Source organism: Schistocerca nitens, chromosome 4, assembly GCF_023898315.1.
Source record: "Schistocerca nitens isolate TAMUIC-IGC-003100 chromosome 4, iqSchNite1.1, whole genome shotgun sequence".
Classification (NCBI taxonomy): Eukaryota; Metazoa; Arthropoda; class Insecta; order Orthoptera; family Acrididae; genus Schistocerca; species Schistocerca nitens.
The window spans coordinates 375,401,442-375,545,620 of record NC_064617.1 but is presented as its reverse complement, the minus strand read 5'-3'; the positions used below and the strand labels follow the sequence as shown (position 1 = coordinate 375,545,620).

At 41.5% G+C, this 144,179-nt stretch overlaps 1 long non-coding RNA gene across 1 annotated transcript; it reads left to right on the top strand.

The window, feature by feature from the left end:
- The first annotated feature begins 81,867 nt into the window (after positions 1–81,867).
- On the top strand, positions 81,868–143,511 carry LOC126251956 (uncharacterized). Its single transcript, XR_007545814.1, has 2 exons — positions 81,868–82,097; positions 143,348–143,511. It is a non-coding gene; the product is annotated as an uncharacterized LOC126251956 (long non-coding RNA).
- The last annotated feature ends 668 nt before the right edge of the window (positions 143,512–144,179 follow it).

Here is a 144,179-nt window from a genome sequence, read left to right as displayed (position 1 = left end):
GCATTGATCAGTAGTGTATAATGACACAGCATATTGCAGGGAATCTATTACTTGATCTCAGATGCCAAGCACAGATGTCAATGAGTTACGATGCGCTTGGTCCATACTACAGCGATCCTCCCTTGTGATGGTCAGAGGTGGTCCAATTTTGGAGACGAGTACTCGTGCTCTCACGCCCCGTGCTGTCCAACACTGGGCCAATGTCACACCCAAATGCCCCATAAATATGGGAGTTGTACGATTCGACCAGCCACCCAAATAACGCTGTCGCACAGGAGTACGGGGTATCACCTGTCCTTCACAGTGATCATTCAACATCTGGCGCTGTTCACAACTATTTCATGCCCTGCTAGACCAGGTAACTGCTCACGAACAACACTACTGCTCTCTAGCACTCGTCTAACCTGACACAGTGAAATGCAAATCTACTCACTGACATACACACCAGTGGTGTCTACATGTACGGATTTACGCTGCCATCCGATCATGTCTACTGGGTGCTTCAAGTTTCCGGTAAGAAGTGTAACTACGACAAAGTCCCTGGTGATTCAGTGCGGCTCTCTCGAGTAAACGGATTTAAATTGCTTCTGTTTACATAGGAACGAAATACAGGTATGAAAGTGGGAAGTAAGTTTTTTCACTGCTGATGTGGAAAGTTTTATAGAAAGTCTTAATAAACCGAATGAAAAATTGTCTTTATAGATCTGTAGCAACGAGTAATTGTGGATCAGCTTCTTAGATTGTTTTGGCTAAAACCAGTGACGTTTCGTACCTTGGGCTGCCAATACTCCGCTGACTCTGCTCTCTAAGGAGAATGTCTTTGAACATCAGCTCTGCTGATGGTTAGTGTTGTGCTTCAATATGATTATGAATCGTCTCGTACATTAATGAATTAGTTGAAAAATGTTACGGAGTCAAACTAAAGCTCTCTGGTCATTTAAAACTGCTCTAAACACTTAATGTTGAATGTGTGGATGGAATCCACAGGGCTAATTTGTGAAACACACACACATACACAGATATTAATTGAAAGAATACACTCACGCAGTAATTTATTTAAACGCAATTGATTCTACTTTATTCATTTTCACTGTCAGAACTATTAAGTGCTCGGTCCTCACGCTAAATTACAGTGACAATAGCTACACCATTCGAAGCTTGTCTACTTTAGCACCGAATATCATTTAACGTTCACTTCCTATTTACGCCACTCATCTGTTACAGACCATCGGCTCTTTTCTTCTCTCATTCTGACAACAAACTATTCCCTTCTCCACTTGTGCTCTCTTCTCTTGTTCCTTTCACTAACAAAAAAGTCCAGACTACTCTTACTCTTCTGATACTTTCACTTCGTCTTTTCTTTTTTCGTAAATCTTCTGCTTAGATAAATGTTAAACTCATCCTTTTTTCTTAGTGATCTTCTGCTCTTGTTACGTCTCTTTAGGGTTTTCATATTTTGTACGCGAGAGAGAGCTCATGCTAAACTGCAATTGTATGTCCAATATGACGCCGAGATCAGTTCCCAACGAACTATTAATGAATCTCTTGGTGATTAGCTACAGCTGCATCAATCTAATCGCTCCACCAAGTCGATCCTCTTCTTGGTTCCATTCCACTCGTCGACACTCAGGAGTGGTGGTGGCAAGTGGGGAGAGGTTCAAATGGTTCAAATGGCTCTGAGCACTATGGGACTTAACATCCACGGTCATCAGTCCCCTAGAACTTAGAACTACTTAAACCTAACTAACCTAAGGACATCACACAACACCCAGCCATCGCGAGGCAGAGAAAATCCCTGACCCCGCCGGGAATCGAACCCGGGAACCCGGGCGTGGGAAGCGAGAACGCTACCGCACGACCACGAGCTGCGGGCAAGTGGGGAGAGGGGGGGGGGGATGGGGGGCTATGGAGGCTTCATCTCCTCCCCCCAAATGGATTATCAAATTACGCTGGATAAAATGACTTCAGAAATCAGCGAATATATTACTTCAACGGATTCACTCATTTATTTTTTATTTTTATGTAGAAATATAGGTTGCAATGTATTTCAGATACATTTTAACAGAAGAATAAGAACGGCAAGTAGCTTACTATCTAAACCAATAAACCTCATTTAACTTAAAATGGGCGTCTTATTATTTATTAATATACCGGTATATTTATTAATATACCGGGTGATCAAAAAGTCAGTGTAAATTTGAAAACTTAATAAACCACGGAATAATGTAGATAGAGAGGTATAAATTGGCACACATGCTTGGAATAACATGGGGTTTTTTTAGAACAAAAAAAAAACAAAGTTCACAAAATGTCCGACAGATGGCGCTGGACAGCAAAACGTCAGTGACTCCGCATGACAATCGTGTATAAAAGGAACTGTAATGAGAGAGAGAATCACGTGTTCTTTTAACCGTCGCAGTGTGTGGCTTTTTGTGTGTGCTACTTTTAAACAGTTTTTTTATCTCCATTTTACAGTCACCCCGTTTTTTGTCTATTGCCTTCCATGATGTTCCCCTTTTTTATATCTATGTTCACCTTATTCTCTCCTTTGCTGTTTTTAAATGTCTTCTATTGTTTTGTTCTATGTCTTTCGGCTGAAGAGCAGCGCCTATGCTGCTGCCAGCCCGCCCCGATGGGGAATTGAAATACAATAAAGGAAAAAAAAAAAGAGAGAGAATCAGATGCGCCAGCAGTCGCAGCATGTCGACGTTACCTGAAAAGGCGCTTTTAGTGAAGCTGTATTAACAGAATGGGGAATGTGCTAGTTCAGCGTTACGATCCTATCGCCATAGGAAGGGGATTCGAGCGGGTAAAGGTCTGTTGACAAATGTAGCTGTGGCGAGAATGATTTCGAAGTTCGAAGCCACGGGTTGTTTAGACGATAGACCCCGTAGTGGCCGACCGAGCACAAGGCGTAATGCTGCTGAGACAGTTCAGGAAGAAATGGAGACTGTAGCGGTTTCGTCTATGCACGGGGATGTCAGCGCTCGTGCAGTCGCACGTCGCACCGGCATTCCATACAGTACTGTTTGGTTGGTACTTAGGCGTACCCTCCGATGCTACCCGTAAAAAATCCATCGGTATCGTGAACTGTTACCTGGCGATTTAGTGAAGCGGAGGGCATTTGCGGTGTGGGCGTTTCAAAAGATGGCGGAAGATGATGATTGGTTGAGTAACGTGTTGTGGACCTACGAAGCTCATTTCACGCTGCGAGGGTCTGTCAACGCCCATAGCTGCAGAATTTGGGCTACCGAAAATCCTAGAACCGTCGTAGAAACTCCATTGCATGACGAGAAAGTCACGGTATGGGTTGGATTTACCACATCTACCGTTATCGGGACTTTTTTCTTCGAGGAATTGCGTGATTCTGGTTTTGTAACTGCTACAGTGACGGGTGAAAGGTACGCCGATATGTTACAGAAATACATCATCCCCAGCCTGGCTGATAAACAACTGCTGGAACGTACGATGTTTATGCAGGATGGCGCTCCACCCCATATTGCTAGACGCGTGAAAGATCTCTTGCGAGCGTCGTTTGGTGATGATCGTGTGCTCAGCCGCCACTTTCGTCATGCTTGGCCTTCCAGGTCCCCAGACCTCAGTCCGTGTGATTATTGGCTTTGGGGTTACCTGAAGTCGCAAGTGTATCGTGATCGACCGACATCTGTAGGGACGCTGAAAGACAACATCCGACGCCAATGCCTCACCATAACTCCGGACATGCTTTACAGTGCTGTTCACATTATTCCTCGACTACAGCGGTTGTTGAGGAATGATGGTGGACATATTGAGCATTTCCAATAAAGAACATCATCTTTGCATTGTGTTACTTTGTTATGCTAATTATTGCTATTCTGATCAGATGAAGCGCCATCTGTCGGACTTTTTTTGAACTTTTCAATTTTTTTTGGTTCTAGTAAAACCCCTTGACATTCCAAGCATGTGTGTCAATTTGTACCTCTCTATTTACATTATTCCGTGATTTATTCAGTTTTCAAATTTTTTACTGACTTCTTGATCACCGGGTACATTGGATGTATATTAATGTACGAGTACCACTCACAATAATCAAGAAAGCTAAATATGCTGGGTATGCCTATCAACCCCTAAACTGCTGACCCCAGACAAAAACTTCGAAATCGCCGGACATCTTGGTCAAATCGTATTATTTTCCCGGGCACACACATTCTGTAGACACGTTTTTACCATGAACTCCAAAACAGTTACCAAAAACTTCTTTAAGCAACATAAAATTTTACCAATTTGTCGGTGGAGGACTCCAACTCTCCTTTCGTTAAGCGAGGTAAAACTCCCGAGAATGTCAGTCCATAAAAACTCCCGAGAATGTCAGTCCATAAAAACTGCACATCTCCATCTCCGTCCCAACGATGAACTCTCCTTTCACTTGACCGCCTGCCCACAAAGAAAAAGCAGTTCTTTCCTTAACTACAACTCGTTTCTCCACTATCAAACGTTCATGTGACTGTTCATCTTTCTACTACTCCAAACTCTCACTGCTAACTCTCTACCTCCCCGACGTTAATTTCAAAGATAATTTTAAGCTGTCATGCCATAGCACCTCCATTTTACTTCAATATTATGCAGAATTTGTATTAATTTCTTTTGAGACACAACTAATATACATGTAACTTTGAACGCTTTAACAGTTATTTTTCATTTCAAGAATTCTATCAAAAATCATACATTACATTAACTCATGATTAAAATCATAAATCGTGAATGAAAAAAAAATTAGTTTACACAGGGAAGAAAATCTACACCACTAACACATCCGAGAGGCACGGAAATGGTGGGAGTCTGTTTGGTAGCGTTGGCGAGGATGTAAATTGAATAAAGCTTTCCGTTTCCGTCAGTGTACATGTTTATTAAAAAGACGGATGGGATTGGATTAATGTTTCTGATTAGTCAAGCGGAATTATCAATATTTTCGGTATACTACTCCATCATACTTGAAACTTCCTGGCGGATTAAAACTGTGTGTCGGGCCGAGAGTCTAACTCGGGACCTTTACTTTTCGCAGGCAAGTGCTCTACTAATAGAGTTACCTAAGCACTACTCAGGACCCGTCTTCACGCCTTTAACTCGACCAGTACCTAGTCTCCTACCTTCCAAACTTCACAGAAGTTCTCCTGCGAACTTTGCAGAACTTGCACTCTTGGAAGAAAGGATATTGCGGAGACATAGCTTAGCCATAGCCTGGGGCATGTTTCCAATTGGTAGATCACTTGACCGCTAGAGGCAAAGGTCTAGAGTTCGTGGCTCAGCCCGCCACACAGTTTTAATGTGCCAGGAAGTTTCATGTCAGCGCACATTCCGCTACAGAGTGAAAATTTCATTCTGGATCCATCATACTAGCCCTTACAGTTTAAACGATAAAACTGTTGATCATTTTGTCAATAATTTGTTTCCAGTTGATTCGTCTGTGCCAAGAAATATACCTCATCCTCCCTTCCTCACAGTAAGTGTTGCTAATCATTTTCAGGTTGCAGTATTTCGAGCCTCTCTTTGTTGTGTGGAGTACATCGTTATACTCGTATATTATTTTAATTTACCATGTTTGTAACAGTGCCGAAGATGCTGGTATCAAGAAAAAATGAATCGCAGCGATGGAATAAACACCAGATGCACATCGAACAAGTTCCACAAAGCTCCAATGTGTGCCTTTGTTGTATACACTGCTTTGTGAATAGTTTCATTCAACAAAACATTGCAGTTTATGCTGAAACAAAATGCATTCATCCTTAAAACTACTGAACTGTAATTCCACAATTTCTGAATAGCATGCTGTACCTTTCCACTACCAGACTCAACATAAATTATGTGGTATTTGTGTAAAGTTCAGGACTGTACCGTCGGTCATGGATCTCATTCAAATGGAAATTTTCAGTTTGACGTGTACTGGAATAAATGGCTATTTAATTAACTCATTGTAAAACAAAACTTTATATGAGTCCAGAGGCAGCCTGAAGCATGAAAACTATGTGGTTCTGATACTACCAGAATTAACTTCTTACCATAGATAGCATGTTTAATGCCTTCATTAGTATTTACTACAATTTAGGAGCCGCCATTTTTATATCTTCTGATAAGTGATTCAAGAGAAACATTACTTTAGCCCCTTCAGTCTTTTCATAGCTACTATCTATGTTGCTGGAAATGAGAAGTGCTAAACCATGAACGCACTGACTGAACGATGCCAAACTCAAACTCCAGCATTTCCACAGCTTTGGGATACGTTAAAATTTCATCCCTATTCGATTTTTCTTTCAGTATTTTTGAAGCAGAAAAAAGCCATCCCCAATAAGGAAAAATTGTGTGAGGGCATTCGTATGTGAGCTCACGTCGGCTGCAATTGCCAATTAATGCTTCTGTGCGATACAATCGTGATGTATGCTATTTCGACCACTCAGCTCCTGCCTATGAACGATTACTATTGCTACGTACCGATAAACGAAGAGATTGTCATGCCATGTGCTTGCTGTGTAGTCTTCTCAGTCGTGGGACCCCCTCATATTCCTATTCGATGTTTCTTTCCCTTTCCCTTACAGAGAGAATTTCAATTTGTTGAGAACGAGTGTTTCCGCTGTGTTGTTCAGGTACACACAACACAGCGGAAACACTCGTTCTCAACAAATTAAAATTCTCTCTGTACCACCACACGACACTGTCCAGTTTTCTAAATCATTTTCCATATCAGGAACCCGACTTTAGAACAATTTTCCTAAAAATATTATAGTGATTAAAATCCTTTCATACTCCAAAAGGCCTCTTGTGGAAGGTCTTCTGTCAGAATACCATATCTTCCAGCGGATCACTCTCATCAACTCCCCCCCTTTCCCGCCACTTTCTCCTCCCCTTGACTTCAGAGTTCTCTATTGAAATTATCTTCTTTCTTAGCAGCCATCGTCACTTCCACTTCAATTAATCCCTCTTTCCGAAACAAGACATCGAAACTGCTAAACTAATCAGTATCATTCTTAACGTCTCAATTATTTTTTAATGTTATTATTATTATTGCAAACTAGCTGTTACCCGGAGCATATCAGTATTTTTGTTGTGATCAGTGATGGTGGGAGTAACGAAGCTAGTAATTTTAAAATGTCTGTGTCTTTAGTGGTGTAAAGACGTATGTACAAAAAATTAGGCAGTGCTGGTATGTAGGTACATAATTGTGATTCTGTTATTTTGCTGCATGTCGAATCTGAAAGCATGCATCGTATTTTATAATTATATTTAAAATATGCCTCGATTCATTACATTTGTAGAGAATCAGAGTTTTTACGGATTCCACTGGCTCACAAATTTCAGAACGTGAGATTTCGCCACCAGAACCACAAACACGAACCTTTTCTTCTTTCCATTTCATGTATTATAACGCCTACGTGTTTGTTCCTACCCTGAGACAACGAATTTATGATTAACATAGTTAATTAATAAACTGTAATCAAATACAGCCTCACGAAAAGCCTCCCACGTTCTACATGTAAACGTACGACTCCCTGCTAGTCGTACAGCCCTCAAATGACGCCACCGTTCTGAATCTTGAAGCGTCTCGGGAGCTGTAACAGACGCGTGACGCTCAGAGTCTAAAATTCCACGGGCTTGTGACTGCTTTACTTTTCTGTACCTATTGAGGCCACCTGACGTTTTGCGTTTAAGTTCTATCAGACCTGAACTTGATCAAGGTTTGTTGCGTTCGAGCAACTTAGCAACTCGAACTCTCTTTGACTATTTGCTGAATCAGATTTAGGCTTTCAATGATCTGAGCAGTAATTTGAAATATTGTTCTCGAGCTTACTGCCGGCTTTTATTGTAGTATCTCCACAAAACTGTCCAACTGTGCTAGGTGGTGTAGCAGCTCACTATCATAAATCGCACTCACGACAACATTGGCTTCACACTTTCAAGGAATAATGTATAAATACTAAGAGTCGCCTACCATCGCGCCAGCGTCTTCTGTATCCCATTCACGTACATCATATTTAAAAATGTTAAAAAAGATATTAAACATTTCTAAACTAGCCTATGATCTTCCTCTAGGTGCATGCTATTTCCATACCATATTTTTTTGGAATCGGTTCAGCGCTTTACGCCTAGCCATTGGACTGTTGATGAGGTTCAGCGCTTTATGCCTGGCCATTGGACTGTTGACGACAGGAAATATGTTGCCTGGTTGAACAAGTCTCGTTTGAAATTGTATCGAGCGGCTGGACGTGTACGACTATGGAGACAACCTCATGAATCCATGGACTCTGGATGTTAACAGGGTACCGTTCAAGCTGATGGAGGCCATGTAACGGTGTGGGTGGTGTGCAGTCGGAGTGATATGAGACGTCTTACACGTATAGATACGACTCTGAAGGTGACTCGTAGGCAAGCATCATGTCAGATAAAATGCACCCATTAATGTACACTGTGTATTCCGACGGACTTCGGCAGTTTCAGCAGGATAACGCGACATCCCGCACGTCCAGATTACTATAGAGGGACTCCAGGAACACTCATCCGAGTTTAAACACTTCCGCTAGCCACCTAACTCCACAGACATGAACATTATTGAGCATGTCTGGTATTCCTAGTAACGTGCTGTTCAAAACAGCTCTCCACTTCCTCGTACTCTTACGGATTTATGGACAGCTCTGTAGGATTCATGGTGTCAATTCCCTACAGCAATACTTCAGATATTAGTCGGGTCCATGACACGTGGTGTTGCGGCATATCTTCATGATAGCTGGGGCCCTACACAGGAGATGTACCAGTTTCTTGGCTCTTCGGTGAATGATCCTCATACATCTAGCAACAGGTCTCTCTCATACTCCATATACACTGATCGCAACCAATTTACCTGTTTCTTTTAGAAATTCAGTTCCCATTCAAGGATTCGTTGACAATAAGCTAATAACATATAAGGGAGGTTCAAGATCATGGGGAAGAGGTAGAGGGGATGGACAGAGTAGGGGGTGGGGAAAGAAATAAACATAGACAGGGAAAAGATTAGGGTAGCCAGACAGACTGAGGAGGAGGAGATGGACAAGCAAGTGAGGAGAAGGTGATGGAGGAGGAGGAGGAGGAAGAGGTTAGCACATATATCTAATTCCCATACACATTAACAACTGGGAAGCATTGCCGGGCTCGCTAGTTGCTAACAATTGCATCTTAAGGTAATTGAGACAGCTAGGTCCATTATATATATATATATATATATATATATATATATATATATATAATGGACTATGGAGTCACAAATAAGTAACATGATGACACAAGGATACAGTCAGGTATGGAAATCACTCTGTGTAGGGAGTCTGAGAGCAAAGTAAAACCAGTATACGCTGTACTCACATATTATGACAAAATATCTGATAGGATACCTCGTTTGTTCCGTAATAAGAGAGTGCCTATTAGTTTTCCATCCAGCAACTCTTTAAGCGTGATAAAAATCACGTTACACAGAAACTCAACCCGTTCACAAAGGCCGGAATTTAAAAATCCGTTTGTGGTATCTGTAACAATTTCTGCATGAGACGGACTGAAAGATGATTTAACTCGAGATTCAGGGAACAAATTCTTCCTAGAGATAGCAATACTTCATCGTTTTAGTCATACCTACATGGTAAGAGCCATCTCATTATCGATACCGACAACGTTCTGCACATATTGCATCAAGTAGATAAAGCGTGTCTTATGAAAATTTTAGCAGAGATCGAGATTTATAACCATTTTAATGAACACCTAAAAATGATTTTAAAGTAAAAGACAAAGTTGAAAAATAGTAATTATTTCAAACTAAGAAACAGAGTTCAAAAACAGAAACAGCTATTTAGAAACGTTTTTCCTCTGTGCTTGTAATGGATGAAGGTTTGCTCCTAGCTATTAAGGTGTATAAAATGTAGCTTTTTCATAAAGCAAGTGAAATGACACAATTTCAGAGATTTTACTCGTCCGATACAGATATGGTTTTATGTATATACACTGAAGCGGCGAGTGAAAATTTGTACCAATTACCGGCACCGGCACCCGGATCCCCCATTTACGTTCGATGCCGAGGTGCTAGTCTAAAGCCTCGCAATTCTGTTCGTGTGTAAGGGGGAGTTTAAAGTAGACCGGGGTGGGTATGAGGATCTGGACCGAGGAGGGAGATGTGCCAGGGTAGTCCGTGCACGTATGCGGAGTCTGTGCCAAGGTGGCTTAGTGGCTATAGCACCTGCGTAGTAAGCAGAAAACCCAGGTTCGACTCTCGATCTTGGTACTGATTTTCATTCCCCGCTTCATTCCATTCACACACACACACACACACACACACACACACACACACAAACATATATATATATATATATATATATATATATATATATATATATATATATATATATATATATGACTCCAGGAACACTCTTCTGAGTTTAAACACTTACGTTGGCCACAAAACTCACCAGACATGAAGATTATTGAGCATATCTGGGTGCCTTGCAAAGTGCCGTTCACAAGAGATGTCCACTCCCTCCTCCTCTTACGCATTTATGGACAGCCCTGAAGGATTCATGGTGTTAATTTCCTCCAGCACTGCTTCAGGCATTAGTCGAGTCCATGCCAGGTCGTATTGCGGCCCTTCTGCTTGCTCGCGGTGGCCCTATAAGATATTAGGTAGGTGTACCAGTTTCTGTAGCTCTTCAGTGTATATTGCTGATTTTGTTTTCTGTTTTTGAAGCTCCTGCAACTATTGTCATTTGTTTCACTTGCATGTACGTTGAAAATATCCAAGAAGGCAAAATTTGCTAATAGGGCAAAACATGAGGTAAAGTGTTTAACAAAACTAAAAGCATCCTACGCAGGACAATGCCTTTCCTCCAGATATTTGTAGCGTCTGTGGTCCCATATATACCAAAGACCATTGATGAACAGGCTACGGTGTTCGAGGAACAATGAACCAAAGTTAAAATGATGCATTTGATAAGAACACTTATTTTAATCATATTTGAAAGACCATCTTGATCTTAACTGCACTGCGGTTAGGATACATCCTACGTGCAGCAAAACGCGCAGAAATGTATTGTGAAGTGTGAAGTTACGTAGCTTAAAGAGGAGATATGAGATCAGTATAAACATAAAACTGAATTGAATCGTGATTTATACTTAACTTATACGGCACTAGGTATATCTGACAGACACACACAATTTAACATAGTTTACAGACGGGCTCAATATTTTGTAGGTAGGTTGGTTCAAATGGTTCAAACGGCTCTGAGCACTATGGGACTCAACTGCTGAGGTCATTAGTCCCCTAGAACTTAGAACTACTTAAACCTAACTAACCTAAGGACATCACAAACATCCACGCTCGAGGCAGGATTCGAACCTGCGACCGTAGCGGTCTTGCGGTTCCAGACTGCAGCGCCTTTAACCGCACGGCCATTTCGGCCGGCTAGGTAGGTTGGAACTTAAATAGTGGCAACACTGTTGTTGGGACACTATGCAATTGAATCTACAATTGTCGATGATAGCACACGTTGTTGATTCCGAGCAAATGGACTCGCCCATCCCAGGTCACCGACGTGCGCACAATCGAGTGAAACACAGTCCCTTGCGAGCGAGCGGTCTAACGTAACGGCGTCGCTATGTTTTCGAAACAGGAACAACACAGTTGGATCAAGATTGAATGTGCCAGAGGCCATTCAGTACGACAGTGTCATCAAGGTCTTCAAGAGGCGTGCGGGGATCGGCATTGCCGTACGGAACAGTGGCACGTTGGGTAAAGGCCTTCAACTAAGGTCAGTAAGCTGTTGCAGACATGCATCGGGTAGGTCGTCCTTGCGTCTCTGAAGAAAAAGTGCATACCGTTCGTTTTTGGAGCATCACCTGGGACCAGCTTTGCGAAAGAAGGGGCGACACTTTCTCGCGCATCACACCCATCATTTTGCACGATAATGGGCGGGCGCATACAGCGCAAGCTGTGGCTGCTCTGTTCGGTCGCTGGGACTGGGAAGTACTGTACCATACATCATACTCCCCAGACATAAGTCGTATTGACTTTGATTTGATTCCGAAGACGAAGAAACCACTTCGTGGCATTCGCTTCAGGACTGTTCCAGAGATTCGACAGGCATTAGACCGCTCCATTCGCACCATCAACAGAGCAGGCTCTGCTAACGCTATACTACGCCTTTCAAATCGATGGCAACGGCATCTACACAATGCTGGTGACTACTTTGAAGGACAGTAACAAGTGCAAACATATAACTCTTTTGTATCGATTGTGAATAAATAGTTGCTACTATTTAAGTTCGAACCCTCGTACTTCTAGTAAGTGAGGACGTCAGATCAAGGCACAAGAGGAAGTTAGATGGTCTCCGTACCACCAACGTGTACACATTAGTGATATTAAGGACGAGAGTAATAATATTTCCAACTATACAGTCTTCAAAGGAGTAGGGAGCCTACCAAATATCGTTTTTTCTCAATCTGAGCTAACATACCTAACGAAGGTCATAGAGAAAAAATTTGCAGGGAGTTTGAGAGCAAACGAAAACCAAGATGCGCTGTACTTCCATATTATGGCAAAATATTTCAAAGAATATCTCCATTTTCCTTAGGACGGGTGTTCACATCAGTTTTCGAAACGGCAGTTCCTTAGGCAAGACAAAAAATGGTACAAATGGCTCTGGGTACTATGGGACTTGAGTTCTGAGGTCATCAGTCCCCTAGAACTTAGAGCTACTTAAACCGAACTAACCTAAGGACATCACACACATCCATGCCCGAGGCAGGATTCGAACCTGCGACCGTAGCGGTCGCGCGGTTCCAGACTGTAGCGCCTAGGCAAGACAATCCGGCTCGTTACATGGAGATGTAACCGGTTCCCCAGTTGGGGATTTACAAAATCGGCTGTGGCACGTACGCCTATTTCTGCATCAGACAGACGGGGATATCATTTAACACGAGATTCAGAGAACACATTCTTCCTAGCGATAGCTACACTTCATCATTCAAGTCTCACTTGCATAGTAAGAGTCAAGTCACTTAAAATACTGACGATGCTCTCCACATATTACACAACTTGGTAAATGATGCCAAATGAATACGTTAGAAGATGTCAAGATTAAGAACCAATTTAATAGACAAGCAAAAAAGATTTTAAACTAACACTCCGAGTTGAAAAATAGACTGTTTCATACAATTTTATACGATTTTGAACCCTTTTTTTCCCTTGTGCTTGCAATGGATCCTAGTAGTTGTGAAAGTGTATAAGATGCACTTTTTAAAATGCACTTTCCTGTCGCAAATACCTTACGATGTAATTATTACCCATTAAAATGGACTTTCCTTACACAACTTAGGTATGATGTTCATATAATTTAGACTAATTTAAACTACTGGCCATTAAAATTGCTACACCACGAAGATGACATGCTACAGACGCGAAATTTAACCGACAGGAAGAGGATGCTGTGATATGCAAATGATTAGCTTTTCAGAGCAATCACCCAAGGTTGGCACCAGTGGCGACACCTACAACATACTGACATGAGGAAAGTTTCCAACCGATTTCTCATACGCAAACAGCAGTTGACCGGCGTTGCCTGGTGAAATGTTGTTGTGATGCCTCGTGTAAGGAGGAGAAATGCGTACCATCAAGTTTCCAACTTTGATAAAGATCGGATTGTAGCCTATCGCGATTGCGGTTTATCGTATCGCGACATTGCTGTTCGCGTTGGTCGAGATCTAATGACTGTTAGCAGAATATGGAATCGCTCGGTTCAGGAGGGTAATACGGAACACCGTGCTGGATCCCAACGGCCTCGTATCACTTACAGTCGAGATGACAGGCATCTTATCCGCATGGCTGTAATGGATCGTGCAGCCACATCTTGATCCCTGAGTCAACAGATGGGGACGTTTGCAAGACAACAACCATCTGCACGAATAGTTCGACGACGTTTGCAGTAGCATGGACTATCAGCTCGCAGACCATTTCTGTGGTTACCCTTGAAGCTGCATCACAGGCTGGAGCGCCTGCGATGGTGTACTCAACGACGAACCTGGGTGCACGAACGGCAAAATATCATTTTTTCGGATGAATCCAGGTTCTGTTTACAGCATCAAGATGGTCGCATCCGTGTTTGGCGACATCGCGATGAATGCACAATGGAAGCGTGTATTCGTCATCGCCATACTGGCGTATCACTCGGCGTCATGGTATAAGCTGCCATTGGTTACACGTCTCGGTCACTTCTTGTTCGCATTGACGGCACTTTGAGCAGTGGACGTTACATTTCAGATGTGTTACGACCGTGGCTCTACCCTTCATTAGATCCCTGCGAAACCCTACATTTCAGCAGGATAATGCACGACCGCATGTTGCAGGTCCTGTATGGGCCTTTCTGGATACAGAAAATGTTCGACTGCTGCTCTGAGCAGCACTTTCTCCAGATCTCTCACCAATTGAAAAGGTCTGGTCAATGGTGGCCGAGCAACTGGCTCGTCACAATACGCCAGTCACTACTCTTTATGAACTGTGGTATCGTGTTGAAGCTGCATGGACAGCTGTACTTGTACACGCCATCCAAGCTCTGTTCGACTCAATGCCCAGGCGTATCAAGGCCGTTAGTACGGCCAGAGGTGGTTGTTCTGGGTACTGATTTCTCAGGATCTATGCTCCCAAATTGCGTGCAAATGTAATCACGTATCAGTTCTAGTATAATATATTTGACCAATGAATACCCGTTTATCATCTGCATCTCTTCTTTGTGTAGCATTTTAATGGGCTGTAGTGTACTTCATAAAGCTCCTTCATACCTCTGTCCATGGTCTATATTTTGTTTGTTATATGTACGGCTGGTTTAAGAGTTCCCATTTTGCAAAATAACATGCGGTGGCTGTACGAAATGGCCTCAATGGTTGTGGGAGTATTCCATGCAATCCTCCCTCGTCCAGCCGGAAGAAGACTTAGACACAGTCATTCGTTCCATGCGTGTATTGTGCCTGGCTGTTTACTTCCCCTCAGACGTAATAAAAGGCTTTCACACACTCTGCTTTCCCGAACATTTTTTGAAGCTTCACGTATCTCCGATATAAACATGTTTCACCTATGAGAGTTTCTGCGCTGAGCTGTTTCTTACATCTCTGGCGGCAAAATCGCGCAGTTAAATTCACTGACAAGTATGCCACTTGATTTATGGACGATTATTATGTCATATGAGTTTTTTATGCGAACCAGCGTATTTTAATTTGACTTATGTTCGTACGGAGACAAAGACCCAGGTAATGGTTGCATTTTGTCATTTTAAATACGGAATTTATCAATGAAAGTAAGTTGTAATATAATTTGACCGTGATACCAAATGAAAATCATATTTTTTGCTTATTTTACGTGAACTGTGCTAACTAGTGATTGTATGCAAGTAATTTCCGTTACTACCACGTTCGTAACGAACCTTTGTGAGGGATACTATTAGATGGATCTTTGTCCACACTAACGTGCCGAAAATAAGGTATGTGACGGAGGTGTGTGATAGGTTTTATGTACTTTTATTACTTTGTTTTACTATTCTCGAAGTACTTGTAACTTATGTCGTTTGTTTCTTTGCCAGTTAGCACGAAAATACCTAAGAGGGTCAAATTTACTTGCAGCGCAAAAGCATGCAATAAAATGCTTATTTCAAAAATAGAAACAGCTTACGCAGGACATTGGCTTCCCTCAAGCAATCTACAGCGGCTATGGATGCATATATTCAAAAGACAGTTAGTGTTAACGTCCCATAGTGCTGACTGTTTTTGAAGTAAAGTTGGAGTTTAATTTACTGTTTATCTTTTCTTAGAAACGGGACAATAAGGATGGTTTACCAAGAAGGCGTAAAGAGATGATGGTAAGTATAATAAAGAAAACATGTCAGCATTCGTCTCGAGTGATCTGGATGAATCACTCAGAGCCTAAAGCACTGCGTTGGGCGAACAAAGGAGAAACTAGACCACGGTGTTTGGAATGATATTTTATCATCGCCTCTCTCGAATACAAATTAGTATCTAATGTTAAATCGATTCACCTGAAAGAAAAAGACATCTCAACTTAATGTTAGTCCATACGGAGTTTAAGTGGCTACAGTAGATGCTGGCTTCGGTGAACGTGTTATTAAACTGCGCACGCCAGCGTAACAGCTTGCCCACCGTAGGAAGGTGTTATGAAACACGCCAGGGAACCGGTAGAATGCTAAAGGCAGAATGTGTTAACTTAAGATATCTCACGGTCAGTCTGCGTGAGACAGCCATGTCGTACAGTCGCTGCCTGCTGGTCTTCTGCCTCGCAATTCAGTTTGCCAGGGTCTGTTTCTGTCAAACCACAACCGAAGACCCACTTGAGTTGCCTCCTTCAGATATAGCCATTAATGTGCCACAACGCTGCAGAGATGGCTGGACTCTAGTCAATGATGTCTGTTCACCGGTGATCAACTTAACTGGTAAGTGAGGTTTTCCGTGAGAGGTGTCTTAGCTATTTGCTGTCCGCTTACCAGCTACCTCACACGTTTTAGTATAACTACTGCGTCCTGGGTCATCAACGATTTGCCTTATATATTCATATTTAAACTTTTGCCTGTCAATATTTCCAGCTACTGTCCCTTGAAATAAAGCTTTTAGCAATTACTCATTTTGACTATCGGACTGGAATTTCCGTGAGTAGGAATACTGTTGTCTTCTGGAGTGTCTGTTTTTATTTTTCTTCTATACTACGAGACATTTTGCTGGCTTCTGGTTCTAGGCCGTTCACCAGTCACGAATACCTCAGCAGACGGAGACGTCGGATGGTCTTGACAGATATCGGAATCCATCTTTTCTTGGTCGCTTCTTGTGTCTACGCTGCAGACGTATTTTTCCCTCCAGGCTGTCTACTTTCGCTTTTCCATTCTTTTCTTGCTTGTTTGATATCACTGTCTTTCGTCGTGTTTGTTTTGTGTTTGGGACGGAAATTGTTCTGTCTATACACAAGCATTGCTATCCTTGTTTTGCTTGTGGAGAGTTCGTTCTTGAGGGTGTGCTTGTTTTATTCTGGCAACTAGCTGCGGTGCCAAATTGGCACATGCTCCTTGTAGCTCAAAAATTGCCTTCATTTTGGCCCGAGTAACGTCCTGCGCTTTTGCAACGACTGCTTTTAGTGTAGTTTTTGAAACTTTCGTTTCAGGATCTGGCTTCGGACTCTCTTTCCGGATGAACTGTTCTAAAGTGGGTAAGTCTTCGCCCATTCTGCTTCTATGACGTGTTTGACGCCTTCTGTTTTTTAGCGGCTGCACATGATGAATAGGTAATGACTTTTCCCTTCCGGTTTGAGGATAACGGAGGGTAACCTGCAGCTGGTACTTTTAGCACCTTTTGTAGTACCAGGCTTCCCATATCTCTCACTCGGTTCTCCATCACGAGCTAAGCTAAATTCACTTTCTGTAGTGTCCTAACAAAATTTTTGTAACGAAAACTCGTCTTGGGCAGTTTGTTCTCTGATGGCCACTTTCATTACATGTAAAAGATAGTCACGCTAGATACACAAAATTTGTTGTAAAATGTCATGATGTAACAAAAATAAAATGAAATATATTCATAATTTTTGTCTAAATCAACATAAATATGCTAATACTTGAAAAATGTTCGTAATATAATGAAGAAATACTGCATTTTTACAGAAATACAGCCAAGTCAAAAAGTGTTAAGACAAAATGATATTCTTTACAAGTGAGAAAAAATAGTAACATAGAAATAGTATGCTACGATAGCCTAATACAGGTCTACACTTTTATAACATTATCTAGTGGTAAACATCACAGTCCGTGTACGTAAAAGCGCAACTTCTAGATACCTACAGACGATCATTGTCTATCGACTTAGCACTGCAATCTGCACAGACATAGGCAACAGTAACAACACATTTTTCCCAAACTGGTTTGTCACACGTAGCACATTGCTAGGCTTTTTACCGTTGTTCGCGAGATTTTCGCACTTTGCAGCAGCGACAGATTACACCTACGTCTGATGGTTCAACTTGAGTAGCTATAGGTTTGAGTATGTTTTCGGTACATTCTTTGGCACGATCCTCCACTAGCACTAGAAGTAATTCTCGATATCTTATTTTGATGTTTGCTACTTCTCGCTAGATTGTCAAAGCATTGATATCTGATAATTGTAGATATTTTAAACAGTGTGAACAGACCACCTGCTTCGACCAACTTGCACTGCATACTCGTAGATCATCTGGTCAACTTCTACTCCGTATTTATTTCCATTGTAGCATGTCTCTGTGTCACGATTCGATTGTGTGTCAGTTCCAATTTGTACATGCAAGGAACTGAATTATTACATTATTTTCTGGTTATCACTGATACGCTGTGAGGTTCATATCATCATTTCTGAAACCTACAACCTTCCATGAGTCCTCGTGATCTTTCCTCGTGCACAGAAGCTCTTCCCTTCTAATTTTCTTTATTGCAAGCTTGTTCGGTCTCGGCCGGCCTTTGTGGCAGAGCGGTTCTAGGCGCTTCAGTCTGGAACCGCGCGACCGCTACGGTCGCAGGTTCGAATCCTGCTTAGGGCATGGACGTGTGTGATGTCCTTACGTTAGTTAGCTTTAAGTAGTTCTAAGTTCCTGGGGACTGATGACCTCAGATGTTAAGTACCATAGTGCTCAGAGCCATTTGAACCATTTTTTGTTCGGTTTCTTTTCATATGTCGTGTTGGTAACAGTGAGGTGTGGAAGCTGTTCACGTAACACTTCTTCCTGTATTTCGGCATGGACCTCGAAGTTTTTTCACGAGATTTTCACAATGAGAACAGGTTTCGGCTTTATGAAGATACGAAAAAGTATTTAGCATGTATTTGGAAACCCAGTGTTTCTGCCCACACTTTTTATGTTCTGAAGCTGTGGGGTAAGGGACCCGACAACTAAACTTGGACAGGAGCAACTGCTGATCTGTAGAAGTGTATGGACCACAAATGTACATGTTGCAACATTTACTATGAATCTCTCCAATATGTCTGACATCTGAACAAACCTGTCGCTGCAAACCACACCTAATGAACGTCATGATTTCCCTGATGCGATTACGTTACGTCATAAACTTGTAAAATTGTATTCACCACTTCTGTTACATGAAGTCGCTGCGGCAACCATAAGAAACAGACCAGCGTGGAATGTGTCAGGTTGTCCTAACGGTAATGACCGTTCCGCACCTCCCAACACCCTATGTGTTCTCTTAGTATATTTTTTACTATGTTTGGAAGTAGTTTCGTCAGTTAGGAAATGCCAAACATTCGAAGGAAAATCACTGATGACGTAGCTTTTAGTGCAAGCCTTCCAATACTTTCAGTATTAGTAGGAACTACTTCCTATTTTGTTCCATCATGAACTTCAGCCACTGTACCGAGAGTCAAAATTAGTGATGGGGAAAAGGTACAATTAAAGATTTCTGTAGCCTTGGAAGCAAAAGAGCCCATGACGGCCGAAGTGAGGATTACATGAAAAACAGATTAGTACAGGAAAGGGGGCATGTCTGGCCAAGAGAACTGTAGGGAAGACAGTTCTGAGAAGGTACGTTTGGACCATAGCATTGTGTGGCAGTGGGACATGGAGTGTGGCGATACCGGAAGAGAAGGTAATCCAACAATTTGAGATGTGTTGCAACGAAAGAATATTGAAAATTAGGTGGACTGATAAGGTAAAGAATGGGGAGGTTCTCAAGAGAATTGATGAAGAACGGAATATCTGGAAAACACTGAAAATAAGGATCGACAGGACGATAGGACATGTGTTAAGTCAACAAAATGGTTCAAATGGCTCTGAGCACCATGGGACTCAACTTCTGAGGTCATCAGTCCCCTAGAACATAGAACTACTTAAACCTAACTAACCTAAGGACATCACACACATCCATGCCCGAGGCAGGATTCGAACCTGCGACCGTAGCGGTCTCGCGGTTCCAGACTGTAGAGCCTAGTACCGCACGGCCACTCCGGCCGGCTGTGTTAAGTCATCAGGGAATAACTTCCATTGTACTACAGGGAGCTGTAGAGGGTAAAAGTTATAGGTAAAGACAGATATTGGAATAAATCCAGCAAATGACTGCGAATCTGGCGTGCAAGTGTTACTCTGAGGTGAAGAGACTAGAGGAGAAGAGGACTTCGTGGCTGACCGCATCAAACAAGTCAGAAGACTGATAATCTGAAAATTTAAAACACGCTCTTCTTCACGCCTTCGAAACATTCGTACATTATACACACGTTTGTAGACAGTAAAATCATTTAGAGTTAAAGAGCACCTTGTGTACGTGGGCAGCCACAGATGTACTAAGTCACAACGGAACACGTTTTACAATAAAAAATGTTTGAAGACCAGCAGATGACAGAACTGTTGAAACCATTTGTAAATGATAAAGAAAAAGTAATGCAATGTTGGATACTGAAAGTTTTTTTCCGAAGTAAAACATAGGTACCTCCTTCTATGTGCCCAATATGAGGAAATTCAGTTATAGCTGTATCAGTTTTTCGTCATCAGAACCAGCATTCTGGGTCATTATTCGAATTGTATTTACTTTATGGAACATCTGGTACCATCGTTTGGTAGTGCTAGTCATACGCTAACAATTGTTACTATTCTATCGATAGCCTAAGATCTTTGCAAGGTATTGATTTTTGATCAGCAAACGTAGCTTTACATCTTTTACCGTTACTACGTAAGATTTCTCTGAAACTACAGAATGGGTCTTTAAAAGTGCTTCCTCGCCCCGTGTAATTTTATTCGTTGTGGTTTTATTCTTGCGGTGGCTATAAAATAAATTGTGGCCAGCTCCAGGGACCGCCTTCACGGCCTTCTAGCCGCGCGCGGCCTTCAAACGGTCATTCACCTGGAGAACTCCAGGTACAAGAGCTTAGAAGGCTACGTGAAGAGTTCGTCCGTGGCCTTGTCGACTCTTTTGTAGATGCCACACAGGTATCGTGGCACTTCCGACCAACCAGTTACTGCCGAGCATAAGAACACCCCACCCCCCGCCTCACTCTCGAAGCCCGCCCCCCCCCCCCCCCTCCACCACTTCCCGACACCCCACGCTGGCAGAGAGGTGCCACTGCGGTTTGCTTTACTCGTCGCAGATATTTGAGCTGTGCTCTTATTTTCCTGCCTAAATCGCGAAAAATTGGGGAAGCAAAAGCCAAACATTTGTGAAAAACAAAAATAAAAAATGTACTCAATCACCATATATTCGGAAAGAAACAGCAGTTATTTGTGAAAAGCCAGATTACAAACGTCTTTGCTACCTGTTTCACTCACAGCAGTGTGAAGGGCTGCGTCTACTGCAAAACTGTCGCAAAAGCCACTGCTAGCACCAACCGCTTTTACGCCATGATATTTCCGACCAGAGCATCCCCACCGCTGCTGCGCCTTCCTTTGACGATCGGAAAAACCGAGGCTAAAATACTTGTAGTACCAAACACCATGTTGACGTCACGGGTAGCAAATGGCTCTGAGCACTATGCGACTTAACTTCTGAGGTCATCAGTCGCCTAGAACTTAGAACTAATTAAACCTAACTAACCTAAGGACATCACACACATCCATGCCCGAGGCAGGATTCGAACCTGCGACCGTAGCGGTCACGCGGTTCCAGACTGAAACGCCTAGAACCGCACGGCCACACCGGCCGGCCTCACGGGTAGCAAAGTTCATACTCAGACCTTCTGTTTACATGCTACCTTCCCTTCAACTGCGGTTACACGGTGGACGAGACGTTCTGCTGATAACTGCGCCTCAGTTGTCTGCTCAAACCTGGCAGCTCCGACGGGCCGCCCTCTCTTGATCTCTACACGCGTGGCATCCGTCGCAAACAACACGTCGCTTTCTGTAAGATCTGCGTACGCGTCTGTCTGCATTTGTCATCTTACAATCCGAACTTCTTCGCAAATTAGTTTACGGTTTATTTAGAATTAATTTAGAGGTTAGTAACCCACCTCCTAGGCGTGATTCACGATAGGGACACTGTAATTCTGACATAGCGCAACCAAGTTAGCCTTCTTAACGAATGGACAATTCGTCTGCTTTTGTGGTTTTGACCGTAAACTACGATTTTGTCGCCGTCAGAAGACTAATCTAGAAAATGTACCCAATATCTAGAAGTAGCTTCGTCAAATTGGTCCAACTGAAATTCAGTGGAATGTCTCCTATTATACTTCAGAAATGGAAATAGTCTTAAACACGGTCTGTCAAAGGTGACGTACTTGCATTATTTTCATTGAACATCTGCACAATAGACCGTCGTAGCAATTGTTATTAGAAGATGACTGCAGTGTTAGCAATTCAGACAAACGGAAGACAACATGCGAGAAGCGCTAACGGCTAAAGCGAGATCTAGGGCTGAGCCATGTTTGCATTTTCCACTCAGTCAACTAAGCATCCACAAGAAAACTGACAGTAAGGTGGTATAAGTCCTGATTTCAGCAGCCTCGTGCCTTGTGCAGCACTGTAATACTCAAAGAAACAGAAAAGAACATAAATCGACAAACAAATGCGCAGAACAGCATAATAGCTTTTGCTGTCTAGCTGTGTGCGCAATTTGGCCCATACCAAGAAGTGATCTTTTCACTACATCGGACTTTTAAAATACACTCCTGGAAATGGAAAAAAGAACACATTGACACCGGTGTGTCAGACCCACCATACTTGCTCCGGACACTGCGAGAGGGCTGTACAAGCAATGATCACACGCACGGCACAGCGGACACACCAGGAACCGCGGTGTTGGCCGTCGAATGGCGCTAGCTGCGCAGCATTTGTGCACCGCCGCCGTCAGTGTCAGCCAGTTTGCCGTGGCATACGGAGCTCCATCGCAGTCTTTAACACAGGTAGCATGCCGCGACAGCGTGGACGTGAACCGTATGTGCAGTTGACGGACTTTGAGCAAGGGCGTATAGTGGGCATGCGGGAGGCCGGGTGGACGTACCGCCGAATTGCTCAACACGTGGGGCGTGAGGTCTCCACAGTACATCGATGTTGTCGCCAGTGGTCGGCGGAAGGTGCACGTGCCCGTCGACCTGGGACCGGACCGCAGCGACGCACGGATGCACGCCAAGACCGTAGGATCCTACGCAGTGCCGTAGGGGACCGCACCGCCACTTCCCAGCAAATTAGGGACACTGTTGCTCCTGGGGTATCGGCGAGGACCATTCGCAACCGTCTCCATGAAGCTGGGCTACGGTCCCGCACACCGTTAGGCCGTCTTCCGCTCACGCCCCAACATCGTGCAGCCCGCCTCCAGTGGTGTCGCGACAGGCGTGAATGGAGGGACGAATGGAGACGTGTCGTCTTCAGCGATGAGAGTCGCTTCTGCCTTGGTGCCAATGATGGTCGTATGCGTGTTTGGCGCCGTGCAGGTGAGCGCCACAATCAGGACTGCATACGACCGAGGCACACAGGGCCAACACCCGGCATCATGGTGTGGGGAGCGATCTCCTACACTGGCCGTACACCACTGGTGATCGTCGAGGGGACACTGAATAGTGCACGGTACATCCAAACCGTCATCGAACCCATCGTTCTACCATTCCTAGACCGGCAAGGGAACGTGCTGTTCCAACAGGACAATGCACGTCCGCATGTATCCCGGCCACCCAACGTGCTCTAGAAGGTGTAAGTCAACTACCCTGGCCAGCAAGATCTCCGGATCTGTCCCCCATTGAGCATGTTTGGGACTGGATGAAGCGTCGTCTCACGCGGTCTGCACGTCCAGCACGAACGCTGGTCCAACTGAGGCGCCAGGTGGAAATGGCATGGCAAGCCGTTCCACAGGACTACATCCAGCATCTCTACGATCGTCTCCATGGGAGAATAGCAGCCTGCATTGCTGCGAAAGGTGGATATACACTGTACTAGTGCCGACATTGTGCATGCTCTGTTGCCTGTATGTGCCTGTGGTTCTGTCAGTGTGATCATGTGATGTATCTGACCCCAGGAATGTGTCAATAAAGTTTCCCCTTCCTGGGACAATGACTTCACGGTGTTCTTATTTCAATTTCCAGGAGTGTAGTTAAAAGGTGTCATCACTTTTTATAGACGAAATTGAAATAGTTGGCGACAGCAAACCTTTAAGTATCCGACGTAAAGTTGTCAGAACGGACATTCTTATAGGACGATTAGTGTTATATTATCTAAGCCATTCTTCCTGCTTACTAGCGAATTTAGTACTCTAGGAGATTCATCTGATTCAAGGAGTCTCACAACAACAACACCGAGGCACATATGTTGTATGGAGAGAAACAACAAATAAAAATTTGTTACTCCAGAAGGTATTCTATCTCTAGCGTCACTAAGAGTCATAGATCTTTTGGAATGCATTATGCATGCTGCACATTCCTGTTGCCTGCTTCCAGACAATGATGTATTCTTGCACTTCATGAAAGAACGCACTGTATTGCTTCGATTTTCCTTTTTCTTTTAGAAATTAAGATATTTCTCCTAGCCATTGTAATGTAAGAGAGTCAGTCATCCACTTGTCTCATAAGTGATGGAATGTAGTCATCAGTTTGAAAGAAAATATAGAAGACTTCGCCACTGTACTTGAGGGCGCTGTATTCCTGGTAGACATATATTCCCACAGGAACGGCGTTAAAAGTGTTACAGCTCCTCATTCGCAGATAAAAATGTAAATTTTCATTTTGAAACCTTGATAATTTCTGATCGCTTTGAAGAAGTTGAGCGCATCACAGCCTGATGCCACGCTTTTCATTTATTAAATCAGCTAACAGTTTGCGCTCACCCTGGCAGGTACCAGCTCTCTGTCTGAAGGAACGACTTACTCGTATTTATCATTTGCGAATGGCGATTCCGAAAACACTTGTTCTTTACAGTCATCATATTTTCCAGAACTTTGTAGAGAAACAGACGTTCCTGGAGTTCGGCCACATGCAATGTTTATCAGCTTTTCAGCCCCTCTGTAAAAAGACTTGCCCTGTTGTATGTGGAACGGGTAAAACCAAGAGGACGAATGTTAAACATGACGTCTCTTGTGACCTTCACAACGCTCCACTTTGTTGCCTTTATGCGTGTGAAACGGTACAGTAATTTCCGCTCTATAAGCAGCAGGTTTCGCTGCTCGCTCGCATGGGGAAAAACAAACAGAGGCGGCTCCACCGCCAATTTTATTGCACGACGCGGCCGGCCGCGGGTGCAACTGAGCCCATGTGGACGGGTGGAAAGAAATGTGTGTCGTGTATTATGCATTTCTTGTACGTGAATGTGAATCTACACATGAACTTTCCTAATTCTCCTCACACCTTTCCGTAAAGCGTGGCCAAATCTTAGTTGGGAAGTAGTTCTGTAGTATAGTAGTGCCAACCTCACTCCTGGGTAGGGGATCAGAGAGACAGCACAGGCGGGTAAAAGTCAAAGACGTTCCAGTGTCACAAGATTTGGGGTGGAGAGGTTGATCACGGCAAAGTGGTTCGACCATCCCCTCCACCGGGGCCCAGGAAGACCTCTGGGTGTCCGCCATATTCTGGGAGTGTTACAGAAGACGGGTAAGTGAGCAAACGTGCTCTCAGTGCGTCCGTCTCAATGTTCACGCATGGAAGACAGATATTTGAATATCTGTACTAATTCTTTTATTTCCAACTTCGGATTGTGTAAGGAAATGAGTGTTCTCGTTTGATTTCGGAAATTTGACCCCCTGTCTTAATGTATCTAGTCCCCAGTCTGCCCGTTATCCTCCTCACATAGTGGATGTCCTATGTAAAATATTGGGAGACTTTGGTGGTATACATTTGGCCAACGCAATTCCGTCTTGCCCGTAGAAATGTAGGTGCAGATTAGTATATAATATACCAAAGCTCTAAGGTGTAAAATTGTAATATCTGTAAACTGGAACAATGGCTGCAATCGCTGTAAAATCGAGTGATAATGTTTAAAATATATAAGTAATGAATTGTCATCAATCTTTAACATACCTTAAGAATCACAAAGAAGTCAAGTTAAAGGAATTCATTTAAGATAAAATATATAGAATGCAGGAAACCACACATCAGCGTGTGAGCCCTTCCAGCCCCTTGCCTAGTATCGTACAGAAAGGGCACGTTCTCTAGGTAGCGCTCTCAAGCTCCCCTCGCCAGTTATCCGTTGCGCTATTTTCATTCAGGGTTTGACGACATCAACTTTCATCTGGCGTCCCTAGGCAAGGAGGTTTGACGGTAATCTTTCAAGTGTATTGACCACCAATGACCTTGAGCAGTAACTAGCAGCTTTAAAACTCGTTCACCTCCACTCACAGAGCAAAAACTCTCAACAGCTTCAAACCGGTAATTCCAGAAATCTTATACCACGTACGAGGTTTTGCCTACTCACTTTTGTAACATGTATACCGTAACTGCTCCGTCTAGTTACCTAATACGATTTTTTCTTAGCGACGATAATTGAATTAGAGTGTTAGAGGAATGCTGTTCACAGACACCCTTATGTACTGCGGAATGGACCACTGAATTTTTCAAGACGCAGACCCTCCAGTATAAAAAAAGCGGGGAGTAACGTGTTGCCAGTAAAGAAGCAGTAACAGCAGAATTTCGTCGGTCATGAGACCTCAAAATGGTTCAAATGGCTCTGAGCACTATGGGACTTAACATCTATGGTCATCAGTCCCCTAGAACTTACAACTACTTAAACCTAACTAACCTAAGGACATCACACAACACCCAGTCATCACGAGGCAGAGAAAATCCCTGACCCCGCTGGGAGTCGAACCCGGGAACCCGGGCGTGGGAAGCGAGAACGCTACCGCACGACCACGAGCTGCGGACTCATGAGACCTCAGTGACTTGGAACGTGGAGAAGTCACTGGATGGCACACGAGTTACAAGTCCATCAGAGACATTCAACTCTTCTAAAGCTGCCTAAGTCGATTGCTGGTAATGTGATTGTGAAGTGGAAGCACGAAGGAACAATTAGAGCTAATCTAAGACCAGGCAGACGACGTGTACTCAAGAAAAGACAGCGTTGAGCATTGGGGAGCATGATTGTAAAAAAGTCGCATGAAATCAGCGGAAAGAATCACGAGTTCCAAAGCGCTAATAGCAGTCAATGTAGCCCACTGATTGTGCGAAGTGAGTTAAAGACAATGGGGTACCATTTTAGTGTAGCTGGTCATAAGCCACACGTTTCTTTAGTCAGTGATAAGAAACTCTTGGCGTGGTTCTAAGAGCTACAGTTCGGGACAGTGGATGACTGGAAACGTCCGCCGCCGTAACTGAGTGGTCAGCGCGACAGAATGTCACTCCCGAGGGCGCGTGTTCGACTCCCAGCTGGGTCGGAGATTTTCTCCGCTCACGGACTGGGTGTTGTGTTGTCCTAATCATCATCATCTCATCGACGTGCAAGTCACCGAAGTGGCATCAAATCGAAAGACTTGCACTCGGCGAACGGTCTACCCGACGGGAGGCCCTAGTCACACCACATTTACATTTTTTTTTTACTGGAAACTAGTTAATTTGAGGGATGACTCACGAGAAAACATGTGGAAATGTGATGGAATGATTTGGGTTTCGCGAATGACAGCATAACGTTACCTTCGATCGTTTGTAGTGCCAACAGTGAAGTACATTTGAGATGGTGTTGCGGTATGGGGGACTTTTTGTGGTTAGCCTATGGTCCCCCTATTGCGCTTAAGGAAACGCTAAATGCGGAAGGATGTAAACGTATTTTACAACACAGTGTATGTACAGAGGAATAGTTCGGAGACAATGGTTATTTGTATCAGTATGATAGTGTATTGTGTCATAAAGCAGCGTCTGTGACGCAATGGTTTATAGACAATAATATTCCTGAAATGAAATGCCCTGTCCAGAGTTCCGACATCCACCCTAAACTCCAGTGTCCACTATCATCTCTGGTTCCACTTCTTGAGGGAGAACGGGCTGCCATTCCCCCATAGGAAGACACCGCACTGAAAGTGTGCGCAGCAGAGTTCGAGCCATCGTGAAGGCGATGGGCAGACATACCCCATTTTAATGTCCACTAATTGGTGTCCGGGTACTTTTGATCTGATAATGTATATGTTATGATAATCACATCAAACGAATTCGCAATTGCAAATAAGGACTACTATCACCTGTAGAATGGAATGACGACAACGAAAATTTGCGCTGGACCGGGACAGACAGTGCAGTATCGTATTTATCTGTCAATACCGGAAAAGCGACTTTCAAGTACAACGTCTGCATGCATGTCCAAAGGAACTTTGCACTGTAATCACAATAATACGGACACTGCAATATCTATTATGAAAACGTTTCTGTTTCTCCTCTGAAATCTGACAAACCATTCGCAATGGCGGACTACCAGTCTAACATGACATAAGAAAAATTTCATGTGTTCATCTCTAAAGGCGTCAGGGAGCTCTATACTTGAATTCATTATTTCTAATTAACTGTGGATGATGCTGGAAGAACTTGATAAGATTAAAAAGAAAACAAAGAAAGCTCTACTGAAACTTTGAAGCAGGGAATGTTATGGATGATTCTAGAAATAAAAAGGGAAGAAATAACGCTCTATGGAGCCTTTGGGGCAAGGTACGTTTTATTTCCTTTGGTTACACACCCACACCCACCTACCATCCTATCCAACACCCCCCCCTCCCCCCACCCCCCTCACACGCAACACACACACACACACACACACACACACACACAGTCTTACATTTATGTACCCTTTATTGAATCTGGAGTATGTCATACCTGCAGGAACATTTCTCCATAACTTCCTCGTCGATGTGAAATGTTATTTCTTCAAGCAGCTTCTCATATAGCATCACGTGACGCAATTGTTATATTTTAAATCCATCCACACGGAAAAATTCGAGAGCGCAAAGTCCGAGATTGCAGCGCTACATATTTAATATTACTTATACACTCCTGGAAATGAAAAAAAGAACACATTGACACCGGTGTGTCAGACCCACCATACTTGCTCCGGACACTGCGAGAGGGCTGTACAAGCAATGATCACACGCACGGCACAGCGGACACACCAGGAACCGCGGTGTTGGCCGTCGAATGGCGCTAGCTGCGCAGCATTTGTGCACCGCCGCCGTCAGTGTCAGCCAGTTTGCCGTGGCATACGGAGCTCCATCGCAGTCTTTAACACTGGTAGCATGCCGCGACAGCGTGGACGTGAACCGTATGTGCATTTGACGGACTTTGAGCAAGGGCGTATAGTGGGCATAGGGGAGGCCGGGTGGACGTACCGCTGAATTGCTCAACACGTGGGGCGTGAGGTCTCCACAGTACATCGATGTTGTCGCCAGTGGTCGGCGGAAGGTGCACGTGCCCGTCGACCTGGGACCGAACCGCAGCGACGCACGGATGCACGCCAAGACCGTAGGATCCTACGCAGTGCCGTAGGGGACCGCACCGCCACTTCCCAGCAAATTAGGGACACTGTTGCTCCTGGGGTATCGGCGAAGACCATTCGCAACCGTCTCCATGAAGCTGGGCTACGGTCCCGCACACCGTTAGGCCGTCTTCCGCTCACGCCCCAACATCGTGCAGCCCGCCTCCAGTGGTGTCGCGACAGGCGTGAATGGAGGGACGAATGGAGACGTGTCGTCTTCAGCGATGAGAGTCGCTTCCGCCTTGGTGCCAATGATGGTCGTATGCGTGTTTGGCGCCGTGCAGGTGAGCGCCACAATCAGGACTGCATACGACCGAGGCACACAGGGCCAACACCCGGCATCATGGTGTGGGGAGCGATCTCCTACACTGGCCGTACACCACTGGTGATCGTCGAGGGGACACTGAATAGTGCACGGTACATCCAAACCGTCACCGAACCCATCGTTCTACCATTCCTAGACCGGCAAGGGAACTTGCTGTTCCAACAGGACAATGCACGTCCGCATGTATCCCGTGCCACCCAACGTGCTCTAGAAGGTGTAAGTCAACTACCCTGGCCAGCAAGATCTCCGGATCTGTCCCCCATTGAGCATGTTTGGGACTGGATGAAGCGTCGTCTCACGCGGTCTGCACGTCCAGCACGAACGCTGGTCCAACTGAGGCGCCAGGTGGAAATGGCATGGCAAGCCGTTCCACAGGACTACATCCAGCATCTCTACGATCGTCTCCATGGGAGAATAGCAGCCTGCATTGCTGCGAAAGGTGGATATACACTGTACTAGTGCCGACATTGTGCATGCTCTGTTGCCTGTATGTGCCTGTGGTTCTGTCAGTGTGATCATGTGATGTATCTGACCCCAGGAATGTGTCAATAAAGTTTCCCCTTCCTGGGACAATGAATTCACGGTGTTCTTATTTCAATTTCCAGGAGTGTATTTTTGTTACTAATTGCAGGACTGTGTTTTTGACCTATTAGAACTCGTAGTTTGTTGATTCTATACAATCATGTAGAAACTACTGTGAGCTGGTAAGCCATCTTGAAAAATATTACACAGATTAGTTGGAAGGGAATGCGAAGGCCCTATGAAAACACCAGTTTCTGAAACTTTGCACGATCTGCCTTGACAACAAATAATGGAGTGTATTGACATACTCTAACAGTCTAGACAGTCACGCCGTCAGTTCCTATCCCATCTCCAGGAAGTACTACTTTTGGGAACCAGTGGGAAGTGTATTCCGCTGTCTTACAAGTGTACCTAATATCATCCTTCTGTCCCTGGTTTCCTGCAAGTTATTGTTGTATTTTTCACATCATACACCTTGATGAAGTTAATGAGTGCACTGAAATACACACATCCGAACTGGCCCCAAAATATCGTGTCATGTAACCGTTCATATATATCTCATGTTATCACAGTCACACCTAATCAAGTTATTGGTATGAAAATAGCGGGTATAGGAAGAGTGATATTTCTCCTCGAATGTGAAAACGAACCTACGTATCAGTACTCCCCATGATATAAATTTCCTCATTTACAGTGTCCTCATTTGCTGTTGACAACGGATACCGTTTTGTAAAAACTTGTTAACGTACTGTCAACACATAGTAGTATATCAAACCTTAGCAGAAATACTTCCAGATGGCATTTCAGTGCTTAAAGCAGTTCATACTCTGCTATAGTGTTAATCCTTTTACTTGTAGTTGCACTTCTGCAGTTTCGTTGACCAGCTCCCCAGTCAGAAACTAACTTCTAAATCCAGTAAAGCAAATTTAAATTTATTATACACTTATTCTACAGATATACTACAGATTTCTGTCATTTCATATAACGCAATTCTCCTAATACAATAAGAATCATAGAAACCAGCATAACTGCAATTGGAATCATTATAAACGTATTGAGGCTTAAAGACATAGTGTAAATTTTGTAACTAATCATCCCACAGATAATGATGCTGGACTGCTGCTCTTTAATTCAAAGTGCATGACGTTGGTAAACCACAAATGAGACATACATACTACACATTATGTAACTGAAAAAGAAATTTTGCGACGAAGATGCGAGCTACTCTGAAAACATGTCTTAAATGATTAATAATGGATCAGAATATCATAAAAACTGGAGGACGATTTTATTTAACGTAAATCTATATTGATGATTACCCAATAAAATTATGTTTTTGACTGTAATATAAAAGTTCCAAGTAAGGTCATCAGCGGTGGATTCCTCCTGTCTCATAAAAAAATTAATAATGAAGATACAGTGGCGGAACAACCTCAGCTGTCATCTATACATCACTAGCATTCAACATAGTCACTACGCATTTGTAAACATATGCGCCATCATTGAACCCAGACATCGAAACCAGTTGGCAAAAATTTTTGTTTTTTTTTCTTTACTCATGATTTAAAAAAAAACAGGTTTCACTGTTGGGATGGCGGTTATCACTGAAACAACCAGTTTTCGGTTACACCGTTTCTCACTCTTAAAACCGATTAATATAACCAGTTTCCGAAATAACCGATTATCGGTTTTTATTGGTAATAATAGTAGACTTCGAATAAAGGTTGCAAACGTCTAATGAAGGTGAAGGAGTATATAATCACGATCGATATGACTTTGAGGCTGTGGCAGAAATTGGTCTCATTGTCTCCATCAAAGATTGCGAAACTGGAGAAGGGCGAGGCGACCGCGAGAGCGAAAGCTTTGATGACTTCTCTGCATCGCCATTTTTAGATGGTATCAATGTTTCACCCTGAAGTAACCAAAAACTTATACGTTCATTTATTATCCCAGTTTCATTGTACTCCAATAAAATTATATCAGTCAAATTTATCTTCTCTTTCAAGGAACATAGTGTATTTTTCTGCTTATAAGATGTCGCAATATCGTGGTGCCTCCTTTCGTTTTTAATTTTTTAAACGAAATGGAGCATTTTGCTTCATTGCTACCACATTTTGTAAAATACTTCAGAACTAGGGATGGTGCCATTCTGCAGTGCAATCGATATCTGCGGAAGGCTACAAGAAACAACAGTATGCACCTGGTGGGGGCAGGTATTATACTGTGTATTGCACGTGTAAGCGCACCATCTAATTCGCGACGCCACACGGCAACAGGTACATTATTGTCTCAGCAATACCGTGCCGTGCCATGTGTTTGCTGGTAGTTTCTAGCTGCAGTCGCAGTTATTAAAATAGAACGTGTCGCTTTTACCAATTTGTATAATAATCCAATACTTCAAAGCAACGAAAGTTGTACGAAGAAACATTACTCCATTAAAAAAAAAAAAAAAAAAAAAAACTTGTATTTAAAAACCAAAATTTTGGCACTACAGTTACTATAAGTTAATATGCAGATTTTTCTACCCAATTATTAGTCAAGCACGAAAAGAACCTGACATAACCGGGACCAACCAAATACCGAAGCATACCGGTTGTTCAGAACAAAAATACCGATGTTGGACTTACCAGATCGGTTTTTCTCATCCCTACTTCGCCGTCGCGCTGCGCGGATTATCCGTGACCTACGTTCCCTGGGTTCAACGATGGCGAAAGTGTGTAAAAATGCGTGGTGAGAATGTTGAACGATCGTTTTGAGTAGAGGAGAGATATTACTGTTTGATCCACCGTCGAACAAATTAAAAAAAAAAGAGAAAAAAAAGCTGATTCTGGAGCAAGATATGAACTTTAGGCTTTCTACCGTTGTGGCGCAACACGATGGTCCCGCCACTGTTGTCTTCATCGTAAATGGAAAGGAATTTCTCCATACACCTGTGTAATATGCAATTTTTAAAACCAGTTTCGAAGTATTACAGCACAATTTTCAATGAAACTTATTATAAGTGAAAAGAACAGTTTAAATTATCATGTTAAAACCAGAAGAATGTTAAGAAATGAATACCAAACCACTGAGGTTTACATTATTAATCAACTAAAATACCGGGTGGTTATAATTAAACTTTCCCTATTTAACACGTTTTAACACGGAAACTAATTGCCGTACGAGTACCAAACTTGGTTGCATTAATGTCAAGGACAAGGGGAAGAGAATCCTGCCTCTGGCATGGATGTGTGTGACGTCCTTAGGTTTAAGTAGTTTTAAGTTCTAGGGGACTGATGACCTCAGCAGCTAAGTCCCATAGTGCTCAGAGCCATTTGAACCATTTTTGAATAGAAATAATACAGAATCAATCCAATGGAAACACTTTAATAGTGCTGCTGCGGTACACTATAGCATTACATACCGGTACCATTAGTGCTACAAAAGGGTTTCAGTATGGCGGCCAACAGTGCCCAGAAGAGTCTGAAAGCGCAGGATTGCATTCTGCGCAGCAGAGCGAAGCATGTCCGTAGGTATGCTGGCTACTTCTCTTGAAAGTCTGTGCTTCACATCAGCACATGTGTGAATCTTCCCCTGTCCTTCTGGTAGCTCCACAACCAGGAATCACAGGGAGCGAGATCAGATGACCATGCCGGCCAAGCATTTGGAAACGATCGGCTGATAATTCGATCGTTTCCAAATCTGTTTCGGAAAAGCAGGCCCAACTTCTCGAGAGATGTGCGATGGGGCCCCATCTTACATGAAAACTGTTGAGTTCCATGTGTCTCTCTCCTGTAGGACGGGTATGACATCGGGGCGAAGCATATAGTAGTAACGCTGCGCAGTCACACTGCACGTCATTGGTCCTTGAGCGCCACCCTGCCAGAAAAAAAAAATGGGGGGAGGGCGATGGTGAACGTAACCGCGAAGTCACACCATGCGGTGACCACCGTACAGAGGAACTTCATGTAGAGGGGTTGGAGGTGAAGATCCCCACACTCGGCAATTCTGCGTGTTCACTTCATCCGTCAGAGAAAAGTGAACTTCGTCTTTCCATAGGATGGTCCAGGCCCAGCACTCGCCGACTTCAGTCCTTGCGAGAAAGTGGAGATCGAAGTCAACACGTCGTTGTGCGTCTGGTGGTACAAGCTGGTGTACGGTATAGATATTGTACCGATACCATTTGAGAATTGTTCGAAGCACTATGAGATGTTCAACTGTCGTTACACAGCACATGCACTGCCTGACGATCGAGAATCGCGCGCAGCATTGTTTCCCATAGCAACAGCGATTCCGTCAACCATCTATCGAGCACAACCGGTCGTTGGCCTCTTCCCGAACCGAAGCTCAGTTCTCCAGTTGATTCGAGCTTCTTCATCATGCTCCGCTTAGCAGGCGGAGAAAGAGGTCCCCTCCATAATCCTTACAGCCGGCGACATTCTTGAAGTGCAGCTGCAGCATTGCTGTTGTTTTGATAATAGAGCTTCACCAATAATGCCCTGCTCCTTTGTCCAAGCTCATGTTGACACGTCAACAGGCGCAATGCGACTGGTCAGGCGTGTGAGACCATGAATCACGATGACCAATCACGCACATGATGGCCATAGTTGGAACTGGACAGTGGCGCTGTGACGCATGGAAATCACGCACCCTATACTGTGCACATTAATGATATTAAGTCTGGCACTCTTACAGTAATTAGTTTCCCTGTTATAACATATTAAATATGGAAAGTTTAATGATGACCACCCGGTATTAGTTTGGTATTGAACAAGTACTGTATACATGCCATGCATGTCCGCTAGCAATCTTAAAAAACAGTACGAGCACCATAGGTAAAGGACTAAAATAAATTGCATTTTCAGCATTCTTACATTCTTCTTTTGTATCGTTTTTAGTCGCACGCAGAATGGGGCTACAATTATACGTATAAAGATATGTACGATGTGCAGCATAATAATGATTCTGCAAAATAAAATTTATTTAATGTAATCAGCCTCGATGAACAAAGATAGACCTAGAACTGCAAACACTTAAAGTGACTTTTTCTGAAAGCAGCAGGGAAATTATGTTTTAAGACTAAATTTGAAGACAGTCTGCAGAGTTTTAGAATAGTCATAGAAAACTGGTATTATGGTCCAAACAAATTTTCTAATTTATGACTTCTGTCAGCAAGAAATGTTCAAATGTTTGTATTTGTGGGTTACCAGCGCTCATATGAAATCTGTTGAAAGGAAGTAGTTAAAACGGTGAAATGCGAAAAACGATATAAAAGAAAACAATCTGATACCCCAATCACTCTCCCCCTGTCTCGGTGATCACGATAGCATCAGTAGTAAAATAATGAAACGTAGTTCATCTGAGCTTTGTTACCTATTATTGTTGACACGGCACTTTATAATAAAGGAGTGAAATAGTACTAATATTTTTTTGGCCCATCTCAGTTGTGCGAATAAAAGCATTAGAAAAACTTGTAGAATTTATAATCATTTAGTACAAAAATTAATATCCATACCATATTGTGTCGAACTGAAACACGACTGTAGGCTGAACCATAACTTTGACAGACAAGTTTGTAAGAGAATGAAGATATTACCAAAGGGAATATGTTGCGATTTAGTTAAACATTTTAACTGTTTGAAAAGCGGTACTTTCATGACAAAGATAAAAAATATGTGGAAGAACTTATATACACACATGTAATTCGCAAGTCACTCACTGTATGGTGCCCTGTGGATGTTTCTTCAATCAAATGTTAGCAACTTTCGTGTATTGATAACGAGACAAATGACTCTCCAAAATTTCTATGAAAGCGCCGTTATCTCCTCATTTTATTTTTAAGATCGTTGCGTGAAATATACGATTGAATCAGGACAATTGTTGCCCAGACTTTCTCGAATATCGGTTCCTTAAATTTACCTATTAGTCATGCTTTACCAGAAATATGAGAAAAATTCCATCCATTGCAACTGCATGCTTTACTTGTATGTACCAAACGCGTTTCGCTAATTCATGCTAGGCTTCTACAGCGGTGTGACTGTGGGACCATGGGACCTGTAGAAGACAAGAGCAGAGAATGGTGTTGGGTTGGGAATGGCGGAAGGAAGGGTCGATGGAGCCACAAAGTGCGTCTGTGTGTGTATTTAAATTTTTTTTATTAATCGTAAACTGTGAATTAGTTTGAATATTATTCTTTTTGTTGCTCTTTTCGTCACTCATCAGCCCTAAATTATATGAGCAATATCACGTGCACTGTACGACAATACTGATTATAAGCAGTGAAATGTTTAAATGTGATTCACGTATTGGAAGAAACCTGTTCTACCTGCATACTGTACAGCCGGAAGAACATGTTTGGTGCACAGAGATAAAACATTCTGCTGCAAAAGATGGAATTTTTTTTACGTTAATGGTAAGGAATAATTGAAGTAGGAACTGAAGAAAAACGAATGCAAATATTAACAATATTAGTTATTATTGTTTAAAGGAATTAATTTTCTCTTTCAAGCTTTTATATATCATTGTTTGATCGCTAGAGTTATTAACATTTTGTTTTATTACTAGTTTCTATCATCTTCATATCTGTCAGTGTTGATAAGAAGGTGTAAAAAATGAGAAAAATTTGGGCCAGCACTAGAAAAATAAATCACGTCACTACTTCTCTTGTGAGAGACAGCAAAGGACTTGGAAGAGCACTTGAACGGAATGGATAGTGTCTTGAAAGGAGGATATAAGATGAACATCAACAGAAGCAAAACGAGAATAATGGAATGTAGTCGAATTAAGTCCGGTGATGCTGAGGGAATTAGATTAAGAAATGAGACACTTAAGGTAGTAAAGGAGTTTAGCTATTTGGGGAGCAAAATAACTGACGATGGTCGAAGTAGAGAGTATATAAAATGTAGACTGGCAATGGCAAGTAAAGCGTTTCTGAAGAAGAGAAATTTGTTAACATCGAATATAGATTTAAATGTCAGGAAGTCATTTCTGAAAGTATTTGTATGGAGTGTGGCCATGTATGGAAGTGAAACATGGACGATAACTAGTTTGGACAAGAAGAGAATAGAAGCTTTCGAAATGTGGTGCTACAGAAGAATGCTGAAGATTAGATGGGTAGATCATATAACTAATGAGGAGGTATTGAATAGGATTGGGGAGAAGAGAAGTTTGTGGCACAACTTGACTAGAAGAAGGGATCGGTTGGTAGGACATGTCCTGAGGCATCAAGGGATCACCAAATTAGTATTGGAGGGCAGCGTGGAGGGTAAAAATTGTAGAGGGAGACCAAGAGATGAATACACTAAGCAGATTTAAAAGGATGTAGGTTGCAGTAGGTACTGGGAGATGAAGAAACTTGCACAGGACAGAGTAGCATGGAGAGATGCATCAAACCAGTCTCAGGACTGACGACCACAACAACAACAACTTCTCTTGTAACGTTTTGTACGATGTTTTTATATAATACACTTCTGGCCATTAAAATTGCTACACCACGAAGATGACGTGCTAAAAACGCGAAATTTAACCGACAGGAAGAAGATGCTGTGATATGCAAATGATTAGCTTTCGGGGGGATTCACACAAGGTTGGCGCCGGTGGCGACACCTACAACGTGCTGACTCGAGGAAAGTTACCAACAGATTTCTCATACACAAACAACAGTTGACCAGCATTGCCTGCTGAAACGTTGTTGTGATGCCTCGTTAAGGAGGAGAAATGGTTACCATTACGTTACTTCGATAATGGTCGGATTGTAGCCTATCGCGATTGCGGTTTGTCGTATCGTGACATTGCTTCTCGCGTTGGTCGAGATCCAATGACTGTTAGTAGAATATGGAACCGGTTGGTTCAGGAGGGCGATACGGAACACCGTGCTACATCCCAACGGCCTGGTATCACTAGCAGTCGAGATGACAGGCATCTTATCCGCATGGCTGTAACGGATCGTGCAGCCACGTCTCGGTCCCTGAGTCAACAGATGGGGACGTTTCCAAGACAACAACCATGTGCACGAACAGTTCTACGACGTTTGCAGCAGCATGATCTATCACCTCGGAGACCATGGCTGCGGTTACCCTTGACGGTGCATCACAGAAAGGAGCGCCTGCGATGGTGTACTCAACGATAAACCTGGGTACACGAATGTCAGAACGTCAATTTTTCGGATGAATCCAGGTTCTGTTTACAGCATCATGATGGTCGCATCGGTGATTGGCGACATCGCGGTGAACTCACATTGGAAGGGCGTATTCGTCATCGCCATACTAGCGTATCACTCGGCGTGATGGTATGGGGTGCCATTGGTTACATGCCTCGGTCACCTCTTGTTCGCACTGACGGAACTTTAAACAGTGGACGTTACATTTGAGATGTGTTGCGACACGTAACTCTACCCTTCATTCGATCCCTGCGAAACCCTCCATTTCAGAAGGATAATGCACGACCGCATGTTGCAGTTCCTGTATGGGCCTTTCTGGATACAGAAAATGTTCGACTGCGGCCCTGGCCAGCAAATTTTCCAGATCTCTTACCAACTGACAACGTCTGGTCAATGGTGGTCGAGCAACTGGCTCGTCACAATGAACTGTGGTATCGTGTTGAAGCTGCATGGGCAGCTGTACCTGTACTCGCCATCCAAGCTTTGTTTGACTCAATGCCCAGGCGTATCAAGGCCGTTATTAGGGCCAGAGGTGGTTGTTCTGGGTACTGATTTCTCAGGGTCTAGGCACTCAAGTTAGGTGAAAATGTAATCACATGTCAGTTCTGGTATAATATATTTGTCCAACGAATACCCGTTTATCGCCTGCATTTATTCGTGGTGTAGCAATTTTAGTGGCCAGTAGTGTACTATTAACAAAGGAACATCTGAAGATGGTCGTCACTAATCGATACTGGTGATAGAATAAAATACAGGAAAATATAGCGATTAAAGGAGGATGAAATACCATAAAAACACCAGTACGCTGTACCTTCATGGCCTCCATGTTACACTCCATTTACTGTATCTCTATTCAGAGGAACCCCATTTCGTTCTCTCAGCATTTCCGTCATACTTTCGTTAGAGCTGTACCGACCTGTTAATATCTCTGCATCACGTGTCTCTCATTCGCTCGATGGCTGCTGCAGTTTCAACATTACGTGATGGTGACTCCAACCGCTATAGCAGCACCTGTATATGAGTTCGTTTCCCTTCACAGATGTACTGCTCTTTTCTAGAGCTATTCCTACAAATATAAACCTTCCATTCACGTTCCGTACTGCTGATTTTCTATGGACGCCACATTTGATACCCCTTCTTAGTATTACTCCTAAATATTTAAACGTGTGTTGCACATGTTTGCCACTGTAGTGTCATTGTTTTTCACGTATTTGTGGGCGTTTCTTGCTTTTACCGACATTTAAAGAGAGCTTTCGCTCACCACACCATATGGAAATTCTCTTCAAACCATCCTCTCCTTTCTTACTGCTATTCAGCAACATTGCTTTGCTGTAGACAACAGTACCATTAGCTAACAATCTGAAAGTGCTGCAGACCTACTCCGCATCCCCCTTTCACAGTCTAATTCCCGCTCGCTTTCTTTCTTTCTCTCTGTCTCTTTCATGATGTATTTTTATTCGTACGTTTGACAAGTACTTACTTTATCTGCGTTGTGAGATATGCTTCTCGGCACCGTAGACTAAGGAGGGAAATGTCGTGTACGCCCTCTGTTCATGTATGATGAAAAGTTTGTGGTTAGTATTACTGTGTTGACTGTTCGGGTTTCGCGGGATCTAAGACGGAAATTTGGGACCAGCTCGGCATTTATTCTGTACTCAACAGTTGTGTAAGTGGATTATCCACGTCATTACACACTGTTTTGTAAGAATGAGTAGCCCAATCCTTAGCGTCGGGAGTACTGCAAAGCGTTAAATGTCTGTGACTTCTATACCTTCTGCTAAAGAGCTTTTATGACGTCTTCTTTTTTTTTAAGGAACTGTATTTCCATGAATACATTTAATTATCATGAAGTACAATGAAACTCGGACCATTTTCAACTTGTAATACATGTGACACAGGTAAATTAAAGCTTAAATAATTTATCGTATCATGAATTATGATCTCGCATTTTATAAGCAATTTCTTATGATATTTAAATGAAATTGTCAAGTGCATTGAAGAAATCTTTTAGAGAGCGCCTATTGTTGATGCAGTGCACCCAACACCTATATGTTGCGAAGACCTGTAGAACCTCAGCCTGTTGACATATCCGTTTGGTTGCCACAGGTCACGTCTTCCATCCGGTGTCTTTATTCCTGAAACAAATAGATTCACGTTGCGAAAACTGTTCGCTCTTCCTGCATTATACTTAAAATGTCATGGACAGACAGTATAACAAATGGTTTTGTCAATTTCAGGAACCTTACGACAGTTGCGGATTTAAGCTGTTGCTGTGCTGCAGGAAAGAGCCGGAAGCTTATTAACGATTACAAAGTGCAGAACTGACTACAGACGTGAATGAATGGAGCTTAGGCTTGTGGCCATTATTTTCCTTATTAAAGCATTACTTACACTACATGATTCAAACTGAGGCTGCTGTAATTGTTGTAAAAAACAACCTCAGTATTCTTCTGCCCGTACACTCGTAAAGCCATATGGTGGCATGTACTGCTGGGAGTTTGTTGAACTATACATCACCCAAATTGTATGTTGTCTGAAACTGGTCATTTCTATTGGATAACGTGGTGTTTTACTTATTGTTTTATGTATATCAGTCCTGATTCTGAAATTTGCTTGTATTTTAGCACTGAAGATGGTTACTTATAGATGAAATATAAACATGCAAGAATAATAAAAGAACAATAGTATTGCTAGTGATTGCTATGTTACTATCCCTCCTTGTAATACAGTAAAGAGTCACTGTGCACAATGTTTCCTTATGGAGACGGAGATGGTAATTCATGATGTTTGAACACCACATATGTTGCAAACTCGTATGGCAAATGGACGTCGCCAACATTTGTCTGCAATTAACCGCATTTATCCTATTTCATTTCTTGAATATTGGCATGATCTGTGAAACTTTCCAGTCGATAGGTGCGGATCTTCGTCGAGCCACCTATGGAAGTGTTTGAAGGGAGGTGAAATTGCGAGGCGACACGGAGTTGGACGACCATGCGTCTTCGCAGGACGTGGAGACCGAGGCTTGTGCACTCTGTGGTAGAACTGATGAATATAGAGCTGGTGTAAGCGCAAAGTTTTCGGAACGCATCGTTCAGACCACGTGCTTGAATCTTATACCCCGCAGGAGACAACCCCAGTGTGTTTCTCTGTCTACAAGACATCTACAGTTACGACTGCAGTGGGCACGGAATCTGGATGAGTGTAAACGTTTCGTGTGGTCGGATGAATCACTTTTCTTGTAACACCAGGTCGAAAATAGTGTCCAGATATACCGCCTTTCAGGCGGGCCGCTGCTTGAAACATGCACCGCACCATTTCTGCTGGCAGCTGGGAGCACTGCTGTGCTCAGGGGAAAATTTTCTTGATTCTCCAAACGGTGGTAATCGAAGGCAACATAGTGTTTTTGTGTTTTTACTTCCTGTTACTGCCTTTTAAATCTTTGATCGTCATTAGGGAAACTGAAATACTAGTTTCACATAATCAATCACACGTCTCGGGGACTTTATCACTATTGTACAACAAGAACAGTGGTTTGCAAAATTGATTAATACGAAGGAAGTAATTGGGACTGTCAAATAAAAATCTTCTCAGGTGAACATTGCTAAAAATGTGCATACATTCTGTGTACTGACTGGCTGCACTTTCCCACGGAACCGAATTTATCACAAAATACGTGGCCATACACTCGCGTAATTAGCCCTATGGAATTTATTATTCTGTGTATCGATATTTTTCATTACGTAAACCACCTCTTAAAGGTGTGATAGTTATTACTTGATATTTGTAGTATTTACCTATGAAAGGTAACTTTTCGCCCTGTGACGTATTTCGAATTTCATTCGTGCCAGCGCCATTGCAGTTAGTAATACATAAATGGGTCAAAAGAGAGAAAATACGTGGAGTAACGCAGTTTGGCTATTGGTATCAAATGTAAACAATAGTATCATATAAGCGTCAAGTGACTCGGTTCAATGTTTGCCACACACTCAGACAATACGCTTTGCTCTTTCCACAGTTATTAGTAACCTGTGTTTGCGATCAGAGATTACATACACCTGCAGCCGTCATAATGATGTTATTTTACTGTACTGCAGCCAGTTTCGATGACTCAGTACTCATATTCTAGTCTTAACTGACGCTAAGGGGCAGAAATGCAGTCGTATATACATCAGTGCCCCATAATTATTAACTTCATTAGAATACCGTAAAAGTGATGTTGTGTCTGCAACCATCAACTACCAACTCAACGATGATATGTTGTCGGTATCGTCATTGTTCTCATAACGATCAAAAACATGGGACACATACCTCAGTAATCATTAACTATCAAAGGCCCGCTTCCACACTCAGCTGGGTGCTTAAGACGTATCTATAGTCCAGTAGTAATGCACATTCTAATTTCTATCGTTTGTTTAATGACATCAATTGTAAATGTGTCTAACGGTCACTTTCTATTAGGGTTCGGTCGTTTTCTGTATCATAACTCTGTATTGTGGTTCCACTGCTTTACGAAAATTTCTGTACTTGTTTTGCTGGTGTTGCAGACAGAGCTGAAAAATTTTTCGAACTCACCACAGATACACGAAATATTACAAATGCCTGTGACTACTTCGTCATAAAACTCATTCACAGCACCGATCTGTCCGATTTTATAACAGGCCGGTTATTAATGTTTGTCATTATAATCGCTGGTATTATTAACCACCAATTATTGTTATTTTACCTATTATTTATTTGTTTATTTCCAGTCGATGGGCACTAAAATTGTCGTCAGAAAAGGATTTTGGTCCGTATTTACCATCTTCCGTTCCAATTGAAATAGTCGAAGCCTTATAACATAATATGACGAAACCAAATTTGTGCCATAAATATGTTGCCAAGATTTCGTGGCTATGAATAATAAATTGATGTGAGTACAGGAAATTGCAAACAGACACTTTCAGAATTATTTGTTTATTTCCTCGAACTAGTTTTCGAACCTTTTCGGTGTGATCATCATATAGAGCACATAAATGTTACATGTGAAGTGTGATGCTGGATAGCTGACAAGAAAGTAGTTAAAAGAATTTTAATGTATAGCTTAAGGGTTAGTTAAGTGGCGAGTTATTTCAAAAGCCGTGTTTTTTTTTTTTTTTTTTTTTTTTTTTTTTTTTTTTTTTTTTTTTTGCTTAGTGCGACAGTATGGGCATCACTGTAATTAGAATCCGCCTAACAGATTTCTTTTTAACTGCCTATTGGTCACGTATTAATCATTTTTCACTATACAGTAAATGTAAATACTGATTGTCATCATATATGCGCCAGCATTCAACGTATGTTGCGCCACTGACGTACACTGTGAACCAAAGAATTATGCGAATGGGACGCAAATTAGTAAATGTAGTGGTAAAGTACGGGCAAACAAATGATTACAATTTCGGAAAAGTTGGGTGATTTATTCGAGAAAAAGAGCTTTTCAAATTGAAAAAGTCAGTAAAGCGTTAGTCCACCTCTGGTGTATGCAAACACGTCTTCGCCGGTCTTCGGAGCTCAGTCCGAAGCGGGACTCATCACTGAAGAGAATTCTACTCCAGTCAATGAGATTCCAGGCCGAGACGTGTCTGGAGACGCCGCGGACAGCGCTGTGATACAAACCTGACTGTCGACAGCCATACAGCCGGACAAACAGGAGTAATGGACTTGGATGTGCTTTCATTTCATCCACGGAACCCTTACAGCACATCGGTACATCGGTTATATTCTACGCCTTGCTGCCCTTTATGGCGACCCATCGTGATCTTGCATTTCAGCAAGGTAACGCCCGCCCGCACACGGCGAAAGATTCTGCTCTTGTCTTTATGTTTGCCAAACAATACCTTGACTGTCAAGGTATTCACAATTAAGAACATTTGAACTGAGAAATTTTGGATAGTTATGGGCAGAGCCCTCCAACCATGTCGCGATTTCGAAGGTCCAACAACTCGATCAGTCAGCGTCAAGCGGAATAACTGTTGCATAAGAGATAGGAGTGGACCACCACATCATTGGAAATTTGTGGTAAGATCTTATGGGACCAAACTGCTGAGGTCATCGGGCCCTAAGCTTACACACTACTTTATCTAACTTAAACTAACTTACGCTAAGGACAACACACACACCCATGCCCCAGGGAGGACTCAAACCTCCAACGTAGGCAGCCGCACGAATCGTGACAAGACGCCCAAGACCTCGCGGCTACCAGGCTCAGCCCGCATTATTGACATGCTCAGTTTGTGAAGTTCTCTGACCAACCACGTTAGCCGAGAGCGCTAATGCGCTGCTTCCTGGACTCGGGTAGGCGCCGACTTCAGATGGAATCAGCCTGGCACATTAACGAGGAGGGCTGGTGTGCCAGACAGCCTGGATGTGGTTTTTAGGCGGTTTTCCTCATCCACATTGGTGAATACCGGGCTGGTCCCCACATCACGCCAGAGTTACACGCCTTGCAGACATTTCCAAAACGAACACACTATTTCATAGTTTACACTAGACACAGACAGCTGTGGTACACTCAATCCGTCCTGGGGGTATGGGATAGCGGCAGGAAGGGCATCCGGCCACCCCTTAAAATTAACCATGCCAAATCCATCCTAACTATGCCGACCCTGCGCAACACGCAGGATAAAGGCACCAGCAAAAGAAAAAGAAAGAAAGTTAGTGAAGCTGTTTCTGCTGAATAATTATTTATTAATAACTGATTTTCCTGAAATTCTAATCATTTGTTTGGCTTTGGATGTGCGTCACATGTATATCCTATTCGGATAATTCCTTCGTGGTGCATTGTTCTTTTTTTTTTTTAATATGTGTATCTTCAGTCGCGGATGTAACATATTTCGCTCTGAAAGACTAATTTTTGTGACAGACAGTACCAGGATAACGCTACGGAAATAAAGGCGTAAATATTACGTGCTCCATTTGAAGACGTGACTCAAAAGTTTGGAAAAAGCAGTTTGTTCAAATAAACTACTACTTCAAAAAGCAACTGCTCGCAGTAAAACGTATTCGTATTCAATACCCTGCAACGGGTTCTAGAACATTTATAACAGATGAGCTTAACAAATGAATCCATTTAAACGTAGACTAACCAATGCTACATGACATGTGGAAACATTTATTACGATTCGCTACACCCGTAGTCACTGTTTCGTATGAAACAGACAGTTTATATCTTCCATTATTGGTAACAAAGTTTAAATAATAGTATTAATTATTATTATTTATTTCATCTCACTAGAATACAATATGTCTAGACGGTAACCCTACCTGATGAGGTGTCGGTGTTGTCATTGCGGCGCAGCCCCCTGGTGACGCAAACTGTCCGTTAGGGCATATTTCAGGTGTCAGAATGGATCCGTACCTGCGAACGCACGTATCAGATATTTCTAAATATCCAGGTGGGCAAGTCGGAGCCGCGTGCGTGGCGGGGATAGTGCAGAGCGCCATCACGAGTACAAGGAACAAGGCACGACGCATATCTGACGCACGAACTCTACCGGTGTGTCGGCCGCACTCTGTGTGCTGGCTCACTGCCCGCGCTCTCGCCTTTTATATTTCACTTTGCCGGCCTTGAGCGTAATAAGCAGTTTCTGAATCCTCTGATTCTGCATGAACAGCACAGCTTCTTAGTAACAAACATGTTTTCATAGCTTGTAACTGCTGTAAATCCCTCCGAAGAGTAGAACCTTGACCTTAAGACATCATTAACACGCGTCCATTCCGAAAGTGATCCCTACCTCGATAAAGTACTCTCGTCCTGCACTAGGTGATGAAAAGAGATGGTGAGGGATGGGGAGGGAACCCACTTCTCAGTTTCGCGGTGAATGATGATATACTTCCGAAATTTCACGAAAAATGGCTCTGGCTACACTTAGTGCTAGTCACAACCTGTTGCTTGTTCTGACTTCCATCAAAGTGATGATGAAATAATAACTCTGCCTGTTGGGCAAGTCAGGCCGTGATATCGATTTGCGAAGGTTTTTTTCAGGGAAGGGGGGGGGGCGGGGGCGGGGGGAAGGGTGGTAGGAGGTTGATGCCGACCCCTGCCTTTCCCTTGGGCAACTTCACTCTGAAATGAACTTTATGAATCGCTCGTTTCTCTTCAACCACAATGCTGAATTTTGTGGTTTACGTGCGGGCGTATAGTCCTAACTAACGACCTGCGCACACTGACTACTTCTATACTCTCTTTCCTGTGCAAGTACATTTACATAAAAACACAAGGTTATTCGAAAAGAAGGAACAGATTTAAAATATTTATTGCTTCCAAACTACAAAAGGTGGAGACACAATTCTGACGTTCCTGGAAAGAGAAAGGCTCAAATTTTTATGCATTCAGTGTGAGCCCCATGTGTTACACGAGAAATATAGGATCGAAACTGTGGCTCATTTCCTGCCACACATGAAGCAGCTGCTCTCTTGTTATGGAATTTACAGCTTCGACAATGCGATGTCGCAGGCTTTCCGGAACGTCAGTCATACGGGGGATAAAAACGCTGTCTTTTACGCAACTCCACAGATAAGAGTCACAAGGTGTGAGGTCTGGAGACAGGGAGGCCACAAGCGAAGAATTTCATCTTCTGCTCCCTCTCTGCCAATCAACCGTTCTGGAATGTTGTCATTCAGGTAACGTTGGAAGTGCTTAGGGAATGTGGATGCCGATATCATGCTTGACAAATAATTAGGGAACACTACTCTCGCTGTATGCGAATAAATTGGCCTAATAGAAAACGCTGTACCAGCTCATAAAGGCATTTACTATCTTGTCTTCACCACCACAGATGTTCAAAATAATTTATTAAAAGTATCTAAATTCAAAATGCAAATGAATGCTTATTTTTCTACTTGTACTTTCTGAAATAACTACGACTTTACTTCAAGTTAAAACCACAGCCTTTGCAGCCAGCGGCTACGGCTGAAGATGAGCAGTGGATTGGGCATTGTATGCGTGGTGGAGGTTCACGTGGGTAACGTCGTAATGTGGCATGCATTACTGAGCGTAATTAACACGAACTATCCAGCAGAAACAGATGACTTCACAATCCAGTAATATATCCTCCAGTATGGTGGCTGTGATGGCTGGTGTCCCACTGGTTACCAGATTACGTGGGAAGTCGTGGCAGTTAATTGCCGGGTACAGAAGCTGTATAGTGACTCCGCTGTGGAGATACAAACCCATGTCTCGTTGAGAAGCTAAGAGGCATGCGAGGTGATGCAATCCATGGACGACGAGGCTACGTATGCAGTCACGGCTCCTCAACCACAGACCATGAGATTTGCTGGTGATTCGTCTGCAGATTAGGCACAGCCTCTTATCGTGCGTATTCCTTGTCTGTCCAACCAACATATGATTAAATGCCTGAGACTTCCTAATGACTGAACAGTCATTAGGAAAGCGTATCCAATACCATAAATTTTCATCATCATCTGCTTTTTCTTCTCCTTCTTCACATTACGAGTTAGGCCCTGTCCTGTTCCTATCAGAGTCTGGCCATCTCTTTAGTTGTCTTCTGGGGTGTAAGTTGCCCCGTATTTTGTTCATTATTTTGTTAACTATATAAGTTCCCAACTCAGTTGTAATGGTTTCATATTTTATGGAGACCCTCAGACTAAAACCTTCTGTGCGTATCAAAAGTTTCATTTCAGTGGCCTTCATATGCAATTCCTCTTGCCTTCTTCTTTTTCACGACTCCGAACCGTATGCGAAATATATGTATTCAGTGCCGTACGAAATTTTATTTTTGTCTCTTTCTGTCACCTAGTGTTCTTCGTATTCTACCCTACATCATCTGATATTTCTTTAATTTATTACACATACAGAGTGTTAGGAAATTCCCGAAAAACTTATAGTAATTGTAGAGGGGGTTGAGTACGTAATACTCTGAAAAGTAACCAATATCCAGAAACGTACCGCTTCCGTGCTACAGCCGTCGGAAAACGTGTTTGCTTGGTAGATTCTCTACAGGGTAGTCATGGAGGCGTTGCTTACGTCGGAATGGCTGAGGTCACCTGACGTCTGTCCCATCACTTTCACCTGGTTCGAGCCTCATTCACATGTCACTGACAAGGGAACCTCCCCATCGCACACCCCTCAGAGTTAATTATAAGTTGGCACAGTGGATAGGCCTTGAAAAACTGAACACATATGAATTGAGAAAACAGGAAGAAGTTGTGTGGAACTATGAAAAAATAAGCAAAATATACAAACTGAGTAGTTCATGGGAAGATAGGCAACATCAAGGACACTGGGACCGCAGGAGCGCCGTGGTCTCGTGGTAACGTGAGCAGCTGCGGAACGAAAGGTCCTTGGTTCAATTCTTCCATCGAGTGAAAACTTTAATTTTTTATTTTCAGTTTATGTGACAAACTCTTATGTTTTCATCACTTTTTTGGGAGTGATTATCACATCCACAGGAAAACCTAAATCGGGCAAGGTAGAAGAATCTTTTTACCCATTCGCCAAGTGTACAAGTTAGGTGGGTCAACAACATATTCCTGTCATGCGACGCACATGCCGTCACCAGTGTCGTATAGAATATATGGTTCAAATGGCTCTGAGCACTATGGGACTCAACTGCTGAGGTCATTAGTCCCCTAGAACTTAGAACTAGTTAAACCTAACTAACCTAAGGACATCACAAACATCCATGCCCGAGGCAGGATTCGAACCTGCGACCGTAGCGGTCTTGCGGTTCCAGACTGCAGCGCCTTTAACCGCACGGCCACTTCGGCCGGCATAGAATATATCAGACGTGTTTTCCTGTGGAGGAATCGGTTGACCTATGACCTTGCGACCAAATGTTTTCGGTTCCGATTGGAGAGGCGCATCCTTTCGTCTACTAATCGCACGGTTTTGCGATGCAGTCGCAAAACACAGACACTAAACTTATTACAGTGAACAGAGACGTCAATGAACGAACGGACAGATAATAACTATGCAAAAATAAAGAAACTAAAATTTTCACTCGTGGGAAGACTTGAACCAAGGACCTCTCCTTGCACAGTTGCTCACGTTACCACGGGACCACGGCGCTCCTGAGCTCACGTTCTCCTTGACGTTGCCTATGTGGCCCATGGACTACTCAGTTTGCATATTTTGCTTACAACTTCTTCCTGTTTTCTCAATTGATCTGTGTTCAGTTTATCAAGGCCTATCCACTGTGCCAAGTTATAACTAAATCTGAGGCGGGTGCGATTGGGAGGTTCCCTTGTGAGTGTTGGAGCAACATATCTGAGCACAATATGGCAGAACACCCCGACATGATCCTTCTGTACCCCGAAGCTCACGGTAATGGAAGAGCTGCTAGTCACCTTATCAAGATCGTTATGCTCAACGTTCGACTCCATCGCATATCCTTTTCGCCACAATTACTCATTGGCTACGAGAAAGGATACCTTCGCCATCAGCAGGTGTAACTGTGGCGCTCCGAGGAGACTCCGCCCACGGGAACTCGAAGAGACCCTTCTGCACCATGTTGAAGAGAATCCGTCAACAAGTACGCGAGCAATTGGGCCGGCAGTGGATTTTGCTTCCCGGACCGTCTGGTATGTTGTGAATAACGAACAACTACATCCATACCGCCTCCAACACTCCATACCACCTCTGACGTAGACACGTGAATGAGACTCGAACGAGGTTAGAGAGCTACAATAAAAGTCAAATTACATCAGCAAAACCGGTGTAACCAACCCTCCCCGCTCCTCCTCACCACGACTACACTGTTACAAACCTACCTGCCAAACATGTTTTCAAACAGCTGTAGCAGGGAAATTCTACGATTCCGGACAAGGGTTCCTATACAAAATATCATGTACTCACTTGCCTCTTCAAGTTGTACAAGTTTCTAACGGGAATTTCCAAACAGCCTATATGATTCTCACGCTGGTAACTAACATCACAATTTAGAAGGTTAAAATGAGGGAACTGTTCTTAAACTTAGCATTATTTTTGACCGTACAAACTATTTTCCGTTAAATTTTTTACCATAGTCTTTCTGTGAGATATTAAGATTGTAAGTTTTGTATATCTAGTTTAGACACAGTTCTGTCCTTTTATTTTCCTCACTGTCTTGTGAGGATCATTCATATTTCGGTCACATACACTCCTGGAAATGGAAAAAAGAACACATTGACACCGGTGTGTCAGACCCACCATACTTGCTCCGGACACTGCGAGAGGGCTGTACAAGCAATGATCACACGCACGGCACAGCGGACACACCAGGAACCGCGGTGTTGGCCGTCGAATGGCGCTAGCTGCGCAGCATTTGTGCACCGCCGCCGTCAGTGTCAGCCAGTTTGCCGTGGCATACGGAGCTCCATCGCAGTCTTTAACACTGGTAGCATGCCGCGACAGCGTGGACGTGAACCGTATGTGCAGTTGACGGACTTTGAGCGAGGGCGTATAGTGGGAATGCGGGAGGCCGGGTGGACGTACCGCCGAATTGCTCAACACGTGGGGCGTGAGGTCTCCACAGTACATCGATGTTGTCGCCAGTGGTCGGCGGAAGGTGCACGTGCCCGTCGACCTGGAACCGGACCGCAGCGACGCACGGATGCACGCCAAGACCGTAGGATCCTACGCAGTGCCGTAGGGGACCGCACCGCCACTTCCCAGCAAATTAGGGACACTGTTGCTCCTGGGGTATCGGCGAGGACCATTCGCAACCGTCTCCATGAAGCTGGGCTACGGTCCCGCACACCGTTAGGCCGTCTTCCGCTCACGCCCCAACATCGTGCAGCCCGCCTCCAGTGGTGTCGCGACAGGCGTGAATGGAGGGACGAATGGAGACGTGTCGTCTTCAGCGATGAGAGTCGCTTCTGCCTTGGTGACAATGATGGTCGTATGCGTGTTTGGCGCCGTGCAGGTGAGCGCCACAATCAGGACTGCATACGACCGAGGCACACAGGGCCAACACCCGGCATCATGGTGTGGGGAGCGATCTCCTACACTGGCCGTACACCACTGGTGATCGTCGAGGGGACACTGAATAGTGCACGGTACATCCAAACCGTCATCGAACCCATCGTTCATACCATTCCTAGACCGGCAAGGGAACTTGCTGTTCCAACAGGACAATGCACGTCCGCATGTATCCCGTGCCACCCAGCGTGCTCTAGAAGGTGTAAGTCAACTACCCTGGCCAGCAAGATCTCCGGATCTGTCCCCCATTGAGCATGTTTGGGACTGGATGAAGCGTCGTCTCACGCGGTCTGCACGTCCAGCACGAACGCTGGTCCAACTGAGGCGCCAGGTGGAAATGGCATGGCAAGCCGTTCCACAGGACTACATCCAGCATCTCTACGACCGTCTCCATGGGAGAATAGCAGCCTGCATTGCTGCGAAAGGTGGATATACACTGTACTAGTGCCGACATTGTGCATGCTCTGTTGCCTGTGTCTATGTGCCTGTGGTTCTGTCAGTGTGATCATGTGATGTATCTGACCCCAGGAATGTGTCAATAAAGTTTCCCCTTCCTGGGACAATGAATTCACGGTGTTCTTATTTCAATTTCCAGGAGTGTAACTCTGACGTCATGGAAACTGCTTTCGACGGTAAGGCTAAATAAAAAGTTCTCGATGTGAGGCAATTTTTTACTGGAGCTTGGATGGGAGTTGTGCAGACATGGGCTTATGGTAAATACCTGTTTTATGAGAAACTATATTGCAACATAAACGCGCCTAAGAAAAACAAAATATTAGCTCTTCTGTAATACAAATAATGAATTCACAGACTTCCTATCACCAGAAATAAATCAACATTTCACCCAGACAGAAATGTAATAGTTATTTACTCAAACTGGCAACGATAATATACAACCGAACTTACTGTAAAACGTATTTATATACTACTTCGATAAAGTAATCTTGCTTGGCAAAGATAAACTGTATAAGTGGGCTCAAACAAAAAATGACATCTTTTTTAAATCCACGCGTAACTTTACAAGCAGGCACACTATATGACTGACGCCACAGCCGACCCACCGTTTACTACCATGAACGTTCGACATCTGCCAGACTAGCCCCAAAAGATAACCCATCTGCACAGAACTAACTACTAAGTTGATCATAATGAAAGGTAGTACAATACACAATAACTTATAACTACTATACAACCATCCACGTTCTCGCCGTGTTATAATTTCACAATCAGAGTATTACGAAATTTAAAATTTTTATTTCGCACTGCAAAAGGTCGTCAACCAGGAGTCACTAAAACAATGAAATTATTAAAAAGTTTCATAACTAGTTTCGACGCACTGAGTCGTGATTTTCAAAAGTAATCACAGACTTGGAGAACTTCATTAATACGAGTAATTAGTACCACACTTCTTTCAAACATTACGAAAACTAATAAACTGAAGCAAAGGCAGCAGAAACGAGTCACAAGACGTCATGACAATGTTCTAATTTTTTGGCTTGCTGCAATTTATAAGATTACGACGTGTGAGCCTTTATGTGAAAAATGATCGTTGCATGCAAGGATATAAAATATCTTTCAGCCGGATGCAGTTTTCATGAACACTGCATTAAGGTGTAAAGTCAAAGTTGATATGTCAAATATTTATGTCAAATAGATTTGATGATGTATTAGGGAACTTTGTCAAATGTCGCCTGTCGTCAGATAAACAGGATCAAATCTAGGGCCTCGCCGTAGATTTGATCATAAAAGTCGTTTGTCTTCTGTTCACTACAATGTGAAATGTAACCGCTTGGAGCGCTGGCGTCACAACAGCTATTTGACGTCTCTGTTGTGTGTTTGTAAATATGGCTTCCAAGTTGGTTTGTTTAAATTTCATTTTTAATAAACTTGCCTTGTGAAGAGAGGGGGGCGGGGGGGTGAGCAAGGGGCACAGTGAATGCTATTAATTGTATGTTGATGGGCAGGTGGAATATGCTGCAGGCGACTTCACGTCCACAGTCACAGCTACAGCCATTCACTTCTACACCTGGAAACATCCAGGCAGCTTTTCGACAAGCCGGAATAGAGAATAGAAAATAAAAAATTCTTTCTTAGATTTCCATTATACTTTGTTTATTCTTGTACTCTAGATGTCACAAGCTAAAAAGCGCTTCATCTGTTTCGTACGTTTTATTAATTTTTTAGTTTTTGGAACACTAACTCCATTAATTAAATTATACAAAAACAATAATAGTTGTTATCACCCATATAGTGTACTAAACATTTATTTACATTCACATATTCCCCCTTCAGTGATTTATAAATCGCTTCACACCTTTCTTGAACTGTTTCGATTTATGTGTAATGTGATATTCTAGTGTTCCATTGTAAACTAGAGTAGCTCTCTCCTGTCTCAAGAAATCCCATTGTCACAGTTTGCTTGTCTTCTGCACTTATAACATTTCTCAAAAGAGTATTCTCTTTTGTAATGTGAGAAGCCACTTTACTGGTCAAATACTGAAATAAACTCTCGTCCATTCGTAAGTATTTTACGTCGTCCACAAGCAGCTCTCGTAACACATTTGCCGAATGCTTTTACTACCTCGACGTAATACCTATGGCTTCATCCATGTATGTCTCCTTTTTTCCTTTTCTCCAAAATACACACAGTCCAGTAGTGGTACTAGCAACTGCAGCTCATAATAAGAGGTTGTCTGCCATCTTGATATTTGATGAAAAATATGACGTCAGTGTAATATCCCTTTTTAGCGTCACGTCAAATATTTTTGTTAAACAAATTTGACGAATAGTTCATCATATCTTTGATCAAATCTTTGTCAAAAAAATATGACAGTGTAATACTGGCCTTACTCCTCACTGGTTGTGAACTGCCCTTCTCCCCGAACACCGCTACCGCCCAACTAGACGGTGTCCACGGCGCTCTCGTCTCCATCATGTTTTGGTCAGATGCCGCCAACGGACTTGGGCTCACTCAGTCCACGATGCTTCCAGACGTATGCATCGGTGCGCGAGCACAGTAAGTGCCCTCTAGCGGATCGCGCAACCACAAACAACCAGAAAACATGGCACCGGCGGCGGGAATTTCAAATGTGCCACAACACACGGCACATGACTTTGAGACGATTGGAGCTAAATTACTGTGACAAACGAGTTGGTCTACCACACCTTCAGAGGCGAAATGGAAGTAATGAAGGTAGAATGATCAAGAAAGGCAAGCTCGAGTTTAAGCAGATCACAATCATTGTTGACCTCCTAAGTTGTGGAATCAACGAAGGGAGCGAAAGATGATTTTTAAGTGAAATAAAACTGAAAGAAAAGGTACTAGTACTATGTTTTGCAGGTTACATAGCGTAATGGTCGAGAGGGAGAAGTCCTCAGAGAAATTACTAAATTATATGGGTACCACACGTAGAATAGAATAAGGCTTATTTAGAAACAGAGCCATGATGAACGTTCTCGGGAGCAGAGTGCCTGCAATTTAAATACCGAAACTAAAAACGATTCAGAAGTACAAGAACGAAAGCATTTTCTCCTCGAGGAACCTAGAGTATTAACCTTCTAGCTACAAGGTGCACTATCAATTCACACGTCTTGTGGCTATGTCGTATACGACACTTGACTAAAATCAGTTTCATTTAGCTTACATACATAATACACACTAGCGCTGTTTTCTGTGCAAACAAAGACAAGCAAGACGTGTCGGATCCGACATCACCGTGTAGCAGGAAGGTTAAGGATAATCGACATCAAAATTTAATTGATGCAGGAAGAGGAAATTAGTTTCCACTTGTAATATGAATGACAATGAATGTCATGAATATGTGGAATATTGCCATCTATACGTGTGCAACATGGACTACATTCAATTCTTATAAGAACAAAGCTTTAACATGTCACACAGTCGAATAATAACAAGCACAAGGATACGCATCCTATGAAAGAGAGGCAACAAAGATAGTGGGCGAGGAAAGAAGTGTGGGAACAGCTACCACAAGAAGTGCCTTATTAGTCACTAGTCAGGAAGTACAAGGCACTGGAAGTATAAGGGACGGCTACTTGGCCAGATATATATTAAGAAACAGTGTGCTGTAATCGAGTTTTGAATTTTAAGAGTTGGTCCGCACGTGGTGAACCTTGTCCTTCGGCATGACACTGTCAGATCAAGCATGGACTTTGCGATATCTGCAACAATCGAACATTCATTGTCATCTATCATTCTCGATACAGTCCCGACTTGGCTCCCTGAGACTTTAATCTGTTTCTAAAACTTACAGAATTCCTTCGGAGACATCATTTTGATATGATGAAGCAGTGCAAGCAGAGGGCAGCATGTGGCTCCATCAACAATGTTAAACGTCATATAGTGGCGATGTCAACAAACTCGTCTCTTTCTCGGAGGAAATTGTTCATCGCAAGAGTGACTACGTGGAGAAATATGTAAATATGCAGGCACGAAGGATACCTATGTAGATTGTTAATAACGTTTGTTTATTTAAAAAAGCTTTAACAGTTTTCAAATCAATTCGGAGGCACATTTTCGTATGTAAACAGATTCTAGAAGATGTTTGATGTAGTAATTAATACTGTGCTTTATACACCTTACAACTTGCATATAATTTGTGGTGTTCATTTTTTTAGTTGCACGATGATTATTTCAAGTGCTGACATTGATAGGTAATTTAGCGATGTATGATGTCAAGGGCCACACTGTCACAGTTAAAGTCAAAAAAATTCTTCTATAGCTCTACAGTCTAGTCTCGATGTTCTCGTGCTCCTCCAGTCTTACGAGACGACGTACTCGTAGCAGTAACCTACTGCGAAAATTTTAGTTAAGGGTTATGGTGTACCACAAAACACGTGTTTTCTCCATTGGATAGTGTTGTCCTGGCGGCGGAGTTAGCTGCCAGTTCTGCCCTACCTACGAAAAACTACTAGGTCCATGTTCTCGGCACAGCCATATGAAACAGGTACCTAGATATTACCAGTAGTTCTGCAGCCAATCCTTCACTTACCAGTGGCAACAGCTGACGAACGTGGCACGATCCTCAATGTTGCAATGGTACTTCGTCTGGTCCTCACAATAAATCAGTTTCTTAGACCATATTCTACACAAAAGTTGCTGGAAAGACTTACCTGTATCCAGAGAGGCTGTTGTATACCTCAGCTGGGGCTTCATTGCTTCATGAAAGCGTAGTCTACAGGAACTGTGCTTGCTAGAAATGTAACTGTCATAATGTTTAAGACTTATACAACTCTCTTCTGGTTTCAGCACTGAATAAGGGACACGATCGGGAGTCTGCAAGATGAAGATTCCAACCGGAGAAAAAATACTGAATGCAATGGTTTACATTTTTCAGCTCATTATCATCGCGCATTTTGTAACAAAAACTAACACATGTAGTGTTCTTCAGCTTTCATTACTTAGAGGATAGCATGTTGCCGTTTTATTTGTATTCAATATATTTGTAAGAGAAATGAATGCGTTGATTACAAGACTGTTTTCTAAAATATTATCTCCATAATCATGAGTTTTATTTTAAAACTATGGTTACAATGATTATTTTGTTCCTTGATGTATTCCACAATTTATTGATGTGGTGTACTATGACACTGAGTATGATAATAACTGTCAGAACAATAAAAATCAAGTAAACAATGAATGACGAAGTCATTACTAAATGAACCTCCTACCTAAATGCTTCGTATCCACTGTATTTCTCCAGGCTGTAGTGTAGTCATGTCCTATCACGGCCGGCCGCTGGTGGCCGAGCGGTTCTGACGCTACAGTCTGGAACCGCGCGACCGCTACGGTCGCAGGTTCGAATCCTGCCTCGGGCATGGATGTGTGTGTTGTCCTTAGGTTAGTTAGGTTTAAGTAGTTCTAAGTTCTAGGGGACTTATGACCTCAGCAGTTGAGTCCCATAGTGCTCAGAGCCATTTTTTGTCCTATCACGTATTAAGCACGATATTCCATAAAATTGCAGTTTGTCCACTTAATTTTTAGCAACTGGGTATTTTTATTCACTTTAAGGGTCATCAGAAATTCTTCCAAATTGATTTTTCCTTAAAATGCTAGATATTTACGTAGGAGTGATTATTTCTAGTTTTTAGCTTATATTTTGTTAATGCATAAGAAACAAAATATGTTTAACATCAGATTACAGCAAGAATTTGAGAGTGCCACGGGTACGAGGACAGTTTGCTGATACGAATGGTATTTTGATATTGTCTTTAGTGTACGCAAATTCAAATGGTTTTGAAATTAACTGAAATTAGCAAATTAATGTATTCAATGTAGACAAAAATGTAGACAAGGTGGTGAAAAATCCACCAGTTGAACGTCACTCCGTCTCACAAATCATAGAATCTGATGAAGCAAATGGCATGAAAGGACTCTGCTAAAGAAGAGATTAGTAATTTTAATGACATAATCAACTGCAAATTGCAGCTTAGTTGAATAGAGACTAAAAATTAAAAAAATCGCCTGTGTTAATATTTTTCCGCTAAAGAAGATAAACCGCAAGAAGTATCGAAGGCTGTCAGACTCAGTCCCCTGTTAATTTTATGTTTTGTCTATCACTTATCACTTTTTATAAATCTGGCAGTGGTTGTTAATGTGGTTCGCAGTCGACGTAAATCTTAGTTCCCACTATAACTGGCTGGGTAAGTCACTCGAAAGGTGTCTGGCAAAGTACTCTGATGTTCAAAACAATCTTCGAATTGATGGCAGTTTTAATTTTTCTTAGGGAACTTAGATTCCTGAACCCTTCATTTCGAAGCCAATGTGACTAGCCAGTTCCATGACCAGTAATTAAGATTCACTCTCTGTTGCAGAAAAATGTAAAAGGGAGAAAAATCCGCTTACGAGTAAAATTATTTTGTTCTAAGCGTGATTCCTTTCCATCCGGTTCCGGATGGAGGGTTGTTGAGTGCTTAACCACGTATTTACTGCCTTTGCAACTGCTAACAGCCAATGAAATCATCAATAAATCGCTCCTCCAAGAATGGATATAAAGCTCGTCTAATAGTGTGCACTACAGACGACTCTTTGTTATTATTTGCTGTACCGTAACAGATAACCTGCAAGACTACTTCACAAGCCCCTGTACTTAATCGTATCAACACAAGGCACATAACGTGCTGTTTATCTTCGGACTCCTACACAGATAAGCTAACGAGGGGTTTGATGGAAGCACAGGCAATCATCTAACAGGTAAGACTCACTCCTGATGCTGCTACAAAACAGGGCCACTTATTTCCTTCTTCAAGCAGCATACACGACAGACTTGGTTGTTACACCACGAGCGTTCAACTACAGAATGGTCAAATTCTCAGTTTAACTCACTTCGGGCAGGTGGTGATGTGAAAATAATCTACTGGTTTTCCATGCAGCACATGGTGCAACGGTTTTTAGTGTCATAAGCTATCCCAGACTATACGTCTATACTAATCGAAGACCAGGAATCGAGAGTGAGAAAGTTGGCTTTCAAACATAACTCCATAATCTAAAGACGAGAACCATGGTCCAGAAATGTGTACATATCTTAAAATTCGAATTCGTAGTCACGTACTTCGTTACTATTAACTTAAATCCTCCAGATGTGACATAAATCTTTGCACTTGCTATGAATTCAATTGTAAAAGAAATGGAATTAGTGAATCGACTCATATTTACCAGGAGAACCGTAGACCTATGTAGGAAAGTAACAGTCACATTAACACACAAGTTTATGAGGTTACTTTTGCTGTAGTAGTGAAGAATTCCGCCAGGTGGAATGAAAACTCAACGTGCCATAACACAAAACATACTTACTAACAGTAAATGAAATGCACATTCATCGGGACCACTATTTGTGCACCCCTTTGGTCAGAAAAATACATTTATAAGATGCATGTTATACCTGAATTTGCTATAAGCGAGACTCAGTCATCAGTACTTGCTGAATTTGCAGCGTAATGATGGACAAGAAGCGGATACAAGCTTGGGTGGTTATTTGCTGTAGTAGCAGTTATTAGAGCATTCCAAACATCTCCTATGAAAGCTGCGCTAGAGTGGTTACTGGTATTCTATAAGACTTTATGTAACAGCTCAATGAAACTGGGAAACTTAGTCGACACAACTGATGGAATGGATTGCCTATCAGCAGAAACAAGTAAATTGTTCGACACCGTCAAAAACTCACAGTCACCACAACCAAAACAAGGTGTTTGGAGGCGGTTAAAATGATTAGCATACCGCTAAGACGCTGCAGATCCGATCACCGGTATCCTGCAAGGATGTGAGGCTCCCCATAAAATCATGAAAATTAAAAAGAAATCTGGTAAAATCTCATAATAATTTATAGAGGTGGCTCAATTAAGCTCGAAAGTATAGTTACTACACCTCATACGGACATATTAATGAATGGAACAATCATACTACGAAATGAGATAAATGATCACTATAATAGTGTTGTTTATTGCCGAAATACAACAAAAACATGATTTGCAGGCTATAACAAGATTGTAAAAAAAGTGTTGAAATGTGTGTGAAATCCTATGGGACTTAACTGCTGAGGTCATCAGTCCCTAAGCTTACACACTACTCGAACCTCCGCCGGGACCAGCCGCAAGATTGTAAACACTTAATGAGTGGACAAGAGATTGGGGATACGAACTATACCTTTAGTACGAGTGGGTGGACACACAGAAACATTATCAGATAATATGTTGTGATTACGGACAATGTTTGCGAAAATGTTACTGATTTAAAAAAAAAAAAGGTTCCACAAAAGCATGAAAGAACACAAATATTGTTGCCTAGGCGCTTGGTGGTCGCAACTAGCTGGCCGTGAAAACTATATTTGTGAAATGAAAGCCTGAAGTCAGTATGTCAGTTAAATAACTTCGCGTTCTCCTCGTCTCAGTGGGTGCATCAAGTAACAAAAGAGGTTCCCACAGGCATTGCCTAACGCTGATCTCTTAAAAAGTTTCAGACATGTGGAACATTTACGCTCATCCCAGACGATTGTTACTAAAGTATCCTAAGGATTTACGACGGAAAAAAATACACCATACATTGGTCGGAGGTGGGCGACCCATCAGTCTCCTATGCGCGACGTGAGTGGGACTGTCGGATTGTCCCCAATGACCAAGCAACCTGTGGTGCCATATCCACGAGCGATGGCGAAATTACATTTATATTCAATAGTTACTTAGAAACAAGCATAAGAAGTGGACTAAACCAATATTATTTCCTGTGGATATACATTAAGTGTCTTTGATGCAGTGGTTTCCATTAACTGCTACATATTTATTCGTTTGAGCATTGCCAGTTATCCATCCGAAGCCCAAGGGTGGGACTTGAATCTGTGTCCACTTCTTCGCCCTTTTTCCACTGTTTCGAAGAAACAGTGCAACTCTTCGAGTTCCTTTCTGTAGGCTATTGGTTTGTTGTTTAAAATTCAAACAGCGGCTCGTGTCGAACTCAGGACCTCTACACCGGCTCCTCCGAGCATAAAATGTGGAATGCTTCACAGTTTTTCGTGTCACTTTGAGTGTAACTAGCTGTGAATCGTTTTTCATTTATGTGGTAGTAAAGAAGTATCTCCAGATTGTGCCCTTTCTCACTGAATGATACTAATTATGATTTCTGACCTCAGTCTTGACCTGTGTAACGAGGATAAATTCTTCTCAATTCGCCATACTGATCGATTAAGAACCTGATGAGGTAGGCACTCGTCTTTATAAGAACTGGAGGAGATAAATTGACGGAAGGTCTACGAATGTAAAAATACTGGGACACAAAATACTATTCTTTCGGAATGATTGGCTTGGCTTCGTATTTCTGAGACCGTAGAAGTGAGAAACATTCCAAGTACGATAGGTTAATTCGCATTGTCAATCGCAATTTTTAATTAAAAGAAAATTATGAACAATTACTACAATACGTAGTTATCTCGGTGAGACGGCTGCAAAGACGTGTATGCAAACTTCGCCCCATCCAGTTATTGCGGTTTATACAACAACACTCACCCAGTTTTCTACTTGGTAATATGTTAATAACATAAGAAAGAGAGCAATGTTAATCATAAATAAAACGGAAGTCATTACTGGTATAAAATGGATCACTATTCGCACCAGTACAATTACAACGATACATACATCTTAACACACCAACACCAAAATGAGGAAAGGTAACGAAGGAACTGACAGAAGAACAAATACAGACAAATGATAAATTTCCTCCAGATTTAGAAACATTATGGAGTTAATTGTCCAGTGCAAACATATATTATAAAAGTAAGTTTACTAGCACAAGAAAAACAAGAAACGGTATTGGTATGTAGTTGTAGGCTACAATGTACGAGGGCTATTCCGAAAGTAAGGTCAGATCGGTCACGAAATGGAAACGACTATGAAAATCCGATAAAGCTTTGCACAGATGTGTTGGGTAGTGTCTCTAGTATAACCTCTTCTCATTTCTGAGCTCGCAGTGAGTGCGTAAAGATGTCTAGAAAATAGTGTCTGCCGCCAAGTACGGGGGCCTGGTGAGAAATTTCCCCTGAAGCTATGCAGCTAACATTACATAACTGTCGTGCTGTTTCGTCTTCAAGACAATTCTCAGCCGCATTCTGCAGGGGCAATGAAGATGCTCCTGCATCGTTTTCAAATGGAAATGTGAGATTACCCACAATACAGCCCGTAATTGTCTCCCTCTGAGTTTCAGCTCAGGTCACATGAACCGCTGGTTATGAAGACAACATTTCGGCACAAGACAACGAGCCGTAGGCCAGCGTAGAGAATTGGCGGAGAGCACTGGCGGCTGCCTTCTATAGCGAGGGTATGGGAAAGTTGGTACAACGCTACGATACACGTCTAAGTCGGGTCGGCGACTATGGAGATAAGTAGCTGCAAGGTGTATCTAACTGTTGCAAATAAAACATTTTTGATTTTTACCGTGGTTTCCATTTCGCGACCTATCGGACCTTACTTTCGGAATAGCCCTCGTACAACCGATAAGTTTATCTTTCAGTGACACAAAGAACGTTCACATTCGTGAGAACAACCTTCACAACAATACAGCTGCAGCCCAGAATTCATTACAGCCAAGACCAAGCAAAACACTGACATTAACAAGGAAGCAACTACTGTTAGTAAATCGTCAAACAATTAGTGTGTACAGAGTGACGGAAAACGCTCCGTTACTCTAGAACATGAATCTAGCCTCTGCTCTGCATATACTGCTGTGGGAAAAACTATCAGTATGAATCAGACAGATCACTGCACTCATGAGAATTTTGTAAAGGCAACAATCGTTTTCTTAAGATAATATCAATCAGTATCGAAGGTGGCTTGCAGCATCTAGCAAGTTGCTGCGATCGTCGTGGAAACAGTTTCTCGCGCTATGTGAGAAAACTGTGAAGCTTTGTCGCAGGCCTCATTATGCGACTGTGTGAAAAAAAATGACTTTACGAGCCGAATGCCTGGAGGCGCACTGTTTGTTATAAACATGCAATCGGTAATGTCCGGAGAATGGGCTGAGACGACCGCGTCTTGTAATTTTATGACTTCAGAGTGACAAGATCTAAAAAAAAAAAAAAAGGCCACCTGTCAACTGCTGAGAAAGACCGTGGCAAAATTTTACCTGCTGGGGCATAAAAAGCAGATAACGCCTTCGTTCCTCTGAGGTTTCCCATACTGCTTAGGAGCCTACCTACGCGAAGCATGACGTTTTCTGTACCCAGCTGCCTCATTTAAGAGAAGGAGCAGTTCAAAGTTTCAGCGGTATCCAACGGCTATCACCATTTTGGATAAATTACTGGGTTACCTTTTGATGATTACATCGTAGATCAGTTTTTAGGATATTAGTTTGCAGTATGCAACGACTGTGTCTGGACAATGTCTTTACGCTCCGATATTTTTGAAGGGCTACTGTACATGTAAGGTTACATATATATCCAAAGAAAAGTGATGTCAAGAGATATAATACAACAGAATACTTATTGTAAAGAGGAGGATAATTCATTTAATTTATTGGGGCTGCTATTTACGTAATGAGACGTCGCACTAACCCTCGTAGATGCGTCATGGGACGTAATGAGGCTTGCTCGAGTTGTAATGTTGCAATTTTTAAACACTTAAATTGGCATACTTTTTATGTGTGCTCCAAAGGTGACAAAGGTTGGCGGAAAGACATTTCTCGACCATGCGGTTGTTTTTACCGATTTTGACGGGCATGAATAACACGTCAAATTGACGTGTAGATGGAGATTTTCTTTAAACAAACCACTTTGTGGGAAGCATCTCGCCTTTTTTAAACATTTGAACTTAGAAAAACATGTTAAGGAATTGACAGGGATTTCAGATAGCTGTCTTTTTTTGTTTAGAAGTATTTTTCACAACCTGATCGCGATGGTCCACCCAAAATTCATTTTAAGTGAAGTTTTTCTAATTTTATGGGTTTCAGTGGTAGCCACGAGTCTGTACAACCCTTCGCGGAAACCAAAACGTACTGTAAGGTGCATACTTTGACAAGGGTTACAGCAGCCATTTTTAATTTGATATGAGATAAATTTTATTCTATACACGAGTGTATATTCAATAGAATGGTAGAACCACCATTTTAATGAAAACAGTCCCTGTAGTAAAAGGAAAGTTCTGAGCTTATTAGTGCCTGTGAACCAGAGCTTTCCCTTAACGAGCATTTGTTTTGGAGAATTATCAAATTAGAGAACGTTATCCTCACGCCAAAAAAATCATCCATAAAACCTATATCAAAGTCAACCAGTATTTCAGGGACTATAGAAATATCATTATCTGCGATCTAGAGGAGGAAGTATTAAAGTCTGACCAAATTTTTGTGGGTAAACTTATTTATTATGAACTTTACGCAGACGTTACACTGCTGCTTGTTGACAGTTCTGTGTAGGATATGGGAGTATTAGTAAAAATGTTGAATGATGCTCACAAAGGAACTGATTTCGCCATGGAGCACTAAACTGACCGAAATTTACAATTACTTGATTTCAACTTTAAATGGTAGGGTAGTAAGTAACGATGTGCTGTTTATAGGAAACAGACAACAGATGCCGGAATTTCCGATGTTTCATACCATCCGCAGCTTTATGTAGGGGCTGCTTATCGTCAGCTTAATGCACAGGGCACCCAATGTGCCCATGAGCTGGTAGGGTAAATCTTTGAGAAGATAGCGGTCAACACAATGCCGTACTATAGAATAATCTCGCAAAATGTTGCACATATTTTTAAAGTTTGCAGTGTCAAATAGAATTAAAATAAATAAATAAATAAAGTAATGAGGTATAGCGTGAAGCATGATGTCGGTAAGATGAGCAATCACCAAAGCAGATGCACGATTATAAATTTGCACATCACTTTAACTAAACAGCCAGAGACTGACGAACGTAGACAACAGGCTTTGGAAATGAAGAGTAGTGGATGACCAATACAACAGTATTAATACTGAGCAAACAGCTGCACTTACATGGAGATACATCGGACATGTCAGTTGACAAGATTCGGACCTCTAGCGACTCATCAACTGGGCACTCTCAGTCATGGCCTGATGTGGTGTGCGAGGTAAGATGGCACAACTACGGACAGAGGTCGACGGTTTTACTGAAAGTCGAGGAGCCGTAGTGCAGTGCTTTTTTATTTTATTTAATTTCACAAACGCCTGAATTGTGTGGTAGACTTGTTAGTGTTTTAATCTCATCAGCGAAGTTTTGCAATCTGATGATGAGAGCACTGTTGCTCGAAACTGATTGTTCAGCTGCATGAAAGACAGAAAATGAATGAAAGTTACCAATCTTCACCAGTAAAACGTAACAACTGCTACTAAATTGGATAATTTAGAAAAGGTTGAGTTGTAATGACACAACACTTACTGTAACAAATTCTAACCGAGCTACTAAAGAGACTGCCTAGACTTCCCTCTCCCTTTGTTCTACTGCTGCGTGGTATGGGAGCCTTACTACACACAGGCCATTGAAACTGCTACACCAAGAAGAAATGCAGATGATAAACGGGTATTCATTGGACAAATATATTATTCTAGAACTGACATGTGATTACATTTTCACGTAATTTTTGTGCATAGATAATGAGAATTCAGTGCCAAGAACGACCACCTCTGGCCGTAATAACGGCCTTGATGCATTTGGGTATTGAGTCAAACTGAGCTTGGATGGCGCGTACAGGTACAGCTGCCCATGAAGCTTCAACACGATACCACACTTCATCAAGAGTAGTGACTGGCGTATTGTAACGATCTACTTGCTCGGCCACTATTGACCAGACGTTTTCAATTGATGAGAGATCTGGAGAATGTGCTGGCCAGGACAGCAGTCGAACATTTGCTGTATCCAGAAAGGCCGTACAGGACGTGCAATATGCGGTCGTGCATGAACCTGCTGAAATGTTGGGTTTCGCAGGGATCGAATGACGCGTAGAGCCACGGGTCGTAACACATCTGAAATATAGCGTCCACTGTTCAAAGTGCCGTCAATGCGAACAAGAGGTGACCGAGACGTGTAACCAACGGCACCCCATACCATCACACCGGGTGATACGCCAGTATGGCGATGACGAATACACGCTTCCAATGTGCGTTCACGGCGATGTCGCCAAACACGGATGCGACCATCATGATGCTGTAAACAGAACCTGGATTCATCCGAAAAACTGACGTTTTGCCATTTGTGCACCCAGGTTCGCCGTTGAGTACACCATCGCAGGCGCTCCTGTCTGTGATGCAGCGTCAAGGGTAACCACAGCCATGGTCTCCGTGCTGATAGTCCATGCTGCTGCAAACGTCGTCGAACTGTTCGTGCAGATGGTTGTTGTCTTGCAAACGTCCCCATCTGTTAACTCAGGGGTCGAGACGTGGCTGCACGATCCGTTACAGCCATGCGGATAAGATGCCTGTTATCTCGACTGGTAGTGATACGAGGCCGTTGGGATCCAGCACGGCGTTCCGTATTACCCTCCCGAACCCACCGATTCCATATTCTGTTAACAGTAATCGGATCTCGACCAACGCGAGCAGCAAAGTCGCGTTACGATAAACCGCAATCGCGATTGGCTACAATCTGACCTTTGTCAAAGTCGGAAACGTGACGGTACGCATTTCTCCTCCTTATACGAGACATCACAACAGCGTTTCAGCAGGCAACGCCGGTCAACTGCTCTTTGTGTATGAGAAATCTGTTGGAAAATTTCCTCCTGTGAGCACGTTGTAGGTGTCGCCACCAGCGCCAATAGTGTGTGAATGCTCTGAAAAGCTAATCATTTGCATTTCACAGCATCTTCTTCCTGTCGGTTAAATTTCGCGTCTGTAGCACGTCATCTTCGTCGTGTAGCAATTTTAATGGACAGCAGTGTAGATTCAACTTCTAGGGATGTCAACTCCTGGATCTTAGAACTATATTTTAATGATTATAGTTATAAAGAACTTGAAGTTCAATGATTATGTAGAATTTCTTGTGGAGGAAAGACGGAACAAATGGCACATCATATTGACAGACAATGACTGTTAGAATATGCAACAGATCTAATAAACAGACCGGTTGCACAACGACCCCGTTTCGGACTATTGCTGCACAGTTTGGGATCCCTACCAGAAAGGACTGAAGGACAATATCAATAATGATCAAATGAGGGCAACTCGATTTGTTTGTTAATGTACAGAATATGATACGTTTCGCGTGGCAACAAATAAAACATCAGTAGGTGACACCCAGCCCTGGAATTCACACTCACAGTAGCTGACACCCACAGTAGCTGACATACAACAGTGGGTGACATCCCCGAGTAGATGACAGCCCCTCCAACGTAGCAGCTGACACCCCCGAACTCCTAATATCTGACTTCCTCCCTAGTTGCTGAATCCCCAGTGGCTGACATCACTGTTGCAGCTCACATCATATCTCTGTTGATACACGGCAGTAAATTTCCAAACAACCACGTTACAACACTTTACATACGACAATAAAGGAAGTCGAATTTTCGCGTCACGTTTTAACAGTGTAACAACAGAACTAGAACTGCAAGAAGAAGTTAATGCTCTAGCCTGGGGTAACTATAATATTTGACTGACTCTGATATCAGACGAGTGTCTGACTCGGGAATAATACTGTTTAATTTGCTAATTTCCATCGACAAGTGCTCTTTTGGCAGTAAGCTAGATCAGCGGTAATACCCATGTCTACTATGCAACCAATTTTTATGTACGCAGACGAACTTGACGTGTGGTACAGAGATAGAATTAAGCTCATCTACCAACATATAATTTATAGCGGCATTGTAAATAATCAAGTTGTACACATTTTGAAAAGTTAAAAAGGCAATTTACACGCTCAAATATTAATATGAAATTTCATTGTTCTTGCAAAGTGTGTCTCATTTTCTAGATCCCTAATTGCACGAAACTGCATATATTTTGAAAACTAATTCTATCTAAAATTATACTTTGAGATATCGACTCCATCTAGCTGCATCATCGTCTCTGCCATAATCTGCAGTCGTATTGTGTGTAAAAGAAGCAGACGTTCTCCTAGTGTGTTGCGAAAATGTACAACCTATTACCCGTTTGCTTATTTACAATGGAAAATGATACCGAGTAGTTGACATCCTTCACTCTCCAGTAGCCAACACGCGACCAGTAACTGACAGCCCATGGGAAGAGCTGGTTAACTGTACAGAGCTCCCATACAGCTCTGACACAATTTCTGGAAAATATACAGTTCAAAGACAGAAGTTACCAGTCTATGGCTGCAAGATTTTGCTTTATATGCAGAACATGGGAAACGTTTTATGCTGTAAGATAAAGTTAATAACGTAGCATCGAGTGTCTCTAAGGTATAAATGACTTTGAAAGCATAGGAAACCTCATTTCTTGCCTGTACAAATGTGTATTACTACTGTTCAGTATGCTATTCAATCAAAGTGTTATATAGTTTCCATGTTGGACAGCAGAAGATGAAAACGTTTTGTACTGCAAGATAAGGCTAATACTGGGGTCACTATAATATCTGACTGACTTTGAAAGCATAGCAACTCTCGTTTCATAGCTATTCGACTGTGTCTTACTTCTCTATCATAGCCTTCCAGGTGAGTGGGACCACTATTGTATAGAGAAGCTGGGGCGGCTAGTTGTGGAGGTGATCGTGCTGGCCAGGGGTGGCTATGAACTCGGATGCAAGATGTGACGTCTTTTATTTAGTCTTGGACTACAATATTGAGGTCCTACTACACACCCAGATAAGGCCTCTGTTGCCGTCTGTCTGCTGGACGACTTTGGGAGGTTGCAGCGGTTGGATGGTCATTTGACTCCTGCTTGCCGTTTTGCTGTTTAACCATTCGGCAGCACGTGCTTTTGTCAGCGACGTGAACGTCAGCTGGATTCTCTTTCCATCCACAGCTATGGGATTAGAACCTCAAACTGGTGCGGAAAGATGTTAGCGGTGCTGCTCTGGTTACGAACCACTGTCTTCCGAGAAGGGAATCCAGTTGCTACCGTGGAACTTGGAGACGGGTCATCTGTCTTGTCTTTTTAAGGGCACATGTGCAGACTTAGAACTATTCTAGTGGAAATGTCTGCCTAAACCGGCGTCGACTGCTGACTGGTCCATAACGTGATGGAAACTTACGTGGACCCAACGTCACTGAGAGTGCTGCCATGCAGCACACACCTGTGCTCTAATCAAAAGTATTTATACTGGTTAACAGCACGCTTGCTGTGCAGATACATTTCTTCCAGGTATGGGCTGTCAGCACCTCCAACAGTGTGAATGTGCTCCACAGGCCGGTTGGTAGCAGCGTGCCTATTCTGCAATGTCACCAGGACTGCACGGCTTGATCCGGCCGCTTTGTAGTGCTTGCTTGTCTCACACACGGTTGCAATGGAGCTGCCTCTCACCCACTAACGCCCAAAAATAATGACGATCTTACAGTATTTTATTCTAGTGAAGTACGTGCAGCATTCACTATGTGTTATGAAAAGATAAAAAACGTTTTGAACTGCAAGATGAAGCTAATATCTGAGCATAGGGGCTCTACAGAGTGAGTCACTAACTATTGCCACCAAGAATAACTCCGAAAGTATGATAACAGCTGAAACGAAACTTCCTGGCAGATTAAAACTGTGTGCCCGACCGAGACTCGGACTCGGGACCTTTGCCTTTCGCGGGCAAGTGCTCTACCATCTGAACTACCGAAGCACGACTCACGCCCGGTCCTCACAGCTTTACTTCTGCCAGTATCTCGTCGCCTACCTTCCAAACTTTACAGGAGCTCTCCTGCGAACCTTGCAGAACTAGCACTCCTGAAAGGAAGGATACTGCGGAGACATGGCTTAGCCACAGCCTCGGACATGGATGTGTGTGATGTACTTAGGTTAGTTAGGTTTAAGTAGTTCTACGTTCTAGGGGACTGATGACCTCAGATGTTAAGTCCCATAGTGCTCAGAGCCATTTGAACCATTTGGATTTTTGAAAAAACTACAAAGAACGAAACTCGTCTAGCTTGGAGGGGGAAACCAGATGGCGCTATGGTTGGCCTACTAGTTGGCGCTGCCATAGGTCCAACGGATATCAACTGCGTTTTTTAAAAATTGGAACCCCTATTTTTTATTACATATTCGTGTATTACGTAAAGAAATATGAATGTTTTAGTTGGACCACTTTCTTCGCTTTTTGATAGATGGCGCTGTAATAGTCACAAACTTATAAGTACGTGGTATCACGTAACATTCCGTCAGTGCGGACGGTATTTGCTTCGTGATACATTGCCCGTGTTAAAATGCGGAAAAGGTCGATATCGTGTTGATGTATGGCTATTGTGATCAAAATGCCCAACGGGCGTGTGCTATGTATGCTGCTCGGTATCCTGGACGACATCATCCAAGTGTCCGGTCAGTTCGCCGGATAGTTACGTTATTTAAGGAAACAGGAAGTGTTCAGCCACATGTGACACGTCAACCACGACCTGCAACAAATGATGACGCCCAAGTAAGTGTTTTAGCTGCTGTCGCGGCTAAGCCGCACAACAGTAGCAGAAAAATTGCGCGAGAATCGGAAATCTTAAAAACGTCGGTGTTGAGAATGCTACATCAACACCGATGGCACCCGTACCATATTTCTATGCTTCAGGAATTGCATGGAAACGACTTTGAACGTCGTGTACAGTTTTGCCACTGGGCACAAGAGAAATTACGGGACGATGACAGATTTTTAGCACGCGATCCATTTAGCGGTGAAGCGTCAACAGCGATAATGTAAACCGGCATAATATGCACTAGAGGGCAACGGAAAATTCACGATGGCTGCGACAAGTGGAACATCAACGACCTTGGAGGGTTAAAATATGATGCGGCATTGTGGGAGGAATGCTAATTGGCCCTTATTTTATCGATGGCACTCTAAATGGTGCAATGTATGCTGATTTCCTGCGTAATGTTCTACTGATGTTACTACAACATATTTCACTGCATGACAGAATGGCGATGTACTTCCAACATGATGGATGTCCGGCACCTAGCTCGCGTGCAGTTGAAGCGGTATTGAATAGCATATTTCATGACAGGTGGATTGGTCGTCGAAGCACCATACCATGGCCCGCACGTTCAACTTGTCTGACTTCCACGGATTTATTCTGTGGAGAAAGTTAAAGGATATTTGGTATTGTGATCCACCGACAACGCCTGACAACATGCGTCAGCACACTGTCAATGCATGTGCGAACATTACTCGCTGTTGAAGGGAATGTCGTTACACGTATTGCCAAATGCATTGAGGTTGACGGACATCATTTTGAGCATTTATTGCATTAATGTGGTATTTACAGGTAATCACGCTGTAACAGCATGCGTTCTCAGAAATAATAAGTTCACAAAGGTACATGTATCACATTGGAACAACCGAAATAAAATGTTCCCACGAACCTACGTTCTGTATTTTAATTTAAAAAACCTACCTGTTACCAACTGTTGGTCTAAAATTGTGAGCCATATGTTTGTGACTGTTACAGCGCCATCTATAAGAAAGCGAAAAAAGTGGTCCACCTAAAACATTCATATTTCTTTACGTATTACACGAATATGTAATAAGAAATGGGGGTTGCTATTTAAAAAAATTCAGTTGATATCCGTTTGACCTATGGCAGCGCCATCTAGCGGGCCAACCATAGCGCCATCTGGTTTCCCCCTTCAAGCTAGACAAGTTTCGTTCCTTGTAGTTTCTTCGTTTGACGCTTATTTCGTGAGATATTTGGCCCGGTCACGATCTATGGACCACCCTGTATAAGTGAGTAAGTGATTAGGAACACCACTCAATCCATGATAAGAAGATTGCAACACTGCATTGATACCAATGTTCATAACTTTGAACACCTTGTGTAAATGGACGTTGCTGCCAGCTTTTTGACCTTCGTTGACCTTACTGTTAGACATCATTGGATTCGTCTCGATAGCTGCTATCAGAAAATAAGTACCAAACTATAACATCCCATTTAAAAAGCAAAGTTGATCTTTCTCTGACGCGACCACACCTAGCAACAAAAATCCTACGTCATACTACGGCCCACTTTGTCCCATGCAACATTTGTCCCACAAAAGTTTCAGCTACTATCATACATTCGGAGTTATTGAAGGTGGCAACAGTTAGTCAATCACCCTGTATGACGTTTACTGACTTGGGTATCACACGAGTTTTAGATGTGAGAATAACACTGTTTACTGTGATAATTCTCTTAGAGAAGTACACTTTAAGCTGTACGTTAAATAACCAGCAGGGCTGATGTGCGTATCGCAGTGTAGTTTGCGTGTAACATTATACCAAGCCGATTGTGAAGTTCATTGGATGTCATCAATATGAGGCTTGTCGGAGCAAAGAAAATGAGCAGTCAGTGAGTTCAGTGTTATGGATGTTTGCCTGTCTGCTTTGTGACACCTTAAATGCGTCATAAAACAATTGAAAAGGAGCGTATAATTTATGTGGGACTTCTTTGTGCCTTACACCATCTATGAATATGGTACAGAAATAGAACTTTGCACACACGCAAGATCTCTTTCATACAACTATTGCATGAATGCATTTGAAATTGGCGCAATAAATTCAGTACCTTCGAATACTTTTGGACACGCTCGGCTATGGCTGGCTGTTTCATTTTGAGAGTTTGTAATGTTCTAGGCTCCGATTGGCGGAAAGGAGGATGGAGGGGAAAGTGTGACAAAGTACAGCTGTATTACGAATTCCCGCCAAATTTAATTTTTAAATTTACCACCATCTCTTATTTATAGTTTCAGCTTTCTGTTATCCACCATCTTTAATTTTTAAATTTCCTGCCATACACGGTCTTCTTGATACCATACATTAATGAATAATGGATGTCGTCATTTCCCCTGACGTATAGTCAATTCACATTAACATTTGATTCTAGGTGAAGTGGTGTAGCCGGCCGAAGTGGCCGTGCGGTTAAAGGCGCTGCAGTCTGGAACCGCAAGACCGCTACGGTCGCAGGTTCGAATCCTGCCTCGGGCATGGATGTTTGTGATGTCCTTAGTTTAGTTAGGTTTAACTAGTTCTAAGTTCTAGGGGACTAATGACCTCAGCAGTTGAGTCCCATAGTGCTCAGAGCCATTTGTACCATTTGAAGTGGTGTACTGCGTCAAAAGGTTTTGCCGTACAAAAGTGGTTTACTTGACGCCTCCAACTTTTACAAAGTCAAGTGAAAGAACATAAGTAACCAAATGGAATCACATAAAATATTGTTTGAGTGGTTGTCTGAACATTCGTATAAATTTGTTGTAGAAAACCTGTACGAGGATGACTGTGCGTTAACATCTGTGCAGCAGACCATAGAGGGTGCTGGTGCTACAGCTCATTCCAAAGGTCGCCCATAAGCATCGCGATCGGGCTGGGACTAGCACGATGTGCTTCAGCACGCTGGCTCGGAATTTTGTCGGATTCCAGGAAAATAGGTTCCGGGTATTTGTAATCAGTTCGTGAGTGCTTTCCAAGAAAACAAGTTCCAGATATTTGTAACTAGTTCGTGAGTTAGAAGGGGGTCAGCGTTGGCCGTAATATTGATGGTTTATTGATAGCAAAATCGATTTTCAATCACATAGTGATCATCTTCAGTGCTGTGGTGTACAAATTAAACTCATAGGCACTGGTATCAAGTTATTATCAGTAGCCAAAGCTGAGAAACGATCACAATAACTCATTATTGTGATCGTTTCTTAGCTTTGGTTGTCACCTAGCGCATTCTGAGTAGAAAAAAATTAAGTATGAAGTTCATTTATTGTGTTATAAAAGTGAAAAAGAGCAGCGTGTTGTATGTCTATGGTAGTATTCTGTAGGCGCTGTAACTCTTTGGCCCGGTAAGGACGTGCCTCAAATAGCTGTTAGGGAAATTAGTTTATAGTAACTGGTAAGATGTTGGCAACATGGAAAAGTCAGGGAACGTTTATTTTAAAAAATTAATAAAGGAAGCAAAAGACTCGATAAAGCAATGGTAGGAGGAAGCCAAAGACTTGATCTACATCTACATCTACGTGGTTCCTCTGCAATTCACACTTAAGTGCCTGGAAGAGGGTTCATCGAACCATTTTCATACTATTTCTCTATCATTCCAGTCTTGAATGGCGCGTGGGAAAAAGGAACACTTAAATCTTTCCGTTCGAGCTCTGATTTCTCTTATTTTATTATGATGATCATTTCTCCCTACGTAGGTGGGTGACAACAAAATATTTACACATTCGGAAGAGAAAGTTGGTGATCGAAATTTCGTAAATAGATCTCGCCGCAAAGAAAACCGCCTTTGCTTCAGTGACTGCCACCCCAACTCGCGTATCGTGTCAGTGACACTCTCACCCCTATTGGGCGATAACACGAAACGAGCTGCCCTTCTTTGTAATTTTTCAATGTCCTCCGTCAATCCTGCCAGGTAAGGATCCCATACCGCGCAGCAATATTCCAGCAGAGAACGGACAAGCCTAATGTAGGCTGTCTCTTTAGTGGGTTTGTCGCATCTTCTGTTTTGCCAACAAAGCGCAGTCTTTGTTTCGCCTTCCCCACAATATTATCTATGTGGTCTTTCCAACTTAAGTTGCTCGTAACTGTAATTCCTAGGTATTTAGTCGAATTGACAGCCCATATATTTGTACGATTTATCGTGTAGGCCTACCCAAAATTTATTGGATTTCTTTTAGTACCCATGTGGATGACCTCGCACTTTTCTTTGTTTAGTGCTAATTGCCACTTTTCGTACCACACAGGAATTCTCTCTGTATCATTTTGTAATTGGAATTGATCGTCTGATGGTTTTACTAGACGCTAAATTACAGCGTCATCTGCAAACAATCTAAGGGGGCTGCTCAGATTATCACCTAGATCATTTATGTAAATCAGGAACAGCAGAGTGCCTATGACACTACCTCGCGGAACGCCAGCTATCACTTCTGTTCTACTCGGTGATTTACGGTTTATCACTACGAACTGTGACGTCCCTGAGAGAAAATCACGAATCCAGTCACACAACTGAGACGATACTCCATATGCACGCAGTTTGATTAATATTCGCTTGTGAGAAACGGTATCAAAAGCCTTCCCGAGATCTAGGAATATGGGATCGATCTGAGATCCCTTGTCGACAACACTCATTACTTCAAGAATGATATTTTCTGAATCCGTGTTGGTTATGTATCAATAAGTCATTTTACTCAAGGTGATTCATAATGTTCGAGTACAGAATATGCTCAAAAATCCTAGTCCAAATTGAGGTCAGTGATGTGGGTCTGTTATTCAGTGGGTTACTACTATTTCCTTTCTTGAATATTGGTGTGACCTGTGCTACTTTCCAGTCTTTAGGAACAGCAGGAAGAAGCGTAAAAAGGTAGACTGGCAGCCAATGGCTTGCTAATGGAAAATCATGAAAGAGAAACGTTTAGTGAACTGATGAAGGAAGTTATTGATGTTGATAATCATAAATTGTTAAAGAATGAGTTGTCTGAAAACAAAAATACCACGACCTACCGCTCCTCCTGATGAACTGGAGAAGATGAAAGACAAAGAGCATAAGTGATGAGGTTATTTTTAAGGACGTATCCGAACAATTACCACGAATTCACAAACGAATAAAGGAAAAGTTAAATGGATATTATAACTTTGAGTCATTCAGTCCATTCACGTTGGGTGGTAGGCAAATTTAAATATTTAAGGTATCCACTGACTGAAGTAAGTGCTACAGTGAAATCAGCGCATTCTACATGTGAGTCAAGGAAGAGGCAGCCCTATGAACCAGCCTCAGCTCCTAATTGTCGAGAAACTAGAAGTTCATTCAGTAGTAGTAATAACAATGAAATAATTCAATTGTCAGTGAGATCACATGTCAATTATGACCACGTATGTAAGTCGGTTGTTAACTGTTGCGATTTGGTTGCGGAAATAAAATTAGGGATCAATAATTGATGTAGTAATTTCGAGAAGTTAAACCTACATGTTCGGCACGTCCAACTATTTTTCTTAAGTCTTCCCAGGGAGCTCTGCCATTCTCATGGGACAGGCAGAACGACAACAGATTTATTGTGAGTGATTTAGTGGAAGATGCTTCCCAGTGGGCTACTACATTTAGTAGAGATTTTAACTTCGAGGCTACCAGACAAAGTGAGGGAATGTTTGCTAGGTGAAAAGTGGAGTCAGGTCAAGTACATATAAGAGCTCTTAGATCAACTGGATTATTTGCAAGAGTACAAGGAGATATCTGAGGCAAGAGTAGAAAGAGCAAACCTAATGGAAAGAATAAGCAAAACATGATGTTCTTTGGTCATATGATGATAACAGTCAGATTAATTGACAGAATAATTATAGTGATAATCATAATGATGGTTATTGTAATGATTATCCAAAGTTAGAGTCATGGAGTAGAATCCCTGATGGGAGAAATTGGTGCAGATGTGAGGAAGAGGAGAGAAATGTACCACCTAAAGGTCAGGGTAATGTTGGCAGCAATGGAAGAAGGACTTTTGGGAGAAATATAATAATAATAATAATAATAATAATAATAATGGGAATAGCCAGGACCATAACGAAGTAGTTATTCAAGTGATAACAGAACCAAGTCAACCCAGTCCCATGCCAAGTTCTTCCCATCACAATGTTCATGAATACAACAGTGCTTTATTGATGTTTAGAGATCAAGAAAATTTGAGTTATGAGTAGTAGTTAGAGAAAGAACAGCTATCGAAGGATATGTCAACACTAGAAGTCTCATGGACAGTAGTTAACCAAGAATTGGATCTTTTCATTCAATGGCTGTGTGGTTGGTTCATTGTCGAAGGTGATATGGAAAAGGAACAACACCAAGTGGAAGTGTCCTTTATTTCCTTACAAATTTATAAGTGATAGGCGTATAATGGACGAAAAGTAAAAAAAAAAAATTGTCGAAGATGTAGAGTTACCGACATTTTCAATTTCAGATGTTAGGTCACAGCATTCCACATTAATAGTTGTGGATATTAACTTGCATTTTTTATTAGGTATGGGTTGGTTGGCGGCAAATGGGGTGCTGTTAGGTGTCCCAAACGAAAGGATGCACATAATGGCTGAGAATCGTCTACAGAGGATTAAGCTAAATAAAAGTAGGAAGATTCCGGATTCTGACGATAGTTTAAGCGCTCGAAAACCCAACTAAATAGGAAGAAAGAAGGTAAAAAAAAAGCTGAAGACGGGTTCCCTGAGGGACAGAGCAACACCCCCAGCTCCTCTGGGAAGAGATGGTTACAGAAAAATGCTTGGAATCCAGTGGGTTAACTATAAGGGTTATTTGGAAAGTAAGGTGCGATCGGTCACGAAATGGAAAATACAGTGAAAATCTGATGAAGCTTTACACAGATCCGTTGGGCACATTGTCTAGTACGCCCGTCGGTCGCATCGTGTCGCTCTTTTCAGTTCTGAGCTCACAGTGAGAACGCAAAGATGGCCAGAAAGTAGCTTCTACCGAGAAGTATGTGGGCCTGGCGAAAGATTTCGCCTGAAACTATGCAATACACATAACTGTAATGCAGTTCATTTTACATGCCAGTTCTTGGCCGCACTCTGCAGGGGCAATGAAGATGCTCCTGCAGCGTTTTCGATGGGAACTGTTTGATCACCCACAATACAGCCCATAATTGGCTGCCTCTGAGGTTCATCTCTGCTGAAATGAACCGCTGGCAATAAGACAATATCTTGATAACAACGAGCTTCAGTCCAGAGAAGAAAATTGTCGAAAAGTACTGACGGCTGTCTTCTATAACGAGGGAATTGAAAAGTTGGTACAAAGCTACGACAAATGTCTAAGTCTGAGCGGCGACTGTGTAGAGAAGTAGCTGGAAGGTGTAGCTAACCGTTGCAAATAAAACAGATTTGATTTTCACAGTGATTTCCATTACGCGACCTATCATTCCTTACTTTCCGAATAGCTCTCGTATATTGTGGAGATAGCAATTGAAAGCGGTATAATTGCGAAGGAGAATGGCTTTCGATGAGAGGCTGGCAATATGGACTATATGGAAAATTAAAGAACATGTGCCTCTTTGGAAGTCGCCATAACCTGTTGCACTGAGTATTCATGAGGAAGTAAAGAAGTAAATTAATAATAGAATGTTAAGTTGGGATATTATTGAAAGATATATTAGCCCATATAACAATTCCATTGAGGTGATTGGAAGACTTAATGTGACGCTAGGCTGGTACGAGATGCAGGAACACTTAATAAGATTGTTGTTGTTGTGGTCTTCAGTCCTGAGACTGGTTTGATGCAGCTCTCGATGCTACTCTATCCAGTGCAAGCTTCTTCATCTCATCAACGACGAACCTGGGTGCACGAATGGAAAAAGTCATTTTTTCGGATGAATCTAGTTTCTGTTTACAGCATCATGACGGTCGCATCCGTCTTTGGCGACATCGCGGCGAATGCACATTGGATGCGCGTATTTGTCTTCGCCGTATTGGCGTATCACCCGGCGTGATGGTATGGAGTGCCATTGGTTACACTTCACGGTCACCTATTGTTCGCATTGACGGCGCTTTCAACAGTGGACGTTACATTTTAGATGTGTTACGACCCGTGGCTCCACTCTTCATTCGATCCCTGCGAAACCCTACATTTCAGCAATATAATGCACGATCGCATGTTGCAGGTCCTGTTCCGGTCTTACTGGATACAGAAAATGTTCGACTGCTGCCCTGGCCAGCACATTCTCCAGATCTGTCACCAATTAAAAACGTCTGGTCAATTGTGGCCGAGCAACTGGCTCGTCATAATACGCCAGTCACTACTCTTGATGAACTGTGGTATCGTATTGAAGCTGTATGGGCAGCTGTATCTGTACACACCATCCAAGCTCTGTTTGACTCAATGCCCAGGCGTTATTACGGCCAGAGTTGGTCTTCTGGGTTCTGATTTCTCAGGATCTATGCAACGAAATTGCGTGAAAATGTAATCACATGTCAGCTCTAGTATAATATATTTGTCCAATGAATTCCCCTTTGTCATCTGCATTTCTTCTTGGTGTAGCAATTTTAATGGCCAGTAGTGTATATGGACTTACTGATGTCACTGGGCACATAGGGATGAATCTGTGCCCCAAACTACTTTACAAGCATTTTGTGGTGTTAAGTTATGTAACTATTACTTTGTGGGTTAGCTTGTAAATGTTTTAGTTTGCTAATTCAGAACATTATATAATCAGTAATGGTTACGCTTTGTAGTTCTTGGATGTGGGAAAGACGATTGTAAGTGATTACTGAGTTCCTGCGACCCTTGCAGAACTAGCACTCCTGAAAGAAACGATACTGCGGAGAGATGGCTTAGCCACAGCCTGAGGGATGTTTCCAGAATAAGATTTTCACTCTGCAGTGGAGTGTGCGCTGGTATGAAACTTTCTGGCAGATTAAAACTGTGTGCCGGACCGAGGCTCGATCAAGGAGAGCTTCTGTAAAGGTTGGAAAGTAGGAGACAACTTACTGGTAGAAGTAAAGCTTTAAGGACGGGATATGAGTCGTGCTTGGGTAGCTCAGTTGGTAGAGCACTTACCCGCGAAATTCAAAGGTTCCGAGTTCGAGCCTCGGTCAGGCACACAGTTTTAATCTGCCAGGCAGTTTGATTACTGAGTTATCAGGCCAGTCGTCGTAACAAATATGTTTGTCTTAGAAAGAAATACGAGCAGGAAGTGGGTGCGGATTTGCAATTAAGTATTAACAGAAACCACCCAAGAGCGTAAAAACGAGGTTAAAGGAGTAGAGCTGACTATCTCTGGGAGTTTATCGAATGAACCTATATGGTTCCAGAGACCTTTTCAAGTCTCGAACATCTATGCTGCACAGATGCAGACTGAAACTACGCATGAAAATTTGTATCAACGCCTTGAAGCGACTTCGTATCTTGGCTTTGGCATAAATTTTCGTTTGTCGCTTCAGGGTTGCACATACAGTCTTGAATTTAGTAAGATCTGAGAAAAGAGTGAAAAGTACATACGATGACAGCTCTTGTGTTGCCTGTGGGAGTTGAAAGATGGTCAGGAGGTGGAAAATCCCGTTTAAAAGATGGCAGAGGCTTAGGTTACCGTCAGCAGCCAGAGAAAGAAGCTGAGTGCATGAAATTATTTGGATGTTGTAAGCATCCATGCTCCACTCTAATGCCTTATTCATAACAGAAGGAATATGGTTTATGGTAAAAGTAAGGGTAAGGAGGACATTGTATCCAATGAACTGAAAGATTTATTGAAGGAAAAAGTAAGTCCTGGTTTTGCAAATATGCGAAGGCGAGAATGGGGCTCTGTACTGTGTCAAGAGGTTTTGCCATACGGAAGTGGTTTATTTGTCGCGTTCACCTTTTGCAATGTCACATGAACGAATATAAATAACTACAGTGATTCGTGTAAAATATTGTTTAATTGGTTATCTCAGAATTCGTATGTTACTTTGTTGTAGAAAACCAGTACGAGGATGGCTGCGCGTAGATAACTGTACACCATAGCAGAGAGAGTGCGGCGGCTGCAACTGATTCCAAAGATAGTCCACCAGCATTCTGAGCTGGCCGCCAAATGAAGCTGCGACAGCCATCTCTTACAATGATTTTATTACTGTGAAATTGCAAAGTCACCGAGAGATAGTCAGTCCGCCCTTGGCCACGATACAAGTAAGATCATCTTATTTGGAGAACCTTATTAAGGAACTAAATCTCGATGAAGTAAGTCAAACCACGGGTAAAGTCTGCGTTTAACACGCTGTACATGAGCACGCTGGCTCGGAATTTTCGCAGATTACAAGGAAATAGATTTCGGGTCTTTGTAATCAGGTAACTTATTTCGTCAGTGCTTTAGCATTCACCAGAGAGATCTGTTTAAGCGACAGTGTTAATAATTAAATTATCAGTGAGAGACAGGTTTCCTCACGGTAAAGAACTGAGGGAAAAAAAAAAAGGAATTGTGAGTTTAACTATTACCGAGAATTATCGATAATTAACTGCATGACAATCTCGAAGAGCACAGGTACGCTAATCTTATATGACTAAGTGTATTATCATGAAGGTTCCACTAGTAGTATCTGAAGTGCGATGATTTGTTTTGGGCAAGATACAGAGGCAGTAATAACAGATATTGCTGCGAATTTTGCTTCTTTGAAATTTGCTAGTATGTTTCTTCCGCGTTCGGTTATTTAGAACTACTGGGCATTGAGGTATACGTGTGATTCGAGAGTGTCCTGTCTAGTACAGATTATATAGCCTGAATTAATAATAAAAGCAAAATTCACAGAAAAGGGAAGACATTTTATAATCCTTAGCTAGTCTTAGAGCTGTTGAATTGTCTCTGTATGTACCGGTGCAGTGGCTTAGGTCGAGTGCTTATCGCAGTCATTGTTTGGTAATTCAGTGGTATCGCAAATTCCAACGGGTATATAAGTGTAAAGTGCACCAGGTCCTTCATGGATAGCCAACTGAGCACTGTTGATTGGAAAGAGCCTAATTAACATGTAAATGTGTCCCCGGTTTTATAGTCTGTGAGATACCTGACTTGCTCCCTGAAATTGTTTTCTTCTAAAATGATCAGCTAGTCACACATCCCCGTGTCCCTAAGTTAGTCCATTTCTTTTACTAACCACATTTTAAATCTTCTTAGAACCTGTAGCCCGACTTACAGAATTTTGGAGTGACAGCGTGAATTGCGCATGCACATCTCAAATGACCGCGCAGATTCATTTACACGCATGATAAAATGTTTCCCGTTATGAATTTCATACATTTCGTCATTGATTGTGAAATAGTAATTATTCGTCTCCATTAGACAGTATACCGCATTGCAGATTAAGAGCTAGCGAAAGACATTGGAACATGCAGTACAGTGAACATGGCAAAAAATGTTAGATGTACAGAAGGAAAGGAGCTTGCGTAAAACTCGTGACATCATTATTTGGGAGCCGGTTCTCCAGAAACTGCTTAGTAGCGATTGCGTAACTGTTGACTGACCTTAGAGTAAAGTGTGGAGGACGCGAAAGTCAGCAGAATTACATAGACGCGTCACTTTAGCTGCAGACACTGCGGAAGAATGATGTGGATATATGTATTGTGTATCACTTTAACAGTACAGGCGGTTTTCGCTGGTCCACAATCAACAGAAACTACAACCCTGATGCCTTTTGGACATGGTATCGACGTACCAGTGAAATGCCGTTCCGGTTACGTCAATGTCAACGGGAATTGCGTGAAGACTGTCAAGCTACCAACGGTATGATTGAAGCGATTTCACGCATTTACCTGTGTCATGTTTAAATCTAACCCGTCGTGTAGATTTTTTTATGTAGCTAATGTGCTAATAATTCTCGTAGGTAAGGAACTTTTTCTATGCCCTGTCCTTCTCTTCCATTTTTTTTTTTTTGTGCGTTACACAGTATCTTTTAAACTGACATCATATGACATACGCAAGTACTGCACTGTTCTTTATTATGTGCTCAAGTCATGTGCTTTGAGAAAAAGCGTCGCCAATGTAATCACTGCTGCACTTCTTTACCCTTATGTTTAGCTACTAATACATGCTATCGCATTAAATATAGTCAATTGTAGATGAGATCCCGGAGTCGATTACGTGGTTAAGACTTAATATGTGGTGCAGCTAAGGTATTTTTCTTAAAACAACCACGTTCTCGCTCTGAAATTATTACTCCTTTTCAGTGTATCATCTATAGTAGAGAAGTATTTCGATTAAAAAACTAATTTCAAAAAATGGTTCAAATGGCTCTGAGCACTATGGGACTCAACTGCTGAGGTCATTAGTCCCCTAGAACTTAGAACTAGTTAAACCTAACTAACCTAAAGACATCACAAACATCCATGCCCGAGGCAGGATTCGAACCTGCGACCGTAGCGAAAAAACTAATTTAGTGAGTAACTGTATACCTGTCTGCAACTCTGCCTAAAATGTAACACGTCTGTATAGGTATCTGAATGCTTCATGCCTGTATACCTGTACCTTTTGAGCAAGAGCAGATCCCAAAGTTAGCTGCATGATCTACTGGCTTTAGAGTCGAGGGTGTAACTCCCAGACTTTCATTCTGGTATTGTGTTCACTAATGTGATTACAATAGGAGTTGGCAAAAATTTAATTTCGACAAGAGAAAGAATATACTACGAAGCTGTTGCAAATATCTCCAGCTCTATCAATAGTGATGCACACCTACATTTGGCTCTAAATAACGGTCACAAAAACGTTGTAATTGTTTGGTACTGAGTGTAACTGCTCCGTCAGCTAAATTTTAAGGAAATGTATTGAGGACAAGTATTGAATCTCAGCTGAAAATAATGGAAGGACAGAATTGTCTTAGGGCTAGAATACCATGCGTAGACATGTGCATGGGGGCTTTATTAAATGTAATGAAAATAATTTTAATTTTTGGTTTAGCTGTAAGTCCGATTACGAAGTCTCGTAACGGTTGGCCCTGACTATTATTATTACGCAATCTGACTGCTTAGAACAATAACAAGGAATGAAATGGAAATGTTCATTAACACAATTAATTAATTAATTAAGTCCCCAGCAACTATAAAACCTACGAAACCAAAGCACAAGTGTAACTGTTCTGCGTGTGGAAGTATGACTCAACGTAAGCATCTGGCACGGTTCTTCTTCAATAACACAAGAAATTTTAAATATCATTTATACTGAATTAATTAAAGAAAATAAAAATACCATAATTACTCAAGAAAACCAGAATTACGCTCTAATACAAGAACACAAGCCAGATGCTTTGTTGACTGAACCTGTAATGACGCATTATTTAAAACATGGAAATAATGAAAAATAAATCAAGTTTCGTTACCTTCATATATTGACCAAAATCACTCTAATCATTACAATATATCTCCACACCGACTCGCTATTACCACATCTCAACAAGAACTTTTCAGTATCACATCTCAGCAAGCACTCCCTACTAGCACATCTGAACACGAACTGACTACTACGAGTCCTCGACAAGCACTGCCCACTACGACAATAATCACTTCCCGTGGAGGCGGCGGAACAATGCTCTCTAGCGATCTCTGGCGCTGTGGCTCAGTGTAGCCACCTTTCATATGCCCTTCCTCCATGGCTAGAATTTGATGGTATTTTTGCCAGCATTGGTGGTGAAAATACCACCAAATTCGTCAAAAAAATACAGACAAAAATAAAAGATAATATTAATACGTAAATATCATATAACTAGATAAAATTTTGGCTTTGCACTGACCTTTCAATAACCTAATATATAAAATACAGTAAGCAATACAAATTCTTTCATACATGTGACTTTACATAACAGTTTACACAAGTATTACGTGGTTAAACAGTTCAATCAATAGCGTCAGCAATGACGAATATGTGCACGTAAGAGTCTCATAACTTTTCACAAACAGTAATACACAAAAAATCAGTTTATACAAATATTCACATAAACGCTTTCCATAGCTCAAGAATAATCAGTTGACAGTTCCAGCAGTAGCACCCAGCAATGGTCAACAGGTGCTGACACCAACAAGTGACATCATCTCAGTAGAAGCAGTCCATCAGTGGCACCCAGTAATGTTGAGCAGGTGCAGACACCAACAAGTAACACCATTTCAGTAGAATCAGTCCATTAGTGGCACCAGCAATGTTGATCAGGTGCACACAGCAACAGGTGACTTCATTTCAGTAGAAGCAATCCATCAGTGGCACCCAGCAATGTTGAGCAGGTGCAGACATCAACAGGTGACATCTTTTCAGTAGAAGCAGTCCATCAGTGGCACCCAGCAATGTTGAGTAGGTGCAGACACCAACAAGTAACACCATTTCAGTAGAAGCAGTCCATTAGTGGCACCTAGTAATGTTGACCAGGTGCAGACAGCAAGAAGCAACATCATTTCAGTAGAAGCAGTCCATCAGTGGCACCCAGCAATGTTGAGCAGGTGCAGACAGCAAGAAGCAACATCATTTCAGTAGAAGCAGTCCATCAGTGGTACCCAGCAATGTTGAGCAGGTACACACAGCAACAAGTCACATTTCTCAGCAGAAGCAGTTCCATAAAATTCAGTATCACTGATCACACTGTTCATCAGTGTTTATAAGCAGAAATTAAACATGTCCTAGTGGCACCAATCATGTAGAAAAGGTACAAGTAACAGTCCATAATTTTTACAATCACTGATCACACAGTTCATCAGCAGAAATTAAACATGACTAAATGTCACACATCATGTTGAAAAGTGCAGCACCATCACTAATCACACAGTTCAGGCATGAACAATAGTTTGAATACACATACAATGCTTTTACATTAAACATACAAATCATAACAAACACACAAATGATATCAGATAATTGTCCTATTAACTATTACAATACACAAATACCAGTAAACCTATAACATTTATGGGTGTCAGTGCAAGCCACTACCAACAAAAAAAATAATATTTAGGAGATAGGTGGGTAGGATTAGAAAAGGAAAACACACAAAACACATCCACTCATCTTTCATCCACATTAAGTACTACTGTGTAATTGAATAGTGTTAACTGTGTAAATGTAACTCTGTCCAAGATTTGATGTTCATCATGTGTACCAAGTACTAGTGGCAGCAATGTATAACAGTCAATAATAGTTAAGTCAACGTCATAGTCATCATGTTAAGACCAATGTTTGCCAAGCCAGATCAAAATGTACGGTTGCTGAACAACTGTCAGTGTACCAAGATATGCAAATGCTTCCTCTCTCAAAAAAAAAAGTATATACTGCTTAGTGATTTAACAAGTGTGTGTATAGACAATCTTCCTTCCACTTTAGTGTTCTAGTCTGCCATCTTCATCCTCCTTGTTCCATATAAACCAACAAAACAATATGCTCCTCATTTACTTTACCTCTTATCCACCAAAACTCCAATAATCATCAACTTCACCTAATCTCAATACCTCAATAATACGTCGATACATATAAACCTCAGCACCAATATCATTTCACTTCCATAACAACTCTTTCCTCTAGTCAGTCTCCTCGAACAAGTACAGACAAAATCCTAGTGCAACTTCAATTCATCATCCCATACAATCCGAAGACACAGTGTCCACACACAACCTCTGTGTAATCCATCTGACCCAAATTTTCTACTCATTATAAATTATAAGATACATTTTGGTTCCTTGTCCATCATTAAATAAAAGAAATGCATACAAGACCTCTAACAGACTTTAGTTCGAATAACTCTCAGTAATTAAGTACGATTACGGAGTGTGAATGATCATAATATTTCACAGTGTGTACACCACTTCAAGAATCAAAGCAGAAGCAAACATGTGGAGTATTTTTTGTGTCAAGTGTCACTTCTTATTTCAATTGCTCACGAAAAATGCAGTGTAATACTGTCAATGGTCTAAACCTAGTTTTGGTATGTCATGTCGTCAGCTTCCTTCCTAGTAACATAAATTTATACAGCTTCCCTAAAACCTCAGCTCATGTGACTTCTATGAAGTTTCTTGTACTAATGTCGTTCGTCGAATTATAGCAGTTCATTTTCCTATCTTAAAAATATAAGGCACTGAGCGTAAGCAAAACAAGCAATAGCGAGTAAATATACCAGTAGAGAACAGAATGTCAACAAGTGGATGCAGCACAATCCCTACAACGAGGCTCTGCCAAGCGAACAATCTATAATTAATACCACAGTGTAACCTAAACTCTATGTTCGTACACGGTATATCAGCATTTCTATACACCAAATTGAAGAGTAGTTATGACAAAAGAACAGAAATGTGTAAATATGCAATCCATACGCACAGCAGCAAACATGCCTTACACAATAAACAGGTCATTAGCATCACATCGACATAAGCAAATAAATGTTCATATGTAATCTTAATAAGTACCCATGAAGGCGCAAGCAGATAAATCACAAAGTATAACTTACAAACATAACAGCACAATTAATTAGGTGACAATTATAATTTGAATAAATAAGCACAGCAGGCACATAATTAAAAAATATGACATCAGTGAAAAAGCATAGCAGCCAAGCGATGCATAATATACACAAGTAATAACACTGTTCATTAATCAATAATTGTCAAAATCAGCAAATGTACACAAGCACGTCGCTTCACAAGTAAATTCATAGAACATGAAATTTAGCACAAAGTATGAATCACGTAATCACAAGCAGCAAATTACGTCTAAAGTACGTACCTAAGTGGAATTATGTTACCTGAAAAATAAACTCAATCAATAGTTACCCTTTTTAGTTTATTACTTTTTTTTTTTTTTTTTGAAATTACATTCTTCCTGAAATTTTCTCCAAAGCAAGTCGTCTTAACGTCGGACACGCACAGAATTTACCTGAAGGTCTTAAATATTTTACACAACCGTATCCTGAAAAATACTGAACGTTAATTACATAATTTATGAAGTCATCATAGCTTTATACAGAATTTATTCGGAGAAATTAGACTGTGTATTTGTTTACGTCTGTCAGTGCATTCGCACTGAGCGCTCGATCAGCTGTAGGCGCGTGACGTAGGAAGCGATTGTTTGCGGTCAACGACTGCCTTGTGCGGCGCGCCGACTTGACTGTTGCTTTGAGTATGTGCCGCCGCCAAAACACAGCGCGGTATCCTTGTACTCTCTTCGTGTTTACATGTAGCTGTTGGTTTCTCAAAAGTATGTCATTCCACAAAAATTTTTACGTTCGATATATGATGTATTCCCTTAGAGCGCCGAGATTTAAGAGTTTCTACTTCAACAGTGTTATCATGAATAATTTTGCGAACTCTAAATGGACCGTTATAAAGCAGAAAAAATTTGCGACACAAGCCTTTTCCTTTATGAGACAAACGATGAGACTTAATTAACACCTTTTGACCAACTGACAAGATTTTTAAACGACCAGGACGTTTAGCTGATTTCTCTCTTCTTGCAGCCGCAGACGCAATATTTCGTAGAGCCAGGTTGACAACTTCAGAATGCCGCAGTTTCCGTGAAGGCGGAAAAGGAACGATTTCAGAAATGCGATTTGTTGGTACTTTATTTTTTAATATCAATAGAGGCGGTAAAGAAGTTGAGTCATTAGGAAGTTCATTCAGAATGTTTTGAAAAATATGAAGATACTGATCCCAAGTTCTGTGATTCTGATGACAATAAAGACGGCACAATTTATTGATTTCCTTCATCCATCTCTCTGAAGCATTAGATTGAGGGTGAAAAAGTGAAATGAAAATTGGTTTAATTTTACGACGCCGTAGAGTACTAAGCCAAATTTTAGAGCGAAACTGTGATCCATTATCTGATATAACCTTATCAACATGACCAACTTCTTTAAGAAAATGTTTGATGAAAGCATTAGATACTGAACGAGCTGTTGCTTTTCGTAAAGGTGTAAAACACACATATTTTGATGTCAATTCCACTGCTACGAAAATGTACGCAAAACCATTAGTAGAACGAACCACTGGACCGAACAAATCGACTGCAGCCATCTCCTTTAATTTCGCTGGAATGATAGGAAACAACGGTGCTCTGTGAGAAACAGTTGGCGGCTTAGCCCTTTGACATAATTTGCATTTGGCAAGAACAGATCGAATACGTTTTTCCATATTACTGAAGTAACAATTTTCTCGCAATTTATGAAAACATTTTCTGGGACCAAAGTGCGCATAACTAAAATGTGTGTACCAAATCAATTTATTGACCCACTCATCAGGAATACAAATTAACCAAACAGAGTTGTCGACCGATTTTCGTTTGAAAAGAATGTCATTGCGAACTAAATAATGCTGTCTAATCGCTACGCTTTCCTTTCTCCTCCACTTCTCCTTAATGTCCTTCCAGATTGGATCCTTATTTTGCTCCTTAGCGATGTCCTGGAGCGAAGACGAAATAAAGTTCTCAAACGCAACACCTTGAATGTACATCAAACAATAATGGTTTTCTTTGCAGTCCTCTTCAGCACATTGTTTCAAACCCATAGGTGCACGTGATAAAGCATCAGCAACAATATTTGAAGATCCCTGTATGTAAACAATACGAAAATCAAATTCCTGTAGGTAAAACGCCCGTCGTGACAATCTGCCATGAGTTAATTTTGTCGACATAAGAAATTCCAGAGCTCGATGATCGGTGTAAACCTTAGTATGTCTGCCAAACAAAAATGTGCGAAATTTTGTGAAAGCCCAAACAACAGCCAAAGCTTCAAGTTCCGTAATCGAATAATTCTTTTCGGATTTAGAGAGAACACGACTTCCAAATGCAATAGTCTTCTGTACTACAACGCCGTTTTCTTCTATCTCTTGAAATAAATGTGCACCTAGGCCTTTGTATGATGAGTCCGTCGCCAAACAAAAATCTTTAGATAAATCCGGATGTGAAAGAAGTGGGGCAGCAACTAAAGCATCACGAAGTTGTTCAAATTCTGACTGAGCTTCCTCATCCCAACACCAATTAGAATTTTTTCCAGATAATTCACATGAACGAGGTGTGGCCAAATTGTCCAATCTAACAAAACGTCTAAGAAAATTACAAACACCAAGGAAACTACGAACATCACGTTTTGTGGAAGGAACAGCATAATTACGAATAGCGTCTAGTTTCTCTGGATCAGGAAGAATACCTTCTGTAGAAATAATGTGACCGAGAAATTTCACCTGAGAACGACCAAATTCTGATTTTTCCAAGTTCACTGTCATGCCAACTCGTGCAAAAATACGTAATAATGAATCCAAAATTTTGTTGTGCTCACTCCAAGAACGTTTAGCAATAAGAATGTCGTCAACATAAGAAGTAATATTGTCACGAAGATAAACAGGTAAAATTTCATTTAAACTGTGAATAAATGCTGCAGAAGATACAGTAAGTCCAAACGGTAATTTCCGAAACTGGTAACAGTTACCAAAGGCTAAAAAGGCAGTATATTTTCTACAATCAGGGTGGAGTTCTATTTGCCAAAAACTTGCGTGCATATCAATCGTGGATAAAACTTTAATTCCATGGAAATGTTGAAGAAGTTCATCTAAATTTTGTGGACGGTCAGTTTCAGGAATAATAATATTATTTATCTGTCTGGAATCCAGAACCAAACGAATTGATCCATCCTTTTTAAGAACAACGTGTAATGGGCTGGTATAAGGGCTGACTGCTGGCTCAATAATGCCCTGATCTAACATGTATTGAAGTTCATTCTTAACCTTGTCTCTGTAAGCCAAAGGAATAGCGTACGTTTTTCCTCGAAATGGTGTGTGTTCTTTAACTTTAAATAAATATTGTAAGCCTTGTATAGTTCCTGTGTGATGACTAAACACTGTAGCATGTGAAGTCAAAATATGGTGCAGCTCTTCTCTTGCAACGTCATCTGGCACTTCAGCTTTTTTAACCTTTTCATTAATTAATTCTTCGCTACTAATTATATCCTCCATCGCGTCTCTGTATCTATTGTCATTGTCATGAATAAACACACTGTCGTCATAATGCTCAACGAAAGCATCAGAAGTAAGAAACCTTAAACATTTTGTATCTGATTCAGATCTTGCTAAACACTCGAAAAATTTCAAACATTTCGGCATTCCGGCAACAGTCAAATTCACAGTTCCTTCTTTAAAGTTCAAAATTGCCTTATGTGTGTTAAGAAACTCCATACCTAATATAATCTGTGTACTGAGTAATGGGGACAATAATAAAATTAGCAGACAATTCGTATCCTTGACAAATGAAATTTAGGTTGGTCTCTTGTTTAACTTCCACACCTTTTCCAGAAATCGCTCCTCGAATTGTAGTTTTACAAATAGGTAACACAGGACAGGCAATAGTTCTTTCACATATACGAAAAACTGATTCACTAATGACGTTCAATGGGCTCCCAGAATCTAAAACTGCAGTGAACTTATTCTTACCCACACATACTTCAATAACAGGATGTAAAAATGCGTCTACATTATTTTCCTTTTCATCTAGCAAAATGTCTCTCATGTCTTCCAGGCGTACGTAGTGTAAAGTCGTAGTGTCATTACTTTCTGAACCGTCTATATTGCTGCCAGAAGCCGAAGCTGCTAGTCATTGTCGATTGTCTGCGTCACGTCTTTGATTATTCCCGACATTTCGCGGATCAATTTCTACTATTTCCACTTGTCTCTCTGAATTTCTGTCACGCGGAGGATGCCAATTAGGTCCTTCCTGTCTGTTAGATGCAAATTCTTGGTTGTGTCTGTTATTAAAATTTCTGGTTTCCTGTCTGTCTGCATAACTACTTCTTGTATAATTTCGACTGTCACTTCTGAAATTATTGTTAGACCTACTACCCTGGTTATTTCTGTAGTAAGAGTTTCTATTATTGTATGAATAATTTCTGTCTTGATGATACCGATTACTGTTTCCGTATGATTGATCATTCCGGTAAGAATTACCGTTATAATTGTCTGTGTAATCTCTGTTAGAACGTCTGTTATTGTCATAAGGCTGGTATCTATTGTCCTGTCTGTTACGTCTGTCATTCTCAAAGTTACCCAAATAACGTCCGTTCCGATCACTATCCCTTTTCTCTGAAAATGTATTGTAATTACTGCTACTGAAAAAATTACAAGAAGTCCCGTCGTCGTTGTCATACTCAAGTTCTTGTAGCAAAGTCTTAAAAGTCTCAATGTCGTCTTTACATCTTCCGGCTAAAGCAATTTGTCTTATGGATTGTGGCAGCTTAGTTAAACAAATGCGAATTAATTCAGTCGGGCTGTAAGGGTTGGAAAGGAACTGATTCTTTCGAATCATGTCTTCAAAATATTCTGCTGGCGTGCGGAATTCAGACTGTTTGAAATTACGCTGCATAATAAGACTGTGTTTGACTCTGTCTTGCGTGTTTTCGGACCAATATGCCGATAGAAATGCATGATAAAAATCATTCAGATTATTACAATCTCTAATGAGTGCACGCATCCGCGTCGCCGGTTCGTTTTCTAAATATCCACACATAAATTCCAGTTTGTGACTTAGTGGCCAATTTGGTGGGAGTGCATACATAAATTGATCTAACCATGCACATGGATGTATGTCATTTTTAGAATTGCGGAAGATCTTAAATTTCCGAACAGTCAAAAAGTGTTTATAGTCAAAGTTTTCGCCTCGTGGCGACAAAGACCTACCGCGTCTGTCCCAGTTTGAATGTCGATTATTGTCAAGTTCGCGCGCCTGGCGCTCTCTTGTTGCATCCCGTAAATGAAACAAATTACTTTCTTCAAACCCTTCTGCTACCTGTGATTCTAAATTTCTTTTGCTGTCTTTTCCTACAATTTCACCTTCGATTTGTTTGACTTGCTTTCGTAATGCCTCTACTTCCCTTTTAACGCGTTCATTAAACTTTCCCTGATTTTCAATGTGCTTATTTATGTTCTGGTACTCTTCGGTTTCTGCAAATGGTAATGGAGCTGTATCATCTGAATCTCTATCCCCATTTAAACTAAGACTTGTCAATTTATCTGAAATCTCCTCAACTCTTTCCGATAAATCACCTATTTTTTCTTTCTGTTTATTTACGTCTTCCGTAAGTGTCGCGACTCGGGTTTCAGTATTGTCACATTTAGTAGTTAACTGTTCACACTGTTGCGTTAAGTTATTTATTCTGTCATTTGGAACGGATTCCTCGATTCTCTCAAATATTTCTTCCTTATCGTGTGCACGTTGTAAATTTAACTCTGAAAATTTTTGTACTATCACGCGATCTCTTTCTTCCTGTTCTCTATCCTGTTCCCTTTGTCTAATCTCTACTACAATTAATCTATTATTGTGAGCATTCAAAATCGGTTGTACTTCCTCTCTAATCTCTTTCTTTAATTCATCCTTCATGTTTTTGAAACATGTCCCTATTCGTGAGTCTAACCGTGTTTCCATTGTTTCCATCTCTGCTTTAATTGTTCCTATTTGTGATCCCGACTGTGATCCCAGTGAGTCTAACCGTGTTTCCATTGTTTCCCTATCTGTTTTCAATTCAGATCGTAACTGTGATCCCAGTGAGTCTAACCGTGTTTCCATTGTTTCCCTATCTGTTTTTAATTCAGATCGTAGCTGTGATCCCATTGTTTCCCTATCTGTTTTCAATTCAGATCGTAACTGTGATCCCAAATTTAATATTGCACCCAACAACTGCTCCATAATAGCCAGTTCGAAATTCTTTTCGCCCCTAAAATTTCCCGCAAAACCAACTTCTTTCGTCATGGCTGTAAAGCTATCTGTGTTCGATACTATTTCAGAATCTTCTATCGTTAATCTCGTATTCTGTGAATTTTCTGATTGAGAAAAATTTTGAAATGGTTCCGAACTATTTTCCCGACTTATTAAATTGTTTTCCACTTCATTATTCATGATACTGTTTTCCTCTGTTGGCGAGTTCGCCATGTTAACAATTTCGTCATTCTCACTATCCATCATTTTTTTCTTTTTCATCGATCGCGTAATCATTTACAAAACATACAAAACTCGTCACTATATGAAAATTACACACAATGACACTTTATCTCCAACAATACCATTCACACGAAATGTTTCCCTCAAACACGATTAATCGAACAATTGAAATAATTGCACTAAATTGTCAAACGCGTATACAAGACAACAAAATTAAATTCTGAAAAAAATACCATTGTAAGAATGACAATTACCAAATCTACACATGCAAAATAGACTACAATTGCTAACTACAAATTACTACAACAATCCTACTGTCTACTATTTCTACAATCAGAAGAATTCCAAGGGACGATCCGAAGCAGAGGTCGCCACGTGCATGGGGGCTTAATTAAATGTAATGAAAATAATTTTAATTTTTGGTTTAGCTGTAAGTCCGATTACGAAGTCTCGTAACGGTTGGCCCTGACTATTATTATTACGCAATCTGACTGCTTAGAACAATAACAAGGAATGAAATGGAAATGTTCATTAACACAATTAATTAATTAATTAAGTCCCCAGCAACTATAAAACCTACGAAACCAAAGCACAAGTGTAACTGTTCTGCGTGTGGAAGTATGACTCAACGTACGCATCTGGCACGGTTCTTCTTCAATAACACAAGAAATTTTAAATATCATTTATACTGAATTAATTAAAGAAAATAAAAATACCATAATTACTCAAGAAAACCAGAATTACGCTCTAATACAAGAACACAAGCCAGATGCTTTGTTGACTGAACCTGTAATGACGCATTATTTAAAACATGGAAATAATGAAAAATAAATCAAGTTTCGTTACCTTCATATATTGACCAAAATCACTCTAATCATTACAATATATCTCCACACCGACTCGCTATTACCACATCTCAACAAGAACTTTTCAGTATCACATCTCAGCAAGCACTCCCTACTAGCACATCTGAACACGAACTGACTACTACGAGTCCTCGACAAGCACTGCCCACTACGACAATAATCACTTCCCGTGGAGGCGGCGGAACAATGCTCTCTAGCGATCTCTGGCGCTGTGGCTCAGTGTAGCCACCTTTCACATGTTCTTTATTCTCAAGCAACTAAAGCACTGGATATACTAAAGTTACATTTGCAATTCATTCCCCTACAATAAGAACAAGATTGTATGGCATCATCTAAATTGTAGAGAGTAATGAAGAGACGTGGTACATATATCCATAATGCACTAATTCTGTGATGAGCACTGAGTACATATAAATACGAGTAAAATTAAGGCACATACAGAGTATTCAATTCTTGTGTTGGATTAATGTCATGATAAGCTTACATAAATAAAATATTAACAAAATTAAGCCACATACAGGTAGTCACATTCCTGCATATAGGAGCTTCAGACAAGTTTGTTGTCCTTTATCAGCATTGCTCAAAATACACATTTGTCAAACTTTGAAAACTTTTCTGGAATATACAGTCAAACGGTTGTCCAACGTGGACCCGTCGTTCTAGCCTAAGAGTGTGAAAATGCTGGATATATGGTCAAGTAACTTATAGAGGTTGGTCTCAGCAGATACACACCGAACACAAAACTTTTGGTAGTTGGGTCCGTTGTAGAAGTCGCGGTAATAGATATAGGAAACGTGAAAAGTGATAGGAAATTAAGACATATTGATATGAAAATTAAGCCTAATAATAATGCTGATATCTAGGATCTCTTGCGTGCTACGCCCACGCCTGGCTGTCACGTTATACAACCTGTTTCTGGAAGGGTGAAACTCCAGCACAAGTGTCGGTAACTCAAAAAATGGCTCTGAGCACTATGGGACTCAACTGCTGAGGTCATTAGTCCCCTAGAACTTAGAACTAGTTAAACCTAACTAACCTAAGGACATCACAAACATCCATGCCCGAGGCAGGATTCGAACCTGCGACCGTAGCGGTCCTGCGGTTCCAGACTGTAGCGCCTTTAACCGCACGGCCACTTCGGCTGTCGGTAACTGTTTGAGGTCTTGGTCAGAGACAACACTTGCACAAGAACCAGTTATGTACTCAGCATAAAGACAGACAACCCCCACTTCAGGAGCCAATCCAGGGTTATCAGCTAATGCAAATGATGTCAGCATTCCCCTTACCCCACTACATATTAGGCACCAGGGATCACCATCCCTGCACTTAAGGCCACGGTAGCGTTCACCTTCCACAAGGTGGGGATAGCGATGAGTGGAGGTTGAGGCGTTCCCTCTGAGGCACCTTAGCAGTCCATTGAGCACGGCGAAGAAGGGTGTCGTACTTCTAGCCGCCAATGAGGGTGTCGTACTTTTAGCTGCCAGTGATTCTGGCAGACACCCCTAAAGATAATGACGTCGAGATGGAATTGTTGGCCGGGTTTCTGATACCTCTCTCTTTTAGATGTACCACTAGGCACTTTCACCTTGTGTGCCTATTGAAGGGGCGGGTGAGGGATTTGGTACCCGCACCTGTCAATAATGGCGTAACAACCAAGAATGAAGAAACAACGATGCTGGCAGCCATCGGACTGGTCATGGTGGGCACCGACAGGTTGGTTCCACACCTCATGTACTGGAGAGAGCCTTTGTTTTCTGAAGCAACAAGGTAAGGCGGCTGCCACTTCTGTCAATTATATGAACGATATTACCGTGTCAGTGTTGTGCAGAAGTGTGATGCAAAGTTCCTTCAGACAAACATGTATGTCCAAAGGAACAGGCTTGTGGAGACAACAGCCATTATGAAATACATGGAAGATATTCTCAGTTACGAATATGAGCAACCATCAGCTGGGAAATGGAATGACGAGGATGAAAATTTTGCCAGACTGTGATTCAAACCCAAATTTTACGCTTATCGCCTTACCATTAGGCTATCTGAACATCGTTCATGGCCAGACCCAAACTTCCTTATGTCGTCAACCATGAATCTACAACCTGCATTCATGCATCCATTATGTCTATTCCTGTGGAAGGCATCCATTTTAATTCAAAGTCATTGGCTGGCGTCGGTGGATAAATACGATGTTGCAGATCCTGTGTTGTTATGAAGTACAGTGCAATATTCCTTCAGGGTTGTATGCAGTGTGGTAATTACAGCCTTTATGAAATACATGAACTGTATATACAGTTGCGAGCATGGACATGCGTACATGTCTGAAGGAACATTGCTTCCTACTTCTGAACAACTCAAGCAGAGCATTATCATAATTATCCACCGATATGGGCAAGCAATTTTCAGTTAAAATGTCTCCCCCATACATGAATATATGAGTAAATAATGGCTATAAGATTGCACGTTGTAGACGCATGTTTTACAACATATGGAAGACTGGGTCTGACGTGAAGGGTGCTCAGATTACCTAATAGTAAGGAAACTGCTTGTGATAAGGAGGAAAACGGGATATGAATCCCAGTACAGTACAAATTTTCGTTGTGGTCATTTCATTATCCAGCTGATGGTTTTCCACATCGGCAGCGGAGAATACATTTCAAGTATTTCGTAACGACGCCGCAGTGCCTGTTACTTCGGATCTGCATACATGTCTCAAGGAACACTTCATCGTACTTCTGAACAAGGTAGGCATTGCAATATCATATTTATCCACCGACACCAGGCAACAGACATTAAAATGTCTCCACTGTACACTCCGGAACAGCGCTGCTGCTACGGTCGCAGGTTCGAATCCTGCCTCTGGCATGGATGTGTGTGTTGTCCTTAGGTTAGTTAGGTTCAAATAGTTCTAAGTTCTAGGGGACTGATGACCTCAGATGTTAAGTCCCATAGTGCTCAGAACCATCTCCTCTGTACAGAAATATACATAATGGATGTACGAGTGCAGGTTGTAAACAGATTGTTGATGACATAGGGAAGTCTGGGTCTGTGCGTGAGTCATGCATGGATAGCCCAACGGTCAGGTGACCGCTCACGATAAGTGGGAAATGCGGGTTGGTGTCCTAGTCCGGCACAAAATTTTGAATGTCGTCATTCCGAAATACAGCTGATGGTTTTGCATATTCCAAGTAAACGTTTGCGTGTTTAGAGGTATTCTGTTTTTCAGATTTCTCTCTATACAGTACTTGTCCCATTGACCTTTTGGCTTGTGTTTGATTTCGATTAGGTTAGCTCTTCGGACCTTAGAGCTCTCGCTGATGACAAACTGGAATGGCCCAGATAAAATACTCATAACCAATAGCACATTTAAAGCAGCTCATCCTTTTTTTTCCTCAAAGTTGCCCATTGAATGTGAGGGTCTTACAAAGGTTGAAGTCGGATACATTGGCAAAGACTACAGTGGTAAACTGACTGTGAAAACGTCCGTCATAAAAGCGCACTGATCTTCTTGAATGCGCCCAACACTCAGGTTGAAACACGAAAACTATTTACTGACGTGACTTCTTCGCATGTCTTTACCCCAAACTCGTACAAATATTTCCAGCTGTCTCCATTGGCTGCATTCATCTATTAAATCCATAGAGAAAAAAATTCCAAAAATTTTACACCCGTTTTTTCCATTCCACACTCCATGCTCATCTTTAAACATATGCGACATTCAATAACTCCCTGCAAGAGTAATTCTAGGGCAAATACAGATTGACAGTAAATTTTGCTATAGGAACGTGTATGGCAACACGTTACAATAACCTCCATGAACTCCTGCACACACAAACCTCTTTGAAAGGTAACTTTTGCATTCATTAGTACATAAAATATTTTAATATTCTCCTCCTCATAATCCGCATAAGTTATGGTCATCATGCTGTAGCCTACACAACTATAGGAGACAATAAGTGGTTTTAAAAAAACAGAGAGGGAATGCGCTCGATGTATGAACTTCACGTTAACACGTTTACCACTGGATCACCAATGCATGAAGTACTGTTTCAGCTCAACTTTAAAGCAAGTCTTCCTGTAGAAATCTCCACATACTACAGTGTTGCCTGATTTTGAAGGTGGCCGTTACGTGATTTTATTTCAGCAATTAGATAATCAAATCAAAAAATAGTAGCTCAGGTAGCTGGTCGCAGAGTACTTGTGGAGTGTATATGGAGGTTTTTTAGGCTAGGTGGTATTTTGACGTCTCTGATGAACGCTCACCAGTCGATGCGCAGAGCGAAATAGTACCAGACACAAAGTAAAGACACTTCGACTGTCAAAACTGTAACAGTAAATAATAGAAATATTTGTAACAAAATTCCTGAATTTACCACCCTCCAGCGAAGATATGTCGGAACAGAGAGCTGGCTGAAAAACGAAGTAGAAAAATCTGAAGTATTTAGTGAGGTATGGAACGTTTATTGAAAGGACAGACTGGACGCCATAGGATGGGTGTGTTCATCGCTGTCAGCATAAAGATTGTGCCAGTCGAGGTCGAAATTCAGTCTCACCGTGAAGTTACCAGGAGGCGACTAGCACGCCTACGAGAATTAAAATAAACTATTGGAAACTTCCTGGCAGATTAAAACTGTTTTAATCTGCCAGGAAGTTTCATATCAGCGCACACTCCGCTGCAGAGTGAAAATATCATTCTGGATTTTAGACCTTCTTAACTCTCGGAGTACGGAAGCAGACAAACCAAGCGTATCTACAAGCGTGTAAATGCAAAACGGAATTAATTAACAAGATATGAAGAGTGACTCTGTCGCTTATAAATACCATCCGGATGTAGTGTTTAGAAACAATACCTAAACGACAACAACAAACAGTTACATCACAGTGAATATCACACAAACAAAGCATATCCCAAGGTTTGTTCAGTGATTTTGTAGGATATTCAAACTATATGTTTGTCCCTAAGCTCTTCCAAACTAACTAATCTGAACATTATTAATAAAAAACAACACAAAACAATAAAAATCGATGATCAAAGAAAAATTATCTCTTCCGAAAGATTAAATGTAATTCTGCACTACACAAATTTATTCTGAGTCATTACCCATTTAAATCAAGATGAAACCGTGGCGCAATCGTCCAACGGACGTGTAAAGCATAAGTCACTCTAAACTAATACTAGCAATCATCTGCCAAGTTCTGCTCTGGTTTTCGATGTGCTATCTGTAAGATAAATGCGAAATGACTGACATAACCTCAGTACCGAACTGTAGAAAAAGCTGCTCCTAAACAATTGATTTGATTGTGGAGATGAACACAATTTGCTTTTACAGCACTACAATGGCAGAGTGAATCGCAATATCGCCATGAAGATAACGTGGCGGCGAAACGAAGTGACGATTCTCGAAGAAATGTGCGCCGTCGGCAAAGCTGCAGCCCTTCAGAGTATTCTAAATGCTAAAATAGAAGAGCATGGGCAGCAGACTGCGGTCCACAAATAAATCTGAATACTGTTTTGTAGCTTCTCTCGACGCGACAGATGAGAGACGTGAACTCCTAGTCAGAACGTTGAAATTCAGGAAAGTATCAGGTTGAGAGTGTAACAAGAGAAGTGCTCTATATATCGACATATGTTGCCTAATAAACGAGATCTCTCAGCGCAGTTCGAAATCGACGTACTTTACAAGTACAATGAACTAATTACTAAACTACAAGGTCGCTTAAGATCAAAAGAAGGGCTGAAGTGCAAGACATCGGTTCTTCATGGGCGTCTAGATAGAAGACCATCTCTGAACTAGGGCTGTTAACAGCATATCGATACATCGATATATCATATTTCTACCAGGAAATGTTTACACATATGGGCCTTGGAAGCACCTTGGTTAACAAGGCTTGGGTTGGGTTGTTTGGGGGAAGAGACCAACAGCGAGGTCATCGATCTTATCGGATTAGGGAAGGACGGGGAAAGAGGTCGACCGTGCCCTTTTAAAGGATCCATCACGGAATTTGCCGCGAGCGATTTAGGGAAATCACGGATAACCTGAATCAGAGTATCCGGACGCGGGATTGAGCCGTCTTCCTTCCGAATGCGAGTCCACTGTGCTCACCACTGCGCCACCTTGCCCGGTCATATATGGGCGATACCTCTTCCACCCATATATCGATATAGAAATGACAACATCAAGTGCCGATAATTTTATTTTATATTTTTTTCGCAATTTGCGGTAAATAGCCGCGTGGGGTAGCCGGGCAGTCTAGGGCGCCTTATTACGGTCCGCACGACTCCCCAGCCGAAGGTTCGAGTCCTCCCTCGGGCATGGGTGTGTGTGTTGACCTTAGCGTAAGTTATTTTAAGTTAGATTAAGTAGTGTGTAAGCTTAGGGACTGATGACCTCTCAGCAGTTTGGTCCCATAAGATCTTATCACAAATTTCCATTTTTTTTTCGGTAAATATTTGAAATTGTTCCTTTGAAATTGTGGCAGAGAGTAATTTTGATTTCACTGTGTGAAGTGCTCTTACTATTTTTTGAGCTTTCATCTCGTCTAGTCTTTCTCATTTAGGTGTGAAGCATGTGTAGATGACAGAAAGAAGTCCTGTTACACTGGTAGGTTGCGGTGTGAATTGAATAACAAGATTTCCAATGTAAAGAAACACTACACTAGTTACGTTAAGAAACAATTTCTATAGAAAGTAGTGTGCTATTTCTTCAAATCAGAGTTTTTCAAAAACAGCTACTGAAAATGATGAATAGAAATCTAAATGACAAGATTGACCTTTGCGGTTGGCGGAGGCATGTGAGAGGAAATGCTGACGTAATCGGTACTCGGCGCTACCAAAAGAAACTGCAATGTTTACCTACGCCACGCAATTTGGACGCTACAACTGCTAGTTGGCTGACGCTTTTCCAGAAATGAAAAAAAAAAAAAAAAAAACAGGGAAGTCCACATGAAGTGCTCCGTCCAAATTCGATATGTGACGAAACCGAACGATGGACCCATCGGACACCTTTTATGGTGCGACTCGCATTCAGTAACCACTGCTAGCAAAGTGGTCATCGCCAAGCGTGAACATTCATCGTTTTACTTTCTATTCTTATTCATAGGGGGATAAGCAGGCTGCTTGTTTGTTAATGTACGAAATATCTAATAATAAATGAATACATAAATGTACAGCTCAAAGACCGGCAGTACATGTGCAGCCGACGCTTTTATAGGCCAGTACGGCGATATTTTTTCCGTCGATATATCGATATTTTTCCCGGTACATCGAGGGCCTAAGGCTGTTTTTAAATATCGATATATCGGATTCCTCATATTCTTAAAAATATTAAGTGTCCTACCCTGAACACTGCTGGTTCTGCGGAAAACCTCTGACGTCCTCTGCCCTAAGTGCGGGCAGCGAAACATAATCAGTGAATTCCCGATACAATCACCCTCTCTGCTCATTTTTCTGACTGCCGAGCAACAACCGACTTTAATTTGGCTTTTGGCGATGAAAGTTCTAGAATTTATCCCTAATGTGCCATCCGAACAAAATTTCACCAACCGAGTGCCACTCAGTGGAAAATTCTGGGGAAGCAGCCCGGCGTATGTGATCGCCAAGCTAATGGCTGCAGACGCAACTGTGTCGCTGAGGACATTCCAGACTTCCTCTGTATTATTCAACAAGATTTCCAGACGCGACTGAGCTCAGGTGCACATGGCGTTAGCGCTCTCGTGATCCAGCGTGTCAGGTCACCGACCGCTCTAACATGAAAGGTCACCGAGACGCCCTGCGTGTGCCTGTGAGACCTTTCACAGTAAGCTGTACTGGGAAACCACCTTTGAAAGCTGTGTCGGCACATTCCCCACACTACTCGCCACTTCCGGGCTGGTGAAGGCTGCCCGCACGCATACCGTGACACCTACGTCCCATTTCTGTCTCTTATTCCACTGAGCTCACGGTCTTTGCTAATGAAACCAATCACCCATCATGCAATGAATATTGAGAATTAAAGGAAAGCAGTACCTTATGATGTTAGTCACATTCCAATGGTCTCAAAACGATAGAGAACCTGTCAAATAATTCCTAGTTTAAGATTAATCACGTAGCAAGGGGTGGAAATTGAATCATTGTGAAGTACCACCTTACAATGTTGCAGCTAGAAACAAGCCTGCCCTAATATACAGATTCACTCTAGAGACGGGGATCAATGATCAAGATGTCATCATAAAGATGATAGTTACTAAAGTTAATATATCCATCAAAAAGCGCAGAAGAGTGTTTATTATAGAAAGATCACATATGCAGTTAGTAGATCCAACTTAGGCAATGAATGGCCATCATTTAGTTGCAGTATGATGGATGTAGAGGAACTTTTGGCAAAGTTTAAGCGCACTGTAAATCAAGCTCTGGAGAATATGTGCCGAGAAAGTGGATTAAGAACGGAAAAGAGGCACAACGGTTTAATAATAAAATTCGGAAAATGCTGACGCAGTAGAGATCGTTGCACTGTCGGTTCAAAATAGAACGCAAAAATTTCGACAGGCATAAAGCGGTAGAAATTCGTGCGTCTTTAAGAAGATGGATGCGCAACGGAAACAACTAGTTCCACCATCAAACCGTAGCTAAAGACAGCCGAGAACCCGAGAAAATTCTCTTCCTACGTAAAATCTCTGAGAGGGTAGCAGACTTATACGCACTCGATCAATCTGGCCTGGCAGTAGAAGATAGCAAAAGGAAAGGTGAAGTATAAAATATCGCATTTAAGAAATTATTCACGCAGGAGGATCGTACAAAGATACCATTGTTTGACCGTCGCACTGTCTCCCGTGTGGAGGATATAGCAGTAGGCTTCCTCGGTGTGGACAAATAACTGAATGAGTTGCAAACAAATAAGCCACAGGGTTCGGTTGGAATCCCAATTCGGTTTTACAGGGAGTGCGCAGTGGCACTATCCCCTTACGTGGCTTATATTTCTCGCAAATTTCTCGCAAAAACAGATCCGCATCGTTAAAGGCCAAAATCGTAAACACCGGTTTGCTGCAGAATTCATGAACGTATTCTGAGTTTGAATATATTAATAGCTCTGAGCCAGAAAAGATATTATTGACAAATTAGCTTGAATTTAGAAAGCCACGCTCATGGGAAATCAGCTTGCGCTTTTCTCACATGATATACTGCGAACTAAGGATGAGCGGCAACATGCAGATTCCCTATTAGTGGAGGCCAAGGTTATCTTGAAGAGTGTCAAAGGCAAGTGTAATGAGACGGCTCTAATTCTCTACATGCATAAACTAGCTTAGTACCCTCTGCTTCGCTCTTGCAGACCATATGGCCTGAAGAGATGTTTCTTCCTTTGTTTTTATTTAATCGAAATTGCACTCCTTTAGGGGTTGTATTTGCAGAAACAATTAAACACGCATTTTTTTTTTAAATTTCTAACCGAGAATTCAAATACAAGTTGTCACAGATGTAGCCTTAAAAACCCTTTAGTGGTTATTTAGTAATTATTTACTTTCAAAAAGCTTTCACATAATATTTTACACACTTATTGGTTCAATTTCCAAAAAGGCTGAAAGACGTATTTTTTATTCTCTGACTGAGAAACCAAATAGCAATTGTTGTAGTTCTAGCTTCAGAAATCCCTTAATAGTGACAAACATTCAAAAAGCGTGTCATGCTCTATTTCACCCCCTTAGAGGAGACTTTTCGGAGAATCCCTTCTTAAACTATGCCTACAGTATACGGTCCACGCCTTCTTCAAACATCACGTTTCTATCCTTAGCAGTTTGGGCTGGGTGACGATCAGTCATTGAGTCACTCAGACCCTATTTCACCCCCTTACGGCTTGAGTTCCCAAAAAGAGTGAAACACGTATTTTTTCGTTTCCAACCGAGAAGTCAAACACCAATTTTCAAAATTTTTGTTTTAAAAATGCTTTCGTACTGAAATACTTTCATAAAACGTTTCACCCTCTGTTTCACACTCTTAAGGATTGAATTCCACACATAGTGACGTGCGTGTGTTTCATTTCTAACTGAGAAGCCAAAATTAAATTTTCATAGATTTAGCTTTAAAAATAATTAGATAACAAAATAAAATAAAAATAAAGTAGATAGATGGTAAAATATTTTCCTAAACAATCTCATGCCGTATTTCACCCGATTTGAAGTTTATTTTTCAAAAGCAATGAACAAGTATTTTTTTAAATTTGTAACCGAGAAGTCAAACACCATTGTTCATAGCTTGAAAACTACTTTAGTAGTTCTTCAATAATGATATATTTTCAGAACAAGATTTCACCGATTATTTCACCCCCATACGATTACCTTTCAAAAAACGATAACACAGCTATTTATTTATTTCTGACGAAGAAACCAAAAACCAATTTTCGAATGTCTACCTTCAAAATTGTCTTAACAGTGACATTTTTCAAAACTACATTTCCTCCCCTTTTTCACACACTTAGGATTGCTATTTAGAAAAATCCCTTTTTAAACGACGCCTACAGTATAAGTTTCTTAGTTTCTCCAAATTTCAAGTTTCCAACCTTAGCGTTTTGGGGTGGGCGATGATGAGTAAGTTAGTCAGTGAGTCAGCACATAGCCTTTTATATATAAAGATGATTTGGTGAACAGGGTTGGCAGCAGTCTGCAGCTTTTTTCTGATAAAGCTGTGGTGTACGGGGAGATAACGTCGTTCAGTGACGGTAGGATGATACAGGATGGCTTAGACAAAATTTCTGGTTGGTGCGATGAATGGCAGCTAGCTCTAGATGTAGAAGTATATAACTTAATGCAGAAGAATTGGGAAAGACAATCATTCAGTATTCGATTACAGCAATTGGACTGTGCTGCTTGTCAATATCACGTCGATTAAATGTCTAGTCGTATCGTTGCCAAACGATATGAAATGGGACAGCTGCGTACCGACTGCAGTAGGGTAGGAGAATGGTCGACTTCGGTTTGTGGGTAGAAATTTTTGAGAGTGTAGATCTATAAAGAAAGCATTGTGTAGAACACTAGTGCGACCCGTTCTTGGGTGCTGCTGGAGTATGTGGGATCCTCACTAGATCGGATTAAGACACTGTAGAATTCAAAGGCGTGCTGCTATATTTGTTACCTGTATGTTCGATGAACTCAAATGCGAATGCATCGAGGGACGGCGTCCTTCCCTCAGTGAGGCACCGTTGAGAAAATTTGGAGGACTCGCATTTGAGGCTGAGCGCGGAACGACATCTCTGCCATTAACGCACAATTCGCTTGGGAATAAGAGGAGTCATACATCGTACGGAGGCATACAGGTCGCTATTTTTCCTTCTCTTCATTTGCGAGTGGAACAGGAAAAGAAAAGGTTAGTAGTGGAACAAGATACCCTCCACCACGCACCACAAGGTGGTCTGCGGAATGTGTAAACAAATGTAAGTGTACGTAGATGAATGGCGACGTGGTCGAACAATGAAACAAATATGTTGAGTAGGCTGTCAACCACGTACAGGAAGTCAAAATTCTCATCTCGAAAATCATGAGCCACCTGCATGATGAGGTTTTTTTGTTTAATGACCACCATTTTTAACAGACACAGGCAGATACCGCTCTCCCCTGGTAACGCTAATTGAACAACATAGATTAGCACCATGGTTCATACACCACAAACTCGATGTCGCTTCACTAAAAAAATGGTTCAAATGGCTCTGAGAACTATGGGACTTAACTTCTGAGGTCATCAGTCCCATAGAACTTAGAACTACTTAAACCTAACCAACCTAAGGACATCACACACATCCATGCCCGAGGCAGGATTCGAACCTGTGACCGTAGCGGTCACGCGGTTCCAGACTGCAGCGCCTCGGCCACTGGAGGAAATTTGGTTCAGGTTGGGTTATTACAGAGACAGAAGTCGCAGCAATTGGACTCAAGTCAGCAGCAATATTCTTCGTATTATAAATTTTTATTTAATTTAATGAACCATTGGTCATGTGAGATCAATGGGCGTTAATAACATTGCATTTTTATTGGAATCTTGATAATATTGGTTCAGAACTGGGGTTTGAAATCAGATTGTCCCTTTCACTGAATGGACCCCTTTGGGGCGGTGTAATTCCTTCATTTCGATGTTTCCCCAATATTTAAAACCCCTTAATATCTGAAGGAAAGGCATGAATTTGGGTTGAATCCTTGTACCAAATAAAAATTTACATATCATTTCAACCTGAAGCTTACTTACACCGATCTACTGATGAAAAATAATTATAATTTAAAACATCTCTTCATACATTGTCATCAATAACGGTAAAATCCCACTCTGATCCCCAGTCAGACACTGAAATCTTCATCACTTCATTTCAGGTACAAACGTTCTACTCGTAAATACTGCTGAAAAAGAATTCGATAGTTAAGATCTCTACGTGTGTAGCCATATAGACGGTATTTGCAATGTTCGACTCCCTGTCTGCACAAAACTATCCGTCGCCGGCCGCTGTGGTCGAGCGATTATAGGCGCTTCAGTCCGGAACCATGCGGCTGCTACTGTCGCAGGTTGGAATCCTGCCTCGGGCATGGAGGTGTGTGATGTCCGTAGGATAGTTAGGTTTAATTAGTTCTAAGTCCAGGGGTTTGATGACCTCAGATCTGAAGTCCCGTAGTGCTTACAGTCATTTGAACCATTTGAAGTATCCGTCAAGTTATTTCTTATTCAAACCCGCGCACATGTCGCTACTGGTGAAATTAACTCATTTTTGGCGTATATTCGTGGCTAAATGAGTTTCAAACGTGATATGGCAAATTTTTTCACCTCGTTATTGCAGTAAAATTCATCTCGCTATTGGGGATAAAATCGATATCTAAGATTTGATTGTGTTTTGTTAACCAATGGATTAGTTACTGGGTTCGAATTCCCATTTGACATTAAACTTTATACCATGTTATATAATTTCAAGTTTAACTTGTTCACAGTTTACAGTGTGTGTGTGTGTGTGTGTGTGTGTGTGTGTGTGTGTGAGAGAGAGAGAGAGAGAGAGAGAGAGAGAGTGTTATATTTCCGGAATTGCTCTGCAAACGGAGGTTTAAAATTCCCTCGCACAACGTTTAGTTGCTGTACTCTTGCTCTGAAAATGATAGGATGTGCACCTGTCGAAATATCGGCGGTTGTCGGCTGCGTCAGTCGGTTGCATTCCTCTAAACTATTTAAAAATGGTATACCTCGCGCATAACACAGGTCTCACAAGTCTACAATTCCTTATTTTGAATGGCACCACACGTAACACCTTTCGTGGTTTCTTACAGGGACAATAATTGCAGGATAATACTCCTGGGTAAAAGTCCAGTAAGTAAAGTTTAGTGGTGAAATTTCAAATTGAGATTCGCCTTTTGAAATGTCACTTGTTGTAATAAATTTGAGGTCACAAACATTAAAGACAGCGTCATCTCTAATAACATGTTTCGTGATATTCGCGGTATCGTGGTATTACGAGTAATTTCCATGAGGACTGAATGCCATACAGAGCTGTGTGCACTACTGATCTCTTACGATTACCGCTTTGTGTAGTCAAACGATTACCTGGAAGAGAGATTAGAGGACCTGCAAGGAACTTAGGTTAAGAGAGCTGCACATAAATCATGCAGAACGCAATCGGATCGTTCGAATACCTTTGAGCATATGTAAAGAACCCTCCGATTTCACGCGTGACCACTTCTTTGAAATTTTGAAGTACACGAATCGTGTTTACTCGATTTTTTAACGTTTTCCTAATAGGGAAAGAACTTGTTTTAACTACGAAAATAGCAATTATTAGCTCATGTACTAGCACTGCTTTCTTTCAAAGGTATTAAATTTGCTACAGAGTACGATTTTTATTTACTGCATCCTACGTAAAAACAGCCGGCTGTATCGACTGTTTACACAGCAAATTGGCACACGACCCCGCAGCTGTCTTGCATAGCCAAAAATAGTCTTCTATCACGACATTCCATCTCCTCCCCGAGGAACTGACACAATTTGTCGGTCAACAGAGGTTGGCATTTAAAATGCTCTTTAAATTTGTTACTGTTCTGGTAACTCTACAGACGTTTAATTGACTCGTTGTATACATGTGACCTGTCTGAGTATATTGTTATTATTAGGCAGTTAATTTTTTCATGGATCTCTCTCCAAAGCGCGATTGGGATATCAGGGCTCGACTTGCAATAATTTGGCACACAACAAAGGATATTTCACTGAATGATCATTTAACTGCTTCCCTAGCAGTTTCATACTCACTACAGTAGTGAGTGGGTTATAGACTGGTACAGTATTACCCTGTGACATTCCCTCTGTGAAAGGTAGTATCCTACATAGATTTTGGGTGGCCAACAGTGGAGAAGCAATTTATATTTAATACTTCAGAATCACTTTTAGTTTTACTAAACTGCAGTTAATTTGTTGTAATTATCTTGGATGATCTACATCGTATCAGTAAGGATTCATGGTATGAGATTACTGCATAGGTCAATGGCAGTGAGTTAATGAAAATATAAAGCACTGAAAAAATTTGACATTAATCTCAGAACCAACACCGGCAACTTAATTGGCCATGCGACTAGTACATTTCATAGAAATGTAAGTATATTTTAAGCTGTCGTCCCCAGTAAAATTAACATTAGTTGAAATTACCACAGTCTTCCATTGTCACCATATTTGAAAATTAATATGATTTTCTGACAGTTTATCTGTACGCAAAATTGTTGCAAGACAGTGTAAAGAAAAATGGCCGTGCCAGAGCACAAAAAGGCTAATATGCTTCACTTTAAAAGACTCGGACAGAAAAGCGGGAAAACAGCTGTCTCAGTCTTCATTCTGCCTTCCTCACCAAATGTTTTGGCATATTCGCGCTCTTTTCACATACAACATTCTGAGTCTGTTCCACTGGTCTCTTGTTGTAGTGAAGCCTTCATATTCAGTATCTCTCGCTCACTGTCACTGTCTGTATATGTCTTTCTCCCCTGTCTTTTTTTCCCACTGGCAGTTTCTCCTGTCTGACTCTCACACTGTGACTGTCTTCATCCCTTTCTCTCGCTCTTCCTTACGACTGTCTCCTCCACTGCACTATCACTGTCTCTCTGTCACGCCGCCATTGTCTTTGTCCCATTCTTTTTCTCCCATTCCTACCGGCTTTTTCTTTCTCGGGTTTGTAGTTTCCCGTCACTCTCTTCAACCATCATTGTCTCCATACACGTGTCAGGGGATGGTTTGCTTGAAATATGGACACTTAAAGGAGGAAAACTTAACACTTGGGTATACGGGACGGGGGACAGTGGTTAAATTATAGGTTACCGATTTGGTGGATTCCACACTCCCCTGGGCCGATGTATGATCTCTGCTCATCTGCATTTTTCATTTCCACTGCCTTCTCGCTCTTTTGTACATACTTCCACTTCCTCCATCCATCACTCAATTTCTTTTATTGGCAGTCACTCTCAGCATCATTATGTCCATTCTTTTTGGCTCCCACTACTCTCTTTATCCATCTTTCTTTCTCCTTCATTGCCGCTATGTCTCTCGCATCATCGCTGTCTTCTCTCTCTTTCTCTCTCACTGATAATGTCTCCTCTGTTTCTCGCAGTCACAGTCTCTCTGCTATTCTCTTTGAGCAAACGAAGTGCAATTATGTTCGCCTACTAATGTTTTAGGTGAGGAATGCGTATAAGGATTGAGGCAGCTGGTTCTACATCAATTTGTCAGTGTCTTTTAAATAGCAGTATCCCATTATTTTGGTCTGGCCGGAGGATCTTCCAGCTAGTTCCCTGTTTTCCCTGCCGCAGCAGGTTAGTAAAGTACACTTTCTTGATATGCTTGAACATCTTTGCATACTTTGACCGTGTAAACAACGTGTAGTTACACGTAATATGAGATTAACGCAAAACCGTATCCTACTAACTTGAGTTAATTTTAAACTAAAGTACTTTACATAAAAGTGCACGACATTTTTAAGCTAGACGTACAGTATACCAAAAACGCGCTGTTTGATTTGCAAGAGCAAAGAATTTCGTGTGACTAAATAATATTTTGTATGGTTCTTACACCAATAGGTGGCATCATCGGACGATTTACAGGTCAAGTGAATCTGTATTGGTGTGAAGTGCCTGTCATACAAGAGGAAGCGAGTCACGAAGCTTATTGGCGAAAAATGGCAAGTAAAACATATTTTGATGACCTCAGAATCTTTTCAATGATACCGGAATCCTCGTCATCTGGTCAATACGTCAGTTAAAATTACTTTTACGAATCTGACCGGAAATTACCTGCATATTTTAGTGCATAAGTACGATAACTTAGAAACTCCTAATCTTGGTAAGGGATAATGACGTTAAGAGAAGTCTCAGGGTTCCCTGAGAACACTATCTTAAGAACATAACGTCAAAATTTCGACTATTTATCACGAATAGAAATTTCAGAAGTGGTCTTACCCATAACTGACATTTTTGCTAGCCAAATATCACGGTTTTTCGTGGTTTTATAGGGAACTACTCATTAATAAATGGAGCTTTTATAATCCACCTAACGCGCACCCTATAACATACCTAATGCCAAAGAACCAACCGATTTCCTCTATTTTCCTATGCTGGAGGAAGTGTGTAATGTTTAAATTTTGACCCTGTACTGTAGGGCAGATACAGCATGCCCATTCTCCTACTAGGTATACAAACGGTAGTAGGACCAAGGGCTGTACAAATAGTTTGACACCTTATCTGTGTTATTAACAGAACCCGTCATGTGACCCCATCAAGAATTGAACTTTCGTACGCGGCTTTTTTGTAACATTTTGGTGCGGTATAGGCCACTATCTTGTCTGCTGCACTTTCAAATACGCGTGTCGCCAGTTAACGTCACACAGTGTGCACAGGAAGGCATAATAATTCGTGCTGTTCATTGTTCTGCGCCGACCGATAACGTTTGTAATATAAGGAGTATGAAGTTATTGCGCCGGCCATTGTTCTTGATGCAGATCCACGGAATATTATGCTCGGAATTCCCTTAGAGATTGAAGTTAGAGAATATTGCTTCCTAAAACCCACAATTTGTGGAGACGCCTTTGCAAGACTAATCCCACTGCCACACAAACGTTCTCTTGAATCAGCACTGACAAATATATGTACATCGTCAGACATGACACAGCTATGTCTGCAGACATGGCTACCCTGCCTGCCAACACCATTTTCTCTTTCTTTCTACTCCAGTCACTAACAACGTCAATCACGCAAAACGGATTGAAAACCCATAGTGCATAAGCACCCTTCTTACCAGGTTTCTCAAAAATTTGATAAATTTCCAAATGACGTCTGAATATTACAGTCGTTATAACTACTATAAACATTCATTATTATGCTGTTAGCTTCTTCAACTAATAATTGTTCATTCACACACTTTTATTACGCAGTCAAAGTCATTTAACGTTGCTCATAAACTCAATATCGATTTTTATGGTTACAGACTAGGCTAAAACTTTTGGCATAGTATACAGTAACTGTGGTTGGGAAGAGTTTGAAAATGGTTGTCGAAGTCATGTAATGGTTGGGAATAAGTAAAGTTTCGATGGACTGTTGATCGTTCGACTTCCGTAAGTTTTCTGATTATTGATAGGTTGATAAAGTGATAAGGTTTGCGCTGTTCTCCTTAACCAATATCGTACGAGGTCAGAGGTTACGTACATTGGTACCATACCTCTTTTACTGGCTGATCTTCGTGTAATTGGCAATGAATAAGTATGTTCTTCATTATGGATAAGTACACTAATGTTCTATGGAGACAAGTGCATTACCATCTTATAATGTTTTATGCAGAATTATTCAACATCCTCAAAGAACTGCGGCAAATGAGAGTTCTTTCTGCTGAGAAATCAATCTGTGTCGAGCATATAAGTCCCTTTCAACATAATTAGCAATTCTACCAAACAGCTAAACTAATCCGCAATATCCAGGCGAACTACTTTCCCTACGAAGTTTGGGGAGCAAATTACCGTTCCGCTGGGTCCTAAGACACAAGGAAATTGAAGGCAAGAATTATCGGAAGCTGCATCCAGGACATTCCCATGGTTCAGTGTGTCGTCCCACTACATGCTATCAACTTCTTATAGAGCAACTAGCGAAAAAAGTGCCCCATCGAAGCACAAAGAAGTGGAACATGTGGCTCTACATATGTCTGTGATAGAAAAATGGGGAAGCAATCCTATTTCCACTTTCCAGACAAAAACTGTTGGTATGCGAACATATTCGGGCTTTTTTGACACGAAACGTTCTAAATCGTTTTACCCAATCTCTGATTATACTTAAGGCTCATACTCAGAATCTTGCTCGCACATTCGCTATCTACAGGGTGTTTCAAAATGAATATGCGAGTTTTAAGGCTTTGTAGCATTTATTACGTTCACCTTACAGATACAAATAATACATCAAATCAAAGAGCAACTCAAACAGTTTTGCTTGTTTTCCTGTACGCAAGGGGAAGAGAATGGAACGGCCAAGAGTAACTGAAGAACGTGCTGAACGAGTTAGAGCCTTTCATCCAGAAATCAGTTCGGATGGCTAGTCGTGATTTAGCATTTCCAGTGATGTCTCTGTGGAGACCTTTAAGGAGACGCTTACAACTACATCCTTATCGTCTGCAGTTGTTACAAGCTGTAAAAAGCCTACTGCTTACGGTTTATGTGTGAACTTTGCAAACGAAACGTTGCTGCATGACGATGAAGATATTCTTGATCGTGTCGTCTTCAGTGATAACTTGACATTTCACCTAAGTGAACACTTGTAGGAAAACCTATTTCAGCTGCTCTTTCATTTGATGCATTATTTATAACCGTAAGATGAATGTAATAAATGCTACAAAGCCTTAGAACCTGTTCATTCATTTTGAAACGCCCTGTATATATGTTTCTCTCTCACCATACCTCGACGGCACAAAAATTCTGGGGCATCCAACTTACGGTTTCCCCTTCTGTTGATGTGTTTAAAATTTCGTTCAAAAAATGCGCCCTCCGCTATATCTACGTGTTAAAGTTCCCCAATTTATAGGGTTATGACACCCCTCTAGCTTACGTATGGCCTCCACTCATCTGCATTTTTCGTTTCAATTGTTTCTTCTCTTTTGTTCCCTAGTCATCTGTCTCCATCTAGTGCTCTTTATCTTTTACTGCTACTGTCTCTTATTGATCATCAGTATCTCTTCTCTGTTTGTCTTCCATTGGTACTGCAATCATTCCTCTCCCCTTCTCTTTCACTGACACTTTCTCTCTTTTACCATATCTATCTGCTCTCTCTTTCTCTCCGGCTGGCACTGTTTGCTCTCTCTTCCACAATCGCTGTCTCTCTGTTACTCTTTTTAAGCAAAAAAAGGCGCCAATATGTTCGCTAGCTAATTTTTTCGTGAGGAACACATAATCGGAGTAGAGACTGCCCGTCCTCAGCATTTTGCCAGTCTTTTAAAGGGGAATACATTCACACTTTTGTGTACCGATAGGAGCATCTTTCAGATGGTTCCCTTCTTTTCCCCGCTACAGAAGGGTGAACTGCTTATGTCAAACGATTTTTGTACGTCAGCAAAATTTTGACAGTTTATTTACATCGGTCGACACATTTATACTCATTGACACCTACGAACGACAAATAAGAGTGCACGATAAGGTCAGCACAAAATCGTTTGCTCTTTATTTTTTCTGGATATTTTTCTCATCGACTGGAATTAATATAAAACGTGAGGCTTATGATTGGATCTTAAAAGAGGAAAATTGTTGTGAGGAATATTACATTGAATTTTCAGTCTTCCCAGTTTAACTGATTTTTCAACTAATTTTAAGTTCATTTCAGGCATGTTAAGGTCATTTTTAGCCTTTTCTCTTTTGTCACTGCAGTACCACTTTGGGAATATTTGTATAGCTGTGAAATTCCTCTTGTACAGAGAGGTCGCGTCGAAAGTTTTATTGGTGGAAGAGTCAGACATGATACCACTTTCGCCCACATACGTCTCGGTTAATGATCATGAGGGGCAAATTCGAGAAATTTGAGCTAAAACATAGGCTTACCGAGAACCGTTCTTCCCACGCGCTATTCGCGAGTGGGACAGCATTGAAGGGCTCAGTTAGTAATACAAAAGACACCCCCCGCCACACACCGGTAGTTGCCTTTTGGAGTATGATGTTGATGTAGATGTAGACTTAAACATAGTTTGATGACCTCAATTCCCTTGTGATGACCGTACATCTCTAGGTACAGGGTGTTTCAAAAATAACCGGTATATTTGAAACGGCAATAAAAACTAAACGAGCAGCGATAGAAATACACCGTTTGTTGCAATATGCTTGGGACAACAGTACATTTTCAGGCGGACAAACTTTCGAAATTACAGTAGTTACAATTTTCAACAGCAGATGGCGCTGCAAGTGATGTGAAAGATATAGAAGACAACGCAGTCTGTGGGTGCGCCATTCTGTACGTCGTCTTTCTGCTGTAAGCGTGTGCTGTTCACGACGTGCAAGTGTGCTGTAGACAACATGGTTTATTCCTTAGAACAGAGGATTTTTCTGGTGTTGGAATTCCACCGCCTAGAACACAGTGTTGTTGCAACAAGACGAAGTTTTCAACGGAGGTTTAATGTAACCAAAGGACCGAAAAGCGATACAATAAAGGATCTGTTTGAAAAATTTCAACGGACTGGGAACGTGACGGATGAACGTGCTGGAAAGGTAGGACGACCGCGTACGGCAACCACAGAGGGCAACGCGCAGCTAGTGCAGCAGGTGATCCAACAGCGGCCTCGGGTTTCCGTTCGCCGTGTTGCAGCTGCGGTCCAAATGACGCCAACGTCCACGTATCATCTCATGCGCCAGAGTTTACACCTCTATCCATACAAAATTCAAACGCGGCAACCCCTCAGCGCCGCTACCATTGCTGCACGATAGACATTCGCTAACGATATAGTGCACAGGATTGATGCCGGCGATATGCATGTGGGCAGCATTTGGTTTACTGACGAAGCTTATTTTTACCTGGATGGCTTCGTCAATAAACAGAACTGGCGCATATGGGGAACCGAAAAGCCCCATGTTGCAGTCCCATCGTCCCTGCATCCTCAAAAAGTACTGGTCTGGGCCGCCATTTCTTCCAAAGGAATCATTGGCCCATTTTTCAGATCCGAAACGATTACTGCATCACGCTATCTGGACATTCTTCGTGAATTTGTGGCGGTACAAACTGCCTTAGACGACACTGCGAATACCTCGTGGTTTATGCAAGATGGTGCCCGACCACATCGCACGGCCGACGTCTTTAATTTCCTGAATGAATATTTCGATGATCGTGTGATTGCTTTGGGCTATCCGAAACATACAGGAGGCGGCGTGGATTGGCCTCCCTATTCCCCAGACATGAACCCCTGTGACTTCTTTCTGTGGGGACACTTGAAAGACCAGGTGTACCGCCAGAATCCAGAAACAATTGAACAGCTGAAGCAGTACATCTCATCTGCATGTGAAGCCATTCCGCCAGGCACGTTGTCAAAGGTTTCGGGTAATTTCATTCAGAGACTACGCCATATTATTGCTACGCATGGTGGATATGTGGAAAATATCGTACTATAGAGTTTCCCAGACCGCAGCGCCAGACGTTGTTGAAAATTGTAACTACTGTAATTTCGAAAGTTTGTCTGCCTGAAAATGTACTGTTGTCCCAAGCATATTGCAACAAACGGTGTATTTCTATCGCTGCTCGTTTAGTTTTTATTGCCGTTTCAAATATACCGGTCATTTTTGAAACACCCTGTATGTGTTCACTGTGTCAGTTAAAACTGTATCTACGCCTCATACTGTATATAACGTGCATATTTTAAGTGGACAATTACTGTAATTTCAACATCTTGATGTTGGTAACAGATATGAAAAACAGTTTCAAGTTTCCCAGAGAGCATTATCTTAAGAATATAAGGTAAACATTTGGACTATTATCCATGACTATACCTGTAAGTTATAGGACTGGCCATTCTCACAACTGGAACTTTTGGTACCCAGTCACCACGATTTGTGGGCTTTTCTCAGTAGCTGCCCACGAACGAATTTTGTTCCTATCAGAAGCCTAACGTCAACCCTATACATAACCTAACGAGAAAGAACCAACCAATTTATTCAATTTTCCTGTGTTGCAGGAGGTGTGTCATGTTTAAATTTTTACCCTTGGTAATTGCTGTGTATTTGTGAGGGTGACTATCTGGTTTTGAAATTTAGTTGTAGCCTCCCACAATCTTTCAATCACATTCCACTAATTCATGTACCCAATTCAATTCATTAACGCTACCTGAAGGCCCTCAAAACTATCAATCTCACAAACAATATGTTATAAAATCTAGTGTAATGTCAGTGATAGGTGCTAAATACAAACATAGAGTTATTAAACATTAATTTTAATACGCAATGTCGATATTCATACAAATATAAAAATCAAATCAATAATGAGCAAACAACTTTCAAATAAAAAGTGACTACGTGTTCACTGGCTTACCGAATTATACCGCTGCCGAATAACAAGGTCCTTGCAACGATGTCCTTCCGAACCCTGTTAACTTTAGTTCAACTGCAAGAAATATAACAACAAAATACAGTGAATGAACATCTGACGAACACACAGGCCAACGATGGAAAAACATTTCGTTGAAAATACCTTATTGTTATGTTTTTCAGGGTGGGAAATCCAAATATGATACTTAAAAACTGTATCACCCATAATTTCTTCACATTTTACAGGTAAATTTATTAAATTAAACGATTTTTAAAGAATTTGACAGCTTTTATATAGTTGAAATAATTTAGAAGGGTTTGTAATGAATATAGATGACATTGGTAGCATTGATGAAAAACATTTGCTGGCAAAAAAAGGTGCAGATAGAACTGGCCTGTGAGGGAGTCTTTAAAACGTGGTGAGAAGAACATTCTACACAAAAACTTTGTAGATCCAAAAAACGTAGTCCTACCACCTCTACATACACTCCTGGAAATTGAAATAAGAACACCGTGAATTCATTGTCCCAGGAAGGGGAAACTTTATTGACACATTCCTGGGGTCAGATACATCACATGATCACACTGACAGAACCACAGGCACATAGACACAGGCAACAGAGCATGCACAATGTCGGCACTAGTACAGTGTATATCCACCTTTCGCAGCAATGCAGGCTGCTATTCTCCCATGGAGACGATCGTAGAGATGCTGGATGTAGTCCTGTGGAACGGCTTGCCATGCCATTTCCACCTGGCGCCTCAGTTGGACCAGCGTTCGTGCTGGACGTGCAGACCGCGTGAGACGACGCTTCATCCAGTCCCAAACATGCTCAATGGGGGACAGATCCGGAGATCTTGCTGGCCAGGGTAGTTGACTTACACCTTGTAGAGCACGTTGGGTGGCACGGGATACATGCGGACGTGCATTGTCCTGTTGTAACAGCAAGTTCCCTTGCCGGTCTAGGTATGGTAGAACGATGGGTTCGATGACGGTTTGGATGTACCGTGCACTATTCAGTGTCCCCTCGACGATCACCAGTGGTGTACGGCCAGTGTAGGAGATCGCTCCCCACACCATGATGCCGGGTGTTGGCCCTGTGTGCCTCGGTCGTATGCAGTCCTGATTGTGGCGCTCACCTGCACGGCGACAAACACGCATACGACCATCATTGGCACCAAGGCAGAAGCGACTCTCATCGCTGAAGACGACACGTCTCCATTCGTCCCTCCATTCACGCCTGTCGCGACACCACTGGAGGCGGGCTGCACGATGTTGGGGCGTGAGCGGAAGACGGCCTAACGGTGTGCGGGACCGTAGCCCAGCTTCATGGAGACGGTTGCGAATGGTCCTCGCCGATACCCCAGGAGCAACAGTGTCCCTAATTTGCTGGGAAGTGGCGGTGCGGTCCCCTACGGCACTGCGTAGGATCCTACGGTCTTGGCGTGCATCCGTGCGTCGCTGCGGTCCGGTCCCAGGTCGACGGGCACGTGCACCTTCCGCGACCACTGGCGACAACATCGATGTACTGTGGAGACCTCACGCCCCACGTGTTGTGCAATTCGGCGGTACGTCCACCCGGCCTCCCGCATGCCCACTATACGCCCTCGCTCAAAGTCCGTCAACTGCACATACGGTTCACGTCCACGCTGTCGCGGCATGCTACCAGTGTTAAAGACAGCGATGGAGCTCCGTATGCCACGGCAAACTGGCTGACACTGACGGCGGCGGTGCACAAATGCTGCGCAGCTAGCGCCATTCGACGGCCAACACCGCGGTTCCTGGTGTGTCCGCTGTGCCGTGCGTGTGATCATTGCTTGTACAGCCCTCTCGCAGTGTCCGGAGCAAGTATGGTGGGTCTGACACACCGGTGTCAATGTGTTCTTTTTTCCATTTCCAGGAGTGTGTAAAGTTAGGCCCAACGAAACAGTTTGTAAAGGGTTTGCCTAAAAATCGACCATGTTTTATGTGTCTCTGACAAAAATTTCCACACCTTTCAGAAGATAATCTGAAAGAAAGCGTCTTTGTCGGACCTGACATTAGAAAATTGTTGTTTGATGTTAACTTTGAATTCAGAATGATCTTAAATGAGAAAGAAGCAGGGGTACCATTTAGGTAAGTCGTTACAAAGTTCATAGAACATGAAAAAGACCCAGAGTATGTTTCTATTATAGCTACAATGTTGCAGAAGTTTAAAACTTTAGAATGTTTAATGAGCCTGAAAGTTCACTTTTTTAACAGTCACCTTGATTACCTCCCGGACAGTAGGAGATGTTAGTGAGGAGCAAGGAGTGCGTTTTCACCAGGACATTAAAGTGATGGAAAAACGCTACCAAGGGCAACCAACGCTACCAAGGCTGGAACACCAACGTATTGGGGGACTACTGTTGGTCACTTCTGCGAGGGTTCAGCAAGCGACTGATCGTAGAAAAAGCTACACTGGAAGATTCAAAGAAAAAGATGAAGACAATACAAACCAATTCCAGCTGACAAGTGAAACCTCTATTAACACATGTCATTGTTTTAAGTAGTTTAAATACAAACCATGCTTATGTTGTAACAAAGCGTTTCATTAATACCCCGTTTACCGTATAGCATAGGATTTTTATACTATATAATATATTGCTCGAGAACTATGGGTGATACAAAAAAACTAAGGCTAGATTTGGACTCAGCTCATAAAAATCTATCAGCCATCAAAGTAAAAAAGATTTTTTAAAAAATTTTCCTTGGCCTTTGTTATCGAAAAACCACATGCTTCAACAGAGGTACTGTGGATTTGAGGTGCAAACTCTTCTTTGACAAAAAACCTAATGGATGACTCCACGCGCCGGTGCTGCGAATGACAGTCACCACCTGCTGAAATGGCACTACTAACATTCTGCTGGCTCTGCGGCAGAATACGATGCCACCGTTGCAACTCGAACACTCGACTTTTGTGAAGGAGCCGACTCTGAACCTCCTCTCAAACTAACCTTCAAAACGCGGAGTTTTTCAGACAAGACACAACGGCAAGCACCATCCAAAAAGTTTAACTGAACCCCATAGGGTCAAGCTCAACCTCACTGCTCGAAGCCCGGCGCCGAATCCTTACTTCACCGCCCACATTCGCGACAGATTCCTGCCAATACACATTAGTCCTCCAATTGTAAAAAGTGCGGAGATAGCCGCTCAAATTCTTTTTGAGCTCCCTGTCATCGAAGACCCCGCCAGGACGACGAGTTCTCCGATGAACATACGGAATCGACCCCCACTTCTAAAAAACAGGATTTTTCAGTACCGAAGGCTTGGCGTCACTGATTCCTCTGACAAACCGGTCTTCTTGCTTTTTTCCCCTAGCCTCCTTGAAGAAGTGATGAGAATTAATACCAACAGAGTAATGAGGCCAGGTTCACTGTTTTAGCCCACCTTGTTCTCTGCGGAAGCGGCCGACGGATATCTGCTCAAATGTTCAAATGTGTGTGAATTACTAAGGAACCAAACTGCTTAGGTCATCGGTCTCTAGACTTACACACTACTTAAACTAACCTATGCTAAGAACTACACACTCACACCTATGCCCGACGGAGGACACGAACCTCCGATGGGAGGGGCCACGAAGTCCGTGACAGGACGCCTCAAACCACGGGGCCATTCCGCTCCGTGCAGATACGGATGGATATCGGCAAAGACGCTACAAAAAATTATCTGAACGCAGCTCTCCGCAGCAGGGCATAGTTTCAGCACCCTACGCGACTCCTCATCACTTCGGTGCCAGACTTCCGTCACCTAGAGACATTCGCTGGTCGGACAGAGCTCTCAGAACTGCCACATTCCACTGGCTGACCACTCCCCCTCACAATCCCACCATGCTCTGATTTTTCCAACACACTCCAGAGACTTACGAAAATAAGCTAGACAGCCTTGAGAATTGTACTATTTATCGGGTAATCGAATTCCAACGGTTTTCATTTGGAACTCATGTGGATCACCTCACACTTTTCGTTATTTAGCGTCAACTGCCGCCTGCCACACCATATAGCATTCTTTTCTAAATCGCTTTGCAACTGATACTGGTCTTCGGGTGACCTTACTAGACGGTAAATTACAGCATAATCTGCGAACAACCTAAGAGAACTGCTCAGATTGTCACCCAGGTCATTTATATAGATCAGGAACAGCAGAGGTCCCAGGACGTTTCCCTGGGGAACACCTGATGTCACTTCAGTTTTACTCGATGATTTGCCGTCTATTACTACGAACTGCGACCTTCCTGACAGGAAATCATAAATCCAGTCGCACAACTGAGACGATACCCCATAGGCCCGCAGCTTGATTAGAAGTTGCTTGTGAGGAACGGTGTCAAAAGCTTTCCGGAAATCTAGAAATACGGAATCAACTTGAGGTCCCCTGTCGATAGCGGCCATTACTTCGTGCGAATAAAGAGCTAGCTGCGTTGCACAAGAACGATGTTTTCTGAAACCATGCTGATTACGTATGAATAGATCGTTCCCTTCGTGGTGATTCATAATGTTTGAGCCGGCCGATGTGGCCGAGCGGTTCTAGGCGCTACAGTCTGGAACCACGCGACCGCTACGGTCGCAGGTTCGAATCCTGCCTCGGGCATGGATGTGTGTGATGTCCTTAGTTAGGTTTAAGTAGTTCTAAGTTCTAGGGGACTGATGACCTCAGTAGTTAAGTCCCATAGTGCTCAGAGCCATAATGTTTGAATACAGTATATGCTCCAAAACCATACTGCAAACCGACGTCAATGATATAGGTCTGTAGTTCAATGCATTACTCCTACTACCCTTCTTAAACACTGGTGCGACCTGCGCAATGTTCCAATCTGTAGGTACAGATCTATCGGTGAGCGAGCAGTTGTATATGATTGCTAAGTAGGGAGCTCTTGTATCAGCGTAATCTGAAAGGAACCTAATCGGTATACAATCTGGATCTGAAGACTTGCCCGTATCAAGCGATCTACTTCTAAGAAACTCATGCTAGCAGCTGTTCGTGTTTCAAATTCTGGAATATTCCATTCGTCTTCCCTGGTGAAGGAATTTCGGAAAACTGCGTTCAATAACTCCGCTTTAGCGGCACAGTCGTTTGTAACAGTACCATAGGCACTGCGCAGCGAGGTATTGATTGCGTCTTGCCGCTTGTGTACTTTACATACGACCAGAATTTCTTTGGATTTTCTACCGAATTTCGAGACAATGTTTCGTTGTGGAACCTATTAAAGGCATCTCGCAGTTAAGTTCGTGCCAAATTTCACGCATCTGTAAATTTCAGGCAATCTTCGGGATTTCGCGTTCTTCTGAACTTCGCATGCTTAAGTACAGTATGCCCCTTCTTCCGATAGGTATGCAAATGGTCGCTAGACCAAGGGCAATCCCAAACACACGACTCTTTCTCGCTGTACTCTGTAGAACGCGACAAACAGCCCCCTAAAAAAAAAACACATTTTCACGCACGGCATTTTGGAACGGTCCGCCCCCGGTGGCTGAGAGGTCAGCGCGACAGAATCTCAATCCTAAGGGCCCGGGTTCGATTCCCGGCTGGGTCTGAGATTTTCTACGCTCACGGACTGATTAGGACAAACATCATCATTTCACCCCATCGACACGCAAGTCGCCGCAGTGGCGTCGAATCGAAAGACTTGCACCCGGCGAACGGTCTACCCGACATTTACATTATTTTTTTGGAACGTATTGGCACCGTCCATTGTCATGTGCGCAACGATACTTAATTGAGAGGATGACTCACTTAACATGAAGAACTGTGAGGTCCATCCACACAGACGAGATGACGTGCTATGAACAGGGTACAGTCTTATGAAGTATGACATAACACGGCTGAAGATAATTTACACGTTTTCCCGTGTTTTAGATTATGTGAAACATTACACTTGCTCTCTAGAAGCGCTTTTCTTTCAATTGAGCAGTAGAAAACACTCACCTCTGTGCCGTGATGCTAGCCCCCTTCTTATACTAACCATGTTTTAGAAAGGTTATTCTTGTAGAAATAGTAAACGACCAATCAGTTACAAATTGATAAACTCCCTTATTGTGGTTTCAATAAACTTTCCAGTTTACAACTCATTGGCTGTTTACTATTTCTAAAAGAAAAGTGTATCTAAGGGGCCTTATAATGTGCCTAACATTGGAGCTCCCAAATGCCAGTAATCCGACACACTGTGAATGCCTGGGTCTTGGAGGCTGAGAGGCTTCCACTGAATCAGAACAAGCGACTGCATGGTACTGAGTCGTGTGTTTGGGTTTGCCCTTGGTCTAGCGACCATTTGCATACCTATCGGAAGAAGGGGCATGCGAAGTTCAGAAGAACGCGAAATCCGGAAGACTGCCTGAAATTTACAGACGCGTGAAATTTGGCACGAACTTAAGTGCGAGATGCCTTTAATAGGTTCCACAACGAAACATTCTAAAAGAAAATTTCAATCTACAGTTTCCGCTCCAACCATGTACAAGGTTTTTAGAAAGGTGTAAGAATTCCTAGCCAATGCATCACCAACTTCTTCTTATGAAATTAAGAAAATTATAATTCTGTCATAAATAAAAGCTCATCTGGCTTTGATGTGTTTCCAACAGAGCATTAAGAATTTTCCCATAATACGCCCAGCCTTATCTAAAATATTTAATGCATCACTAACTCTATGTATTTTTCCAGAGACTGGAATACGTCGTTGTTAAACCCCACTTTAATAAGGTTTATAAGACTGATGCCAGTAACTACAGACTTGTTTCACTGCAGTGATCATTTTCTAAAATTTTCGAGAAGGTGATGTGTTCCGGAATACCATCTCAGCGACAAAAATATAATGAGAAAATCACAGTTGGAGTATCAGAAGAGTTCGTCTACTCAGAATTTCATTAAAATGTTCACTCACCGAACTTTACAAACATTAAATAATAAAGTAGGGCCTGCAGGTATTCTCTTCATGGCATCTGGAGGGCCCATTTCAACTCTGGAATGACTCCAACCAGCGAGCAAATGGAATGCATAATGGGTTTCTACCTTCCTTGGCAGCAGTGTATCTAAGGGGCCTTATAATGTGCCTAACATTGGAGCTCCCAAATGCCAGTAATCCGACACACTGTGAATGCCTGGGTCTTGGATGCTGAGAGGCTTCCACTGAATCAGAACAAGCGACTGCATGGTACTGAGGGACAGTGTCAGCCACAGACACCCCTGGAACCCTTTTGTCAGACTAAATGGGGAGGCTTTACGCTCGGCTCCCAGGAAGTTTTTCGCAGCACTTTCTAAGGTGACTCAACACTCGACGACGTGTGAGGGGTCAACATCAAAGCGAGCAGTAACTGGGTTGGCCGCCAATGTGGACTTATCGGTGGACTCGTGGATCGTGCTGGATGTCCATTGGTTCTTCACAGCTGGCCCACAGCCCATAGCCAACATAGTCTTGAGCTGAGAGCGAGGTGTCACCAGTCCGGCTCACATCAACACACAGCAGTCACAGTCTCTATCCATACTAATGTCTGTGGAAAGTACCATACACAGACAACCGATATCGATACGCACAACGAAACTCTACTGTAGACACTGATGAAAACGCAAGAAGTATGTGTAATAGATTAGATTAACACGCAGAGATTCAAAAACTAAAGTGCCAAAACAACTGGTGAGCCTAAATAATTCGCTCCTGATTAAGAAATTTTAATGTGTCGCAAAATCGATTTACTTTGCGACACAAATGACAACAAAGAACTGTGTCTATTAAATATTAAACTAACACAGATGAAACTATATAACTCTCTCATGGATAGGAACTCGTAAAATGTCACAAATCGATTACTTCGCTGTTGGTGCTCTGTCTTGGCCGGTGGCTGCTGCCTGCCTGACTGATAATGACAATGAGTGATCTCCAACTTACAAAATAAACGAACAAACGACTGTCGACACACGCTACGAAACTTTACTGTAGACACTGACGAATCCGCAAGCAGCGTATCTATTAAAGGAGATTAACGTGCAGAGATTCAAAAACTAAACTACCAAAACAACAGGTGACACTAAATAATTAGCTCCTGATTAGGAACTTGCAATATGTAACAAAATCGGGTTACTTTCCGACACAAACGAAAACGCGAGAACTTTGTCTTTTAAATATAGAATTAATACTCATAAATTTAAAACTGTTCTACCAGAGTACACAAATGAAATTATTTAAATGGATTCTAGTTAGGAACTTCTAAAATGTCACAAAATCGGTTACTTCTCTGTTGTTGCTGTTTGTCAGCCGGCGGCTGCTGTCTGGGTATGTGGTAATAAAAATTTAGTTGCAGCATTGTGCTCTCTCTTTTGTGCTAAAGACATTCTTGGTGTACGGTAATGAGTGTCGTTTTTCCTTCTGGTTTTGTAATTATGTACATCATTGTTCCTTTTGAACTGCGGTGAATTACTTGCAGCAGACTTCACGAGGGAGAAATATGCTATGAAACAGTAGTCAGAATGACCAACTTCTTAAAGAGATTTCTATAAGAAGGTCATGTGTGAGCATGACATACTGTTCTTACAGCACGATTTTGAGAAATGGAAACTTTCTTTCTTAAAGATGAGCTACCCTACAACATTATCCGATATGAAATTATTCAGTGAAAATATGCAAAATACGCCACCTTACTGATTAGCCTCTCCCAAACATTTCCAGTAATTATAACTGTAAGTGTGGCTAGTCTCAGTTGTTTCATTAGTTCCAAAATCTGATTTTCCCACCTCTTATTCTGACCAATATGGATTGCTAAGAACTCTGAAATTTCCATCCTATTTATTATTTCCTTACCACGTGTTACTCTTGTTACTGGCGTAGTACCCCTACATCTGCAGAACTGAATATGTTGTGCCTTTTTAAATTTGAGGGTGATGTAATCGCAGAAAGCCAATCAGTGATACTTTTAAGAACATTGTTTATCATTTCTTCTGTTTGCGTATGTATGCTTGGACTCATTACAATACTAGTGTCATCTGCAAAGTAAATTAATTCTGCTTCTTGTATATTACATGGAAGATCGTTTACGTACATGGGGAACAATAGAATTAGTAAGTGAACAGCAATAGATTTAATAAATACATAGCAATAGTAAGTACAACTTCCTGAGACAACTTCCTGAGCTCTTTTGGTTAAATATGAAATTATCCATTGGCTGACTGCACCAACAGTCACATATGACTCCAATTTATATAGGAGAATACTGTAATTCACACAGTCCGATGCCTTAGATATGCCAACTGCAGGTGGTGGCCCAGGTTGGTACCGGTGATGTGTATCACATTGGATCGGAAGAGAAACTCTCTACTTTTGAGCGGCTATCATAAGTGGTAGAGGCTGCTAGTCTTGCTTGCGAGATGAAAGGAGAGCTCACTATTTGTAGCATTGTCGACAGGACCGATTGCAGACCTCTAGTACAGAGCCATGAAAAGGAGACTCAGATGGTTCTGCGACCGTGTAGGCTGCAAATTCCTCGATTTGCGCCATAGTGCGCTGGGGTTTCGGGTTCTGATAAATAGGTCAGGAGTCTATTACATGCAAGATACTGCCACGTGGGTAGCGGGGGCTGTGTGGCGTACACTGGGCAGGTCTCGAGCAAACACAAAAAGGGCTTCAGACTGAAAGAGTGCAGGTCGAGCTCAGGAAGAATGCAGATCTAGGAAGCGTTGGTACAACAGTTGTAAATTGTCGTAGCTGTCTTTGGAGAGTTCCTGAGATCCAAGTGGTAACAGAAAGCACTGATGCTCAAGTCGTTACGGGCACTGAAAGACTCAAGTTCAGCTAAAATTTGTTGAATTGCTGTCCGTAGCCTGCTTTGTAGCATGAAGCCTATCTAACTAGTCCTGTATCTTTTACACTCTTCTACTCTCTGAAGGATTCAACGCACTGAATTCCCGCTGATGTGGCACCTGGAAGTTGTTAACTCCTTACAGTTCACTGTAGACACACCTAATTAGCCTTAGACTCACTACCTCTATAAGAGATCATTTGTAATATAACTACAGCTATAATAGATACACTTAAAATGTGTTAAGGAAACTAGCATTAATCTAGCATGTACCAGAGATCCAATATGACACAGGCACTACACACTCGCCGGCCAGGGTGGCCGAGCGGTTCTAGGCGCTACAGTCTGGAGCCGCGCGACCGCTACGGTCGCAGGTTCGAATCCTGCCTCGGGCATGGATGTGTGTGATGTCCTTAGGTCAGTTAGGTTTAAGTAGTTCTAAGTTCTAGGGGACTGATGACCTCAGAAGTTAAGTCCCATAGTGCTCAGAGCCATTTGAACTACACACTCGTGAGTCCCTTTTCGTGGTTTACTCGCAGCTACCTGCAGCACTCAAGAAACATGAAGCTGCCTCGGTGAGGAGACAACTCTCGTTCAGCCTAACCATCGCCTAAAAATAAGAGTGTGGGAATCCATGGGGCATCCTGCAACACTAATCCTACTAACAGTACGAACCTATGTAGTCTCTCTTCTCGACGTGTTATCCTTCTCGACTCTATTATTTGCTTTAACAACGTATCACTCACCCTCTTTGATGTAGCTGCCGGCAGCGTAATGCTGTGCGGCAAGCCTGGGAGAGTCATGTTCGCCCCAATATACATGGATGGTATGAGGCTTTTATCAGCTGTGTGCATTTTACCAACTGGGCTTTTAACTAGATATGTATACGTGCGGAATGAATTTTATGCTTTGACTTCATGTAATATAACATGTGAAACTTTCAAACAAGTTCCATAAGATCACGGGAAGGCAGTGTAAGACTGTTGAAACCGGTCTCTAGGAAGAATAAAAGTGTATACACTGTGATCGCGGCGTACGAAGTATGTTCTTCATTTAAAGTTATTCTATTCGCTGCTATGGCTATGTGGAGTCTCAGTTCACCAAAAGTTGGAGGGAGCTCATGCACTTAGACTCAGTCATTCATAAAATAAAGAAATATCAAGCGTCATTGGAGGCCAACGATGCAATCAGATTTCTCCTGTGGGCAATCCATCGATGACGACCTCATTGTTAATAAGTGGTCCAACATACACTGTCGAAAATAAAACGTCTGTTGTTGGTGTGTTATTACCAGGCTAGACGCCACGCACATTGGAAAGCGAACGAGCCAGTGTCGAGACTGGTGCACTTTTGAGACGCCCTCATGGCAACCACAAGAACCGACAGTTACAATTGATACTTAACGTTAAAACGTACCTCGCATGTGGGGGGCAAGTATGGCATCGCTGCCTTCCTGCAGTCTCCCTCGAGAAAACAGGCTACCTATTTCACTTATTAACCAATCCCGTGGTATGGGACAATTTCACAACAAAATGCAGAAAATTTGGCTTTGTCTGTTTGTCTGGGTGCGTAATCAGCAACAGAAAAAACACCAGTCTCCGTCGTTTCTATCTGTTTTCTTTGGAGTAACAGCATCCATGAAGAACTTGTTTCATAGCTCTGTAACAATTCCTTGTTACTTTGTAAAGAGACCATCAGATTAAACCGAAATTCGTTATACCGTAGAAAAGGCCAGAGGCCAGTTGAGAGTAACAGTTACAGCTACATATAAATTATTTATTTTTTAACTTCTACTCTGTATAGATATCTGATCACATAATGGATAACTTTTCTTTGTAAGATAACTCCTCCGTTCGTAGCACAGTGAGGATTAACATTGGAAAGTGCGAGTACTTTTTCTGTATTACCTCAAAGGGAAAATTGGAATGGGTACCTCGTGTTTTTTTTACGGTCTTCTCTTGTTCAATCAGTCAAGATAAATGTGGGATACTTTTCTCACATACACAAACTGCATGTTCAAGAGCGATATAAGAATTTAAACAACAACCTTCATAATTACTATTCGTTTGCTTAGGGAAGTAAATTAAATATGAAATCATAGGAAGATAATTGCATGTGTATCTAGGAATATTTCAAACATATCCTAAGGAGCAGCCACGCCAAAAATTTGGGATCTCACCGAATCTCTGTCCAGCCTATGAGATTTTGTTGCGTCATTCTCTTCAGGAGAACGTATTAGCCGTTAAGATGATAATTTTTTGTGTTACGTAACCACAAGGTGGCAGGGTAAGCGTGTGACAGTGGAATGTAGCCACAGCTATGAGCTCGTGTCGTGGAGATGTTTATCAAACAAGTTTCTTATAAAAACGGAGGGCCGGTTGTGGCTCACGCTTCGCGGAAAAGCTGTTGTCCTTGAGCTCATGGGCTGTCAAGACAACAAGCTGCTGCGTCATTGCAGTTCAGCGGACCGCGGTATGAGGATGTGGCTGGCTGTGCTCTATGCTACAGCTCTTTTTATGGATCCATCTTCTGGTGGGGAGAGCATGGAATATTCCATAAGCCAGCGTGATTATCCTGAACATAGTGTCGACACACCCATTAGATGTCCCTACGGGTATACCGACGTCAACGGAAAATGCGTGAAAAAAATCGAGTTAATGAAGGTAAGGTCATAGTATCTTCGATACTTACTTTTTCCGAATTTCTTCTTTTTTAAACTGTTAAGCAGCTGTACTGTGGTCTTCTGGCCGAAGACTGATTTGATGCGGCTCTCCACTGTAGTCCATCCTGCACACATATCTTCATCGCAGCATTAATATGGCAACCAAGCTGCTTATTGTATTCAGATGATGGTCTCCCTCATCACTGTTTAAGTACTTCATTTTTCAGCATTGCAAAACTGAAGTGTCCTTCAGGCTTCAGCATAGATACCGGGTGGTTATACTCGTAGTTAAAGTGCAGCTAGTCACGGAGGCCCAATGTGTGCTGTAATTCATGCATGGCAGTCAAACTTTGTAGGTACGCTAATGTGATAATGCGGATCCAATTTATGCATTAGAATTTCTAAAAAGTTTCGCTGCCATACGATAATTACAGCCCACACTGGAACTTTAGAGTAGCTGCACATTAATTACAACCACCTCATACAACCAACCGATCCACTCTCTCAGTCATACTGTGTCATAAATTTTTTTCACTCCAGTTTGATTCAGTACCTCCATATTAGATACTTGATCTACCCATCAAATCTTAAGTGTTCTTTTGTAGTTCCACATTTCAAAAGCTTGTGCTCAGGTTTTATCCTAAATATTTGTCTTTTATGTTTTACTCCCACATACAATCCAGAAAAATACCTTCAGCGAAAGACTTCATACCACATTTATATCCGATGTTGACAAATTTTCGTTTCTCAGATGTGATTTTCTAGTTATTTTCAGTTTGCTCTTTATACGTCCTCTACTTTTTCGATTATAGGATATTCTGCTGCCATTTTCTAATGCAGTTCCCTCAGAACCGCCTGTTTTAATTCGACTGTATTCGATTGCCGCTAATTTATTTTTTTGATGTTCATCTTATACCATATTATCAAGGAAATGTCCATATTATGTACCAAGTCTTCAATGTCCTTTTCTTCCATTAACTGGATTACAGTGTCGTCAATCAAATTCAGAGTTGTAAACACTGCTCCTTGATCTTTAATTCCCGTTTCAAAAATCTTCATAGGTGTCTTTACAGACTGCTCAAATTAAGGATTTAATGACATCGACGATGGGCTATACTTCGTTCTCACTTCTTTCTCTGTTTCTTGCTTGATTCCATCTACTGCTGGCTCACTAACGTTGGATGTAGGTTACAATCCTGTTCGCTCCATTCTCAATTAGTGCTTCCATTTGATGCATTCGATTCTTTTAACAGCTGTTTAGTTTCTGTATATGCCTTAGATAACATTTTACTGCCTTTATTTTATCACTGTGACCATCAGAATTTCGAAGAGCGTAATTTGGTCAACATTATCAAAAACTTTCTCTGTATCTAGAAATTCTATTAACGGAGGTTTCCCTGTCGTCAACCTATCTTCTACAATAAGTGGAGTCAGTACTGCCTTCTTTGGAATAGGAATTATTACATTCCTTTCGAAGTCTGAGGGCAATTCACCAGTCTCACGTATCACACACACAATGTGGATTAATTTTGCCGTGGTTGTTCTCCCAGAAGCTGAATAATTCTGAGGAAATGTCGTGTATTCTTTGGGCCTTGTTTCGACTTAATTGTCTCATTGCTCTGTGAGAATCTTCCCTCAGTATCATACCACAGATATCGTATTTATCTACCTGCTGCTTCCTTTCTAAATTATAATTTCCAAGTTTAAGATATCGATAAATAAATTGTTAGAGAGATGTAGAGATCGGAAAAGATAAACAGAAAAATAAAGAGAGAAGGAAAGGATGAGAAAATGAGAGAGAGCCCACAGTTTTGACATACGGTCTTTTGTTGCACACACGAAAAAAAAACAAGTGAGTAAATATGAAAGCAATGCACATGTTGAAAAACAAATTAGAGGAAATCTCGTGGCATAATTGTGTAATGCGCAATATTAAGAAAATGACACCCTGAAGTGTATAGTTAAACCTAACACTGTTTAATTTTACCAAATAAGCGAAAAGAACTACACAGAATCTCTCACAAAAATGCTTCGAAAGTAACTAAAGCGAAACCTGACTGGTCACCATTCAGACTGCGAATCACTTAATCGTAGAGTCGGGATTTATACCATTAGACGGCATCAATTTTAAATTCCACGGCACAGGAAGACAGAAGACACATAAATGGTGATACATATTACAGGACTCGAATTTCTGCCGGAAATTTATCGGAAGAGAATATTTTTGCACTGAGCAGCTACGTCAGTGACAATCTCTCGCAAATCTTTCAAGGGAAGACAGCAAGAGATCAAAGTACTCCCTGAGTAAAATGTAATGTAGAACTTTCATCCCCTCAAACATTTCCCTTCCAGTCCGCATTCCCATACCCTACCCATTCTCTCCTTCCCCATAACTCCTAATTTACGTCCCATTCAGCCCACTCTACTCCCTCCACCTACCTAAGCCACATCCCTTTCTCAAAAATAGGCTAGTCAGAGAGTTTTTAGGCCCAATCACATATTTAGGTCTGCCTATGACAAAAAAGTATTTTACGGTCCGACCTAATTTGTCAACTTTTCATTAAACAACACCACTTTCTTGGAAGAAGCCCAAACAAAGAACGTCTATGCCAAGGAATTGTGCTGTTTCAATAACAGCTCAGTACTTTGCTGTCCAGTGACATTTCTCAACTGCATCTCAAACCAAGCACCCTTTGGAACTGGGCCGACCAGGGAGATTCCAAGCACACACCCTTAGCTCTTTCAATAATGGCCCAGTACTTTACTGTCCAATCACATTTCTCAGCTCCATCATAAGCTGCCTTCTTTTCTTGGATCTAGGCAAATTAGACAGCTTCTAAGTCAATTGTCTTACATATATTTAGACCTACAGATCACAGCTCACTGTTTTCCTGCACATTTGTATTATTTAACTCCTTCCTAACCCACAATCCTTTTTGGAAATAGAACAATCAGAGATTTTCCTGTGGCAAGAACTGCCGAGGGGGCATGACATCATTCTCGTCCGGTGGTGATGATATTTGCTTAATTGTCCTCCTTGCTGGTTGTACCTGTCAGGTACTTTGTTTGTCTGTCTTCCATGCAGATTTAAACCGGATTGATAGTAACGGCCGCGCGGGATTAGCCGAGCGGTCTAAGGTGCTGCAGTCATGGACTGTGTGGCTGGTCCCGGCGGAGGTTCGTATCCTCACTCGGGCGTGGGTGTGTGTGTTTGTCCTTAGGATAATTTAGGTTAAGTAGTGTGTAAGCTTAGGGACTGATGACCTTAGCAGTTAAGTCCTGTAGGATTTCACACACATTTGAACTTTTTTTTTTCCTTGTAGTCATGGATCCAAAGCAAACACTGAGATATTTCGCTCGTAATATACATTACTGGGGGAAAAAAGAAGTACTCTTGGAAAGCCGCTGTCGATTTTCATGCGACGACGGCATATGCAGCCTGGGGGATAGTAGATGTAATGATAATGATTTCAACGTCGTCCGCCAACAAAGAGCGTTACAGTACAGCTTCAAGAGCGCTATTTGTGTCTAAACGTCAATAGGAATGCTCACAGCCAGAAGGTTCAGTGTGGTGCAACAAGCGTGTGGAGAAAGCAGGGAACCGTGTCACGGCACTCGCTGTCATTCCTACAGCCAACTGAGAGGGTTTGTAAAGGCGTCAGACGATGGCCTTCCGAGTGGTGAGATGATCCTTTCGCAGAATTGCCACGTAAGTTGGACATGTTGTGTAAGTTGTGCAATGATGCTGTTTCGGTTGTCACGCAAACATTATCACACCTGTAGACGAGGATTTGGCCATCCAAGTAGCACAGAATCCCGCCAGGATCGTCGTGTTGGGAGAGCATCAGTGGCAGATAGTACAGCTACCACAGCACAGATAAGAGAGCTTATTATCCCAGACGTGTCGACGCGAACTGTCGGGCAAAAGAAAAGACGAAGAAAATTATTGTTCTCAGCAACCTCAACTTCAAGCATTAATCTCAGGTTTCAAAGATAGCCTTCAATAGTTTTTACTTCATTGTCAGGTAGACTGATGTCCTTCATTTTCGATCCTAACAGGCACTATAATCCACGTACAAATTTATTTGTGTTATTACAGTGGGCATAGCCGATATTTGCTGATGATTCGATGGAGGCTGTCTTTAGTGGTATTCTCTCTTTCCTTGTTCGTTTTCATACAGATATGTATTTCATCGTCTCCCAATGATGATGCAGCACTTTCCCTATTGCAGGCTTAATGATATTGGTATTCTTGAAGCCTCCGTTGGAATTTGCTGGTCTGCAGGAAAGCTAGTTCTCTCCATTCGGCCGCGCGGGGTAGCCACGTGGTCTCATGCGCTTTGCCAGGGTCCGCGCGGCTCCCCCCGTCGGAGGTTCGAGTCCTCCCTCGGGCATGTGTGCGTGTGTGTTGTCCCTAGAGTAAGTTAGTTTAAGCTAGATTAATTAGTGTGTAATCCTAGGGACCGATGACTTCAGCAGCTTGGTCCCATATGAACTTACCACCATTTCTCTATTATTATTGGTATCCCTGAGGATTTTAAAATAATTTTGAAGTTCTCGTGCTGTGAAGTTTTTATATTGGATTTAATTTTTAACAATGTATTGTACAATCTTCTAGTTCCTCTGTATCTTATGATATGACTCATTTAAGCACCTCCATCGACAGCTACCAGCATATAACCAATCATCCACACTTTTGTTATGAACCAATGTTTTCATTAGTGAAGAAACAGGTTTAAATGCTTTTCCTAGTACAGATTTAGTTCCTGCCACCTTTTTTTTTGCAACAACAGTAGTTACTTGTGGATATTTCAGAAGCCAATATATGCCTAAAGATATGTGTGTTGAGCTTGTAGGCATCTCGCACCGATGCCAGTATAATGCTCTAGTTGGATTCACATCGTATTTTAAAGTATTACGAGAAAAAAATTGAAGTTACAACCATTTCCACAGGTAACTCTATAACATGTTTTAATTTCGCTGTATTTGAAAGTATTTATGAGCAAAATGTTAAATGTTTCGTTGTTGTGGTCTTCACTCCGAAGACTGATTTGTTGCAGCTCTCCATGCTACTCTATCCTGTGTGAGCCTCTTCAGCTCCAGATAACTACTGGGACCAACATCCTTCTGAATCTGCTTACTGTATTCATATCTTGGTCTCCCTCTACGATTTATACCACCTACATTTCCTCCAGTACTAAACTAATGATCCCTTGATGTCACACAATGTGTCCTATCAACTGATCTCACCTTTCCGTCAATTTGTGGCAAGAATTTCTTTCCTCTCAGTTCTATTCGTCATCTTTTCATTAGATACTAGTTTTCAACATTCTTCTGCAGCATCACATTTCTAAAACTTCTACTTTCTTCTTGTCTAAACTGTTCATCGTCCATGTTTCACTTCCATACATCCTTACACTCCAGGCAAATACTTTCGGAAGAAGAAATCTGCATCCGATGGTAATAAATTTCTCTACTTCAGAAATGCTTTTCTTACCAATCCTTGTCTTCATTTTAAATCCTCTCTACTTCGACCATCGTCAGTTATTTTGATGCCCAAACAGTAAAACTCTTCTAGTTCTTTAAGTGTCGCGTTTTCTAATCTGATTCGCTTAGCATCGCCTGATTTAATTCGACTACTTTCTATTATCCTTGTTCTTCTTTGGTTGATGTTCATCTTATATCCCCCTTTCAAGAAAATATTCATTCCGTTCAATTGTTCTTCCAAGTCATTTGCTGTCTCTGAAAGAATTACAATGCCATCGGTAAACCTCAAAGTTTTTGTTTCGTTTCCCTGAACTTTAATTTCTACTCCAATTTTTCTTTCGTTTCCTTTATTGCTTGTTCAATGTACAGATTGAATAATATGGGGAAAGGCTACAACCCTGTCTCAGTCCCTTCTCAACCATTGCTTCCATTCCACGCCCCTCAACTCCTATAACTGCTGTCTGGTTTCTGTACCAGTTGTAAATAAGCTGTCGCTCCCTGTATTTTACTCCTGCTACCTTCAGAATTTTAGAGAGAGATTCCACTCAAAATTGTTAAAAGCTTTCTCTAAGTCTACAAATTCTGTAAACGTAGGTTTGCCTTTCCTTAACCTACCTCCTAGGTCTAAGATAAGTCGTTGAGTCAGTACTGCCTCTCGTGATCCCACATTTCTCCGGAATTCAAACTGATCTTCCCGGAGGTAGGCTTCTATCAGTTTTTACATTATTTCGTAAAGTATTTTGAAACCATGACTTATTAAAGTGATAGCTCGGTAATTTTCATACATGTCAGCAGCTGCTATCTTTGGAATTGGTATTACTGCATTCTTATTGACGACTGAGGGCATTTCTCGTGTCTCACGTATCTTGCACACCAGATGCGACGGTTTTGTAATGGCTGTCTATCCCAAGGCTATCAGTTATTCTGACGGTATATCGTCATTCCGGTGCCTTGTGTAACGTCAAATTCTTCAACAGTATCATATCTCCCACCCCATCTTCATCTGGGTCCATTTCTCGTTGCATAATCTTGCTTTCGAGTGTATGTCCCTTGTATAAACAGTCTTTATACTCTTACCACCTTACAGCTTTACCTTCTTTGCTTGTAACTGGTTTCCCATCTGAGCTCTTGATTTTCACACAGTTGCTTCTCTTTTTTTCAAAGACCTCCTAAATTTTTCTGTTGGCGGTATTTTTATTTCCCCTAGTGAAATACGATTACCCTTATAAATCCTTACATTTGTCCTGTAAGCAATCCTGCTTAGCCATCTTGCACGTCCTGCCAGTTTGATTTCTTAAACGTTTGTATTCCCCTTCACCTATTTCACTTGTTGCATTTTTATACCTTCTCCTTTCGTCAATTAAATTCAGTACCTCTTGTGTAATTCAAGGATTTCTCTTAGGCCTTGTCTTTTTCCCTTTTTGATTCTCTGCTACCTTCACTATTTCATCTCTTAAAGCTATTCATTCATCTTCTACCGTAGTCCATTATTCTAGTCAACCGCTGCCTAATGCGCCATCTGAAACTTTCAGGAACGTCTGGTTCTTTCAACTTATCCAGGCCTCAATCTCCTTAAATTCCAACCGTTTTCCAATTTCTTCAGTTTTAATCTGTAGTTCATAACGTATTAATTGTTGTCAGAGCCCACGTCTCTCCCTGTAAAAGTCTGGTTTCGGAATCTCTGTCTTACCATTGTATAATGAAACCGAAACCCTCCAGTGTCTCCAGGTCTCTTCGGCGTATACAACTTTCTTCTATGATTCTTAAACGATATGTTAGCAACGATTAAATTATGCTCAGTGCAAAATTCTACCAGGTGGTTTCCTCTTTCATTCCTTACCCAAAGTCCACAATCACCTACTGTTTTTCCTTTTCTTCATTTTCCTACTATAGAATTCCAGACCCCTGTCACTATTAAATTGTCGTCTCCCTGAACTATTTGAACAATTTCCTTTATCTCATCATAGATTTCTTCAATCTCTTCATCATCTGCGGAGCTAGTTGGATATGCACTTCTACTACTGTGGTGGGTGTGGGCTTTTTGTCTATCTTGGCTACGATAATGTGTTTACTAAGTGCTCATAGCAGATCACTCGCATCCCTATCTTTTTATTAATTACTAAACCTACTCTAGTATTACCCCTATTTGACTTCGCATTTATGACCTTGTGTTCACCTTACCAGAAGCCCTGTTCGTCCAGCCACTGGACTGCACTAATTCCCACCATATCTAACTGCAACCAATCGATTTCACTTTTTAAATTTTCTAACCTACGTGACCAATTAAGGGATCTAACACTCCACCCTCTGATCTGTAGAATGCCAGTTTTGTTTCTCCTGATGACGACATCCTCCTGAGTAGTCCCTGCCCAGAGAGCGTTAATGAGCAAGTCTTCGCAACTCAGTTGAATCGTCTTAAATGAGGGAGCATCTGTTGATGGCCTTGCTAGCTCAGCGTCTGACAGCACTCACATCTGTGAAGGCTGTAGTGGCTCAGTCTAATATAGCGCCCCAAGTCCAGGTAGCCATCAGAGAATGATGCTAATATTCATGGTCCGTCATAAGAGTCTAGAAAACTTCCATACATTCATATTCAAACTCCACGATGCTTTTCTGAGACAGCTCTTACTGATATTTTTCTAATGTCAGTAGTTTTTGCTATAAATGCAGTTGTGATTTATATAAAGACATTTGTTATCGTTATAGAAAAATTTGGAGAGCATTGCAAATTATCAAATGGTACTGAAAAATATCGGAAAGTACAGAGAATTCTCCAAAAGCTACCTAAACACCTAAATCATTGGATTTTAGATTCGAATGTCCGAAACTTTGGCTCACAGATAATGAGAGAACATTTCCTGCTTGTGCATTTGAGTCGACAGTGTGAAATATGACATGCTTGGAAATGGCATCATATATTCCTTGAATGTGCATGTGTAGATGTCAACAAGTTTCGACCTGTCTAACACCTTGCTGAATAAGCAGGGAGATAGATTCTAAAATAAAGTCAGTCACTATAGTAGTAAGCCACTGATGCTGCTTGTTGTAAAATAAAGTCAGTCACTGTAGTGCTAAACCATTGATACTGTTGGTGACACAGTTATTTGACATACATATATGTGCCATCTTTGTAGTAGAGTAGTGGACATAGCTTATAGGAATCTTCTTCGTATTGCAGCTTCAAACATAGTCAAAAATTCTATAATTCTGTGAAATCTCCGTTTTCAAGTTATCAGTGAATTAGAAGAGCTACTACAGACAGTTTTGGCGTATACAATTAAAAATAACAAGTGGAACATCTTCAAAGTACATTTAAAACTCTCATGATACTCCTGAATGAATTATCACATATTATTCTTTTAAAAGTAGGATATGCACTAGCATAATAGCCGATCGCCTTATGGTTAAGGATCCAAAGGACTTTCTTGATGCAAGTCTCCGAGATTTCACCCACAGAGTGTAGGAGTTGCATCAGCCAGTTGAAGTGTCTCGCATGTCTGTAAATTCTTGTCTCCCAAGTCAGGTGAGGTTATGAAAATGAATATGAGCAGCAAGATTTCCTCTCCTTAGCTATCGAATAACATTAGAGAATTCGTTACATACCAACCACATAGGAAACTTCCAAATTCGGCAGTTCCACTGGCCATGAAAAGAAATTTTGAAACTTTGTCTTAATATGAATGTAATCAAGGGTTTTTTTGCCAGAAAGCTCACAAATTACCGAAAAGATGTTCCAACAAGGATGCTGTGATAAATATTATATCAAAGAGCAGTATTTGTTCCATAAAATGTTCAGATATATCTGATATGTGTCCATAAAATGACAATGTGAGCAAAATATATAATTATCGATTTTATTCCGTTGATTTAAACTTTGAAAATATTTAATTTCCCAGAAATCTGAAGAATGAGGAAATATTTGAGAAAAGCAACAAGAGTGTTTCTGTTAATGTTGTGGTATTCAGTACTCTGAGCACAAGAGGATGACTATAGAAGGGAAAAAAGAATACAATACAAAACAGTTTAACATAGTTCCACTGTGTGCTTCAAAACATCATAATCGTGAGAACACATTAGTAGGGACACGATACTGGTAGAAAACGCGTAAATTTAGCATTCTTGGTCAACAACAAACCTTTTGAATCTACCAAACGGCTCTGAGCACTATGCGACTTAACGTCTGAGGTCATCAGTCGCCTAGAACTTAGAACTAATTAAACCTAACTAACCTAAGGACATCACACACATCCATGCCCGAGGCAGGATTCGAACCTGCGACCGTAGCGGTCACGCGGTTCCAGACTGAAGCGCCTTTAACCACATGGCCACACCAGCCGGCTTGAATCTATCAAATAGTGGTATTACCCTTCTCATCACGATATTGTGGTATGTCAGCACTGTTTGTGGCATTTTCAATTTGAAGTGAAACTGGCTGCACAATTAGTTGTTTGTTCATAATTCAAAGCAGGTGCCAGTCTCATACCTAGTACAATGAAATAGCACGTAAAATTCAAGAAGAACAGAAAGTAACATAATCTAATATTTGTCACATATACAGTTATTGAAAGATGTTTATAACTGTGTGACTATTACGAAATCGATACACAGCACTTACTGTGATCACTATTTACAGTCTCAGCTGTTCTGAGGTGCTGACTGTATGGATTCGATTAGCAAACAGCTGTATTGTGTTAATGAGCACGTAAGAAATTACTTGTTACAGAACAAGCACAAAGAGGGAAATGCGGTTATAACAGTAGAAATTGCCATATCTACAATGAGAGATTAAAGCAAACTTATGAAAGACATAGAGATGATTTCCCAAACAGCTTTCGATAATCTATATATGCCAGCTCTAATTAAAGTAATAGGCCTAATTTTATGATGCTGTGTTTGACAGTCTCACAAATTACGATGCTCATTTTATAATAACCAGTCTATGAAGAACTAGTTGGAAATGTTGTGTATAATATAATGATGAAGAAATTCGGTACATTCCTTCCTTCAGAGTTCCGGCGTGTGCTCTAGAAAATGGGTATCGCTTTTAAAAACTGATATTGAACTGAGAATAACAAGAAAGTATTTTGGCAACAGATAACAGTTTAATGAGAGAAGTGTGTTTCCATTTGAGTAGGTAACTCACGATTCATTTTTGATAGATGAACAGTTGCTGATAGTTGAAGCGTTCAAAAGTTTGAGAACACGTGAAACAACTATCAAAATATCTGAAAACAGAAGAGTTTACAAGATGTGACGCGCATTTCAGTGAAAGAAATCAGGTGATTACTCCAACAAAATATCTGCTTTACTGTAGGCCAATTTGGAAGAGTTTACAAGGTGTGATGTGTGTTTCAGTGAAAGAAATCAGGAGACTACTCCTTACTGTTGGTCAATGCATTTCTCCACACTTGTCTCAAAACATATCGCACTGATATAGCCCATTGGTTTAATGTGGGATGCGTTTCTGAAAGTCACAGATATAAAATTTGACTTACTGTAGACAGAGGGCAATCACAGTTTGTAGAGTGAGGATACTGCAACCAACAGGTTCATGGCTACTTACTGTGGAAACAAAAATAAACATTATATTGTATTTCTCGTCTCTACATCTGGGTAGTGATGCAATACTTACCCTTCTCCGGTTTTGCATAGCTGCCTATGAACAGTTTTCATTCAGGCATAGGTTACATACTAAAAGTGGACCAGAGCATCCTGAAAATATACATGACAATCACTCCAACTTCCATTATACCGAGTGGAAACAGTAAAACTACCAAGTGTCAACAAGCCAGGGGTTCTAAAGAAGCTGATTTCTGCATTAAATGTTAAAAAAGTTATGTGATTTCCTACAGAAATTTAAACCAGTGTCCGAGCCATTACTGTATTGTTAGCAAATTCATGGGATTATCGTTCAATCGCAGACCCTGTATGAAACTGTGTATCTAATAAATGCTGAGAAATTTATGGATGCAAAAACGATGCTGAAAAGATTTTTTCGGTGAATGAATAAGAGAGGTTTTTGCATCAGAATGCGTAATATACGATGAATGAGTAATGGGAAGATAGTAACATGTTGGGAAGCTAAATATGGAGCTGCTGCTCTGATTTCAAGAGCGAATTTCTGGCTAGTGCTGCAGTTAAGCAAAATTTAGTTGTTATTGAATCATACTAGATAACACTGTTTTTGACAAATCCATAGTTGTAAGAACTACTATTTTAGATATTTGTAAGGTGCTTCATGTACATTTCATTCTGAGTACATGTTGAAGAAATTTGAGATGAAAAATATTGAAATGTGTTACACAGACACAAGTGACTTAATATATCATGCATTAACCTCAAATACTTATGACACTAAACGTGATTTATATGTGATTTGATAATTCATGTTAGCTTGCTAATGGCATTCATATTATTCCATGTGTCAGATAAAACAAACTGGATTTAATGAAGGGTGAGATATGTAGGACGCTATTACGGAATTCATAGGATTGAGATCGTAAATCCACAGTCAGTAAACAGAATCACAAAGTGCAGTGCATAATGCGAAAGATGTAAAACACTCTTCAGCAAAGGCGAGTGATGACTGTCGAGACTGTGTTTTAACTGATGTTGATGAATCGACTGTTCTCTTATAGCTCCATTTCCATGGAAGGAGCATGGCTTGGAAAGGCGAGTGGTGGGCAAAGGGTGTGTTTGGTAAGAGGACGAGGAGAAGGGAGAGGCAGAAGTAGTTGAGACATGTGATTGGTAAAAATGGAAATATCGTGTGGCTATGGCCTCCCGTCGGGTAGACCATTCGCCTGGTGCAGGTCTTTCGATTTGACGCCACTTCGGCGACCTGCGGTTTTGGGGTTTTGGTTTTATGGCAGAAAAATACTAAGCTTTATTGGAAGAACTCAATATGTGTAACACTGCTGGCTTAGAAGCTTTCCAATATGCCTGTTTCCAAGAAAATCTGTGGGGTCCAAACAATGACTTGAGAAAAATGATTGGGCAGTAAAATAGTGAGCTAATACTGGGAAGGCTAAATGTGTGTACTAGCTAGAAGCACTCTGACTAGCCTGTTTATCGAAAAGAGCTGTTTTTAAGAAAAGATGATGGGATGGGAACGTGAGTAGCTTAATAAGGGGGATGGTCAGGGAAAGAGAAGGGGTGTAGTTTAGTATGGAGGTATGTTTAAGAGAGGGGTGAGGTAGATTGGTGTAATGTGTTTGTTTCTATACATGCTTATAGTCAACCCTATTTTCAAAGGTCAAATTTTGTCCAGAGAGTGTTTTGCTCACCTATCGAAGACGTTTTCGATCATTGGACATGAGATAACTTATCCGCTAAGAATGGAGGAAACTGAGTTATCAGACTACAATTGTAACTTTGCTGTTCCAAATTCCTATACTTAAATAAGCATTGTTCATAGCGATTAGACCACTCTCCATAAATAATAATAATGATAAACCTTCACAAATGATAACTGATTTACATTCTGTGTTTATGTTCTTTTAAAATACTTTTCAACACTACACATACCACCAACAGCTATTAATTAAAATACATGTACGTAAGATTTTCAACTGGAGTGAGGGCTTACCGATGAATAGAAAACAGTCCCTAGCAGCAAAACATCATTTCTGATGTCCTACAACGTACTCACCGCTCTTCACATATGAAAGCATGTAATATTTTTTTCTTGTAAGTGCCATTGCTGTAACTTTGTACTGTTGCTTATGTCGGAGTGATAAGTGAGCTATTTAGACAAATTAACAGAATTTTCTAGACATGAGGAACATGTCTATACCAGAAGGAAACACATGCACTAGCGTTAACAGTGGTGACAGAAAGGAACAAAGTTTACAAATGAACATCCTGTTGAAGGTACTCATATATAAAAGATTATGGCATGAAGCTATTTCCTAAAATGTTCGTAAATAAACAACTGTTCTTATATGATTAAGAATACTTTCATAATATCGTTTCAGAATCCATGCAAATGAAAGACAAAATGTAGTTTGCCTTCACCAACGGACGTTTATTATCTGAATAAACTTCAAAGTACATCACTCCTGCTTACTCCCCAGCATCCTATTCCCATACATCATAGGGAAACATTTTATTGTCCTTAGTGTCATTGAAGTGTGAAAGCTTTGTTTGAAGTGTTATCCAGTATGAGCAAATGTCTGGGACGACTGACAGGTTCCACTATGGGAAAGTGTCAAGTATGTCTCTTTATCTTCATGCAATCCATTACATAGTGAATTTTATGTTTATATACCTGATGTAAGACCAAGTGCTTATCCCTACAGGAGAGACAACCTAGGAGAAACAAATATGTTATGAAATCTTTATCTTCTAATCAAAGCACAAATGAGAAAGAAAATTAATCACATTAAAATAGCATGTTGAAAGTCAGTTCACCTGTAACCTAACAAATGACATGATATATTGATATTGAACCTTTTGGATATAGAAATTGTCTGAATATACCAATAGCAGTCACTAAATGCAAACAGACAATACGAAAAGAAAATTATCTTTCTCTCTGCTATAGCTAAATTTATTATGTCGCTCTAGTGTAACATTAAGGAAGGCGTTCAATAAACACTCCCCATTTGAAAACTTAAGACTGTGACTAATACACAAAGCTTTAATGTTTGTCGATAATCTAATGCTGTCTCACTTTAAGTTACACTACTCAGTTGCTGTTATTTCTGTCCAATGCAATCATGCAGTCAGAAAATTGTGTTAAGAACGTGGTAACTTCAGCTTAAAATATAATTAGTACAATACGCTTTTTTCTGTTTCTAGGATGGAAGGAGATAAAGTGATGAGTACCACGAGAACAACAAAGAATGGTGCACCAAAAGAAAAGTTTCATCCAAAAAGACATAATTTGTAAGTTTTGTAAATTCAGTATCAAAACTTGTTTTAAGTTTTGACAACAGAATATTAAATCAAATTAGATAGTTAAACGATCTGTATTCTTTTCTTAAATTATAGACACTTTAAAGTCTTCTGATAAATAGATTGAATTTAGTGTCGTTGCTCACACTAATATTCTAAAAGATTAAATTTGATACAGTTATTTATGATACACATCAGTGTTGAAGTATGTAATGAGAGTTTTGGATACAAATAAATAATTTGAAATAGATAAAAAGAGTCAACAACTGGGAAATAACTTCCTTGCATACACTACAAGAAGAACTTTCTCTCTTTTTTAATATATGATTGTGAATTCAGGAAAATCCTAAATAGTCAAGATGCCAAAAATATTATTTTATTGATTACTAGTTTTAGGTTATCTTCAAGCTGTCTTCAGAGCTCTAGCACATAAGTTTGTATTTAAGAATCACACAAGTGTAGATTACTAATACTAAAGTTCCGTAAAATGATACATATCACAACAACATGCAATTATTAGTACATAACTGCCACATCATGGGGCACATGATTACGATTTGTGTGAGCAGGATCGTTTGTTTTACAATGGAACAATGATTTAAAATACTGTATTAAATTATCTAAATTGTCACAATAATATTATAGAACATTAATACATAATTAGGAAATGTAAACTGAAACTAGAACCCTTAAAAACATAAAAATGCCATGCACACTTTATGACTGAGACAATTAA